The 144,027-nt window shown below is 32.7% G+C and overlaps 2 protein-coding genes and 1 long non-coding RNA gene across 8 annotated transcripts; 2 read left to right on the top strand and 1 right to left on the bottom strand.

Annotated features, from left to right (window-relative positions):
* The first annotated feature begins 22,492 nt into the window (after positions 1-22,492).
* On the top strand, positions 22,493-46,814 carry LOC148617282 (uncharacterized). Of its 2 annotated transcripts, none has more exons than XM_088584847.1 (17): positions 22,493-22,649; positions 22,946-23,210; positions 23,634-24,242; positions 30,417-31,096; positions 31,926-32,079; positions 34,812-35,615; positions 36,020-36,198; positions 36,552-36,708; positions 37,062-37,144; positions 37,717-37,768; positions 38,457-38,572; positions 39,515-39,673; positions 40,869-41,066; positions 41,898-41,995; positions 42,648-42,813; positions 42,982-43,133; positions 43,632-46,814. In XM_088584847.1, the coding sequence occupies exons 3-17, from the start codon at positions 23,636-23,638 to the stop codon at positions 44,971-44,973; spliced, it is 4,947 nt and encodes a 1,648-aa protein (XP_088440973.1). In that variant the 5' UTR covers positions 22,493-22,649; positions 22,946-23,210; positions 23,634-23,635; the 3' UTR covers positions 44,974-46,814. The 2 variants fall into 2 exon arrangements, with proteins under 2 accessions (XP_088440973.1, XP_088440974.1); XM_088584848.1 differs by having other exon boundaries at positions 23,609-24,242.
* A 1,736-nt stretch (positions 46,815-48,550) lies between these two features.
* On the bottom strand, positions 48,551-102,092 carry LOC148617280 (sterol 26-hydroxylase, mitochondrial-like). Of its 5 annotated transcripts, XM_088584872.1 has the most exons (11): positions 101,981-102,092; positions 100,819-100,998; positions 71,202-71,421; positions 65,364-65,589; positions 63,820-63,998; positions 61,745-61,934; positions 55,187-55,370; positions 54,393-54,559; positions 53,623-53,704; positions 52,983-53,198; positions 48,551-51,973 (listed from the first exon to the last, which is right to left on the bottom strand). In XM_088584872.1, exons 3-11 carry the CDS (start codon positions 71,419-71,421, stop codon positions 51,845-51,847), a joined length of 1,593 nt encoding a protein of 530 aa, XP_088440998.1. In that variant the 5' UTR covers positions 100,819-100,998; positions 101,981-102,092; the 3' UTR covers positions 48,551-51,844. The 5 variants fall into 5 exon arrangements, with proteins under 5 accessions (XP_088440998.1, XP_088440994.1, XP_088440996.1 ...); XM_088584868.1 differs by lacking the exons at positions 100,819-100,998; positions 101,981-102,092 and adding an exon at positions 78,263-78,446; XM_088584870.1 differs by lacking the exons at positions 100,819-100,998; positions 101,981-102,092 and adding an exon at positions 72,244-72,411.
* On the top strand, positions 58,110-65,206 carry LOC148617281 (uncharacterized). The gene is made up of 3 exons (XR_015922464.1): positions 58,110-58,467; positions 64,132-64,186; positions 64,979-65,206. It is a non-coding gene; the product is annotated as an uncharacterized LOC148617281 (long non-coding RNA).
* Positions 102,093-144,027: the final 41,935 nt, after the last annotated feature.

Here is a 144,027-nt window from a genome sequence, read left to right as displayed (position 1 = left end):
TTTTGAGCGATGATAAGTTTCGAATACAGTTTCTTATAAAACATATAACCATATGTTTAACACATTTGTTATATAGTTTGCAGATTTCTGTTTGTAAGTAGTCTGTAATTTTCGGTTTCTTCGTCCATTTAAACACCAAATTGTCCTGAACAGAAAGTTCATGCTCTCTTAAACTTTTTACAAAGAAATGTTCCTGAATCCCAGCAACAATATCGTATAATCATTTTTTATGTAAATCTTGGACCATTTTAAGTTTTTTGAAATATTCATTCTCAGTTCCAAAGACAGCTTTAAAAAGAACCTCCATATTATTATTAGATACGAAAAAACTTTCGTCGTTTCGCAAAGATTGAAGTGATATAGAATTTGATGATATAGGTATCGTTTATCATCTGAACCAAAAAGAAGGAGTTTTCTATAAATTTCCATGTTATGTCTGTGCATAAGATGATGCCTGTAATAAATATCAAGTACTTCAAAATAACGTTCAAGTATCGCCCGAAAGCGGCGATCACTTCCCGCATTTGTGTGTCTCAAATTAAGATTATGTCCGGAAGATATTATTGTCTTTTCAAAATCCTCAAAATCTATGTGTCTGTCTCTTGAAGAAAATGACATAAAAATCCATTTATAATCAGATCCTTTGAACGGACTCTGTTCGAAAATGGCTACATGTCTATCAATAGCAGCACATCGTAAGACGCAGTTCCTTGTCAATGCCTTAAATCTATATTTAGGCAAAACGAAGCATCTCCAATTATATTGTTGTTTCGATGAGTAGTTATCGATTAAATTGTACAAAAGCACTAGCTGTCTTGTACGATGTGGTTTTGCAATATCTATATCCAAGCTTTCCATCCACCAAAGAATGTGGTACTGTTTATAAATATAGGCAAGATAAGAAGAGCTTACTCCGAAGTAATCATGACAGTCTATGATGTCGTTTCCAAAAAATTGCCTCACTTTTTTCAAAAAGGATATAATTCCTTTAGCAGCTGCTAAATGTATTAATCCTAATCGTTTTTCAACTTTGTTGCAAAACATCTGCGTATTGTTGCCTCCGTTGAAAAACCGCGATTTATAAAACTCTTCGAGAACAAATACAGAAATTTCATCAAAATCAATGTGTTCCTTGTTTCCGATCATGTATTCCGTTCCGTTTCCGGGGTACACTATTTTGATATTGTGGTATCGAGAACAGTTAGTATAACACAGGTAAAGTGCCATTTTTGTATATGGTGCGGAAATGATAGACATTGTCAATATTTCACTATTCGTTTTTGTTAGAACGAATGGATCCATTCCTTTTCTGATTAAGTATCGTACTGTAATTGGATGTCCTCCTAAAATAGCTCTGTGAAGTAAATTAAAACCCTGATCATCAAAACATTTACTTAGAAATGCATTTGAACACTTTTCAAATAATGGATCTAAGTATGAGTTTGAAGATGATTTCCATAGCATGTTTCTCTTGTTCTCTACTATTCTATGAAGTGGACTGTAAAAACCGCCACAATTGATAGCACCATCAGTGTCCAGAATGATTGCAGACAAGTAAGGTGTGTTCTATTCGGATAAAAGGTATGAAACGTGTTTAGTTGATAAAGAAGCTAGGAACTCCTTACGTGCACATGTACTAAGAACAAGAATGTGGTATAATCTTGATTTGTGTAAAGGTGTTATTACTAAATTGGTTATGTTGATATTCAAGAAATTGAATTCTTTCATAATGTATTGAGACATTAGAAAGATGACAGACTCGTGAGGAGACAATAACGCTCTAAACCTTGTGTAGCATGATGTAAAAAAAAATTCATATAGGCTGCAATCATTTGGTAATTTTAGCGGTTGAAATGTTTCATACTTCTGCATTGACTCAAATGCAATATCAAACGGTGTTTTATCGTAAATGTCTTTTTGTCGAAAAAGCCGTTTTAGTGACGAATAAAAATGCTTGAATTTGAAAGATGATAAAATAGCAAAGTAATTGCCACTTATGCTGGCATAATGTAAAACATTTCTACCATAAAAATCTGTATGAAAAACATCATGTCCTGATTCATTCACAAGACGAAATAATGACAAAAAATATGAATCTTGCGTCAAAAAATTAACATCAGCATTATCATCTTCAACTACAGATGTAAGCACACTATATTGCAAGACAGATCGGTTTTTCTCGTCACTTACATCCCTAATTATTTCAAGTGTCTTTGTTTGCAAACTACATTAAACAAAATCAGGGATCTACATTGAGCAGCAATATGCACTGGAGTGGAACCGTTGTATGATTTTAAATTGATATCTAGCATCCCCTTACTCTTCCGAAAGCAAATAAAGTTAACACTGTTGTGACAGAAAGCGTAGTGAATAGGCATTAGTCCTTTTGCATCTGATTGGTACCACAGATTAATCCCCTTTTCATATAAAAAGCGTGTAATTTCGTATGCATTGAATATTCCGAGTAAAAGGCCAACTCCCGCATTACGTTAATTTCATACTTTATTTCTTTACAAGTATAATTAATATTTGACCTGGCTTCGTACAATATCTTGAACATGCGCAAGTCTTTATTCTTTATTGATAGGTATTGACCCATCAGGCAACGGAAATTGACAGTTTCATTTGTTAATCGTAATAAAAATTTAACTATTTCTAAGTGTCCGTTTCTAGTAGCTGCATTCAATGCTGTGTCACATGCTATTGAATCATCAATTTCAATGTTACAGCCTAACATCGGATGTAATTCAACTTGTGTTATCTTTGTTTGAATCAGCTTGCTTAACCCTAAATTGTAGGTTGATAAGATAGAGACATAGTTGAAATTCAAACATGTCTCACACTGGTCTTTGATGTATTTAGAAAGCAATTTTACAGCTTGATGCTCTCCAAGTAAAGCAGAATGGTAAAATGAATAGTAATCTGCCAAAGAATTATTAAACGGAAGCATAATCCTGAGAACAGCTGTATGGCCATTTTCAGCAGCAATTTGAAAAGCGTTGCGATTGGGAGAGGTTTTTACATTTATCAACGACGATTCCTTTTCGAGCAAATATTCAACTATTTTCATGTTGCCGTGCTGGGCAGCTACATGTAAGTAATTGTATCCACAGTGATATATGTATCTACAAATACATACAATATTGTGCGGTATGACTTCAAATACAACAATATGTTGATATGCAAAGCTCGCTCCATTTTCTAAAAGCGCAATGAAGAATTTTTCGTTACCATATACACTTGTCGAAAATGCTATACTAGAAAGTACAGTTGAATCTGTGTATATTCCGGAAGCTTGTAAAAGTTTTATTGTCAAAGTTGTGGCTTCGAAGAAATTATATCTTGTAGTCATCTGATACAAAACATCACTCGAAATATTTTGTCTATGACTAAAATGCTGAATTAACATTGATTCAAACTCTTGGTTTTTCGACAGAGCCACATGATAAACAATTTTTGCCAAGTCTGACGAATTTAGGTTGATTGATTTTAAAAGATATTCAGCGCTCAGTTGATGCCCTCTTTTTAAATCGATATTAAACTGCAAGTGTTTCCTTGAGGAATTTGTTAGAAACTCAACAAAAGATTTTTGTTGATAAGAAATAGTACCATTCTCAACATTTAGAAAATGACTTAACTGGTTTCCGAATAAACGATGGACAGGTTCTGTTTTCATTGTTTAAACCTGCAATAGCAAGTAGTTCGTTCTGTTCTATTGGATGATAGATAGAACATGAAATTGCAAGTAAATCGTAAATCTCATCCTTGAAAAGGTTACCATTTATACCGAAAACTCTCTCTAGATTAAGTGAATAAACACGATCTAAACTGTCCGGTATATGAATGCCCACACAAGAATTTGTTTCAATGCCGTAATCCAGATAAAGTTTAGCATGAAGAAAATTGCCACAAGAAACTTTCAACAAACTGTGTACGTAGTCTGTATCTAAATTGATTCGTTGATAAATGTATGACCGGATATCATTCAAATTCTCTGATTTGTAAGAAGTAAGGTCGACAAATTTTTAAAATTTGAATTTTTCATTTATATTTTGTATATTTCTACTGGTAACAAGAAACTTGGTGTTTTTTGGAGAAGATAATATCTTCTTATAAAGAAAATCATACAAGTTAGGTGCATGAGTAGTAATGCATTCATCTAATGCATCAATTACAATGAGGAACGTTTTATCTCCCCAATTCTCCTTTAAGGGGTTAATTAACGAAAATTCCAAGCAAGTTATTGGGTCCTCTCTACATCTTCCCGAATATAAGAAATCCATCCCACTGTCATCTAATAAAATATAATTTCCTAGCTCTGGATATTTGTCCACAATTTGATCAGCAATATTTTTTTTATAAAAATGTCAGGTTTATGGGAGCTCATGACGTCGTGCCTACACATATGATATGCAAGCACAGACTTTCGCAAAGAGTACCATTTACTCTGCTTTTCCGCACATAGAATGTTACCTACAATTGAAGACTTTCCATATCCCATTTCTGCAGTAACAAATATGCCTTTCAAGCCAATGTCTTCCAACACTGCTTTGGTTTGCCAAGTCTAATATATAAGAATTGAAGTCAAGATCGCTTCTCAATGTTGTTCAAAGCGCATACTCATACAACCTGAAACATCCATATTCTTCTGTATTTAAAATGCTTCATAATAATTCGAAGTGTTGATTTTTACTTTCATTGAAACATTCTATTCGGAACTCGAAAATTACTTTAAAAATACATGTATTCAATTTAGACACAATTTGAAAAATGCTTAATAAAACTATTTTTGTTAAATTAAGAGTATATTTGTTTTACTCAAAAGTAAACAAAAGAAAACGAATAACCTGTCCATGCATTTTGGTTTCTTCAGCTAGTAAACGTAGAAGAAATAGGAGAAATATCGATGTGAGAAGATCTGTTAGCAATTCTTTAGGGTAACTACTCGGTAAAAACAATAGTTTTCTATTTAGTATACAAAAATAATGCTAAAGAGCGATTTTCATTATTTCAAATTTCACCTTTTGTATTCACTATTGACTTTGTTTTCATATCATAACCTAAGAATACTTTTGTGCAACAAAATGTTAAATTATATTTGGTAATCCGAAATATAAGCATTATTTTTTTATTGATAATGCATTTTTTTCTTAAGAAAACTAAAATGCTTAAGCTGAGAATACAGTTAATATGCATCCCTGTTAAAAATCAAATTTATCTTTCATTTGGGGTTTAAATAGTATTGAACATCATTTATCACAAAAACCACGGTTGATTCGCGAAGATAACGCATAGTAAGATAAAATCAGGCGTTCATTTGGAAAAAAATTCATAGCTTCCAAATAAGAACAAGTAACTTGACAAATTTATTGCCTTGCCAATTATATTTCAAAATGCCGTCCATATTAGAGGATTGTTCCCAAAATATTGATTACGATTGCATAGTGAAATAGTGTTAATTTTCAGAATCAGATTTTCATCCTTCACCAAACCTCTTTCAAAACTTTTAACTTCTATACTCACAACTGTCAAAGAGGGTCTACAGTCCTACCACAACACTTGTTACTCCCGTAGTGGTATTAATTCAATGTGGATCCTGAAAAATTCGGAAGATCTTTTGGAGACAATCAGTTCAAGACTATTATCTGAATATAATAGCATTAAAACCCATGATTTTTCAACAATGTATACTTCTATTCCCCATACTCAGTTAAAATCCCGACTTAAAACATTATACATCGTTGTTTTTTCGAAAAAGATGGTACACCTAGATACATATATATAGTTCTTGGTAGAGATTCCTTATACTTTGTAAGAAATAATTCCAAATCATCTTCCAAATATACAGAGGAAGATGTTTAAAAAATGATGGAATTTTTAATCGACAACATATTTGTCCAGTGTGGTGGACGCGTTTTTTCAACAAACGGTTGGCATCCCAATGGGAACAAATTGTGCTCCTTTACTTGCTGACCTATTCCTTCACTCTTATGAGGCTGACTTTATAGCTGACCTGAGCAGAAAGAAAGAATATCGTTTGGCTAAGAAAATCATACAAGTTAGGTGCATGAGTAGTAATGCATTCATCTAATGCATCAATTACAATGAGGAACGTTTTATCTCCCCAATTCTCCTTTAAGGGGTTAATTAACGAAAATTTCAAGCAAGCTATTGGGTCCTCTCTACATCTTCCCGAATATAAGAAATCCATCCCACTGTCATCTAATAAAATATAATTTCCTAGCTCTGGATATTTGTCCACAATTTGATCAGCAATATTTTTTTTATAAAAATGTCAGGTTTATGGGAGCTCATGACGTCGTGCCTACACATATAATATGCAAGCACAGACTTTCGCAAAGAGTACCATTTACTCTGCTTTTCCGCACATAGAATGTTACCTACAATTGAAGACTTTCCATATCCCATTTCTGCAGTAACAAATATGCCTTTCAAGCCAATGTCTTCCAACACTGCTTTGGTTTGCCAAGTCTAATATATAAGAATTGAAGTCAAGATCGCTTCTCCAATGTTGTTCAAAGCGCATACTCATACAACCTGAAACATCCATATTCTTCTGTATTTAAAATGCTTCATAATAATTCGAAGTGTTGATTTTTACTTTCATTGAAACATTCTATTCGGAACTCGAAAATTACTTTCAAAATACATGTATTCAACTTAGACACAATTTGAAAAATGCTTAATAAAACTATTTTTGTTAAATTAAGAGTATATTTGTTTTACTCAAAAGTAAACAAAAGAAAACGAATAACCTGTCCATGCATTTTGGTTTCTTCAGCTAGTAAACGTAGAAGAAATAGGAGAAATATCGATGTGAGAAGATCTGTTAGCAATTCTTTAGGGTAACTACTCGGTAAAAACAATAGTTTTCTATTTAGTATACAAAAATAATGCTAAAGAGCGATTTTCATTATTTCAAATTTCACCTTTTGTATTCACTATTGACTTTGTTTTCATATCATAACCTAAGAATACTTTTGTGCAACAAAATGTTAAATTATATTTGGTAATCCGAAATATAAGCATTATTTTTTTATTGATAATGCATTTTTTTCTTAAGAAAACTAAAATGTTTAAGCTGAGAATACAGTTAATATGCATCCCTGTTAAAAATCAAATTTATCTTTCATTTGGGGTTTAAATAGTATTGAACATCATTTATCACAAAAACCACGGTTGATTCGCGAAGATAACGCATAGTAAGATAAAATCAGGCGTTCATTTGGAAAAAAATTCATAGCTTCCAAATAAGAACAAGTAACTTGACAAATTTATTGCCTTGCCAATTATATTTCAAAATGCCGTCCATATTAGAGGATTGTTTCCAAAATATTGATTACGATTGCATAGTGAAATAGTGTTAATTTTCAGAATCAGATTTTCATCCTTCACCAAACCTCTTTCAAAACTTTTAACTTCTATACTCACAACTGTCAAAGAGGATCTACAGTTCTACCACAACACTTGTTACTCCCGTAGTGGTATTAATTCAATGTGGATCCTGAGAAATTCGGAAGATCTTTTGGAGACAATCAGTTCAAGACTATTATCTGAATATAATAGCATTAAAACCCATGATTTTTCAACAATGTATACTTCTATTCCCCATACTCAGTTAAAATCCCGACTTAAAACATTATACATCGTTGTTTTTTCGAAAAAGATGGTACACCTAGATACATATATATAGTTCTTGGTAGAGATTCCTTATACTTTGTAAGAAATAATTCCAAATCATCTTCCAAATATACAGAGGAAGATGTTTAAAAAATGATGGAATTTTTAATCGACAACATATTTGTCCAGTGTGGTGGACGCGTTTTTTCAACAAACGGTTGGCATCCCAATGGGAACAAATTGTGCTCCTTTACTTGCTGACCTATTCCTTCACTCTTATGAGGCTGACTTTATAGCTGACCTGAGCAGAAAGAAAGAATATCGTTTGGCTAAGAAAATCATACAAGTTAGGTGCATGAGTAGTAATGCATTCATCTAATGCATCAATTACAATGAGGAACGTTTTATCTCCCCAATTCTCCTTTAAGGGGTTAATTAACGAAAATTTCAAGCAAGCTATTGGGTCCTCTCTACATCTTCCCGAATATAAGAAATCCATCCCACTGTCATCTAATAAAATATAATTTCCTAGCTCTGGATATTTGTCCACAATTTGATCAGCAATATTTTTTTTATAAAAATGTCAGGTTTATGGGAGCTCATGACGTCGTGCCTACACATATAATATGCAAGCACAGACTTTCGCAAAGAGTACCATTTACTCTGCTTTTCCGCACATAGAATGTTACCTACAATTGAAGACTTTCCATATCCCATTTCTGCAGTAACAAATATGCCTTTCAAGCCAATGTCTTCCAACACTGCTTTGGTTTGCCAAGTCTAATATATAAGAATTGAAGTCAAGATCGCTTCTCCAATGTTGTTCAAAGCGCATACTCATACAACCTGAAACATCCATATTCTTCTGTATTTAAAATGCTTCATAATAATTCGAAGTGTTGATTTTTACTTTCATTGAAACATTCTATTCGGAACTCGAAAATTACTTTAAAAATACATGTATTCAATTTAGACACAATTTGAAAAATGCTTAATAAAACTATTTTTGTTAAATTAAGAGTATATTTGTTTTACTCAAAAGTAAACAAAAGAAAACGAATAACCTGTCCATGCATTTTGGTTTCTTCAGCTAGTAAACGTAGAAGAAATAGGAGAAATATCGATGTGAGAAGATCTGTTAGCAATTCTTTAGGGTAACTACTCGGTAAAAACAATAGTTTTCTATTTAGTATACAAAAATAATGCTAAAGAGCGATTTTCATTATTTCAAATTTCACCTTTTGTATTCACTATTGACTTTGTTTTCATATCATAACCTAAGAATACTTTTGTGCAACAAAATGTTAAATTATATTTGGTAATCCGAAATATAAGCATTATTTTTTTATTGATAATGCATTTTTTTCTTAAGAAAACTAAAATGCTTAAGCTGAGAATACAGTTAATATGCATCCCTGTTAAAAATCAAATTTATCTTTCATTTGGGGTTTAAATAGTATTGAACATCATTTATCACAAAAACCACGGTTGATTCGCGAAGATAACGCATAGTAAGATAAAATCAGGCGTTCATTTGGAAAAAAATTCATAGCTTCCAAATAAGAACAAGTAACTTGACAAATTTATTGCCTTGCCAATTATATTTCAAAATGCCGTCCATATTAGAGGATTGTTCCCAAAATATTGATTACGATTGCATAGTGAAATAGTGTTAATTTTCAGAATCAGATTTTCATCCTTCACCAAACCTCTTTCAAAACTTTTAACTTCTATACTCACAACTGTCAAAGAGGGTCTACAGTCCTACCACAACACTTGTTACTCCCGTAGTGGTATTAATTCAATGTGGATCCTGAAAAATTCGGAAGATCTTTTGGAGACAATCAGTTCAAGACTATTATCTGAATATAATAGCATTAAAACCCATGATTTTTCAACAATGTATACTTCTATTCCCCATACTCAGTTAAAATCCCGACTTAAAACATTATACATCGTTGTTTTTTCGAAAAAGATGGTACACCTAGATACATATATATAGTTCTTGGTAGAGATTCCTTATACTTTGTAAGAAATAATTCCAAATCATCTTCCAAATATACAGAGGAAGATGTTTAAAAAATGATGGAATTTTTAATCGACAACATATTTGTCCAGTGTGGTGGACGCGTTTTTTCAACAAACGGTTGGCATCCCAATGGGAACAAATTGTGCTCCTTTACTTGCTGACCTATTCCTTCACTCTTATGAGGCTGACTTTATAGCTGACCTGAGCAGAAAGAAAGAATATCGTTTGGCTAAGAAAATCATACAAGTTAGGTGCATGAGTAGTAATGCATTCATCTAATGCATCAATTACAATGAGGAACGTTTTATCTCCCCAATTCTCCTTTAAGGGGTTAATTAACGAAAATTTCAAGCAAGCTATTGGGTCCTCTCTACATCTTCCCGAATATAAGAAATCCATCCCACTGTCATCTAATAAAATATAATTTCCTAGCTCTGGATATTTGTCCACAATTTGATCAGCAATATTTTTTTTTATAAAAATGTCAGGTTTATGGGAGCTCATGACGTCGTGCCTACACATATAATATGCAAGCACAGACTTTCGCAAAGAGTACCATTTACTCTGCTTTTCCGCACATAGAATGTTACCTACAATTGAAGACTTTCCATATCCCATTTCTGCAGTAACAAATATGCCTTTCAAGCCAATGTCTTCCAACACTGCTTTGGTTTGCCAAGTCTAATATATAAGAATTGAAGTCAAGATCGCTTCTCCAATGTTGTTCAAAGCGCATACTCATACAACCTGAAACATCCATATTCTTCTGTATTTAAAATGCTTCATAATAATTCGAAGTGTTGATTTTTACTTTCATTGAAACATTCTATTCGGAACTCGAAAATTACTTTCAAAATACATGTATTCAACTTAGACACAATTTGAAAAATGCTTAATAAAACTATTTTTGTTAAATTAAGAGTATATTTGTTTTACTCAAAAGTAAACAAAAGAAAACGAATAACCTGTCCATGCATTTTGGTTTCTTCAGCTAGTAAACGTAGAAGAAATAGGAGAAATATCGATGTGAGAAGATCTGTTAGCAATTCTTTAGGGTAACTACTCGGTAAAAACAATAGTTTTCTATTTAGTATACAAAAATAATGCTAAAGAGCGATTTTCATTATTTCAAATTTCACCTTTTGTATTCACTATTGACTTTGTTTCCATATCATAACCTAAGAATACTTTTGTGCAACAAAATGTTAAATTATATTTGGTAATCCGAAATATAAGCATTATTTTTTTATTGATAATGCATTTTTTTCTTAAGAAAACTAAAATGTTTAAGCTGAGAATACAGTTAATATGCATCCCTGTTAAAAATCAAATTTATCTTTCATTTGGGGTTTAAATAGTATTGAACATCATTTATCACAAAAACCACGGTTGATTCGCGAAGATAACGCATAGTAAGATAAAATCAGGCGTTCATTTGGAAAAAAATTCATAGCTTCCAAATAAGAACAAGTAACTTGACAAATTTATTGCCTTGCCAATTATATTTCAAAATGCCGTCCATATTAGAGGATTGTTCCCAAAATATTGATTACGATTGCATAGTGAAATAGTGTTAATTTTCAGAATCAGATTTTCATCCTTCACCAAACCTCTTTCAAAACTTTTAACTTCTATACTCACAACTGCCAAAGAGGGTCTACAGTCCTACCACAACACTTGTTACTCCCGTAGTGGTATTAATTCAATGTGGATCCTGAAAAATTCGGAAGATCTTTTGGAGACAATCAGTTCAAGACTATTATCTGAATATAATAGCATTAAAACCCATGATTTTTCAATAATGTATACTTCTATTCCCCATACTCAGTTAAAATCCCGACTTAAAACATTATACATCGTTGTTTTTTCGAAAAAGATGGTACACCTAGATACATATATATAGTTCTTGGTAGAGATTCCTTATACTTTGTAAGAAATAATTCCAAATCATCTTCCAAATATACAGAGGAAGATGTTTAAAAAATGATGGAATTTTTAATCGACAACATATTTGTCCAGTGTGGTGGACGCGTTTTTTCAACAAACGGTTGGCATCCCAATGGGAACAAATTGTGCTCCTTTACTTGCTGACCTATTCCTTCACTCTTATGAGGCTGACTTTATAGCTGACCTGAGCAGAAAGAAAGAATATCGTTTGGCTAAGAAAATCATACAAGTTAGGTGCATGAGTAGTAATGCATTCATCTAATGCATCAATTACAATGAGGAACGTTTTATCTCCCCAATTCTCCTTTAAGGGGTTAATTAACGAAAATTTCAAGCAAGCTATTGGGTCCTCTCTACATCTTCCCGAATATAAGAAATCCATCCCACTGTCATCTAATAAAATATAATTTCCTAGCTCTGGATATTTGTCCACAATTTGATCAGCAATATTTTTTTTATAAAAATGTCAGGTTTATGGGAGCTCATGACGTCGTGCCTACACATATAATATGCAAGCACAGACTTTCGCAAAGAGTACCATTTACTCTGCTTTTCCGCACATAGAATGTTACCTACAATTGAAGACTTTCCATATCCCATTTCTGCAGTAACAAATATGCCTTTCAAGCCAATGTCTTCCAACACTGCTTTGGTTTGCCAAGTCTAATATATAAGAATTGAAGTCAAGATCGCTTCTCCAATGTTGTTCAAAGCGCATACTCATACAACCTGAAACATCCATATTCTTCTGTATTTAAAATGCTTCATAATAATTCGAAGTGTTGATTTTTACTTTCATTGAAACATTCTATTCGGAACTCGAAAATTACTTTCAAAATACATGTATTCAACTTAGACACAATTTGAAAAATGCTTAATAAAACTATTTTTGTTAAATTAAGAGTATATTTGTTTTACTCAAAAGTAAACAAAAGAAAACGAATAACCTGTCCATGCATTTTGGTTTCTTCAGCTAGTAAACGTAGAAGAAATAGGAGAAATATCGATGTGAGAAGATCTGTTAGCAATTCTTTAGGGTAACTACTCGGTAAAAACAATAGTTTTCTATTTAGTATACAAAAATAATGCTAAAGAGCGATTTTCATTATTTCAAATTTCACCTTTTGTATTCACTATTGACTTTGTTTCCATATCATAACCTAAGAATACTTTTGTGCAACAAAATGTTAAATTATATTTGGTAATCCGAAATATAAGCATTATTTTTTTATTGATAATGCATTTTTTTCTTAAGAAAACTAAAATGTTTAAGCTGAGAATACAGTTAATATGCATCCCTGTTAAAAATCAAATTTATCTTTCATTTGGGGTTTAAATAGTATTGAACATCATTTATCACAAAAACCACGGTTGATTCGCGAAGATAACGCATAGTAAGATAAAATCAGGCGTTCATTTGGAAAAAAATTCATAGCTTCCAAATAAGAACAAGTAACTTGACAAATTTATTGCCTTGCCAATTATATTTCAAAATGCCGTCCATATTAGAGGATTGTTCCCAAAATATTGATTACGATTGCATAGTGAAATAGTGTTAATTTTCAGAATCAGATTTTCATCCTTCACCAAACCTCTTTCAAAACTTTTAACTTCTATACTCACAACTGCCAAAGAGGGTCTACAGTCCTACCACAACACTTGTTACTCCCGTAGTGGTATTAATTCAATGTGGATCCTGAAAAATTCGGAAGATCTTTTGGAGACAATCAGTTCAAGACTATTATCTGAATATAATAGCATTAAAACCCATGATTTTTCAATAATGTATACTTCTATTCCCCATACTCAGTTAAAATCCCGACTTAAAACATTATACATCGTTGTTTTTTCGAAAAAGATGGTACACCTAGATACATATATATAGTTCTTGGTAGAGATTCCTTATACTTTGTAAGAAATAATTCCAAATCATCTTCCAAATATACAGAGGAAGATGTTTAAAAAATGATGGAATTTTTAATCGACAACATATTTGTCCAGTGTGGTGGACGCGTTTTTTCAACAAACGGTTGGCATCCCAATGGGAACAAATTGTGCTCCTTTACTTGCTGACCTATTCCTTCACTCTTATGAGGCTGACTTTATAGCTGACCTGAGCAGAAAGAAAGAATATCGTTTGGCTAAGAAAATCATACAAGTTAGGTGCATGAGTAGTAATGCATTCATCTAATGCATCAATTACAATGAGGAACGTTTTATCTCCCCAATTCTCCTTTAAGGGGTTAATTAACGAAAATTTCAAGCAAGCTATTGGGTCCTCTCTACATCTTCCCGAATATAAGAAATCCATCCCACTGTCATCTAATAAAATATAATTTCCTAGCTCTGGATATTTGTCCACAATTTGATCAGCAATATTTTTTTTATAAAAATGTCAGGTTTATGGGAGCTCATGACGTCGTGCCTACACATATAATATGCAAGCACAGACTTTCGCAAAGAGTACCATTTACTCTGCTTTTCCGCACATAGAATGTTACCTACAATTGAAGACTTTCCATATCCCATTTCTGCAGTAACAAATATGCCTTTCAAGCCAATGTCTTCCAACACTGCTTTGGTTTGCCAAGTCTAATATATAAGAATTGAAGTCAAGATCGCTTCTCCAATGTTGTTCAAAGCGCATACTCATACAACCTGAAACATCCATATTCTTCTGTATTTAAAATGCTTCATAATAATTCGAAGTGTTGATTTTTACTTTCATTGAAACATTCTATTCGGAACTCGAAAATTACTTTAAAAATACATGTATTCAATTTAGACACAGTTTGAAAAATGCTTAATAAAACTATTTTTGTTAAATTAAGAGTATATTTGTTTTACTCAAAAGTAAACAAAAGAAAACGAATAACCTGTCCATGCATTTTGGTTTCTTCAGCTAGTAAACGTAGAAGAAATAGGAGAAATATCGATGTGAGAAGATCTGTTAGCAATTCTTTAGGGTAACTACTCGGTAAAAACAATAGTTTTCTATTTAGTATACAAAAATAATGCTAAAGAGCGATTTTCATTATTTCAAATTTCACCTTTTGTATTCACTATTGACTTTGTTTTCATATCATAACCTAAGAATACTTTTGTGCAACAAAATGTTAAATTATATTTGGTAATCCGAAATATAAGCATTATTTTTTATTGATAATGCATTTTTTTCTTAAGAAAACTAAAATGTTTAAGCTGAGAATACAGTTAATATGCATCCCTGTTAAAAATCAAATTTATCTTTCATTTGGGGTTTAAATAGTATTGAACATCATTTATCACAAAAACCACGGTTGATTCGCGAAGATAACGCATAGTAAGATAAAATCAGGCGTTCATTTGGAAAAAAAATCATAGCTTCCAAATAAGAACAAGTAACTTGACAAATTTATTGCCTTGCCAATTATATTTCAAAATGCCGTCCATATTAGAGGATTGTTCCCAAAATATTGATTACGATTGCATAGTGAAATAGTGTTAATTTTCAGAATCAGATTTTCATCCTTCACCAAACCTCTTTCAAAACTTTTAACTTCTATACTCACAACTGTCAAAGAGGGTCTACAGTCCTACCACAACACTTGTTACTCCCGTAGTGGTATTAATTCAATGTGGATCCTGAAAAATTCGGAAGATCTTTTGGAGACAATCAGTTCAAGACTATTATCTGAATATAATAGCATTAAAACCCATGATTTTTCAACAATGTATACTTCTATTCCCCATACTCAGTTAAAATCCCGACTTAAAACATTATACATCGTTGTTTTTTCGAAAAAGATGGTACACCTAGATACATATATATAGTTCTTGGTAGAGATTCCTTATACTTTGTAAGAAATAATTCCAAATCATCTTCCAAATATACAGAGGAAGATGTTTAAAAAATGATGGAATTTTTAATCGACAACATATTTGTCCAGTGTGGTGGACGCGTTTTTTCAACAAACGGTTGGCATCCCAATGGGAACAAATTGTGCTCCTTTACTTGCTGACCTATTCCTTCACTCTTATGAGGCTGACTTTATAGCTGACCTGAGCAGAAAGAAAGAATATCGTTTGGCTAGATCCTTCAATCTCAGTTTCCACTATATAGATGACTTATTATCTTTCAACAATCCTAATTTCGGGGATTTTATACATCGCATCTACCCAAAAGAACTTGAGATAAAGGAAACTACAGACACTGTGAAGTCAGCCTCATATCTTGACCTACACTTAGCAATCGATGGTAAAGGAAAACTATTGACCAAACTTTACGAAAAACGTGATGACCTTTCATTCAGAATTCATCTGTGGCAACATCCCTTCGGTACCTGCGTACGGAATGTTCATATCACAACTCATACGTTGTGCCAGAGCTTGCCGAAACTATGCAGACTTTTTGTATCGCACTAGAACTCTAACAAATAGGCTTCTGGAACAGGGTTATGTTGCTACAAGACTGAAGTCATCACTACATAAGTTTTTATGGTCGTCATCATGAACTCGTGGATCGTTATGGTGTATCCATCTGCACCATGAAAACTGATTTATTCAACGGGTCATAGTTTTCCTTTCTTCGTTTGTTTACCCCAAACTTGACTTTTTATGAGCAACTCGGCGGGTGTTTCTAGAAAAGCAGAAGACGCTTACCCTAACGGTGGACCTGGTCCATGCTCCCAGTTTTTAGTGGAGTCCGAGTTGCTAATTTGCTTTTGTTTCTTTGTATGTATAATTTTAGTTACGTTATGTTCTTTCTTGTGTATGTCTGTTTTCCATGTCTGGTCGTTGTCCCTGGATTACATTCTTTTGATTACCGCTATAACCTTGGTTCCCTTGATTACTCTTACATATGTAGAAGATGTATAAATTCAAAATTACAAGATTTTGCCTTGATGGATTTGGGCTGGCTCTTTCGATAGTTTTTGTTATGAGTACTTCTTGTATACAACTAATATTTTGATTACGATCTTCCTACATATTTGATTTTAATGCTGCTGATGAGAGGTTACTCCTTGAAACACATGTACAGCAAATCTAAATTTACAATATATAAAACTGGTATTTTTTTTTATTTTAGCAACAACGGAATATTCACTGAACTCCATCTTTTCCCCAAAAGATCCACGTATACCGGTAAGAGGTTAGGGTTCAACTATTTATAGTATTTGGAAAGTTAACTGAGGAACTTGTCGCATGCAAACTTTTTATTTCTTCCAGTCAAAGACAAAATTTCAAACCCAATATATTAACATTGTATTGATTGCATTTCCATTCAATCATATATTCTTTTTTTTTCAAATTATTTTTGCAATATTTTTCATGATACGAATCAATGTGGGAAAACATATCACGTAATTACGTCTATTTGTCTTTATGTCCGTCAATGGTTAAGCTGAATGTCTTAAGTAGTGTTTTTGTACTTTCCTTGTGGGTGAATGTATAAATATACTTGATTATCAGATTGCTTTTCAGACTGAATAAAACAATAACAGATTTATAAATATTGCAAATTTATGCATGCTGTTCAATACAAGGAGTAACATTTCATCAACAGCACAGGAGACAAATACACAGAAAGATCTAAATACATAATGTACTGAAAATCAGAAAGATTGAAACAAACACTTTATAACCCAATGAAAGTATGTAACATGTAGCAATATTTGGTAATATTTCATTAGAAAAGCCCGATAATACATAACTGCACTCGCACAGTAGCCATAAATATTTTTTTAAAAGAACAGATGCTTCCTGATATTGACTCCGATTTAATTTCTTAGTTTCCAAGTGTACAAATGTTAAATTAAAAAGAACCCGAAACTGTCCAAAATCTATTTCAAACTTCCTTGCAGTTTTACCCCAAAATGGCCAGATATTATCGGTGGTAACTTGTTGGTACGTACTTGACTAACAATACATGTAAAACAACTTGAAACTGTACCGCTGTGACATCTATGGCAACACCGCCTGCACAAAGTCCTGCTCCCTAGACCACTCGGCCAGCTAGGCCATATAAAAATATAGCTTTCGCTGGCTGGGTCATTCCCCCTCGTTGGATTAGTCTAGGGCTGTAACTTAGTACACGATGTATGGTAGTACGGGACAGTTCATTTAGATGTTATTATGTAGGATAGACGATCAAATGTCACAACAAATCAATATTATACAAACGTCTCAGAATTTGACGACTCTATTCGCTACACTGCTCCATCGGATCAAAATGATACAGGGAAGATATGTAAACGTATAAAAAGGTCTGAAAAAAAATCTAATGGGATGAGGCAACTCTACCATCTTACTTGCCAGTACATTATTAAGTAGATACAATGTACATAGCATGCACGGCGAGGATCAACATAGTATGTTACACCTGAGTATGGATTGTTCATATCACAACTCATACGTTATGCCAAAGCTTGCCGAAATTACGCAGACTTTTTTTTTTATCGCGCTAGAACTCTTACAAATAGGCTTCTGGAACAGGGTTATGTTGCTATAAGATTGAAGTCATCACTACAGAAGTTTTATGGTCATCATCATTAACTCGTGGATCCTTATGTTGCATCCATCTGATTTTTTCAACGGGTCATAGTTTGTCTACCCCGGACTTGACTTTTTATGAACTCGGCGGGTGTTTCTAGAAAAGCAGAGGACGCTTACGCTACCAGTGCACCTGGTCCATGCTCCCAGTTTTTAGTGGAGTCCGAGTTGCTCATTTGCTTTTGTTATTTTGAATGTATGATTTTAGTTACTTTATGTTCTTTGTTGTGTATGTCTGTTTTCCATGTCTTGTCTTTGTCCCTGGATTCCATTTTTTTTATTACCGCTATAATCTTGGTTGCCTTAATCTCTCTCTGAACACCTAGGCAATATTCTGTATTTTACAAATTGCCTGTGATAATTCGTTAGTAGTTTTTGCTCATTCCAATGTCTGTTCATTTGTTACGCCTCAACCTTTTGAGCCAAGTGCTCACCCTGTTGGGGAGGTTCACTATGACTGACTTCCTTTGTGGAATTATTTGTGTTGAAGACTGAGCTCGTTCGTTAATATCAAGTTATAATCACGTCAGCCAATCCCCACAATTTCCAGAGAGTGTTATCAATATACAGATACTTTTGTTTCATGTTTATCCAGTATTTTAAGCTTTTAAGAAGGATGCACAAAAATACACAACCTACCACTAAACATTATAACCAATTTAGATTTTATCTCAACGGAGACAAGATAAGAATACCAGGCCGTCCGATCATTTCCCATTGTGGTTCTCCAACGCATTACTTGTGTAGACTTTTTGACTATTTTTTGCTACCTATAATTAAACACGAAGAAACTTATGTACGAGACAGTTCAGAACTTTTAAAGTTTCTAGATAACAACAAATTTCCTATGTCCTTATGATATGACAATCATGTATAAAGATAAAGAGGATTCTTACAACCAGTTCAAACCTACCCTAGATAGAACACCACAGGACATCTTGAATGTAATGGGTGCCAAATTCGGAAAAGATAACACAGGGAGAGAACTCATCATGGGGAAAAAGTAATTTGTAACAATTAATTGGAGAACTCATAGGTTGTACAATATTCCCTCACAAGGATATAAACAACCTGGGTATCTCCAGAAATGAAAACTAGAAACCAGATAGAGCACAGTACAGTCGCCAGGAGATGAAGAGAGCATTACAGACGTTATAGCTTTTCAAGGTGCTGATATAGCATCCGATTATCAATTTGTTGTAGCTAAATTTAAGATCAAGATAGCCAGGGCACATAGACAATATCAGATTAGAAGTAGAAAGTACAGCATAAGGAATAAGTACAGTAAACAAACAATGGGAGAGAGAGCAAAATCCACAGATAACACCACATGCCAAGAAGAACTTGGATTTCCAAAGAAGGAATACAAGATATGGTTATCTGACGATACAATCGAGACAACTAAGAAGCGTAGGTCTGTTAAGATACAACTTGACCAAGTCAAGACAGGATTGAAGAAAAAAATAGTTCAATGATCACTCACTACAGAGCAAGAAGATATTGACTTTTCAGATGATGTGAGCCTACTATCCCACCAATTCCAGCACATGCAACTGAGGACATCGGCCTCGTACGAAACAGCTAAATCAACTGGTCTAGAGAGATACACCAATAAAGTCACTCAGAGTTAACACATATAACACAGTAGCCACAATGTTCAATGGTGATTCTATTGAAGACGTTAGCAACGTTGGCAGTGTCGTTTTAAAAAATGGAGGCGCCGATGAGGACATCAAGGCAAGACTTGGAAAAGCCATAATCTTTTGTAACCCTAAGACCAATCTTGAGGAGCAGAAACATCTTCAAAACAAAAATCAGAATATATGAGACAAATGTCAAGTCAATTCTTTTGAATGGATCGGAGATTTGGAAACAGACGAAGAAAACCGAACATGACCAACAGGTCTTCGTAAACAAATGCCACTGACAGATTCTACAGATCAGATGGCCTGATAAATTACCAAAGCTATGGGAACATACCAACCAAACACCCATTACTGACACCATCAAGAGGCGTAAATGGAGATGGATAGGCCACATACTAAGACGCACAGATAGCAACATCACAAAACACTCTTGGGAGTGGAATCCGCCAGGGGAAGCTTTCCGGGCTGCACCTGCACGAGTCCTAGACTTTCTCATGCTATAACATCGGAAGCTTCCTGGACTGCTCGAGTCCCAGACTTTCTCGTGCTTTGTTGTGGTTTATAAAAAAGAAGCAGCTCCTTGTCCAATTCCTACAGACAAGGCACTGTCTTGTTTGGGCCCAGTAAATTTCATCCAACCCTCACCAAATATATGGGGTGGTTGGCAGGATTTTTTTAACTCCTTACCAAATGTTTGCAATCCTAATTTTAGCTATTTGATGTAAAGACATGTTCTAAATCCATAGCCACATCAGTTTCAGAGAATAAACATTATTTTGTTCAACAAGAATTGAAATATTTGTATGTTATAAGGCCTAAATACAAGAAACTGACATGATTAAAAATTCTGATTTTGAAATTTCCGTCTCATTTGTTTTTAAAGAATTGTCATTTTTTAGGAGCGGGAGGAGATGCAAATCTACTAATTTATTTTATTTAGTCTTAACCAGAATAAAATATCTGATTGAACTGAATCTTTAATTTTATATGCCCTCCTTTGATATCTATGTAATATTTTCCATTTATTGTTTATCCTAAAGAGTTGACTTGCAAAATAAATCTGCCATATTCCTGAAAAAAAAATATAATTCATCTGATATTGAAAAAAAATAAAAGAATTTTAAGAAGAGTAGAAAACAAATATTCATCAATATTGAAAATCCTCGGCATCCCTTCAGTATAAAATGGTCGGTACCTTAACAAGTATCATAATAATTTTAATTATAAAAATAACCCATTCCCCTGTATCCTGATATTTTAAAAAAGTACCATGATACTTCCAATTAATCACTGGAGTAAAGCGGATGACCGTAACACACGACAAGAAATGTCTGTAACGTGAGAAGCAAAAATATTTCGTGATGAGAGTTGGTACTTTACCATAATGATAAACGTTGAATTTCAAAAGATTTCACTGAATAATGTTAAAATAAATATAAATTTGATAATTTCATTCTAAATGGCTTCTACTGCAAGCGCTGTTTTGTACAAGATAATGAAAAATATTGACTTTCATACGTCAGGGGGTGTATGTGTGGCATACAATTTCTAATTTTATAATGTAATTTTATGTGGCATCTGATCTGTTAAAATAAGAGAAATAAGACACAGCTAAGATAAGAAAATAGGTAAACATTTGTTCGTATCAAATAATATGAGAATATTAAGCGGTTGAGTTTTTGGTGATTCAACAGATTCATGTGGTAAATTTACATGCTACAAATCTATTGGTTCAAGCTAGTGTAGTTGTATGTAATTGTGTCAAAATACGTGTTACAAAATATACTAAAAGGATTGAAATTGTTTACTTCCTACCAATTTTTTCTAATTGACATAATATATTGCGCACTTTCATTTACTTTGATGGCGTCTGATGTTCAGCCAAGACAAAAATATGTCTGTTAAAGGTAACATTACCCGCCCTATTTTTTTCCCTAACACATTTATTATAGTATTTTTGACAAAATGCCTCTAACTATCATTTCTTGATTGAGCACTATAGGAGTTAAAAAAAAAGCCCCCCCCCCCCCCTTATAATATAACTATTATGATAGAAAAAAGCATCATTATAGATATATCCTTATAGTAACATGAATCGCCATTCATAATAAAATGAAATTATACAGGAAAATTACAATTTAGTTGAAATAATTCAAAGTTAAGGCATATTTTTACATAAACCAAAAAATACGAAAATTACAGCTACAGCAGCTTTAAGCAAATAGTAACAGATCAACACGATGTGTAACTGAACTGTTTTAATTATAATTTGTTTTAAAAATGATACAAGGAAAGCATTGTAGTCCATCACTATGAGATCAATGAACATGATATGTGCAAATTTTGTTTGAAGGCAAAAGCAGGGGAAAGGGGCTGTGATTGGAAATAGGAACAAGTAATTTCAAATGAAAGGTCTTCATTCAAATTTCAAATTCAAAATAACCGTTACTTTGCATGAGTGGAAGAAGAAAAGGTCTATTTTTTATGACCTATTTAAAAGAATAAATGAAAACAATTATGGCCCTTGTTGATTTCGTTTCATTTTTTATTTTTTATATTTTCAATGTTGGTGTAATATCGGCATAAACGCTGCTATGTTGTGGGCAGTTGTTTACCTTAGGATTCATTTCAACAGTTAAAAAAGCCAACAATACATTTAAAGAAGATGGATTTTAATTGCTTTGTCATTGTCATTCAAAAGTCAAATTCATTTATATTTAGATACTGGAAATCCACACTAGCGAAGCTATTTAAATTTCTGTTTGTTCTCGTTGTATTAAGATAGAGAGTTAAACCAAGTATAATTTATCTTATCATTTTGAAGGATAGTATTGTAAATCCAACGTTGTCACAAGGTCAGTTAATTACAATGAAAAACACCTACGATTTAGATATTTTACTCATACATCTGCTTGATCTAAATGTTTTTTTTTTAATTTTTTAAACAGTAAATAAAATGATATGTAGTTGAGCGAGCAGAAAACTACCATGACAATCTTGAGACTTGTCTTCTTTTTGTCATATTTTTTTGTGTTTCCTCGTTTTCTACTATTATATTATTGGACTACTATAAGAAGTTAGCAAGATTATCATGGGTACTTTTAATTTGTCTATTAGTGACTTTATTGTCAAATGCATTGTGTTTTTTCAGGAAAATAATCCACCTTCAATGCATTGGTTTACGTATGGGACAGTTATTTATTCCAGGAAGTATATAAAATCATTTAAGTCACGGACCATATCGTTCTCTAAACTATCATATTCGGAATGAAATATACATCCTGATATGGATTACAAGAAAATGTTTAACCGAAGTAGTGATTAAATATGAGACTCACAAACAAACTACTAAAAAGACGAAAATGATATTTTATTGTCGTTCGCAAAGCACTGTGGAATGTGACGTTTGATTTAAGGTAATTGAAATTTATTTTGTATGGAAAATTTGAGAAAAATGTGACATTGATTCTTTTTTTCCCGGTGTATTGAAATAGATTTTCCGTAATAATCACATATCTGTTAGTAAGAGTATGAAAAGTCATTTCCTTTTTCCACTTGCTTCTAATATTTTGCTTTATTAAGTTAAATAAACCAAAGAGTAATGGTTCGTTGTTTTCCCTTTTCAAAGCGATGTAATATTTATTTTAAATAAGGAAATTAATTTTACGAAAAATAAATGGATGAAATATCGTTTGATGACACATCAGATATTACAGATAGCCCATCAATATTCAATACAATTCAATGTTGATACAAAATATAGCCATACTATTTAGTTTCGATATATCATTTTTGCAAATACACATTTTTACAGATGTTTTGTCTCTAAATTTATGCAGAAATGGCTGAGGCTAACCAACAAACAGACGGGGTTGTTATAAAATGCTGCTACGACAGCTGTGTTTCACAAAAACATGCTATTTTAACAGAGCTAGAAACAGCAGGGATACGATATTCCGTGCATATTTTGAAAAAGAATTCCGAAGAACAGTCTTTGTATCTTCTAAGCAATATAAGGCATACCAATTTTATTTTGGTTTGTTGCTGTGTTCATGTAAATTCTTACAAAAATTTGAAAAAAGATTTAAGAACACACTCTGAAAAAGTAGCAGTGGTAGTAAGTTATGAAAAACAGTGCACGTTTCCGTCCCAATTCAAACAGTTCCAAGTTCATGAATCGACTTTGATGATTCAGCACTTACAACAAATACTCGTAAAATCCGAAGGGGATTCTAATGAATATCATCCACCGCTTCTACCCAAGAGACGACATATACCCGAAACTGAGCAGACAATACCTAAGAAAGCTGAACAAATGGTGCCAAACGAAAAATCAGGAATAATTTCTACAGATGTAAATAGTGGTTTTATAAATGTTGAAACGTTCGACAGTGATGATGCGTGTAATAGAGGAACGCATGTTTTGCACTCTGCATGCAAACCTAAAGGTTGGTGACCATTTAAACATTTATTGCAATCTAATGAAAACTAGACCTTGTAATTTGTCCACTACGTTCCCCCATTCAATCCGGGAACATAGTGAACAAATTACAAGATCTAGTTATAATTAGATTGACATTTATTGTAACTTCAGTGGCGGATCCGAAAATTACAAACTGAAGCCCAAAATCTCTTCTTCTTTCTTCATCACTATCTGAACTTTTAGAGCATAAGGAAGGTGTTTGAGGCGTAGGGGCGAGAAGAGGTTTTGTCGAGGATGCCTCATGTACAATATTATTGTATAATTGTCGAAAGTACATCTTTTATGTGTGTATGAGGCTTTGAGACGTGGGGAAATAAGATGTTTCGCCTTAAATTCATCCTGTTTCGCGTGGAGTTCACATAATATTTTATATATACTGACACTACAGACATGTACACTATTAATGCGTTGTCGAAAGATATGGCTTGTATGTTTGGGAAGCTTTGAGACGAGGGGAGATAAGAGGTGAAGCCAAACAGTCTTCCGGCATAGCGTCGAGTTCACTTTCAGGCTATATGTATTCCACAATGACAAAAATAAATAAATTTGTTGTTGTTTTTTTTAAATATAGACAGAAAGTTTTTAAGTATAATTTATATATATTGCACCCTAACTAACTTGGCCTTTAGGAGTTATGAAGTTTTCAGCATGGCCACAGAATGCCGCTTCAATTCACTAAATATATATATATATCATTCAGCATGGAGTATTTCGCATTAACTATAAACTTTTAAATTTCAATTTGAAATGGAGTGGAAATATGCACTTGGTTAAATTTTTTTTAAAAATTGATCGACTGCTACTTAATTTGTAACAGGTGGATAAGTTTGTTTGTTTGTTGGGGTTTAACGTCCGAGCAGCAATATTTCAGCTATATTGAGACGATGAATATGAAATTGATGATAAAATGAACATGAAACGATGATGAAATGAAAAAGGGATGGGACACAAGGACAATAGGGTCGACAAATTTTGATTGCCACTGGAAATGGGGAGAGGTGGGTAGGGTCGGGCAATTTAGCCTCCTGTGGCGGAGCCCTATGGTTTCTACTCCGGGAGAATACCACAGTAGGGTTCTTTAACGTGCGAGGAACGTGGCATTTTTCCCAACACGGTGCACGACTATGGTTGGCAGTCAGGTTTTCCGTATTATAGCCTGACAACCCCAGCATGTAACACGCCAGGGGTACCCCATTCCACCACCTGGGGCACACATCCCCGTTGCTTTGTGGGCAGAGAGCTCTAGCCCCTGGCTAGAGTTCTGAGCACTATTTAGTCGCCTTTTACGACAAGCTTAGCGCTGCTGCAGGCCTATTCTTTTAACACCCGGACCTGCACGGGGCGGTGGATAAGTTAATATCTGTAAAAATACTTGGGAAATCCCCTGTTACATGCATGACTTGGTTTAAAAAGAATAAAACGTACATATTGATATGTCGAGTAGACTACATTATACGATTGATACACGTGATCTCATGTCATAGCGTGAAAGATTCAACAATAGAAAACCTGACCAATTAAGTTGATTAATTGATTATTGGGGTTTAACGCCCAAGCATAAATATATCAGCTATATTCAGGCGATATTCTTTCCCATCACGTCCGTATTATGGCCTGACGACCCCAGCATGTAACATGCCAAGGTTACCCCATTCCACCACCTGGACAACACAACCCAGTTGCTCTGTGGGCAGAGCGCCCTAGCCCCTGGTCTGGGTTCTGAGCACTATTAAGTCGCCTTTTACAACAAGCTTAGCGCTGCTGCAGGCCTATTCTTTTGACACCCGGACCCGCACGGGGCTGACCAATTAAGTAAATGGCCATTTGTTGCATTATGGGATTATTACGTAATCAGGAAGCGTTATTGTATGAGTTATTGTTTAATAAGAATCGGATCTAATTCCACATGATATTAAGATGAATTTAATACTTAATGAGTAATTTTCCATAAAAATAAATAAAAAAGAAAGATAACCTTGGAAATGTCACGTCACATATTTAGTTCATTTTTTGCATTTTCTGGTACTGATATAAATCATCACCTAAAACCATTTACAATTATTGTCTGACATTTACTCACATATTTTAACACAAAATTCTGCCAAAATATATATAATAATTTTCTTTGTATGAAATCTTCATTTAGAATTTAATGTCACGTACGTATCTTGGCTTTCCTTTAAATGTAACTAGAGGATGCCCGCGAAATCGCGGTCGATTTAACAAAGTGTGGACACAGTACTAATTTGACGAATCCAAACAAAATGAGTAATCGGTGTAAAGGATCTACGATCATCTACTATACATAAATGGTGTACAGTGTACAGTTTTGTAAAAAAAAATATGTACTTTTCTAACGCATGTCAGCTAATTATTTTTTTTTCTTTTTGTATTCACATTACCTGTTTTTTTTAACTATTCCTTATCAAATTATCTTTTCTCCAAAGTCAGGATATAAATATTATTAACAATCAAAGAAAACACCAAACCCCCGGAAGTTAAATGTTGCGTCCCTTATATCCTCATGCCAATACACTTTCCTGGAAAAAAATTAGTTAAATCTGGCATTAAGGAGCTGTTTCATTGGTCTCAAGTTTAATTTGACTCATGGGTATGGGAGGAGCTGATGTTTTAGGACGACGATGACCACACCGTCAAAAGCAAAGAGAAGACTTTAAAAGTTAATATGACCCATTAAGGGGAAAACAACTCCATTAAAATACACTTACAATAAGCAATCTGACTGCTTCAGACGCGCGCATCATTGACGTATTTTTGCAGTGATCAATTAATTCAAGATAAGCAGTCTCTATCTAAAACCCTGGTGCTATTAGCTGGTTATCCTGAGGCTTCGCCAAAGTATTCACTCTATGGCCAAGTGGACAGCGAGTGAGTCGCCTTGATTTTTATTTTATCGAGAATGTTGCTTGTGTGTACGTTATAGGGGTCCTTCTTGGTCTGGTTTGAAGGTCTTAACGTTTTTTTTTATTCACTGTTGAAGACCCTCATACAACATCAAGACGCAGAAGAGGTATTAATGCCTTGTTCCTTGATATCAGTTATTTTCAATGTATCGTGCGAGTTTTTTTCAGACGCACATTCACTCTGAAATTTCACGCTTTAATACGTATATACAAATATGTAATCAACCAACAATAGCCAAACTGGAACTTGTTAGCTCGTAATTTTTTTGATGTTTGAATTGGCGAGAAAAGTGGACTTGCTAGTATTTTGAACTATTATTCTGCGAAATATTACGCCTAATAATGCTTTCAAGTTGGTTATCAAAGTAGTCTCTAAGACTTGCTAACTCGAATTTTTTTTTATCTAGCTCAAAATCGAACCAACGTGTATTTGCGTGCTTAACAACTGTACAAAGTTTTGTTTATCAAATGGAAAACGCATGGAGACGAACGAACACTCAACTGAATGTTTATGCATAATAAAAATTTAGCCTTCATTCACACTTCATCCGAACTATGTATTTTCTCGAACAGAATTTAACTTTTTTTTATCTTACAAAGTTTAATGAAATAAAAGAAAGACAACTACATGCATACTACAGGCTTTTCAGACTTGGTACTACATCTAAATGTATGAAATATCATTTCCTGTTTGTTTGTGATTGATGATCCAGTCGCTTGTTTTGTTTATTTTGGGGTTGGGGTTGGAGGGAAGGTTGAACTGGGCTGAGCACCTTTTCAAAATTTTTGGAAAGTTATGCTCCACCAAGTTAAAAGGTGCATAATAAATTCTTAATTTTTAAATAATTCAGCATTTACTCAAAACAATGGGTAGGGGTTTTCCAGTCATGCCAGTTTAGATCTACACATAAAAAGGGGGACGGGTCCAGACTTCGGGCGCAGATGTTTACACATACTAGTAAAAGGGGGAAGGTTAATTTCTACACGTTCTACGCCCTTCCATGTCTGAACAGTTTTGCACCTCAGAAAAACGGTGAATGTCAAAATAATGAGCGTACAATACTCGTGCAACACATGTAAATTAAAAAATTAAAACATCATCCGGAAAGTACTTCGATTTAGCATGCGCGGAAACGTATTGTAACACACGGACCAATGACTCCGAATTTGTATATTTTCACAAAAAATCGCGTTTTCCGTAGTTGTTTCAAATACAAATTTAGGAAGTACACAGTACTACATATATATATCACATACCACAAATACATTTGACCTTGGTTTCAGAGGAGTTGCGGCTCAAAGAAATCAGTCTCTTCCTTTAGTAGTGTAGATGCGAGTGTCATGAGTAAAAACTCATCTAATACTTGTTTTTCACAGGAAAATGGTTATTCCTTGTCGGAATAATATTTCTACTGATATTTCTCCCTTGTTAAAAGTAAAATCACATAAATTCATTTAGGAGCCATTTATTCATACTTCAGTCAAAATGAATGCGTACATCAAATATAATATAATAAAAATCAACATCGCTTTTAAAATTAAAGAAAACGAGATTAGCTAGTTTTGCATTAGTAACCTATTTTAGCCGTTATTATCTCGACATTTAGTACAAAAAACCCACTCAAATTTGAATTGACCATATATCGTGTTATCAAAAAAAAATGTAATCCAGGGACAAAGACCAACAAAATACAAAAAAAATTAACACAAAGGAAAAATATTTTTTTATTGCATAAGGTCATGAATATAATGCCTGCGCATACTTTTTTTTTGTTCTGTGTAACTGTTTTCCATGTCTGTTCTTTGTCCCTGAATTACATTCTTTTAATTACCGCATAACCTTGGTTCCCTTAATTATTCTTTCAAACAGCAAATTTTTCAATTTCTTCATTATCAGACATTTGAATGTATGCAAAATGCCATTAGAGAAAATAAAATAAAAAAAAAAAAATTAAAAAAAAAAAACGTGGAGTCGCTAACTTTTAGATTCAGGATTTAATGTTCTCATCAGGCAATACTTTGGTAAAAAATTGTTATAAAAAATTAATAATGCAATAATTAAGATATGCATTTCTGTAATATGTAGAAAAAAATAATATCTATGATGAATTGGATTAGATAAAACGCAAAATAGAATAATGAATAAGTAAAAAATATCGACGTTTGAAGGTTAAACGTACAAATCCAATACAAATAAATCGTTTGAAATATATAGAATACGAGCTCAAATGCTTGGCCTTACAGCCGTCGTCAGGGCAAAAAATATTGAGCCAAAATGAGTACTCGAGGCCCTATGTGTTGAAATATACCGAAAATAGTTATCCGTATTGGAAACGGAAGGTTTTCTGATAAAATACCACCATTTCTATCGGAAATGCCAGTCCCAAGCCAGGATCGTTGCGGTGGTTTCCGACTTTCCACTTTTTACCCTGCTATTGCCATTTGTTGTATGGACTCCTTTGTCTATTGCCTAGAGTTTATCAGTTCGGTAATTTCGTAATTACCCTTTAATTGACAGATATTCATGGTTTGTTTTTAGAAGTTGCAGGTTCGCTGAAATTGTTTAAAAAGTAACAAAAGTTTTGTTCAAGATCCTCAACTTCAACTTAAATGATTAAGCGTCAATACTTGACATCCGTTATCGATCTGTTCATGGTTATTGTTCTTTGGGGGTGTGATGTGGCTGACATGCAGTTATTAATATATAGTTGTCTGGAATAACTAATCCGTCAATAGTATAGTATAATTGCGTAAGATTTTCCATATTGGCTTAGTTATTGGTCCGAGGCTAGCCATATTGGACTGAGGCTTAGTCGAAGTTCAATATTTCTAGCCGAGGACCAATAATTCAGCCAATATGGAAAACCTTACGCAATTACACCTTTATTGACTTACTAGTCTAATACGCTAGTCCAATATGGATTTTAACCAGTCCAATATGACGTAGTGGACGGGTAAAAGGCGTATTGGACGGTTATACCTCGTATTGGCGCATTTTTGTATTTTGTATTGTATTGGCAGTTTTGATCATATTTGGGCCAATATTCGAACATTTGTCAATAAAACATTTTACTAAAGTTTAACCATTCACACAATTGAATCATAAAATATTTTCATATTGGTCTTTTTCATTATATAATGATTTTCTTTTGGATCAAGCGATTTGTGTATGTGATAACTTTTTAACTTATATCTAACACATAAATGTTTTATAGTTTTAATTGTTTCCTCTGTCAACGAAATAAAAAGAAGATTTAATGGCGCGAACCAAGATGAAAGAGAAAACTTATCAAAGCAGATATTGTCGGATACAATTAAAAATCTGATGAAAGATTGCAACTTCCTAGACTTGCTTTGTCTGCTCGATATCGACGACAGCCGAATTCAGCAGAGTGTATTTAATGTTATTGATACCCTTCAGTTGCAAACAAATATCAACAGCCGTTGCATTATGGGAAGTGATAATCTAAAAGGTGCAAAACTTTTGATTAAACTATGCAGCAAATGGTTTTCAAATCTTGGAGTCATGATGCGTCTTTTGTCGGCAACAATGGATACCATAGCAATTCTCTTCCTTTCTTGCGGATGTGCAACTTACCAGTCAAGTTTAATACCGGAATCACAGAATTTTGTTGAGTCGTCATTGCCTGAAGTGAACAAATTGGTCAATGAAGCGAAACTTACTTTTGACTCTCATTTACAAAATATGTTGGTGTCTGTGCAAAAAGTACTTGAAAACTTAGGGTCTACTGGAAAGAAAAATAACATACTTCATATGGGAAACTTCCGAGACACACTAGTTGATGAGGAAATCAGGGTTAGGATGAAACAAAAATTTGAGAAATCGATGACATACTTGGAGCAGTACGCTTTTCTAATAGCAGTCATAAATCAGGTTAGCTCAAACTTAAAGGATTAATGTTCTAGCAAAATAAGTTATTTTGCTAAACCCTGGACATATGTGTATGTTGATCTATTATTTTCCCTAAAAAAATGACAATATTCAAAACAAAAACAAAAAACACTTAGAAATATAAGACTTTTTTTGTCACAGAGGTAGGTTTTTTTAATACAATTTTCTTATAAGTGGACATGAGGGTTAAAGCTAGATATTTAGTGATCGGGCAAACTGCAATTTTACTTTATCTTTCATGCATCGTATTATGATAGAATGCAAATGTGTTTTTGTGTGTTTGTAAAATAATTGACGGAAGTGTAATTCGTTGTCATAGAAAAAGAACGGATGGGGTAAAATACAAAAATACCTCAGTGTATAAATTAAAAACAGCGAATACCTTCAGAGGTAAACATAAGGTCTTCAATATGTAAATATTGATCTTATGAACTCGTGGATCGTTACTATATATCAATCTGCACCGATTTGTTCAACGTGTCATAGTTTCCCTTTCCTCTTTTATCTACCTCGGAACCGGACTATTTATGTGCAGCTCGACGGGTGTTTCTAGAAAAGCAGAAGACGCTTTCCCTACCGATGTACGTGGTCAATGTTCTTTGTTTTGTGTGTCTGTTTTTCCATGGATAGTATTCCTTTAATTTCAATTAGAATCTTTGTTCCCTTGATAACTCTTCAATATCATGTTATAATTTGTTTTGTTAAAACTGACAGAATTTCTATGAAGCATTTTTTCTCAAACACTTCTTAAATATTTTCATGAACGAAAAATGTGCCTATCTGTCTTATCACAGTATCTTTTCTGTTTTAGATGCTACAGAAGCCGGACATTTTGTTTGTTAACTACATGTCTGAGCTAACCAGCATCCTGGTAGAAAAGATTTCAAAAAAGCCAAAATTAATTTCAACAACATTTTCACAGCTAACATTAGTTACTAAGGGTGTTGTCAATCGTTTATGCAGGGGTAAGTTTTATTTCTTACTTGTTTTTGCAGATTGAAATATTTCCGCACCTTTATTTATGTTTTAGTAGGTATTTTTTAATAGAGTATTCCTCTATATCTTCGTTCTTCTTTTCTTTCTATAATTCGTTTCTTGTTTATAATACAATGATGTGAAAACGTCTTTCATGACCAACTAAGATGAAATAATAAAGTGTACTTTTTCATTTTTACTGAATTCAAGCCATTTTGGCATTTAAGTTTTTCAATTGGACGTAACCTACCGACACATGAAAAAAATGGTTAGTGGTCTCATTGGGGAAAGGAAAAACAGTTACACATTTTTCTGAAACTAAAACTATTTCCACTTCCGTTTGAAATAATTTATCCTACATCTCATCGAAACGCAAATAAATCCAATTTTTCAATTTGAAGACTTTCCATCGCTCCAATCGGACAGTTAATCGGGTTGGAGAGTTACTTCCCTGAGCTTAAAATTAAAAAAAAAAGTCAAAGTCTGGAATGTGGAAAGAACTTTTGCCAATTAATATATATATTTTTGTCACCATAAATAATATTAGATCAGTTACATTTATTATACATTGGAACGTTTCTTAACATTACCTTGAATATAATTTTGTTCAGTTTAGACAGATCATTCAGGTTCAAAACATCTAAAATCTGATATGAAAGAACCTTAAAAACGTTTTTGGTTTTCGGTTTATAAAAGTTCGGTATAGTCAGGTTTCATTGTATTTAGAAAATAAAGGTTTTTAATACAATAAATAATTTGAGATAAATACTGTAATCTGATTGGTTAAAATAGTTTTGTTATATCTCAATGGATAAAAAATATTCAGTTAAATTCAGAGCTACTTTTCTCATGTTTAAAGGTAAAAATATGTTTTTAGATTAATTGATAAGAATTGGCTATGATAAAAATTATAATAAAACAAAAGTCATATCAGTATATGTATTTGTTTGAATTGGCCATTGCACTTCGCGCAATAAACAATATGCACATGGAAAATTTGTTATTTTTCAATAGACAAAATTTTTATTATTGCCAATTCTTAAGCAGACATAAAGGTTTTTTTTATTCTAAACTTGTGTGATCCACAAGAACTGTTATCTGTACGCTTCTCAACCTAGTCTTCAATTTCATTATAGTATTAAACACTGTTTTTCCCGAATTTATTGATGTGTAAATCGGATCATTCGCTCACAAAACAAATAAAAGTCATATTGTTTTATTGCAATGGCAAATGCCAATAAATACATATACTGATATGACTTTTGTTTTTATCAAATCTTTAAGAAACAGTATTCATAAAAAAATGAGCCGGGAGGTAATTTCTTCATCTCGAAATGTAAAAATCCACAAAATTTACTTAGTTATCTTAATTCACAAAACAATTACAGACCACATTACCATTATCTGTCTAAGTTTTTCATTAGATTGTTGCACTTTTGAGATAAAAAAAAAACATATACACGCAGATCGAAAAGTCATCTTTTTTCTGGTTGGTACTTTGCACCATGAATCACCTGTACAATTTGCAGTGAATTTTATATAGATTGATACAAAAATACTCCACATTTGGCTATTATTTTGCCTGTCGGTAGTAATTCATTTTCCGTATTGGTGACCCTTTTCTTGCTCACTATTTACATTTCTCAAGGTTGATATAATCTAGGATTAGGATACTTATACAATTTTCTAGAACATTTTTTTTTAAATTAACAATTACGAGTATTTGAAATCTCAACCATTTTTTAAAGTAATCATTTCTTTTTCTACATATGCAGCTCATAGGATTTGAGGTAATTCTTTTTCTAGAACTGGAGAATGTTACAATTAGTATATTTTAATTTCATTTGCTTGTGAAGTTTCTTTTGTTATGTCGCTTTTAAACAGATTTTTTTTCTTTCTTGGTTACTTTTGTTTGCATGAGTCATTTTACACAAGGGAAATCTTGCATGAATTACAGTTCATTTATTTATATTCAACTTTTTAATTTTCTATATTACTTGGTTATTGTCAAAGAATATTTTTTCTTTTCATTCTGTGTGGATTACACTTGTAAAACAAACGCTACTTAAATAACCATTGTTCTTTAATTACTGTTATAAAAGTCATTCATAACATTTACAAAGAAAATAACTGTATATCGACTAGAAATAAAAACAATATACGGATGATGTGTTGAATCGGTGTAAAACACGAGGCTCGCCGAGCGTTTTTTTTTTTTCGATTCGTACTGAATTCGTATATCGTTTTTATTTCTAGTCAATATACATTTATTTTCTTTATACAACAATCCTTATTTTTTTTTAAATCAAGTTGTATTTTTATTCGACGTATTTTTTTTCTCCCTACGGTGGTCCCCGTTAGTGACTCTAAGATAAACAGGCAGTCCATGCAAGGGTATGAAAGTAGGCGGGGGCCGAAGTGTTATATACTGCCAATGACCGTTTATCACCATTAAATATACAGTCAACACGTTTTGGTTGCTCAAATAGAACGATTGCAGTATAAATATTTTTAATCATGTAGTCTAATGCCTCTGTGGTATCAAACATGCATTTTGTATTTATTTGGTACAATGCTATAAATGTTAAAGCAACTTTTTTGGGACAAAAATGATAGGACACAATCCCTTGATTCATATTACTAAAGATGTTAGAAGGCGTACGGATTTGTTCAGATTTAGAAAATAATAACATTTATCAATGTGCTTTGCATTTTTATGTAGGTCCGATAAACCAGAGGACAACACCAGAATATCAATTCTCATTGTGCAAAGTATTAAACACTTACCTTGCGTCGTCAAAGGTAAATCAACTCGCGAGAAAATACTTACTTGACAAGGCGGCTTCATTACTATTCCATGAAAATAAACATGTTGTGAAGAATATGGTTTATCTTTTTCAAATAAACAAATATTGTTCTAAAGATATTAGAGAACAAGTTAGTAAATATATTGTTCAACAGCTAGCTATTGTGAATTTCAAAATAGATGGAGTTCTGACTCCAGAATCAAATGTTCGGTTAGAGCCCACTTGGTTGACATTTGCTGGTACTGTTTCGGAGAACCATGGTGTGGTGTTGCATGTTCTAGTACCAACATTACATTGCATTGCTGAGGGAAGTATGACTGACTATAAGCACAAGGCTGACCAGAAAGAAACCATGAAGCACCTTAACTCATTGGACATTCTGAAGCACTTACAAGACGCAAAAAAACATATGAATTTGATAGAACTGTTAGCCTTCCAATGCAGACCACTCCCAATTTTCTATGTAACTGACCATTCAGTTGGCCACGATTTAAACAGCTATTTGCTAGATTCAAGAAGGGTCTTTAAGTGGTTATCGCAAAGAGAGCTTATCACTATTGTTGCCGATGCTGTAGATGCGATTAGTTTTCTGCATAGCAGGAAAGTAATACACAGAAACCTGACTTCTTTTGCTTTTTGTATGCGCAAACAGAACACAATAGCCCTGCATGACTTCACTTTAGCAAAAGTATTAGGGAATAACACCGGATTTGTGTCAGGTAAAGCCTATGTTAAGAAGTTCACTATTTTGAATATTTAATATGTTCACCAATAATTGTATGCTTTAAAAATTGGTAAAATATTGGGCATCATAATGTATGTATACCGCCGATTCATTTGTTAACCAATCATTACGCTGTCATTCTGATGTAGTACTTGTATCCTGTATCATAGATATTAGTTGTCTATATCGGTTATTTCCTTGCTGTTATTTTACGGTAAAGCACTCATTGAAATTTGTATACTGGTTCAATTAGCATGCGTACTTCGTGCATAGCAATTATCGTCTCCTTTATCGATTGGTTCTTTACTAAACTTTTAAAAATTTCTTGAGCAGTATTCGCACATTTTTTTATGGTTGACTTGTTGTTTGCATGCATGCTAATTAGTGAATATTTTACAGAGTTGGAAAATACAGAAGTTCCTGTTTTGTGGTCTGCGCCAGAGAGTATATTAGAGGACCATTATGACGTGAAGACAGACACGTGGATGATTGGTCAGTTTATGTACGAAGTCTTCACTCATGGTTGCCACCCTTACACTGAAGTTTACGGCGCATCGACTGAGCAGTTACTAGAATATGTGAGTTGCCGATTTATTTGAGATATAGTAAAAATGAATGGTTAGAAAAAGAACATATCTACACACAAATCGAACAATTGCTTTCATTCATTTTCAAAATGTTATAGTCATAAGAACTGAGAAGTGTTTGATTCAAAAGCAGTATGTGTATGCAACTGACGAAAACTCGTATCTTAACGGGCAGAAAGTCTTCTATTTGAGGCAATAGGTATCATAATTCGAACAGTCTTACATTTGATATGGAATGCGATTGTCAGCGTAGATCCTTCTGACGTGGTTGTAGAGATTGGTCATACTTTTATTCAAAAACGTTTTTAAATTTTAGTGACTTTTTTGCTTTTTTTGTTTTGCAGATTGTTTTTCAGCATCTTAAGCCACATAAATGGCCCTGTATTCCAATGGAGATCCATAAAATCATATGTCAATGTGTATCCAACAATCCAGAAGACAGGATAGATATTACCGATATTGGAACAGCTTTAAACAATGCACTTGTGTCACTTCATGGAGGTTTGTAGAATTTTCATTCAGAAGTATCGTTTGTTTTATTGGTTTTTCTGCACCATTGACAGTGTCTAAAAATTATCTGGATTGGCGCCTAAACACAGTTAGCGGTTACCAATCTATCTTCGTTATCAAATGACTGCTTCCTTTTAAATTAATACTACCAAATTATAATTTCATTGACTCCTTGTTAATTCCACATACTAGCATCATAGTAAATTTGTACTGCATGCATTTGGAAATTTGGTATTTATTAATTTCTATTGGTTATATCTTATCAAGCCTATATTTGTCACGTGATTAAAGGTCATTTAACTATTTGAATAATTTGATCATTTGAATTATTACTTTTAATGAAGGTAGGAAACCAAGAATTTCTCAAGTGTTTGAAGAGGACAAAAAATATCCTGAATTAGATTCAACTCAAAGATATCCAGAAAGGGTATGCTTATATATGAAAAAAGTCAATGGAATACTGATTAACCTGTGGATTAATATAGTTTTAATTGTTTTCAGTCTTACTTTAGACCACTGGTCAAGCAAGAATTGAATTTTAAGTTTTAATTTCAGCCAGCATGTAGATGAAGTGTAAATTTCATATATTTACATGTATTATTATAGATATGAAGCTTTGATATACAAAAACGCCACTTATATTATTATTACAAATTTAGGTATATGTACGCGTGTTTTAAGAAGTAAACTCTAATTGAAAGAAACAGAACCAAATATACAGGAAGATCGATCTAAATTCAAAAATGAAATATATATAAGAAGTAATCAAAACCAAAAAAAATATTGAAATGGGAAGTCCAATCAAACAGCAAGAACTCCTACCTAGTGGAAAATGAGAAAATAACTATTTCAAAAGTGTTTGGTAGAATTATCATGGATACAGTGTATTATATATACTTGAATTTGATCAGATTGTGTCCTTGAAAATAAATACTTATTAAAGCATAAATTTGTATTAATGTAAGAAAATATATCAGTTTTTTTTCCCTAAAATTTTAGGGTCTTCCACCACTTATTAAGCAACTTAAGCAGAACAATACTCAAGACAGAAGTGAGTATTCAAGTTTAAAAACCTAAACTTTTTATGCTCAAATCTTTCTCTTCAATAACTGCGTATGGCTATTATTATTATAACTATACCTCATTGGGTTTTAATCATTTGAGCCTGGTAAAAGTTTTCATCAAATTGCTTGTTGCTTTTTCAGATCATCCGAAAGAAAACTTGAGTTTCTATATTTTAAAGTTTTTGTCTTAGTTTTTTTTCTCATTGTTTATCATTACTTATAATACAAACTATAAAACTGAAGTGTTTCGTGTGTTTCATCTCCAGAGTGACAATTAAGTGTCAGTCTTTGTAAGAATCGGGCAGGGGGTGAAACATGGAATGAAAAAAAAAACATTTTGATAGTATAATTTGACTATTTGCACGATCAGTATCAAGGGAAAAAACCAAGATTTTCCACATCATGTTGGTGCATTGAGATTCAATTTCATTGAAATGCACTGTAAATAAACATTTAAAGGGCAAATAACTCTGTCAAAAACCTAATGTTTCTAATATTCTATTGAAAAATTTACAAATAATGTTTTTTTTTTTCAAATAGAGAAAGCATCGTTAACTGAAACTATATTGTCAGGTCTGTGGGGTTTTGACTACATGTTTGTGATTTTTCTCATTTTGCCTGATTCTTAGAAAAACTTACACTTAAAAAGCATAATTTCGTGTTCTTTTATTTTAGAGGAAATACGAAAATCCTATTTCAACTTAAGGTTATCTCAGCGGCGAAACAAAAACGAGTTGCAAATAACAGAAACCGATGTAAGAGTTGCGGATAAGCCTATCTGCCAGACAAAGGTATATTGTTAATATCAGTTTTTTTATATACAGTAAAACCTGTCCAAACCAAACCTCTTTTGAACTTTGATAAATTAAGTTTGTTTACCAAGGTTCACAATACATTTTTATTAATGTTAAAGCTGCATTAACGGTCAAATTTGTTAGTTTGATTCTACTGAATTTTGCTGAAAAATTAAATAAGTTTGTAACAATGCAGTTGAAGCAATAAATGTCGATAATACCTTCAGAATATTGTGAAAACAACGGTTTTTTTTTTAATCAAAGGAGATCGATAGCTCCGATCTAATTATATTTCGCCATTACTTCCGAAGATTGCCGACAGGACATTAACCTGGGTTAAAAATACTTTAACCTTGGTAAAAAATAACAATAACGGATACACAGGTAAGCACGTGTCTTGTTAACAATTCATTTCATCTATTTCTATTTAGTTTTCAAATAAATAATGACAGTTACTTCCCATATTTGTGCCACATTATATCACAATATGTAAATTTTAAAAAAGTTTTAATTTTTTTAAAAGTACAATTTGGTAGAAATAATTCAAAGTTAAGGTTATTTCAACAGAAACAAAAATACGAAAATGACAGCTAATGCAGCTTTAATGATAAGTATACGGTTTATTCAGTGTAATTCTGAAACCTTTATAATTTTGCTTTAGAAATGAAGTTGAAATTGTTGTCTTTATGAAAAGTTCACGATCTTTGTTTGCTTAGTTTAACAGTTGCGTTATTAACTATTTAAGTTATTTATTTATTTTCGTCGTGAAATCTTAAGGATATCTTCTACATGATATCGACCAGAGTATCTACACAAAAATACTAACGAACAAACACAATTAATGCAATAAAATATACTTAAATTTTAACCTGAGAATATAACACTAAATGAAGTAAATTTCAATATATGTGATTGATTTTGTTTCATTGTATTCCACAGTTCCATTATGTTTCTGTCTTTGAACCAGTGACAGTAGAATTTGTGCATTCATTACCACACCTTGACAGACAAACCTATATTGATGTTTTCCATATGCTTGATAGTCCTACTCGAGAAGAAAGAAGACATTGTCAAGGCGCTGCTTGTCCCTATTTGTTGGTAAGAAGGACATTTTGGAATCAGGGTTGAATACATAAAGATAAACAATAACAGGCTAGAGTACACATATAGAATGTATTTATCGACATTTTTATACTAATATGAAGAAGCGAAAAAATTTCTTTAAATGTTGATAAACTGTGTAGACTGTGTAATTATGGTTTATTCCGTTTGCGCATCATCGAATGTATTTCATCTACGCAATTTCCTGTGCAGATGGTACATTCGCTATTTCAAAGATTTACAACTCTGTCGCCCCGCATCTTTTTGCAAAACAGTCCAACGGAAAAAGCTGCGAGGATTTCTACTGGATAGTGCCCATGCTTAATGAAGTTTTTGCACCCTGTATAGGCGAACCTGTAAAATAGCGAAGGTAAACGTAGTATATCAAGAAACGGTCATATGTCCGCAAAGGAGATTGTTTATGTCGAACGCATGGGGACTCTAAATATGACATGCAGATTCAGTGTCATCTTAGATAATTATGGGCTTGCTAAATAAAAATGCAGGCAAAAATGCACATGTGCACAAACACTGCATACCAGTATTCGACAGCTTGAATTTGTATATTAAGACGATGATTGCAGGAAAGAAAAACTTTATCCATATCATATTTTTTAAAGGAAGAATATATACTGTCGTAAGGCAACAAAAGAGAAATGTCACAGGGAGCACAAAAAACACAAAAGTACACACATAATTACTTAAAAGTACATATGAAAAATCAAAACAGTGAAGGTTCAAATTGTTCTCTGTTGCATTTTGACGACATGCTCTGTAGCATCATTTCTAAGTAGTAACCTATTTATTGACAGATTGAAACAATTGGTACCTTAAAAAGTCGTAAAAAGTTTCGTAAACGTAATTTTAATTAAAAAAAATGTCACTTCCATACCCAAGAACCAACAAGCAGTCCAAAGTTTTTTTCACTAAGTATATGAAAACTGAATTAGGCATTTTAAATGTTTCTTATCGGCTTTTATATTATTTAAATATAAAAGCATTGAAGCTAATCGAGTTAACGGTGCTTTTTTACTAAGTTTGTAGTTATGAGTAATTATTGGGTACGCTAACGTTTCAGACTATTCTGTAATCTCATAGTTGTGAAACAAATGGCTTAACGATAAATTAAGAAACTCGGAGAGTGCAAAACAAAAACAAAATCTCAATTAATAAAACTGTAAATTCTTTAAAGAAGTATAAGCTGAGGAAATGTGACAGACTGTTAGATCTAGCCTTCTCAAGAATTTATAAAGATCCAGAGACTAATATCGGCAAGTACATTGGTTTGGTAGTGAACATTCTGAAATTCGTATCAGAAATGCACAAACGAAACTGGATATTGAGGGATCTTTGTGCAGAAAACTTGTGTGTTATTGAAAACAAAAAAGAGGTTTGTCTCATTATTCAAAAAGGTAGACCTCGAGTAAAGGAAATAACTCTTAAAATCAGTGATATGTTTGTATCCTATTCAATTTCACAAAAGCAATCAAGCTTTCATTTGATAGAATAGAATGAAATCAGTCCAAGTTACTTTGATGCTTCCAAAATGCTGAATACATACGTTCCAATTATTTGTAAGAGTTGTGTCCCTTACCCTAGGTCTATCTTCTGAAATTACTTAAATGTCTTTTTGCACATTTTATCTATTCAATGTTATACCCAACTATTTAAAATAGTAAAAAAAAGCAATGATTTTATTTGAATACCTAAATCTGTTGTACTGTATTGGGAAAAGAGTTTTTCCCTTCGTTTTGCAGCAACAAAATTTGGTTGTAACAGCAAAAAAGTTAAGTTCGGTCCTTTGTGGAGTTTGTCCAATATGTTTACAACTGGTAGTCGCTGTTTATCCATCCACTTTGTGGCACATAAGAGATCGAGTGACGACTAGTTGGCTCGGATTCTGAATACTAAAGTAATATGTCCATATGGGATGACATGCCTACTTATGAATTTTAATTCTGTGACCAACCATATTTTGAATCCGACCTGATGTTTCGGACAAGTGCAAAGTAAGATCTGTTTGATTGATGATATCGTTTTGATAAGCATGAACTGTTGATCATTGGATGTTTAACTCAATCATTCAACAATTTTATCGTATTTGCATATACTACACACGTCTATTAATATGTAAATTTCAGATATCTTTTGTTTTTGTCAAATCTGAGAAAAGTGTTTTCATATTTGTCAGACTAAAATAATATGTCGATTACAACTTCAGGTAACCATGGCTCGACTTGGTCGGATGTTGTGGCTCGACAATGACAACGTTTTAGATGATTGCATCATTGACCAAATTAAAACAGATAGACAGCGATGGTAATAATGATTTTCCTGGTATTGATTTGGAAAAAAAAAGAAAGACAAGGATTCAAATTTGAAATGTCAAGAAGATTGCTTAATATAAATACTACGATTTACTCCGGATACACGAGAAGAAAACACGAGTTTACAAAACCTTCATGTCTTTGAAGATGTAGTAGATTTACATGAATATTTACATCTATTTCTAAACTTTTTCTATGTAACAGTGTAAAAATGTAATTTTCTACTGTGTGGACATTTTGGCAAAAATCGCAAATTCACCTACCTGTTGTTCAGCTTGTCTGCGCATCTTATCGTACAACTATGTTAGCTGCCCTTTCTCACATATTTCACAACTCAGCAGGTGTTTCTAGAAAAGCAGAGGACGCTTACCCTACCGGTGCACCTGGTCCATGCCCCATGTTTTAATGGAGTCCGAGTTGCTCATTTGCTTTTGTTACTTTGTATGTATGATTTTAGTTACTTTATGTTTTTTGTTGTGTATGTCTGTTCTTTGTCCATGGATTACATTCTTTTGATTACCGCTATAACCTCGGTTCCCTTGTTTACTCTTTCACAAAATGACATTTGTTCTTTACATTGTGGCCACAATGTAAAGAACGAATGCCTTTTCACAGACAGTAAATAATTACTCGTATACTTTCAGGTTACCCATCGAAGTTTTACAAAATGGCCAATATTCGAAAGAAGGTGATATTTATATGGTTGCTATGGTGATATATGAATTCTTTACGGCCCTAGGTATCCATGAAGACAATCCAATGGCTGGTTACTTGGATTGTGCGCCATTTTCAAAACTTGCAAGATCTGAGGTTTGCATTCAATACATTGACATTCTTATTTAATATAATATATTCTTTTTTTTTGCCTTTTTTCACGTTACAAAAAGTTCTGTAGTACTTAAAAATGTAAGGGCATGATAATTGTTTGGCCTTTTCACCAAATGTAATGTCAACAGCCATTGTTTATTTATATTTAAGTTACTTAAAACTCTGTACAGTGGAGAAGTGCCACTCAATCCTGATTACTGTCCAGATTGGTTATATGAAATAATGAAACAATGCTGGGATAGGGATAGAACCAAGCGTCCAACTGCAGAAAGTATGATAAACCAAATAAACCGCACGATAAAGTAAGTTACACAAAAATGGTGGCTAAAAAGTCGGTTGAAGGGCTCCGTAGAGCTCGCTTTACACATTGATTATGAAATCATACTGTCAGATATTATATAAATACTACTATATTTCTTAATTTTACATTTTCATTTTCGATTTGCAGTTATACAAACAATATGGAACATTTAAGTATAAGTTGAACAAAAATCCAGTTTTATTGTTATATCAATGTGTCAGTGGTTACAATTTAACTTTGGTAGTTTATGGATTTTGTAGCGAGTTGTTTAATATAGCTTAAGCATTTCTTTCCGAAGTTTAATCAAATTCATAACAATGACAACCTTACTGCATTCGTCATTTCCGAAATACATCACTTCCGGCAGAATGTTTTTTGCCATTCATGTTTTATAGTGTCTACATCTATCAGACGTCGCTAACACTCTGTCCCTATCAAATATGTGATTTGCTGTAACGTAAATATTACATATGGATATAATACGAGTGTTGTTTTTCAGGAGTTCAGGAAAATCCTCTCCAAGCGAACACCAAAGTGTATACGACACAGTTGACAGTGACAATGAAGAGTACGATGAACTAACAAATGAATGTTCAGGTGATGACAGAGATGGGGAAGATTACGAGCCTCTTAAACATACCCCGACAAGTAATTACGAAGCTCTCGTGTCATCTGTCAATCGAAAGTCAATCAAAAATGATAGCTGTCCTAAAACAAATAAAAGATCATCAAATAATCAATCCGATAAACGTAAAAACTCGACATCGTTAAGTAGTATAGATATTCCATTTACATGTGCAAACAGTGATTCTCTTTCATGTAGCAGCCTTTCAGTTGGGAAATCTGAAGGCGATGATATTTCTCCTCGTACTAACTATTTCGAAAATGATTTCCATTGCGTCAACAGTATTACGTCTGAGAGTGACAATGATTACACTAACTATGGTTCATATATTGATGGCAAAACGGTAGGTAACAGTTATGAAAATTTTTCTCCTCATAGAAAAATTAGTTCCTCTGCAGGTGAAGAAGATATTGTGCACGTAGATGAACGTTTTGGACGAGTACATTCGGACGACTTTTGTAGCAACGGAACAGCATCAACTGCAAGCTCCACTTACTTTTCTGCAAGCAATTTGACTGTTTTCGAAGGAAGCCTTGACCAATTTGATGAAACATCACTTTCCCGAAGAGGCATTGTAGAGGGAAGCATACCAGATCAGATGCACGATGACATGCCTAAAAAATGGGTTGTACATGATAAATTGAAACAAAAGGGAAATAAAAACAAAAAGAACATGAAAAGATCACGATCGCGAGAAAAACAAAAGCTTTCTGTATGGAATGAAGGAAATGACGAATATGACCAGCGTCCGGCTCCATGTCGCTTCTCTAAATGTCTGAATCATAATAGCAATGAAGAACTAAGATGTATCAGTAATACTAATGAAACAACTCACTTTGTTGAAGTGGTTCAACGTAGTTGTGAGAGCGCTGCAAGCAGCTCTTACTTCTCTTGCGATGAACATTTTCAACAAAGAAATTCACTGGCCTGTTTGAGCAATGCATGTTCAAAGTTTTCTCAAAAAAGAAAAGGAATTAACATAGATATGTCACAAGCTGGTAATAATAAAAGTTCTTATCCATCATTACCAAAAGAAAGAACGTATCTTGACTTTGAACACTTGCCAAAAAGTCCTCACTCAATACCTAATAAATTTGCGGCGAGCATCGAAGAAAATTGTTCATATACAGACTTTGAACGGTCGACAAACTCCGACATTTTTCACCCCCCTTCAAATGACGAGAGTGAATACCTCACGCCTGTTTATCATATTTAAATACCCGGTATACTCATGTCGCTTACACCCATAATGAATACTTTTTCGATTGATTATTATATAGTATTGTAATAAATTACTTATGATTTAATCAAATACTTTTCGGAATGTTCAATGAAATATTTGTTAGCAATATCTCCAGCATTGCTGCCTCGTTTTTTCCCAAACAATACTTCAATACTTTTGTAACCATCTGCAAATATCATGTTTATGTTCAAAATGCATGTGCGTTATGTTTGTGTATGGACTTGCTTTTCCTTTCTACAATCTTTATGTGTAATATGAATATCTAAATATAAGCGTGTGTTTATTATTCCTGTTTTTATTCTATGTTTTCCCCGTGTATAATGAGATTTTGAGTTTCTTTTCTTTTTTCACATTTTTTTACTATACAGACTTTATAATTTTTCCAATATCATTAAGCATTTAATGAAAGCAGTAATTTCAGTAAAAGAGTTAGAAGCAGTCAGTAAACCGAAGATGTCAATTATATTTTTTTTTGTGTTGGGGGCTTCGCCGACCATCGGCTGGATCCCTAAATTATCGACTTTTCTGTCCGTCACAAATACCCTACCGAATAATTCGTTAACTTAGGACCTTCTTGTCATCTTTATTTGCCGCAAGTAGAAGGTGTGTCCGACACAAAAAAGAAAGCAGTAGGTAAAATCACACTGCAGAAAAACTTAATTTACCATGATTTTTTTTATAATCTAACCAGCTGGCCTTTGTGAACGATACAAAATCTTTTTTTCTACTTTGTTAAGTTCTAAAAAAAAATAGAATTACGTTTTACTGAAAATATTATTCAATCGTTTTTCTTTTCACTTTACTTACTTAAAAAAAAAGAACGAAATAATAAAAGTATATCATTATGGTAGCCCATTTTGATGAAGTCAGGTTGTATTTTCAAACATTCTGTGTCTAGTTATGAATTACTTACAAAGTATTAAATAATTTTCTTATCAATGTTTTATTTTAACAATTGTTGCATTTTATGTTCTGAATTTCTCTTTTATAAATTTTCCGGTATATATTTATAGCAGAGATAGCATTAGCTATAATGTCCACCATAATTCGTTGTCATACTTCGGTACAGCTTTAAGAGTAATCAAGGGAACCAAGGTTATAGCGGTCATCAAAAAAATGTAATGCATTATATGCAAGAAGTCTTGATCTTTCATAGGAATATCATTTTATTTACATGTTAGGATTATTTTCTATTTCTATAATAAAATAATTGTTCATTATCATTATTACAATAAAATACAAAGCCTTTGTCTCAATTGTCCTCATCACATTTCGATGATTTTCTATCGTATGATTCCAAGCATTTATTACCAAAAAAATCTCCCATACAAAGTTCAATCTGCCTGAAAATTAAACTAAATTCTCAGGGTATCATGCCTCCTGTACAGCCATAACATCCGCAACTGAGAATCATGTGAAGTGTTTTGGCAATATTATATGAATCATATACGGAACATACTATACTTATTTGGTATCGAGCAACATATGCTTATCATTTGTAACACTTTTGACTTCAATTGTAGTATAACTAAAAATAATCAAATAATTCTGGCATCTCTTTGTTACAAGACTAGTTATTGTGACAAAAAAATGCTGCTTATCTTTTCAGAGAATATTTGTCGATTATGTTAATGTAGCAAATAGCTATTTGTATGTTGTAATGTCAGGAATACATTGATTATCATCTCTTTACACTTGCGTTTGAAATTGAGGCTTTCTAAGTTCATGAGTTCTTTCGATGACGTCTGTACTTTTTGTATATAAAGCGGCAATTCATTGCTTTGGTTCAGCTTTAAGGCTGAGTTGTATTTTCATTTGTTAGTTTATCTTTGGGTTCAGTTTGATTAGTCAATATATTTATTTGGGTAAGAGTAATCAAGGGAACCAAGTTTATAGCGGTAATCAAAAGAATGTAATCCAAGGACAAAGGCCAGACATGGAAAACAGACATAGACAACAAAGAACATGAAGTAATTTAAATCATACATACAAAGTGACAAAAGCAAATGAGCATGGACCAGGTGCATCGGTAGGGTAAGCGTCCTCTGCTTTTCTAGAAACAACCACCGAGTTGCTTATAAAAAGTCAAGTCCGAGGTAGACAAAAGAGGAAAGGAAAACTATGACCCTTTGAATAAATCAGTTTTCATGGTGTAGATGAATATACCATAACGATCCACGAGTTCATGATGACGACCATAAAACTTCTGTAGTGATGACTTCAATCTTGAAGCAACATAACCCTGTTCCAGAAGCCTATTTGTTAGATTTCTAGCGCGATACAAAAAGTCTGCGTAGTTTCGGCAAGTTCTGGCATAACGTATGAGTTGTGACATGAAAAAAATGTTTTATAATGTATCATAAATATTAAACACTCAAGATTCTGTGAACACAGGTATAAAAAGCATTTTGGTAATAAGGTGTTTCAAACAGACCGCATACGTTACATTATGTCCACCAGACTTTTGCTACTAAATCCGTAAAAACTCTTAATTACTACAACCTACAACCTTATTACAGCAAATTGTACAGGTAATGTTTTGCAAATTGCATTTGTACTGTTTATAAAAACGTGATCTGTACGTGTAAAGATATAATATATGCATCCAATGTGCAGCTACTGTTCCGTATCAATCTCGTGTTGATGTGATACGATATGGTAATCTCAATGAGTTGTACAGAATATTTTTACCAAGTTATGCATTTTCCATGCATTTTTTTTCAGTAAATCTGATATTTGATATGTAGTTATACCAAAAGTGTAGTCAATTCGAATATATTTCCGATAGAAAACTTCTTTAGAAATTTTATTTTGGGTACTTTCTGCAGCATAGGACATTATTTAGTTCGCGTTGTAAAATTTCATATTTTCTAACGAAGTTCTTTCGAGTTAGGAATGTAGACCTAGAATAAAAGATACGACTCTTACAAATAATTGAAACGTTTGTATGCAGCATTTTACATCAATCTCATGTAAGCTTTCAAAATAACTTGGACTGATTTCATTCTGTTTCAAATGAAAGCTTGATATGCTTTGGTGAAGTTCAAAATGATACAAACATATCACTGGTTTCAAGAATTTTTTTTTCTTACATTAGGTCTACGTCATTTAATACATGTAAGTTAAAATCTTGTCTTTATCTTGCATTTCTGGTCTGGCAGTGTTTGTATTTTTTTCCTCACTTAAAAGATATTTCTTTATAAGTACACCAATAATCAAAAAGGCCCTTCTTGTCGCTTTTTTTGTACAAGACATCATAAAACGATAAGTAAAGAAAGTCACATGTTTTGTTGCTCACCTGCGTGATATAAGGAAATCTCACAGGGCTAAAAATCCAAAATCATTGTCTCAAAAATGAGAAATGAATATTTTATCTAGTGTATCTTCCCCTAATTTCAGTTCAATTCCATATTGATATGTACTTGACTGTGAATGATTGGTTCTGTATTTTTACATCCAGGACTTATTGTTTTATTGTTAATCAAATAGTACATAAATGTTTATCCCAGAATAAACATTTCCTTAAAAGAAAAGCAATGATACACAGCGCCTATATTAAAAACTTTATTGCAACTTAATCAATAGAATAGGAAAATCAACATTGACAAGTTATATATAAATATAAAAGTACAACAATATTCGGTACTAGGAAACATTAACAAAAAATCAATTGAGTGAATATTACAACAAGTGTAAATGTTTCTTTGTGCAGGGTCATGTTAGAAAAAAAGCAGTAAAATACATTTTTAACACCATTTATTTCTAATCATTAATTGTTATGTTTTAAGCTATTGAAATAAACCAACAGCCTTTCATATCTTTGAAGTAAAGATAAGACACTTCATGTTTTTATATTACAGTAAAAATTAAAGAATTGGTGAGACATTATAAGAAAAGAAATCCACTTTTTGCAAAGTTTATTCCTGCCTTTGTCAACAAATTTAAGACAAAATGGAATAAGTTCTCATGACATATAAATACTCATATATTTGTGTTTTTGCTTCTTTTCTTTTTAAATACATGAATATAAAAAAACTTCTTTGTTAACTCCAAAAAAAAAATAAATTACCTTGCACTTAGATCTTGGTGAAATGGACGTCCTTCTGATGATTACCGACAGTAACTTGGATAAATGTACGGATGTCAGCGATTCATCCAAGGATTGAATATGTACAGTATCCTAATTTAAAAGGATGATAAACACACAAAACGTTTCTTCAGAATAAACTTATGATCTATATGTTTAGAACAATTTGCCAGTCGACTATGATTTAAATAGTAATCGGTTTAAGAGGGTGTCCATACAAAAGCCAGGCAGTTGGTGGCATACGAAAAATTTTGTTTCAAAAAATTGTCATCCATTTTACATTACAAATGCATCCTATCTCTCAAGGTTAAGTGTTGTTTTTTTTCAATGGTAACGGTTTAAGAGGGAAAAGAAAACATTGAAATCCACTAAAAAGGGGAAATAACTATATATTTTTGTTCAAAATTTGGTTGCTTTGACTTAAAAATCCGAGTCATCCATTAATTTTTGCTTTTAAAAAATCTGTTTACTATTTGACAGACATATGATATAAACATTACATTGAAACAAAAAAAATCAGTCAGATAGAATTTACCATGTACCAACTATATCATAAAATCTGCCTGATTTTTACATGGACAGCCTCTTAATTTTCTTAGTGAAATGTACAATGGATAGTTTTACTAATTGTTTCTTGAGAAAAATAGACATGATTCAAAATTACAACCAAAATTTTATGAAGATCATGACGTCTGTATGTATATCAATGTGCAGTGGAGCCTCTTTCAAGTAAAAGTTCGCCTAAATATTTTACAAAGAAAGGGGGAAATATCTCCCTATACACGACTCTTAAGTAAACTTGTACTTGACTAGTTTATATCAGTATCACAGAAAAATTATTGTATTAACTGAAAACTGTCTAAACCAAACCCTTTTAGACTTTAAGATTGTTTTTTACAGATTGGTTCTCAATTCACCAATGCCCGAACTACATTTAAAAATGATATAAAAGGACATTTTAAAGTTGTCTGTACTAGGGAGGTATACGAATTATTCAGAGTGCTGTTTAGACAGGCCTTCACTGTATTACGCGTCATCGAGTCTTTATAATTCAATTTATTGGATTACATTTCTTTTAATTGTTTTAACTTAAAAAAAATTCGATCGAGTTAGATCTACACTTGTTGTTGAAAAAAAAACTAAATTATTCCACTGAAAGATTTACAAATTTGGACAGAAGAAAATATATTTCCCTTTTAATTACATTTATTAACAAATAATACAAACAACATCAATGTAGTTCAAATCATCGCCAGCGACAATTAAAATTTAATTGTCAGTTACTATTAACTGACCAATCACAAACATTTTACAGTATTTTTACACTATTACACTTATCACATTATGTACGTATCCGCCATTTTTTGGAATGGGCACTTGATGTAACCATCAGTTAAATAAATTGTTATTGCCCTTGAGTTAGCGACACTAAATATCATTATTTAATCATAAGCTGCTTTCATTAATTTCTTTTAAACATAAAATTAAAGTTGTTAGCAGTAATAATAATTTATGGACATTCTTCAACACTCTTTACGTAAAAAGCAAAACTAATTAAAAGATGTACTTTTCATTCAAAAAAGCTGTATATTTTTCATAAAAGAATTTTCATTTTATCACATTTTTCATTTCATTCGTATCATTAAAACATTACTTGACCAGCAAGAGACGTTTCTAAACTATTTAAACACATTCGATATTAGTTACATGAGAGAAAAACTGTCACTATCAATGACAAAATAGAAACACGATAACAATCAATGACGTAAAAGAATCACTGTCACCATCAATGACATAAAAGGAACACTGTCACTATAAATTACATGATAAACTATCAGTATGAATGACATAAACTTACACTTCACCATTACTGATATTAAGACACACTTTAACAATAGATCACATAAACACTGCATCATCAAAGATGAAAATTAAAACACTTCCACCATCACTAACATTCAGGAAACACTATCACCATCAATGACATGAAAACGTATTCACCATAACCGACATTAGAGAAGCAACGTCACTATTAATGACATGAAATAAACAATTTCATGATCACTGATATTAAGAGAACATTGTCACCGTAAATGATATTATTTCAAACACTTTCACTATCACTGACATTAAGAAAACACTGACACCATCACTGCTATAAGAAATACTGTCACAATCAATAGCATGTATCAAATATAATTCCAACCACTAACACGCATTTAATCACTTCCTGTATTAATAAATATATAAAACAACTGGCAGCACAGATTAAACCGTCATTTGTTATAACGCCCACCAATCAGATAAACCGTTAAATAAAATCCGGGAAACAACATTCACCATAGCTAACATACGTCAAGATCATTTAAGGAATGCTTGTCAAGTTATTTCTTCATAGACCGAAAATCTATGAGTCATTCCTTATAATTTAATTTAAGTACCAAAATTCAACGAGTAAATCATTAAAGAAGTCACAGTCAATACAAAATTTGGTCTATGAGATGATAACCGAATTTGTTATCCAATCAGAAACAGAGATATTTGTGAAATTAAATTATTCAACATTAAAAGCGAAATGTATCAAATGGAGATGAAATGTAAAATACATTTTTTGAATATGATTTAGTTACCTTCGTTTAACATTATTGACTTATGTGAACACATATTTTTAGGAACTAAAATAAATCTTTAAACATTTAACAATACGTCATGACTAAAACCCAAATATAATCCTAATGTAGAACTGTGCTGAAAACATCAAGAAGTAGCCTTTTCACGTTCTTTCAGAAACAATTTGACATTGCCGTCTAGCGTTATGAATGTCCGTTTTGTTGTTGGAATTTCTTTTATATCACTAGCCAAAGACACTTCAAAATTCTGTATCATCTAAAATAAAACATAAATTTTAAGTCAATTATTGAAACACCTTTCAAACAAACCACATAGTAGTAAATGATCATCATTTTTATTTTTGTTTCTGTTATATTTGATGTTCACTAGCAGAAAGTTATTAAAGGATTAAACGCTGTTTTTTCCAGAATTTATCGATGTGTAAAAGTGGACTTTTCAATCACAGAACTAAACAAGTTCAGAGGACTTTCATGTCAGGTTTGTGAGTGAATGGTCTGATTTTTCACATTGATATATTCTGGGAAAACCGTGTTTAATCTTTATAATTCCAATCCATTAGTATCTGAAATATATTGATAGTTCTCATTTATTTTTTTCCATGTAGATTCTCATTCGGTGAATTGACACCCCCGAAATTGACATTCCAAATGGCGGCATTTAACCGACGTCGTGGCATGGTTTTCAATTTCAATATTAAAAGTATTTATGGGCTACTGATATATATATATTCTTTTAAAAATGCTCTTTTGAATATACAATGCCAAAAAAGGGAATGGAACAAAGTAGATAATATCGTTTCAAGCTTCTAAACGGCTCTATCTTTTGTCGAAGTGATAGTAGCCATGTTGTTTACTAAATGTACATGGAATTTACACTGTTGTAAAAAGATAAACAGTCAATCATAATGCACAAAAAAGGCATAAGCTGATTAGATTGAAATTATGGAAATGTACAAAAATATCGAAATTAAAGGAAAATGTCGGCATTCATTCGGCATATCATACATAATTCACAACTTACGAAGTGCATCTAAACAATATTTTTATGATAATATTAATAATTAAATTCCATAATACCTCAGTCAACTGAACATTTTTCGTTATAGTTAAAGTAGTTGTTACTTCCCTTTGATTGGCGACAAGCTTTTTATGTGCGCCATATCGTTAAGTTTCAGCATATTTTTTTCTATAAAAACAATTTTATTCAATTTTATGAGTGAGAATCCTTTCTCGTTTAAATTCACATCAATAAAATAACTATTTACCTTGGTTGCAAAAATATATATTTCATTCTCAGCAAATCTTTGCCCAAGACAGCTACGAACTCCAAACCCGAAAGGTTTCATTCCGAAAGGATGCATTCGTCCCATCGACACATCTTCATCTGAATTCCTCAACCATCGTTCAGGAATATATTCATGAGGACGTGGATAAAATCTTTCATCCATAGACATTGCATCATTATTTATAGCAACCGGTGTCTGAAGTATTTGATATAGAAAATAAAAATATATATATATATATATATATATATATATATATATATATATATATATATATATATATATATATATATATATATATATACATAAAAATACATAAAATATGTATTATAAAAGCAACGGTTGCTACTAAGCAATCCTTTTGAAGCATAGGATTTGTAAAAAAAATCAGTTGCAGGAATTTTTGGCAATTTTCTGTTTCAAGCTTTTAATCAAAACATACATTAAATAAATACGTATTTGATTCAAAATGCAAAAGGAGAAAATAAGGAAATTTCATAGAAAGAAAAAATTAAGTGGATTGTGATAAGAAATAGTAGACATATAAAGAAGATACTATATCATATGATATTTGTACCAAGTGCTTTCAGTACATGAGATGTTTTATTAAATATAACACTACCTTTTTTGGGATTAAGTATCCACCAACTTCTAAATCGTTTTCAAGTATTCTTTGAGCACCGATGAAAACAGGAAATCGCTTTCTAAAATAAAAATGACGTAAGAGTTAGAAACTGTATGGAATTCTGGGATTACTATTGTTAATGGCGTTCTTGATTTGTCAAGACATATTTTACGAGTAAGCTGCAACGGTGCAACGTTGTTTACGAGGACGGAAGTTTCTGAATTGACCCATAACGATTAAAACTGAAAACTGTATTGGTTTTGTTTTTGAAATTCAAGAAAATGCCATAAAAATACAAGTAAATGAGCATTCTAAACTTCTAAATAATCCTTCATCAAGTTCAGCTATAACTTTTATTTTCATAAGATTGTCAGTACTTCTTTATCTAAGAATCTGAAAATTAAATTTTATTGCAAAATCCAAGTATTCATACCTCGTTACCTCCAGAAAAGAAACATTCCAGCGTCTGTAAAGTTTGTCTTTAAGATATTGAAAGGTAAAATTTAGTTGAAATGCACTATGGAAAAATGGCATTTTAACATTTTCCCACACTTTTTCCCTATATAAGAAGTTACAAATATCTATGTCACAGATTATTCAGGATGAGTTTAAATAACTTTTCGGTTGTTTTCGAAAAGTATTTAATATTCTTAGTCAAAACAGATCAAGTTAAGAATAATGATGTGCTACCCATTCCTAGATTGTTACACAGAATGGTTCTTTTGTACTTATGAAGCATTATATTTAAACATCATGTAAATGAATACCTCTGTGTTTCTTTCAAACATGCTTTCAAGTAGCTTAGGTTTGTAAGATGGTCCTTTTTGACTTTCTTGCTATCACCAACAACTGTCTTGATTTCTTCATACAACTTCTTCTGCTTTTCTGGATTTTGGGCAAGGTCACAAAGTAAAAATGCTATATTGTTGGCAGTCTAGAAAACAAAGCATTAAATATTGACATTTATATTAAATCGGATGTAGAGATATAATCACCTTTATTTGTGTGAATTTAATTGATTAAAAGCAAATAATTAGTGTTACACCTTTACAAGTAAACTTTATAAATGATTGAAGAATTTGTTTCCCATGATGCAACCATCGACTTCACAAATACTTACAACAATATCATTTTTTTCTTACTTCTATTTTATCTACACGTTTGTTCAAGTGTAATCAAGGGAACCAAGATTCTAGCGGAAATCAAAAGAATGTAATCCATGGACAAAGACCAGACACGGAAAACAGACAAACACGACAGATAACATGAAGTAACTTAAATAATATATACAAAGTAACAAAAGTAAAGGAACAACTCACATCACTAAAAACTGGGAGCATGGACCCATATGCACCGATAAAACCAATATGAACAAGCCTCTTAATACTCTTTCCTAAATAGTTTTGTCATGCTTTTTTGAATTAAAAATCTTTTTAATATGACAGAGGATTTACTTCGTGTGTCTGCAAACTTTAAACCCTTTATGAGTAAAGCATAATGATATTTCCAATGTTTCGATAATTGATATTTCTGTATATACACTGAACAACAATATACTTACAGAATCTATCCCTGCCCCTAACAAGTCAAATATAATAACAGCTACTTGTTCTTCTGTTACCCTAGGGTCAGACAACAAGGAATGTAAGAAGTTGGGTTCTTGCTCTAAGTATTCATCAAGTTTCCCTTCTCTGTCAAGGTTCACGAGGAACTCTTTTTGCGAGTTTATTTCCCTTTGTGCCAATCTAAAAAAAACGAAAGATTTTAACATAACAGTAAAACGGTGACCCAATATATATATATATAAATATAAAGGTCTGAAAAATTCCCAACGATGTTAGAACTGTCAAATTTGCGATGCAAATTTTTGGTCGTTCCCTCCGCGGGACTCGAACTCGTACCGCTGTGACATCTATGGCAACACCGGCTGCACAAAGTCCAGCGCCCTAGACCACTCGACCAGCTAGGCTATATAAAAATATAGCTTTCGCTGGCCGGGTTATTCCTCCTCGTAGGATTAATCTAGGGCTGTAACTTAGTACACGATGTATGGTAGTACGGGACAGTTCATATCGATGTTATTATGTAGGATAGAGGATCAAATTAATGATGCATGTCACAACAAATCAATATTATACAACGTCTCAGAATGTGACGACTCTATTCGCTACACTGCTCCATCGGATCAAATTGATACAGGGAAGATATGTAAATGTATAGAAAGGTCTGAAAAATTCCCAACGATGTTAGAACTGTCAAATTTGTGATGCAAATTTTTGGTCGTCCCCTCCGCGGGACTCGAACTCGTACCGCTGTGACATATATATACATCGTTTAGCTAGATCCTTTCATCCAAGTTTTCGCTATATAGATAACGGATTATCGTTAAAAAATCCTAATTTCGGGGATTTGATATATTGCATCTATCATAATGAAGTGGAGATAAAGGATATCACAGACAATGTAAAGTCAGCCTCATATCTTAAAGATCGATAGTATAAAGGAAAACTATTGACCAAACTATACGACAAATACGATGACTTTTCATTCCGTATTGCCAACTTTCCTTTCTTGTGTGGCAACATCCCTTCAGCACCTGTATATGGAGTTTTCATTTCATAACTCATACGTTATGCCAGAGCTTGCCGTAGCAACGCAGGCTAATCGCTCTGTAAATACAATTAGGCTTCTGGAACAGGGTTATGTTGCTACAAGACTGAAGTCAGCACTACAGAAGTTTAATGGTCGTCATCATGAACTCGTGGTTCGTTACGGTGTATTCATCTGCACCATGAAAACTGATTTGTTCAACGTGTCATAGTTTTACCTTGGTTCCCTTGAGTACTCTTTCTTTCGTCTACCCGGTCCACACCTGACTTTTTATGAGCAACTCGGCGGGATTGTTTAGAAATGCACAAGACGCTTACCCTACCGGTGCATCTGGTCCATGCTTCCAGTTTTTAGTGTAGTACGAGTTGCTTATTTACTTTTGTTACGTTGAATGTATTATTTGATTATTTTATGTTCTTTATTGTGTTTTTCTCCCTGGATCTTATTCTTTTGATTTCCGTTGAATCATGGTTCCCTTGATTACTCTTATTTTCATATATATCAAACTACCTTTATGGCTGACAATAGTTTATAGTTAATTGTGTATGAATAGAAACTCGTCTAGAAATTTCAAAAATATTGGCTAATGATTAGTCTTATGTCATATAATTTCAATTTGAGATGAAGGTAATTTCACGTTTCATGCATGCGACACCGAGCCCAGTTTCAACTAGTATTTTAATTATTTAATCTTTAAGTACTGTAAACGTTTCATGATGACTTTCAGTAAGTTATTATAAAGTAGATTATAGTAAGCCAAAATTTCTATTAAATTTAAGTTATAATTTTGATATAATATTAAGTATTGAAAACAACACAGTAAAAATGTTTCGTTCAGCCATGATTAGATGTCCATATTGTCAAATAAAATTACCTAGTCAGATGGCCGAAGGCAGTTGATATGCGTATAAGCGAATGACCAATATTTATAAGTACTAAAAGGTAACATTTTCGTCCTCTTAGGAGACAACACAGTCATCTTTGAGACCTTATGTTAATAACACTAACCATTATCAATTTGCAAATATGTATTCAGAATTAGATATTCAACATATATCATGATCTCTTGAAAACATCATTCAATTTAATTCAACTAAAAGCAACCCCTTTTTGTGACTCAAGAAGCAATTTTATTCAATGGATAAACACGACAATGTCTTTTATTCATGGTAATATATAAAAAAACACCGTCAATTATTATGGACGGAGAGGTTGCGGAGTCCTATATATGTAGAATGTAAGACCAGAACTATGAATGGCTTAAAATATTCTGACGGAAGTGACGAATTTATCGACACGGAAGTAGACGATTGTGCACATTATCATTTTAGTAAATTACAAACTTCATCTTATTCTAATGAATATATTAAGAACACTAGAAACTTCATTTGATATTTTGAACGACTTGGCATGGAAATTTATCTACTATGGTGACCTTTTATTTTATCTCTGTAATTTGTATGATTACTCACACACAAACACACACACACACACACACACATAAATAAACAAAAACAATCCTTACTAAAAACGTCTTTCTGAAACGTGACCGAAGTAGTCGCATGGGGTTTAATAATACAATGCAACTAATGTATCACGCCACGAGCTTCCTACAGATTACCTGTACTTTTAAATAAGAAATAATATTGTATTTGAACGACCCTGAGTTTTATCCTTCGACGTTGTAACAAATATGCCGAGAATGCACCAAGGTCAAAAACTTCATATGAATAAAAAAAAACTGTTTCATTCGTCCTCTACATGGGCTCAAAATTGGGTTTGATTTTGTCAGTTGACTGAATTTGCAAATGGAATGTACATCTTAAAAGATTAAAATAAAATTCGCAATAGCAGATTATTTGATCCCAAATCAAAGCGTGGGTGGTATATTTGAATCACCATGTACGCTCTTGTTTCGTTGCAATTAATTCGACTCCCAATAGATGGATCAATTTCAAATTTGGTTGTGAAATTTGGTATATAGATGGGGCATGAGTTGTAAACGATTTTGGTTTTTGTCCGACTGTATCATTTTTCTGTTCCATTGTGTATATCTAGCACGCAACGCCTAACACTTCATATGTTTTATTCAAACTAGTCTAGGAAAGCCTTTTTGGGAATAAGTATCATAAATAAATTGAAAGAAAAAACACATTTCAATAAGGAAATATGGTAGATGCTGTTCATAAAAACTTAGACGGGCTATGCAGAGGAAACTGTCTGCACCAATATGTAAGTAATGTGTTATAATACTTCCTTTCTGCGTATCGGTTAAAACAAAACTAGTAACATATCAAGTAGCATGACGTCAACTGCAACTTTTGACCTATTTTCAAAACAATGCATTTATCCTTGTCCTATTATTGTATATCTTTTAACGAGACCATTGCCCTTTAGTAATTGTCCAATTTAAATCTGCATACCGCACGTATGCCCGACACATGATCTTCAATTCGAATAAATATACTAATGTCCTATTTAAAAAGGGCATAGTTTATTTTATGGATTGGAGTTATGGAGTGGGGTCAAGGAATAGAATTTTGGAGTGAAATCTTGGATTGATGGTAAGGTTTGAATTAAAAATTAAATGTTGATTTGTGATATATTGTGTAATAGACGTGGGTTACAAAACTGTTTCTTGGAACTTTGTTTTTAAACAATCCAGCCCATTTTTGTTACATTCTAAAACAAAACTACATGCATTTATTCAAAAAGGCAATGGCAGATTTGAAAAGAAATTAATAAAAATTTCACATCACCAAGCCCGCTCCATAATTTTACTCCAGGATGCCACTCCACTCCACCTTTATAAAGTTAGTCGAAATATGCTACTTATTCAGACAGGATTTTTTCCAAGGTTAAATTTGTCGTAGAATAACAACACGATGGATTGGTTAAATCGAAGATGTACAAATGCAAAATTGGTCGCCCACTCTGTATTTTTCTGACAACACAGGACACTTGCTTAATTTCAAATTGGTGTAATAGAATTGTATCATTTCGCGTAAAGCTTTTATAGGGGATAAACTTCCCATTCTCCCCATTCCCATCGCTCTATTTACATATATTAGCCCGAAGTACCTCATTCCCATATCCTATATGCAACTGCCTCATTTTTCATACCAATTTTCCAGTAGTCTCATCGCCTTTCGTTTTCAGCATCTCCCCATCCGCCCCATCTTATTTGGATTATTCATGTTACGAAATTAAGTTATCATCAATATTTTACACTGAAATTAAGTAAAAATTGATTTATCTCTCAATGTTTGCCTAATTAATATTGATTCTCTCAACTACTTTGCCAGATGTCCCAACTCAATATCATGCCCTTTACCCCGGTCCCAATTGTCCAATACCCCATTAAATGAGGAGTTTACCCTATACAGATTCTGTAAGCCCATCAACACACTTCCTTCAGAAATGAGACCGGATTCCGAACGTTTTCCCCTTTGATTTATGTACATGCCCTGAACGCTCAGACATGACATATAGAAAATTGGCATTGAAGTCAAACAGTAAAAACTGTCAAATTGGTATAATTGGCGATAATTTTAACAATAGTCTTATAATGACTGTACATCAAAAAACAAGTATGCGTAGATATGTAGTGACGAGTTTTTAATTTGATATGCTAGTTTTAAGTCATAATACGGTGACATTAAGTTTCATGAATAAGATCAAGAAGCATAGACTACTAAAATTGAAATACTATCATTTGTGAAAACACCAAATCATTTGGGATGTAAAGTCAAGTTTCTTAATAATTTATAGAACAAGCATTCAGAGACAAACCTTTTAAATAATTTCCATGACAAGCATTACCACTTTTATAGAAGGTACAAACCTACAAAAGTTGTCTATGGTAATGATATTATACCGTTGGATACAGAAAAAAAATATTTGGATCATTTAAATTCGGTTTTATGAAACCTACCATCTTAATCAGACTCGATATCGATATTAATGCTCAATGAAATTCGTATCATAAGCTCGTGTGTTCCTCGAAAAACCCGATATCAAAATAAAAAAAAATCAAGGGCGTCAATATAAAGACCTCACATGCACTTTGAGAACTCGATATTGATATCAAGACAATTCGTTTATCCATTCAAAGATCTTGCATGCTTCGCAAAATACTTGATATTACATCTCGCGATAATAAATTTCAAAGAGATTATTATGCAGCATTTTTATACGTTCCTATATCATTCCACCACGAAGGAAATTTGATACAGAATGAAATTAGTCCAAGTTACTTTGAAGCTTACATGAGATTGATGTAAATAGCTGAGTATAAACATTCCAATGATTTGTAAGAGCTATTTCCCTTACCTTAGGTCTACTTCCTTAAGTTCAACAAATGTTCTATCTTGCCACAAACGTTCTGAATTAATGTTGCAAAATCTTATTGAACAATAAAAATCAATTTTTCCAATCTTTCATGTGAGAATTTTCAAATTAAATTTTTGGCGGTTTTATGTATTGATTTTTAACTCTTAGTTTGTCCGTTCTTAGTTACAATCAATAATAGTTAAGTTATATACATAAATAAAATGATCTTCTTGTTAGTTGAAATGTAGTTTTTCACTTAGTTTCCATATGATGGTTGACCCAGCTGTAAAATTTATTAATGATTTTGTTTTCATGCAGAAATTATCTACAATTTATTCATACCGCTTTTATGTACGATATGAGATTAAATTAAGTCCTGCATATGAAAAAGGTAAAATGAATTCCATTAAAACAGTGATGAAAAAAGTTTAACTAATAAAAGATTCTCCCGAGAATAAAGTATTGTTCAAGGCGTCATTGTACTTCAGATAAAAATTAAGCATGTACAAATCGATGCGTCGAACTATTATCTATTCAACTAATTTCAGGAAACGAGGACACAGTAACCAATCGTGATAAAAATGTCATTTTAGACCAATGCATTGTTTTAAATCACTAGACAGCAGAAGAGGTGGTACCTATGAATTCGAAACAAAATCTTTCCTACACACATGTGAGACAATTTTTTTTTTTTTTTTTTTTGGATCTCCAAGACTTAGTTTCAACAGAACATTTTTACAACTAAGATATACAAACGGGTGACAAAAAAAGTTTTACACGGCATATGGAAATCAATTCTTCCAAACTGTCGACAAATCAAATGCTAATCTTTAAAAAAAAATACGAGCGTCAAACTTGAGTATTTTTGAGCATTTATCTGATAACATTGATTGTATAGATATATGACTTGTCGTCGAAATAGTTTCAAAACATACATTTTCTTTTTTATTGTGAAAGTATTATTGTTCGTGGGGTACCATTTTTGTGGTTTTCGTGAACCAGACCACGAAATTTGGTTAAAAAAGATTCTCATTGATGTTTATACTGAAAACCTCAAAACCACGAATTCAAGAATCCACAAACCTTCGTATCTTACCTTATTCACGAAAAGTGGTAACCACAAATTAGAGTACTTTCACAGTTTTGTTAATACATAATGTAACAATACCGAACTTACCTATAAATTTTTAAACAGGAGTCTTCGAACCCTTTATACATTTTTGTGTTGAAGTATTTGTAAGTTTTGATTGGTAGGAAGAATGCTTCGTGGAATCTGGTCAGCATTTCTTGCAGATTACTGTAGAAATCAAAGTCACTTGTGCCATCCAAATAGCCTAGTCTTTTATTAAAACACAGCATTCCAATGCCTAGAATTAAAAAAAAAAGTTTTAAGAGGCTGTCCATGTAAAAATCAGGTTAATCCTATGAAATGAGTTGCACAGGTTAAATTTTATCTCACTGAATTTTTTGCTCTAATGTAATGCATATACCATATGTATGTCAAAAAGTATAAAGTGCGTTTTGAATCGACAGTGGACGGATCGGAAAATGATTTTAAAATTCCTCAACATAGCAACCAAAGTTTGCTCAAATTAAAGAGTTTTTTCCCTTTTTTCAATGAATTTCAATCCTTTTTGTAATTTATTTCTGTCTTTTATCATTGCAGTTCATAAAAAAACATTCAACTATGAGAAAGGATGTCTTTGTGATATAAAATGGTTGGCAATGTTTTAAGACAAAATTTGTCATGTGCCACCCACTGCCTACAATAATCCTATTGTGGGTCTCCAATGTTACCTTTTAACAATAAAAGGCTTCTTCTACTGAAATATTAGAGGATTCCTCGGTTTGATCATGGTAGCTCTTTTGGCATACTTTGGCAGGACTTATTCATGCCAAATTTAGATTCTTATTCCTATTTCGATATTTTGTTTTTTGAGCACTTCTTAAAACTGCTCATTGGAGATTACTCCTTGTAACATGTGTACTACATACTGAAAACTCCAATATTTATATGAATTGTATTTTTGTATTTCTAGTACACTTTTGTATATTTCGTTTTTGAGGTATACGTTTTCTGCACTTTATTTTACATTCGAGGCTTTGTATTTATTTGAAAAATTGAAAAGGCACATTTTCTTATCAATCAACTGCATTTTTCTGTTTCTTTCACACTTTCACATCTTGACTTAACAAAAATTTACTTAATGTATTTTGACATTAGAACTTTTAAAAATCTACCCCTCGTATTTATAATCAGGACGTTAACTCACTAAAAACAAAATTTGGCACAATTTGTGTGGAGGGTTTTTCAGCATCTTGAATCAACTCTACCATTGGCAGTGTACTACTTCCACATGGAAACGTGCTTAAGTCATAAATTATGCTGCTCTATATCTAAGGTCCGATTATTGTATACATATCATTTAGTTTGTAGGTTGTGCACAACGTTAACCAAAACATTAATACACTGAGGAGGTAAATGAAGTATTTTTTGTGAAGAGATGAAAAATTATGCTCATTTCATAATTACACTGTTTCACGCGATCGGAAATATATATCAACACGACATAATGTAATTGTCTGCTAGTATTAATATCTTTATTGCCCCAGATATGTCTCCCTATCAGGTTAGAATGAGGACAATTCATCATCGTCACGTCAATAATTCAAAATGTGTACCAATACAGACGGAGTTAAAACTCGAAGACCAAGAGGGGTGAGTGAAAATACAGATAGATACAAGGACAGTTACATGAGACATAAACAAAGACGATATTACACTGGAAACTGGAAACACAAAGAAAACTTACTAAATGCACAACCCAGTCATCAACAAACTATAAAGAGAGGAGTGAACTATTTCAGCAGTTAAGAAAGCGTCCATTATTTTTTACGAAACTATTTACCTATCTTTTTACGGAGTATTTTTGGACAGGCCAATGTAGATATAAAAAAAGGCTACGTGTATCAATCACCACTGTAAACATAATTGTTGCCATAACAATAACAGCGTGATTTTCAACACTACACTGGATGGAACATTCCGACAAATGAAAATATGCGTCACTTCCTATAGCTTACTATTTGCGTCTGCGTTAAAACAATCACTTCCATACTACGGAAAGTTCGGAAATACGTAGCTGTTTAAGAAGATCAACAGTTATAGGACGTCGCTGACGTTCCCCTCAATAAATATTGGGCATGACAGCATCAAGCTGTCAATGATGCACAGTATCTATGTATACCTACTTTCACTAGCATAATTTGTGAGTTCCTTATGAAGATCTTCAATTTTCTTTGTTTTCCTGAGCCTACTGATGAAATCATCTGCCACGGATTCTATTAAAGGAACATAATTCGCTACAATTGATGGTTTTAGGATTTTTTCTTGGGCAGGTCTTCGCAGTGTTGTCCAAGCTTCGCCTTGTCTGATATTTAATACAAAGAAAATTATTGAACTACATTGTATATATTATATGTATAATAAAAATTTACTGACATCTGTTTGAATTTCGTTTTAAAAAGCGTTCATATCAGATATGTTCATATTGTCCTTTGCAGTGCGAGTCAGATATTCAGTTATGTTAAACAAACAAGAAAGAAACTGGGGAAAAATGTGAGTAATACTTTCTAACACCCCCACTCCCCTTTTTGATAAATTACACCTGTTGACCTCCAAATTAATTTGAATCAAAATCTAAAATAGGATGGGCACGATGGGTATATGTCTTAAAAATTCTGTAAAAGTTTTCTTAAATTCAATTTGTGAAACTAAAGAAGGAAAAAAGAAAGTAAGGAAGTACGAACGTAAGGAAAAACTACTTGGGAGAAGGACAGTCCTATCACTATATATCCTCCATTTACGGGGGTATGAGACGAACCTCAATAAAGGAAAATTCTACTAAGTTTGTTTAAATCATCAAACCGTTTATTTTTTCCTCTATTAGTGTATTTGTTTGTGACCTGTTTGTATGTTGTAATTAAGATAATTAGTTTGGGCATAATACCGGAAAACAGAATAATTGAAACTAGACTGGGTTACTGTGCCACCAATTATCCTTGAAACTATTCCAATCATATTAATTATCACAAATTATTTATTAATGTTTATTGGAGTTTTTTCTATGAAAAAAAGGGATAGATATTTCATCAGACACAAAGTTTATACAATATTAGCTTAGCTTTGCTAAATCAATAAGAAACAGAATGAGATTTAATCAAATTAATTGTGCTGATATAATGAATAATTGAAAGTGCATACACCGTTAATTTAATCTAAAGCTATCTATCACATTGAAGAAATACAATAAGTTAAACAGTGCAGACGAATACATTATGTATACAGATTTTCATCATGAACAAAATGGGAAATAATCGAATACTCTCTAGCATTTTTCTGTTTTTTTAGGGATTCACATCAATGTTTAGGATGTCATACTGTATTAGAAAAGCGGAAAACAAATGAGGTCTTTCATAGCGACGAACATACCAAGCAGGACTGGTTTGGCTGTATTTGATCAAATAACCCCATACGTTATTTGAATGCAAAAAGATGTTAATTTCAAATTAAGGTCGACTTAACATAATATTTAAAAGATTTGAAATAAAATTTCAAAATGATGTATTTTTGGTCAATGATTCTATGCTTGTTGGTGTAATTTTTAAACTTACGAGAAGTAGTATTTGTAATTTTGAGATCGTTCTTTGATAAATATATTTGGGGCATCTTTTTATAATATAAATACAAAAAAAAATTCAATGAAATATGTAGAAGTTGCAAGCAGAGTACTTACAGTAGTATAAGACCTTTAGGAATATTATGTCGCTTGAAGAATGTCTCAGGTAGTTGCATTTGGGTTTTAGCGTGTTCTTTGTACTGTGCCTGGAAAACAACTTTAGCATACTCCGGGTGAAATATATAAACCATCGAGGAGAATCCTGTCTTCAGTTTGACTATGTCGCCGTATTGATCCCGCAGCTTACATAAAAGTTCGGGCATATCACTTGGTGTAAATTTTGCTGCAACATAAGATGATAAAGCTTTGTCGTTGATTTTACAAGAAAACAATCATAGAAGTAAAGGAATATGATAACAAAAATACCTTCTCGTAGATAAAATAATCACTTTGTAGAAGATAAACAAAGTACAGTTGAAAATTTTGCCCAGTCGGGGACTCTTTCGTCAGAATAACGACAGCATCGACTGCATGTAAATGACTACTACTACAAAATTGTTGGTTTGGTAACAAAACAGGGGCAATTCCTTGAACAGTGGAGAATACGTTATTTTACCGCCCAACAGTCTGGTATAAATGTTAAGACACCGTGCATATTATCTACTTTATTTCAAATATATTTTATCTGTTCCAGATCATTTTTATTTTACCTTAAACTTAACACATTTTCACCAACCTAGTTCAATTTCAATAGTTTTCAGGCTCCCAAGATCATTCTTTTTTGTGTTGTCCAGGTTATCTTTTCTCACCCAACTTTCGCCTTTCTGCACTTTTAAGCACACTTTATGTGCATTTCTTTAGTTCAGTTATAAATGCGGCTACTTTGTGCCTATTTAACCTAATACTTGATATATTAAATATGAAAATTCTAGGCAACAATCTCTTATTGTACATTTGGCTTTTGTATTGATACATTTTGTACGAGGTCATACAAATAATTGCATTTCAACTTACTGCAGATATGGGTTAATCTTATTACGACCGTAATCAAGGGAACCAAGATTCTAGCGGAAATCAAAAGAATGTAATCCAGGGACAAAGACTAGACATGGAAAACAGACAAACATAACAAAGAACAAAAGGGAACTAAAATAGTACATACAACAGTAAATGAGCAATTCGAACTCCACTAAAAACTGGGAGCATGGACCAGGTGCATCGGTAAGGTAAGCGTCCTCACCAATGTTCTTCGTATTACAGAAATTCTGTTTTCTCTATCAACATTGTGCCAACGTCCAATTTCGATGGATAAATAAAGGTTTGTACTTCTGAATTTACAAAGTTTGATTTTTTTTTTCAAAATTTCAAAAAAATCTTCCAACTTAAAGTGGGTTTTACAAATTCTACAGTTAATCGCTTTACTCGACTCGAAAATAGTTGAGTGCCAATTTTGTATATATTGCTCTTGCAGTCTATGTTTCAGAGTATATTTTAGGTTTTGAATATCAAAATTTATCTCGTCTTCCCATACATATGAAAACCCTGTTTCATCAAACATTTTCTTTAGATCCTGCAACCAATATTACTATATCTATCATACAGTTTCCAACTTAGACACGTTGAACAATTCAGTTTCCATAATGCAGATGGATACACCGTAACGATCCACGAGTTCATGCTAACGACCATTAGACTTATGTTTTGATGATTTCAATCTTGTAGCAACATAACCCTGATCCAGAAGCCTAATTGTAAGATGTCTAGCGTGATACAAAAAGTCTGTTTCGTTACGGCAAGCTCAGGCAAAACGTATGAGTTATGATATGAAAAACTCCATACACAGATGCTGAAGGGATGTTGCCTCCGATGAAAGGCAAGTTGACAATTCTGAATGAAAAGTCATCACGTTTGGTCAATAGTTTTCCTTTACCACCGATCTCTAAGTGTATGTCAATATATGAGGCTGACTACACAGTGTCTGTAGTATCTTTATATCATGTTATTAGGGGTAGATGCGATGTATCGAATCCCCGAAACAGGGATTGTTAAACTATAATACGTCATCTATATAACTGAAACATAGATTAAAGGATCAAGATAAACGATGTTTTTTTCTTTCGGATCAGCTATAAAGTCAGCCTCATAAGAGTGAAGGAATAAGTCAGCAAGTATAGGAGCACAATTTGTTCCCATTGGAATGCCGACCGTTTGTTGAAAAATGCGTCCACCATACTGGAGAAATATGTTGTCGATCAAATATTCCAGCATTTGTAAAACATCTTCTTTATATTTGGAAAATGTTTTGGAATTTTTTTTTTCATAAAGTATGAGGAATCTCTACCAAGAACTATATATTTGTATCTAGGTGTACCATCTGTTTTTTTTGGAGAAACAACCATGTATAATGTTTTTGAGTCGGGATTTTGACTGAGCATGGGGAATAGAAGTATACAGCGTTGAAAAATCATAGGTTTTGATGCTTTTATATTATAATAGTAATCTTGAATTTATGGTCTCCAAAAGATCTTTCGATTTTTTTCAGGATCCACATCCAGTAACAAGAATTGTGTAAGACTGGAGACCTTCTTTGACAGTTGTGAGTATAAAAGTTGATAGTTTTGAAAGAAGATTAGTGGTGCATTTTGCAGATCCAGCTATGTAACTTTGTTTGTATTGATTCTTGTGGAATTTAGGAATCCAGTACATAGACGGTCAATCACAATCATTGTCTTTAGTAGAGGGACCAAACGAGGATAGCACAGACTTATTGTTTTCCACTATCTCTTCCTTGAAGAGTGTAGTGGCAGTACAAGTCCTATCAATGATATTATTTTCTACGTCTACCTCTGATAATAAACATTGGATGTAATAAGCTTTGCAGACAAAAGCGATGTTGTTTTTGGGCTCTGTCTGCTGGTACGTCAACATATTTGTCATGTAAAGGAGACAAAGTTTTAGCTACATCGGGGTCTTTGAAAACTGACCTAGCATTGACACTCATTGATCTACTTAAAACTTTCATTCATATCAAAATTAAAGACCTCACGGGCTTTACCCACTCTGACAGAGAATCAATGTCTTCTTGTTCTCGTATTATCAATTTTTCTTCCGTAGTCCTTCACGGCATCCATAAAACTATAAAGTTATAATCCCAATTTATGGAGCGTGGTTCGCGGTACCTGAACAGGTTCGTACTTCTTTTCAAACAAATCCCCCACTATCTTTTAATATCCTTTATTGGGACTGAGTGAAATGTTTTGTTTTGTTTGTTGTTTTTATTTACTATTACATCACACAATTTTCGTATTTCGTGCTAAAAGAATGATTGAGTAAATTTATTTGAAATATTATAATCATTCTTACACAAGTAATATTCATATTATGTGCTTACAATGGTTTGGAATAAATGATGGATTATTATGATACCACATGTGGTATCCCAAAGTCCTGTACTATAAATGGTTTACTTGAGATGTTAAAATGGGTGAATAAGTTTGTTCTATTCTCGTGATTGATAATTCTACTTTGAGTTTAGTTGAAATTCTTACTTTATGAGTGGGTAAACGAATTTAATGTGTAGTGAGAATTAATACACCACTTTTAAGCAACGAAAACATATTCTAAATCGCACTTTTGGAATTTAATAAATGCGTCTGTTATTTCTCACAAATGTATTTTTTTTTATTTCGTGTTCAAAAGATTATGTTTTGACCTTGTTCTTCAAAGATAAATTGATCGCGTTTTTTAGAATGGCTGAGTTTGTTTATATTTTAAAAAGTGATATTCCAATTTTTTGCTTCAAAAAACAATTTAATCGTGTTTTGGAAATAGGTGAATTTGTCTGTCGATACTCTTTAAGTTGTTTTTCTACTTTTTGCTTCAAATACTATTTAATCGTCTTTGTTTAGGAAATGGGTGACTTTTTCTATATTATCACAAGTGATATTCCTATTTTTGCTTCAAACTTTATTTGATCGTGCTTTTGGAATGAACGAATTTGTCTGGTCGCAATTTCCAATACTATGCTTAAAGGACTATTAGAGCGTGTTTTGGAATTGTATAATAGAAAAAAGAACGGATACAAATACAACAGCATATAACCAAAATACAAAAAAAAATAAATACTTTAAGAGATCATCAACGGTCTTCCAAAATGTATACACACCTTTAAGTAAGCTCTGAAAAGGTAATAAACTTGTCTGGATATATTCTCACAATTCAGATTCTTACTTTGTGCTTCAAAGATTATTTGATCGTGGTGAATTAGCCCGACCCACTTTTTTGGGGGAGGGGCATGTAATACTAGTTTATATTTAATGAAGGTCGTCACTTCAAGCTTATTAACTTAGTTACAATTTGTTTTGAAATGTAAGATATTGATCGTATAACGGTGGTTATGACTAGCATGTTAAAACGATTCAAAACCAGTGAATAACACTACTACGTGAGAACGTAGAATATAAGAAAAATTTCAATTACAAATATGTTAAGAATCTAATATCTCAGCTCTATCTAAAACATGACGTAACTTTTATGGGTTGACTACGTCCATCATCTGATAAATGTTTATTATTTTTTTAAGTAGCAGTGAATGCACTGAAGATTGTGTTGAATGGGAATTATCTTCGGAGGTTTTGCCTTGACATTTGAAGGCGTGTCTGCCTTCTTAGGAATCGGAAAGTAGAATTTGTACAAGTAATTCCACTCAATTTACTGTTACGTATAAATAAAATTTGACTATACAGTCACATTGAAAACATCAACAGGTTTCGGAAACGTTTTCTATTGACCAAAGAAAGATCATATTGGTAAATATAAATCGTTGCAGGAGGTTGAAATGTGAATTACGTCTCAGCTTCAATGAATTTAAGTAGAATGAATCCTATAATTAATCTTGGTGAATGGCATTTGAAAGAAATAAGTTGTCAAAGTAAATTTCCTAAACTAAGCCAAATAGACGATAAAATTGATCAATTATATACACACTAATAAATGCTTCTAAAGTACAATTTTGATTTAAAGTCCTTTGTAGTTCTATTTTGATAGTTGTTTTTTGGTAGCCAAAAAGAGATCTCAGCACATGTTGAGCACTTCTGAGTTATCTTATTCAATCAGTAAATAAGAGTTACAACAAAATCACCGAACTTAAATTCAATCCATAATCAAGTCATGTCCAAAATGCAAAATTTGTGTGAAGTAGAATAAATAATATTTCAACACTTATTTTTTTTAAATCTACACTACAGCATAAAAAATGTTACGGAGGATTGATATAAAAATTTTAGGAATTTCAATATCATTTGAGACCGCACTGGTCATCATGCAAAAAGTAGATTAAAATTATACCACACTTTTAAACCTAGTGTACGATTTAAAAAATGAGAAGGTGTATCTTAAACTTTGTCTCAATACAATGTTTATCGTACGTTACAGGATCCTAGAAAAAATGATACGTGAACTAGACCAGCTGACTTTCTCTCCTGTCGTGTCTGATTTGTATACATGACGTCAACGTTAACAATATTATCTTGACAATAAAATGGGTAAACTGTGATATGACGTAAGGCATTTGTAACTGGCTACTTACAAAATCGACTAAATAAACTTTTGATTAAAAAAAACATAGAAAGAAAGAAAACACTTTACATATGTGGAATTCAGGAAAAAAGGAAGCAAGGAACTGTGTTACCTGTGACATCCGCGAGATAAACTTCGAGTTTACATATCAAATAGAAACTTTAATCGTGTATAATAAGTAGAACTCGGTTGAAAAATATGTTGGGTTGATGGTCTCAATAGTAACAGTACTGAAGTCTTTTAATGCCACACTGTGCACTGACGTCAGAAATTTGTATCGTTTATTAAAAACCGATCAAAATAAATAGTTTTGACAAATAAAAATGACTTAAATTTAAATGATAAATTTACATAATGATTTAAAAACTTTTAACTTACTGAAAGGTTTAAACTGTAATGCTATGCCTAAAAACGGAATGTTGTAAAGTCCTCTAGGTCCAGGCATTTCACTGAATGGTTTAGCGACTTCTCCTGTATTATGCATATGTTCAGGTCTTATGTCACTAGATGTCGCATGAACACAAACACATCGTACAAATTGTTTTAACTGTCCATTGCCATGGCATAGATCTACCGCTAATTTTCTTTGTAAAAGCATCTGGAAGAGGAAAACAAAATAACGTACCTTTGTTAATTGTGATAAGAAAAGTTTGAACTGTAATACTAGCATGAGAAAACAGTTGCAAAGCATATAACATTTTGCACTGATAATCTTTAAAAAGGGATTGAGTGTTTTGTTTTGTTTTTGTTTGTTTGGTTCTTTTGTTTTGCTTGTTTGTTTGTTTTTGTTTGTTTTTTTTTAATTTCGTTCATTTCAGTTTAAATGTTTAGACTCAGAACTGAGTGAGGGGGTTTTTAACGTCCTGCACAGATTTTTATTGTCGGATGGTGAAATGAAAATTAAAGTGATAAAGAATACAAATGAAGAATGCATTGAGGACAAAATTTAATACCATGCGCTGTTAAATAATATAAAAATCATCCGAAAATTGTTTAACATTTTTTATTACATGGTCAAAAAAGGTATATTTATAAACTATTTATTATCGAAATTGAAAGAAATTTCTATTAAAAAAAAACTTATTCAAATTAGCTGACATCGCAATTTGCAAGCATACATATCCAGGAAGCAGATACGCTTCTCCTCTAAAAATGATGCAAACTTTTTAATTTGATAAATCAGATGTGGATATAAACATCACCTAAATTTTCACTGCGTACATTAACCTTAATCAAATAATGCCAACTTTGATTATCAACTTTTATAGAAACAATGTTGAAGAATTCGGTTTGTCATAAGTCATTAAAACCACATCATTTACCAGATCATTAAACGAGTTGTAAAACTCCATTGAATGGCACGATTTTATAGGTTCAAGTGTTCTTGTAATTTTGTACGAATAAAATCTGTTAAACTGACCTGACCTTAAATCTGGCAAAACTAGTTGAAGCCGGAATGAAGATTTCCTTTGGGGGTAATGTTATTCCTGAATCGCTAACATCTCAAAACGAAGTGTTCACGGTAGATATAATGATCAATGAATAATTGCAGTTGTAATTATAATAGAAATTTACAAGTGTATGACCATTTAATCACTTGATTTAGATAAGTAATGCCTATTTTAGGGATCATGAGTCGGTTTTTTATTCGTTTCAAAAGATGTATTTAAAGTGTTTGAGATTCTTTTAAGAATACTTCCTTTTGATTTTTTTACCCAACCTTGTTTTCAAGGTTATCCTTTAAATTGGTTCAAAAATAACTTGAAATTGTATCAATTGTAAATAAATTTGAAACTTACTTTAAAAAGTAGTCGTTTGACAAGACATAATATCTAGAAGAAGTGTCACTAACAAATTTAAGGTGCAATTCAAAATTTAGTGTAGTGGTATTCTGCTTACACTGAATGATCTGTCTGTAATTGTAAAGTAGATAAAATCTAAATAAATGGATTTCCGTTTCCTTATATTTTTTGCAAAGTTTTGTTAAATAAATTATAATTTTGTTGAAGTCCAGTTGCAAACCATAACGTTATAGTCCAGTACAGCATAAACTCCAGATGCAGTTCTTGTAATCAGGGTTTCTATATAAAATAACTTTTTGCTATGTTTTGCGGCCCTAGTCAACTGGAACTATTTCACTTATAAATTACTTATTTTGCTATTAAAAGTCTTTAAAATTCTGGAAAAAAAATAGATTGATAGATAAGGTTTTTCCGTTTTGCAAGGCATGCAAGACGAAGACTTTGCTTGATAAATGATAATTTCGTTTTCCAAAAATTCTTAAATATGTTCTTAAAATATGCTAGGCTAAAGTCTTTTTATTTTTTTTTTATATAGTTTGTATGCAGACACTTCCAAACAATTCCAATCATTTATGAAATATCATTAACTCCATTTCAATATTTTTACTGTCTCATTGTCTCCACGTCTTTACTTTTCGGAAGCCCGTTAGTAAGTTGATATAACAAGTTAGTTAAGTTGTTATAACAAGATCAAAAAAGAGCTTCACATGATACTAACGGGCTTCCGTATTACTTCGACTAGTATCTGATGCCACCCTTGTGAATGAAGAACCACGTGATTTTTATTTACACTAGACAATAAAGAGTTCATTGTACCATTGAACGCGTGATTAGTGTACTAATTTGTAAAAGATAGAAATAAACAGATTATACCGAATTTAGAAAAATATCTGACACTTTACTTGATAAATTATGGGTTGAGTCAAGTTGTGGCGATGCCTGAAGAATATTTGACATGCAAAAAATGCATGTTTATACTTATAAACTAAAATATTTGAGTCAAGTCATGGCGATGCTTATAGAATATGTGACATGCAAAAAATGCATGTATATCCTTATAAATTAAAATAAGAAAAACAAATTTGCAATGCTGAATGGTTATCTCCATTGTTTACAATTTGTTTTGAACTTTCATTTGTTGTAACGCGTTTAAACCCTGCTGAACGGTAACTAGTTGAAACGACCATTTCATCAAGTAGTTCTAGTTTCACTAACTCATATTTCTTTTACTTTTTAGAAAGAATGTTTGAGGTTCAAAGGTGAACTAACAGAATTGTACGTAATAGCCACATCAGCATCCGATACGATTTCTCGGAATCTACTATATTCTTGTAGGCATGCATTTCAATATCGATGTTGATGGTGGTACATTTTTTAAGTAGCTAAGTATATTAGTCAATATCCTGATAAAGCATGTTTGTCCAATTCATTTTATTACAAGTACTATTGGGTCAATTTCGGTTGTAGTACTAGACATAGCATTGTCTGAAATCTGGGTCACATCAAAATATGAATAATAAATAAGTTGGAAAGTGGCGTTTGAATTCTTTATATTTTATGTGCTGAACGTAATCAGTTAGTTTAGTATTTTAATCAACCTTTCCCATTCTGCATATATTTCCCTTATATCTGGTATCAAAAACTTGCGTGACCTGGCCTAGACATATAATATCATCAATAAGGGAATGACATAATATGACAACGGCCTAACGTCAAAGCTAGTTAATCATGTAACGCCAGCTCACGAAGAAGAAAATGTGATTAAAAAGAATACAGGTATCATATTGAAAAAATTACCGTTAAACTGGTGCTTCTAACATGCCCTACTTGGACTTCTTTTCTGACGTTTCCGATCTTACAGAAATATGTGTTTTTGTGACGCTTTAATATAAAATATATGAGAAAAAGAAAATAGCATGTGCCGTTTTCTACATGTTTACCACATAACTCATTAAAACATTTAAAAAACAAAGCTAATTAAAAAGAATCAAATACATAACTTTTCGAAATGACTTCATTGTATGTACTTAAATATATGGGGCTAGGGTTCTTGGAACTATTTTGCGGAATATAATTTTATGCACAAGCGGTACACGTGGAAACAATTATTATAAATTACTACATAATTTCATCATATTTTTATAATATATATAAAAACATATATATTATACAATAACGTCTCAGAATGTGACGACTCTATTCGCTACACTGCTCCATCGGATTAAATTGATACAGGGAAGTTAACGTAAACTTATAGAAGGGTGTGGTGGTTTTCAGACCCTTATATATATATATATAAAGGTCTGAAAAATTCCCAACGATGTTAGAACTGTCAAATTTGCAATGCAAATTTTTGGTCGTTCCCTCCGCGGGACTCGAACTCGTACCGCTGTGACATCTATGGCAACACCGCCTGCACAAAGTCCAGCGCCCTAGACTACTCGGCCAGCCAGGCTATATAAAAATATAGCTTTCGCAGGTCGGGTCAAACCTCCTCGTAGGATTAATCTAGGGTTGTAACTTAGTACATGATGTATGGTAGTACGGGACAGTCCATCTAGATGTTGTTTTCTATGAAAGAGGATTAAATTAACGATACATGTCACAACAAATCAATATTTTACAAACGTCTCGGAATGTAACGACTCTATTCGCTACACTGCTCCATCGAATCAAATAGATACAGAGAAGATAACGTTAGCATAGAAGGGTCTATACATATATCTAAAATGTTTTAAGAAGCAACTGTTGATTTTTGTCGAGGCTGGGGTCGATTCGATTTATTTATCAAGGATTTTAATTTTTAAAGCTTTCATCCGGTCTTTTTCTTTTAAGGACATGTTCATCTAAGAGTCATTCAGAGATTTATAAGTCCATATGTTTGTCTTTTTAGTAAATGTTTCGAGTATGTTCCATAAATAATTTGAGTTACTGAATAAGGTGGAGGATGGGGAGAAAATATTTTGTAGTCGTTGTACAAAGGTCTGCGCTAAACATAATGGCTGAACATATTTTTTTAATCGAATTTAACGTAAGTAGCTCTCCGGCTGATACATAGTTGGAATGCCTACATAGCTTTTTTTTAATAATTTGTTTAAAATATTGTACTTACCAGAAATTAACATGTGGGTTTTCATATAACTCTTGGGAGATAAAATTTATATAGAATGTACTGCTGAATTCAAAATTAAGGGAAATAACTCTGTAAGTGACACTAAAATACAAAAGAAACTGTTGGATTTTCAATGTGGATTATCTCTTAAGAGCAGACAGATTGGAATGAATAATTATACATTTCATCATTTTTTACCTAAAAAGTAACTTGATAACAATATTAAAAAATGTATAGCCTTTTTGGGGTGTATCACATTTTATAAAATTTGCATGATTCTAACAAAGACTGCTACTGAACAATTTTTGACATATTTCATTACTTTCACAAACTTAGAAACAACTTATATATATAGGTGCTTTGTTATAAATGTGTTTTTATGAAAGATCTTAAATTGACAAATTTTCCTGACTTATCGTCTTCGACTTTATTTGCATAGTGCTCATATAAACCTGCACATGCATTTAAATGTGACCCTTCTCCCAATAAATCATACAGTTGATCCGTCAAACAGTGCAAATCACGAAGCTATCTTGAAATATGGCTATCTTCAACTTTTCAAGGATTCATATAACTTATAATGCCTAAATAGTTAATTGACACAAGTAAGACGACAACGTTAGACACTGCTTCAGAGTTATGTTTTTACCCTGATATTGCTATTTGTTCCGCGTACTTTCCTTTTTGACTAACTTCTGAAGCAGATCAGTCGGTAATTTTGTTATTACCCTTCAAATTAAAGGTGGAATTTTTCAGTTTAAATAAACTAATAGCAATGCCTGCATGCACGCGAATAATAGCTGTTTTGCCGTCATTACAAGGACACGTCGGTTAATGTAAAATGTTGAAAAAGTTTTTAAAATGAACTTGTTTCATGTTAATAAATTTAGATATACAATGAACAGAAAGTTAACTGTTGTTATTATTATTATTTTTTTTTTTGGGGGGGGGGGTAAATATCACATTCGAAGAATTCTATTATTTAACTTTTAACCCCCCCTTTTCCCCCCTTAAAGTTGTTAAAATTGCGTACCATTTTCGCCATTCGTTTTACAAGACTCTTTAGTGCCTAAAATTGTTAAGATTGTCGTTTTTTGGTTCTCATGACAAGAAAAAAATAAAAGGGGAAAATATCGCCCCTGTTCCCACTTTACGGAACTGTTACAGTAGTCGAATCTATATCGAGGCGTTAACGGACGGACGCACATACATTTGTACGGCTAATTTGATCCGGTTGTCTAAAATGATGTATTATTTGTTGTTTTTTTGTTTTTTTTTTTTTCAACCAAATAATAAAATCGGTTTAATAAAACAGATATTTTAATTTTTGAATATAATCTATCCGAAGAAGTTACAAAACAAGTATAAACAAAAATAATATATAGAAACATACCGTGCAATCTTACGATGTTCCAACTTCATCAATTTTCAACATTTTCAAAGTAATGAAATTCATTTACATGTTCAGGTCACGACTTTATTTCTATAATTTTCTTTTATTCATTGACTGCTGATGGTGACATTTTTATTTCCCCTCGACGATTATCAAATATCAATAGAAATTTCTTTAAATCGAGATTCTGCAGTGAATTAAATCTTATTATATCGGTTACATTGTAAAGGGATGTTAAAAGTATCGTGACAGACCATATGAAGCAGAAAAATTGGCTAATGACTATTTCATCAGATAAAATCGTGAGGTACTTAAACTTAGATCTATTGATACTTAACAAATTAGGATGCCTTTCTGCAAGGTATTCATTCATAAATTGTAGGAAGGGAGTGATCAATTATATAGTAAAATTCATTTTCATTCACAAAATCAAATAGTTGATAAATGGGGGAAATCGCGACAGAGTCAAATGAAAAAAGTTTGAATTGGCTCACCGTTGATTTTTCACCCCTAGGTCGCCATGCCCAACTTCCAAATCAGATTTAATAAATGCTTATTATTTGCAATATGCATTAGCACTATGAAAAAAAAAACCTCTAGAATTCAATGTCTAGATTACTACTTAACTCGTACTTTGCATGAACTGTTGCTTAAACGGAACAAGCACTATTTCTGTTTCTACATAATGGAATTCTGGTGAACAATTCTGATTATGTGTTTGAATCTGAATTCGACATCGACTTTTGTTAGTTTCGTATTTACCACCGACTTTTCTTATTCGGTATGATATTCTGAAGAAATGGCCTGACTGATAATACCGATTCTATTGCAAAACATGTTTGCTTGCAAATAATCATCGCCTATAGATTTTCAACCACTACCTAATTTTTCATTAATACATGAATATTTTGATTTTTTATATATGTGAATGATTCTTAAATCGCTGCTTAATATATGCTTTTATACGGAATGCAGAACAATAAGAAAGGTGAAGCATATAATGACTTCATGTATATTTTGAAACGAACTAGTATTACTTTTTATCAATTAAAGCATACAACTCGTAACAAGCTTGATTTCATATTAATTAAATCTTATATTGAAAATAATATGTTTAATTTTGAATTCTTACCTTTTGGTTTGCATACACTTCAACTAAGTGCTTATAATATTAATCAGATACTATCCTCAATCATTAGTATTCTTAGTCCCGTAGACAAGTCCGTCGTGTTTAATGCATCCTTACTTTTATATAGGTTATTAGGTAGCGTGACCAATATGTAAACGAGTAAACAATTAACATATAAATAAGAAGACGGAAGCGAATTATACACTCTATCTACGGAATTCAAACAATGGCTTTTTAAAAATTTCCGCGTATATGATCCAGGCATTTAAATCAGCCTAGTTTTTACCTTTTTTGACGTTCCTAATCCATTTCAGAAAAAAACATGAATGAAGGTGTGGACGATTAAGTAGTATTAAAACCGTATTTTACAACTTATAGCCGTAACTTTAAAGTTACAACTAAAGCTTCTGTTTTTTGCATTGCAATTTACAAATATAAACGATACAATTTTAAAAGCTTTTACAGAAAGATTTATGAACAACGTAAGTTAAATACTATCACGTCAATCTGAACATTTATTGCTTATTTTGGTAAACAGACCGATTTATTTTAAACTGCTCTCACAGTGGGGCAAAAGCAGTATCAGGTAAAGTACTTTTCACTAAAATTGTGTCATTATTTTTCATCGTTACGGTCATCGGATTTCATCGCATTTAGTTCGCGAAATCTAGAATTTAATGGGGGGTTTTTTTTGGAGGAGGGAGGGGTGTGTGTGGGTGTGTTTTGTTTTACTTTTGTTTTTTTTACCGAGTATCTGATATTTAGGACATACAGAAGGGCAGTAATGTTTTGTCTATTTGTAAAGCATTTTTTGGTATTGTTGTTTTAAGTGTATGGTAAACATTTGTCAGTAACATTCTGTGTTAATATATACAGCTCTAGGTCAGTTGTAAAATCAAATAATTTGTACATTAAAGTCCTAGTAACCAAGGTTTATTTTTTATGTGTCATCCGAAGGACACAAATACGATCGCAAGTTAAGCTACTGCTATACGGTGTCTAAAAAGTAGTGCAGAGGTAAGGATGTAAGTGCATCAGACCATTGCTTAGTCTCTCTGTCTGGGTTAAATATTGGACATGTCATACAAATGTTTGACCCCATTCTTCATTCACCACAGGCGGTGCTAATTTCACTGCTTTTCGGGAGAAAATCGCTTTTGGTTTAATTTTCTTAATGGAGATTTTTCTTTGTATGTATTGTTTAATCACATATGAGTAGAGTTATTTTGATCTTGTTTGGACCCAAATTATATACATAGACTTACCAATGGTTTTATTTTATCACACTTATTCAAAGGGTCATTTTTAACAAGACCAAAGTTCAGCTTGAGTTAGTACAAGATATTAAACTAATAGTACAATTTGAATACAAATCGTTTCTGTTTGCAACCTATTTTTTTTCTCGATTTTTCCCAATGTTTCTAATAATGAAGCAACCGTTTAAAAGGGGAAAGGGGAGATGCAGCTTTGAATAAATTGGAAATAAAAAAGGTAGACCAGAATTTCTCTGGTATGCAAAATCCAGAGAGAGAACTTGGGATGATGAATAAAATGTCAGGACAGAAATTCTAAAAAAGAGATAGTTAAGGACAAGTAAATTGAATAAAGCATCATATGAAATTGAATTGTTGCTCTTAAAATGTTATATGAGAGGTGAAAACGGGAAGGTATCACGTTAAAAGTGCAAGACTGAAACTAACCTCGGTAAGTGTTTGTTTTGTTTTTGAGGTCAGAGATGGACACTCAACTGCAGTGATAACAAAGCAAACTAAGATGTTTGATCAGGCTATTGAAGTAAGGAGAACTCTCTAAACATAAGCATTTTTTTCAGTCAGGTAGTGTTTGTATCTTAAACATACATGTTAAAACCCAACAATGAAACCATTCATTGTACATTGGTAGATTTATTTCGTAGTTCTGACCTGTAACCGGATTTAAAAAAATAAATAAATAAATAAATAACACTGCCACAGCGATGACCTTTTGAAGAACATTTTTACCCAAACAACCTTGCCATTACAGATACTTCGCCTTTAGAATGTAAAAGTGCAAAGAAAAGTACATATTATAATGCTGTAACAAATGAAAGTCAACTGGAAAGGTCAACAGATGAGGTCAACAGCACGAAGGCAGTATTATCGCCTTTAAGATATTCAAATCAAGGTCATTTGTCAGTATGGACACCAAAGGACCTCGATAAACAATTATTCAATTATTTTCTTATTGATCTAACAAGCAAATATGCATATGTTATTCAGTGAATTCCAGTGATTATAATTAAATGAAAAATGCAACAGGGTGACTGATTTTTACGAAAAAAGTACATTTCTAATGCGTCAGAAGTGTACTCAAAAGTCCCAAACCCGTTTTAAAGTAGTAAACAGTTTTTTGCTTTATAGAACTACAGTACAGGATTAAGAACGGAAGTTACAAAAAACTTACAGCAGACAGTGTGATGAAAAAAACTTCGGATCAGTAATCTCATACCATCACTACTTACGCCATTCAAGACTACAATTACACGTCAAGCTCCACGCAGCGACAGTCGTGCGTTTCCTCTCTTACTAACGCTGCAAACAGGCCTTTCGAAATTCTCGTGGTTTAACAATGGGATAATGAGGTCCAAAATTATTCACTTAACTACATTTAAACAATATCTCCACCAAATTCCTACTTTTATTTTCAAGTTTTACAAAATTAGACCGGGTCAGCTTTGTGTGCGAAACAGTGCGCCGAAATGTAACTTTATAGTGCATCTTAGCTATGGAAGAATGATAACAATACGGAAATGCCTTACATATTCTATGCGAGAATTTCATAGGTAACATTGTTATTAAAACAAATGACATAATTTCTCATGCACTGTAAATATAGTTTTAAAGTAATAAAGTATCTGAACATATATCTGGTCTCATTTGCCAGAGCTGTCCAAGAGGAACGAACCTTTGTCCTGATAAGCCTGAAATTAGGAGCATGAGGTTTTACTTGACACTAGTCTTTGGTTCTTGGCCATCAGGAACTGTTCATTCAACACGATAAACTGGTGATGCATAGCCAGCCAACCCTCTAGTTACTTCACACATTGTTTAGCGAAAAGCATTCTTTCCAATTCATCTTATTCTCCCATTATGTTTCAGTAATTTTAATTTGAACCTCAATTTAAAAGATAAATCTCTCGAATTCTTTTTTCCAAGTGTGACTTTCATAGACATTTTCCGCATCTTTGTCCCTCCAACATTCATGACTGAGGTAAAATATATCAATACCTTAAGACGAGAAGCCAATCGCATCAAGAAATTCACGATGAAAAAAACAGTGCCTTGTATTAGACTACTAGTATTTCTATAAAAAAATATACATGACAGAAGTTTCCTGCGTCAGGATTACTACTGACAGATTGTGTTTGGTACATACCGGATGTAAATAATTAATTTCTCAAGTATAATCCCATTGGGCTTCAAAACCAGGATACACTGAAACTTACGTGTCCCATTTTGCTTCCTGCATAGTACCGTATCTATTTTCATATCGGAGTTTAATAACCTGGTTTGTGGCAGTTTACGACTATAACCTTTGCGGTTTATTAAAAGTGTAAACTGGTCCAAAGCAGGTAATTGAGTACAACCTGTCAAAAAAATAGAAATATTCCTTATAATTTCTAACGGGTGGCAGTCCAAATATCAATGATTCGTAATCAAAACATTAATTTGAAACGTGAAGTGCAGACCAATCGACGTAAGTGACGTAATAGTCACTTGGTTTGCTAAAAAAGAACCAATCTTTCAGAAATCGTGTTTTTAACTCATTCTCTGTTCTTACATCTTCATGGCAGCACCGCCCGCAATATCAACGCACTATGATACTCGGCTAACTAGACTATAGTATACAACAAACACCGACGTTAGAAAAACCGTGAATCCGGCGTTGAAACCGTAAAATTAGAGTTGGGGGTTAGACACGGTGATATGTGTGAGTTAATCTGGTTCCCTGGTCAATATCGTAAGTAACCATAGGATCGCAATATATATATATATATATATATATATATATATATATATAGAAAGGTCTGAAAAATTCCCAACGATGTTAGAACTGTCAAATTTGCGATGCAAATTTTTTGTCGTTCCCTCCGCGGGATTCGAACTCGTACTGCTGTGACATCTATGGCAACACCGCCTGCACAAAGTCCAGCGCCCTAGACCATATATATATTTGAGAGAAATGTGTGGAATGAAAATATTAATCGGGCTTCCAGGTTGATGTGTGAGTACGAGTCATTCCATTTATTAGTATTTTACATTACGTAAATAATCGTGCCCATACAAACTCACAGAACTTATAAATAAAACCTACGTTACACATAGTACAGATAATAGATCATTTAAAATTAATAACAGTAGAAAGGATGACCGTATGTGTTACTGACACGCTTTTAAATATATAGTATACATTCTCAGATTTTTATCTTAATAAATTCATATAATTACATTTATTTGTCGAGAAATTTTTGTGTGTGTCAGAGGTATCTTTTTCCAATGTTTTGTGTGAAATTAAATGTTGTTTTACCCCGTCTTGTTGTCCTCATATTTCATTTTTCGGTTTTCTTACGCCTTTCCGTGATATACATATACGATTACCGCTTACCATTAGAAGCACATACTACATTTGTATATAGCCTCATACAAATACATACCGTATTCTTCGTCAGTACCCAAATTTTGTGTAGAGAGAGGATTGGATCTCAGGACAAGAACATTTATAAGTATTTGAAAATTCATGGTTAATGTTTGTAGTACAACGTTCTGAACTCAGTAGCTTTCTGTAAAATTGACCGAGGTCTTTGGAGGGGAATGAAGAATAATAACAAAAAAAATGGAACTGATAGACAAAAGCCCAGGCAATAGTCAAAAGGAGCTATCGTCAAAAGAAGGATAGTCCACATAACAAATGCTAATATCAAGGCAAAAGCCAGACCTTGGAAACTACCGGAATGATAGAAAGAGTAACTAATGGAACCACGATTTCTAGCGGAAATCAAACGAATTTAATCCAGACAAACACCAGACTTTGAAAACAGACATACACAACAAAGAACATGAATTAATCAAAATAGTATGTACAAAGCAACAAAAGTAAATGAGCAACTCGGACTCCACTAAAAACTGGGAGCATGGACTCGGTGCACCGGTAGGATAAGCGTCCTCTGCTTTTCTAGAAACACCCGACGGTCCACTCATAAAAAGTCAAGTCCGGGGTAGACAGAAGAGGACAGGAAAACTAATCGGTTCTCGATCATGGTGCAGATGAATACACCATAACGATCAACGAGTTCTGTAGTTATGACTTCAATCTTGTAGTATATAATGCTAACCTTGTTCCAGGAGCATAATTGTTTTCCTTTACCATCGATTTCTAAGTATAGGTCAAGATATGAGGCTGACTTCACAGTGTCTGTAGTATCCTTTATCTCAAGTTCTTCGGGGTAGATGCGATGTATAAAATCCCCGAAACTGTTATTCGTATTTTGCAATGTTCTTGCTTTGTTGGTTTTAGTTGGAGATGAATATAATTTATGGTAAAAAAAACCTGTAGAATATGAACTATAATAGCTACGTAAATGTTTAGTATATAAAGGGTTTTCATGGACATGGAATCACCTCTCCCACTTACAGTGTCTGTATTTTTTATGGAATGGTACTTAGCATCACTAATAACAAGTTCAGTTCCTTTTTTTTTTTATTTTCTTTCGTAATTTCATGGCATATGTTCAGCTCAAATTGGTATTTTTGCTTTTAAAATATAAGTTGTGTTAAATTTTTACTCACCCTGACGCTTCTTATTGATATTCTCTTGGATGCATAATTATCCATATGTTCTAGAACGGTTCCGATCGTGACATCGTACAAAACTCAGTCAACTTAAGAAGCAATCTTTGTAAGAGTCATGCAAAAATACACTCCCAAATTTTCCTGTATTTAAGTTTCTTTATGTGTCTTTATAATGAAAGGTCTTGGAGATAATTCCCATTAAATATCCAATAGTTTCTATAGTATTCCAGTGTCATGTAAAGAGTTGTCTCCCTTAATTTTGAATTATACAGTATATTATATATAATTTGTATATAATTTGTATCTTCTAAGAAGAAGGGTTATTTGAAAAGCTACATGTAAATTTCTGTTTACTATAACATTTTAACAAAATATCGAAATAAAAATAAGTAGGTTTTCCAACAATGTATCGCATGGTTCTTAACTGGAGTGCTACTTAATTAAGACAAATCGAGGTAATCAGTCAAACGTGTTTATTTCCTCTCAGTAATTGATTTATGGGCGTAGGAGTGGTTGAGATATGAGAAGACAAATTTTAGTCGAAAACGTCAGGAATTAAAGGTCGTTTCTTGGAGATTGCATGAAAGTGTGGTAGAAAAAAAATAAAGGAGTTCTGATTTAAAGTGGTGGAGAACAAAATCGACAAAAATACACAGACGTGCCAAAAGTATTCGGTCACTTTCGGTAAATTTTACTTTTGTTTCTATGCAAAATCACATTTTTTTCTTCAAAAACTTATTTGAAAGTTATTTCTCAGTTAATTTTCATGATTTTTTATATATATTTGGAAAAAAATTTTCTGACGGAAAATGGATGATTACTGGCAAGTTATTCTGACACTTCTGAAAACAATACTGTAGAACCCAATCAAACTACGAAATATTTCATCATTTTTCTTTTTAGTAGTAAAAAATATAAAAAAATCTTCATACCTAATCGGACCTTAAAAAGTAAAAGGAAGTATCTTGTCCATGACAATGTGATTTTGACGATGGGAGAATATGTTTGGATACTGAAAAAAATAACACGTTTATTGAGTTTTAATATCACAATTCATATGTTATAACCGAGGTTGCTGTAACTACGCAGACTTTTTGTATCGCGCTAGACTACTTACAATTAGGCTTCTGGAACAGGGATATGTTGCTACAAGATTGAAGTCATCACTACTGAAGTTTTGTGGTCGTGATCTTGAACTCGTGGGTCGTTAGGGTGTGCACCATGAAAACTGATTTGTTCAATGTGTCAATATAGTTTTCCTTTTTTCTTTCGTCTTCCCTGGACTTGACTTTTTATAAGCAACTCGGCGGGTGTGTCTAACAAGCAGAGGACGGTTACCCTACCGGTGCACTTGGCCCATACTCCAAGTTTTTATTGGAGTCCGAGTTGTTACTTTGTATGTGTGTTTGTGATGTCTGTTTCCTTGTCTGGTCTTTGTCATTTTGATGTCTTTATAATAATATACTAGTAATTGATATTGTTATATCAAAACTGTTTACATCAGTTACTGACAGTGATTGGTAGTTGTCGCCTGTAATTATAAACTTTTTATACTTTTTGTTTTGGTGGTTTAAGAAAAATATGTTTGATTTCGTAAAATTGAGGAGATCAAACCAGTATGAACGGACAGTGTTAAAGTACAGTGGTCAATTGATATTTGCTTTACACTTTATATATATACATATATGCATGTGCTTAATGATAAAAACTTGTAAGTATATATACAAAAACTCAAAGTATTAAATGTAATATTAAGTGAACACATATTTTGTTGTTAAATAATGGGAAATAAATATTCATGATAAAAAATCTCCGATAAACATTTATAGCGGATTCTAAGTGTTTCCAAAGAATTTATAGATCACATGATCGTTTAAAAAAAACTACGGTGCGTGACAGACCATGACATGATATTTATGTAGGTCAAAGAAAAGAGAATAATTTGATATTATGATTGGAATGTCGTTAAATTTTTATTGACCATGCTTCATGGATTCTGATGAATGTTCGAAAGTACCACTATGAAGTCATCAGAAACCGAATCATGTCGAAATTTTCATACAAAGTAGACAAAGTGCGATGTCATTCAAACACCACAAGTTCAACATTCTCACAATAATTTATGTTTATTTTATAAAGGTGAGACAAAGCCACTTATCAACTTAATATGCTTGGACTCCTTGATTGTAAACTTTAACAAAGGTTTACAATTGGAAAACTTTTTTAGTATGTAGTACATGTATTCTAAACTTCATACACAAATACACGAAGTCACCTGAGTCAAAAATACAAATAACACGATTCAGATTATCGATGACGTAAAACTTCAGTTGGCATGCTGTACATGTAAGTAGAGCTATAAAGATGAATGATTGGAAAAAATAAAATACTTAGACCTTTGAACATTTATGCGTTCTAACTCAAATGCTTTATTCGATTAAGCATTATTATAGGTCATCTTGATTTTCCTTTGCATTATTATAAGCTAAATTTAAAGACGTATTACTTGCATAGTAGCTACTGGAATCTGTGACCCATACATACCCTGAAACATTTTTTTACTGCAAGCCTACATGTACTAGTCAACAATCTTTCTCTAAAATGCAATTTATAAGGTATGCGGAGAAGAAGTAATTATGAAATATAAAACCCCTTTCTCACTCACAATCGTGTGGTAAGACCAGTAAAACAGCTCATCCACATAAACAATAAAGGAGGAAGTCCAGTAAGGACTTCTTTTGACCTCTTAATTTGTGCATTTTTAAAGACTTTATTATAGCTATTTCTTGGTAGTAGTAGTACCGTAAGATGGTCGCAAACACTGAAACAGGCTGAAAGAAATAACAATATGCATATGTGTAACTTTTACAAAAACCTTAAACTTTTAACATTTCAGCAATTTTAAGATGTTTTGTGTGCGAAACGGAAGTGGCCACACATTGACTCAAGATATTTTCTCATAAGTTGTAACTGACAATTATACACAAAATTAAGAAGCACGAGAATGAGCATGCATGTGGCCATTGTTAAAATAATGAAAAACTGCACAAAGCCTAGTGTTTCCCAGCCCTTATCACAGATTTTACCGATTTCAGCCAAGTTTGAAGGGCATCTATGACAGTATATGTTTCATTTATTACCATAAACCACTCGAATCAACTAGAAAACGCATTAAAGAGTTGGAGAAACATCATTAAATTTCTTCAGACGGACTATGATTTTGAGGCCAAAATTTGCCCTTACCGGAACAACTTCTTTTGACATGTGTAATAGATTTGAATTAAATATATTCTTTATCAATCACTCAAAAGAGGTCTGTGAGCATTTCATCTATTTTGTCGACGTTGCATTGTGCAAACTTAAGGATTCAATAGAAATTAATAGCTACAACTTGGCAAATTACAATATGCATGTACTAAATACTGAAGAATAAACAGCTGCGCCACTAGCGCATGATAAGCCCGTCGTCTTGTGAAAACAACATAAAACATGTTTTTTGGAATACCACGGGGTTGTACAGGATGTCATGCCAAGTATATAATGACCTATTCCTTATTATTCCTCAATGAGATATTATATAAGAGACTGACAAAAATAGCTTACAACATAACTTATTTGATACCAAATTGAAGCAAAAATTTAGAATAAGTTAGCAAAGATTTTTGCAACGAAAATTTTGTATGTCAATACAAAAATTGAAAATTTCAAAGTTCTATTTAAAAAAGTTGATTAAAGAGAGAAACAAAAATTGCTGCAACATTTTTTAGCATACATGGTATAATGTTTCTGTAAGATAAATTCCCCATTTGGTTCTTTCTTAGTGCTTTTCCATCAATAAACGTATAGGAGGGTTGGAAGGGAGATGTGACCCAACCCCCCATACATATTTTTTAAGATTAATGCATCTCCTGAGTTCGCCTCATACAGCTCGAAATGTGAAAAAAACCTTTTATACTAAAAAAAAAACTCAATCAAAATTCTTAAAATCACATTAACCGACCATCCGACATTTTACTTAAGTAAACTGCATTCAATATATCAAACCTTAAAGATGGACAGTAAATGATGATAACAAAAACTCAAACTGTAATTATTATTGACAAAGTGTTTGTAAAATTTGTCTTTTTAAGATATTGATAGGTCAAATTTAGTTCAAATGCACTATCAAAAAGGTGGGCAAATTTTCCCGCCTTTTTCCTTGTATAAACAGTCAAAAAACAAATACGGCACATCTGCTTCAGGATAAATTTAATGGTTTTTTTCAGTTGTTTTCTAGATGTATTGAATAAATTTTAGGTAAAAAAAAATGATAAAATTTAGAAGTATCGTGTGCCACCCATTGCCTGATTCTTACACAGAATAGGACTTAAATACTAATTTATGTAGCACGATATCAGTCTTTTCTTTTTGTTCGTTTATTAATGACTTCGTGTCTTTTTGGTTCTAGTTTCTCATCCCGTTTGCGTTTGTATAATTCGATTCAGCCAAGTGATTTTTTACATCCAATAAATGCAATGAATTTTCTATTGCCTTTATCTTAGTTAATCTTGCACGATATTTACCGCGTCTATTTGCTCATTTATTAATTATTTCGTCTTTTTTGTCCAGATTTTACCCCCTTTCAGGTAGGTGAAGTAACTAATTCAAAATTTGTCCTCCAAGAAATTCAATAAATTTCCTATTGCTTAAAAAAGCGACTTTGCTAGTTATTCTTGATATAATTTACTTTTTAGAACTTTTGTTCGGTCTTCTACTATGAAATGCTAAAATACAATCATAACGACAATAACTAACAAGTGTGTAAAGATTTATGCAATAAGCATAAATAGTTTTTGAGATACAGTGACATGTGAAAAAAACACCCCCTATTTTAGTTCCAAAGACCTGTCATTCGATGAGTTTTAATCTGATTTTCATCAAAAAGTATACAGACCGTTTGACCATCAGAAGAAACAACCAAATTTGGATAAGTTGTCCTCAAGTTACGGTGAGGCATGTGAAAAATAATCATAAATCATCCTATTTTAGTTACAAAGTCATGTAACTCAAAAAGTTTTCATCAGATTTTCACCAAAAAGTATACAAACCGTTAGACCATCAGAAGAAACAACTATCTTAAGTTTCAAGAAATTTGGAGAAATTATTCTCAAGTTTCGTTGTGACATGTATGCGATGGACAAACGAACGCCGGACATTTGTATACCATACTACGACCCGCCAATATTTTGACGGGCGTATAATAAAGACATTTGAATGCGTAATCAATAATTCATCTATTTGTTATGTAATTAAAGGAAAATTTTCATTAAAAAATCTCAATATAAAGAGCAGTAACCTACTATTGTTGTAGCACGTTTTCAAAGATGCGAGCACTTCATGTCCAAAATTTGCGATCGATCAACAATTTTACACGTCGTAGAAACATCAAAAATGAAACACTTAATTCTTATAATATAGGTTATAAACTTCCAGGTGACCGTCTCAGGTTATTTAGACAGACAGTAGATTCTGTAGGTGGGTGAGGCGTTAGCCGAATCCCTCCAACATATCTACTGACTTAAATAATCATAGACACGTTTACGGGAGAATATAACATTTTTGTATGATTTTGCGTATCTGTATTATAGGAAAATATATTATTCTTCAAATCGAACTATATTTCTTCGAAGTTTTTAGGTTATTAGATAAAATCTATTTTAGTCTTGGCGTTCAGGTCAAATGTACAAATTGGGCAGTGGCGAGATTAAACTATCTTGGTGACGACATTCAGGTCAAATTGTTTAATGTTAGTCTCAAACATCATTCTCATTGGTGGATGGATTTTCCTTTTATGGTCATTTACATATTGTTCATTCTAATATTTTCATCAATGGCGGATACATTTTCTATGTTCATTTGCACATTGCTGCTTCGGTTATTGGGATGAATGGTTTTAGCCAATCACGAGTGGCCAATACAACGCAAAATAGTACAAGTACATTTGACATAATTCTCTCATTGTCTTTTTTTTATTTTTAGAAGAACACAGCAAATAGGCATTATTCCGATTTAAGTGGCGATGCAGTTTCATATTTCATTGAACAAATGATGAAATAACCAAAAAAAAAAAAAAAAAAACAATGACCAAGTTATATTTTAAAAAAAAAACACCTTAGCGATTGCTGAAATAAGAATTGAACTACTGTGAGCAATCTAACGAAAAAAATATCCTGCTTCAAATGAGTTTCAAATGGAGTTAAATGCAAAACCCTTAATTCAGGTTACTTCCTTTTTGAGTCCTTCGGGTTGATTGATTGATTGTTGGGGTTTAACGCCCGAGTAGCACTATTTCAGCTATATTCAGGCGATCTGAGTCCTACGGAAATTATTATATTCTTTCATGTGAATTTACATATGATGCACGACCTTTCTATAAAAGCTTTCACATTTAAGGACACTAACAGTAATTATATTCATACATATTCATATACATCTACATACGATAAACAACCTTTCTATTGATTTTATTCAAAATCCCTTTTGAAGTTAATGATGTACGTATTGCGCTTACGAGGTTTTAACATGTAAATCGTTTAATTATGATTCTCTCATATTTGAATCCTCCGTCAATTCTATTCATCCATGCACATCTGCATATAATAACCAACTTTCTCTAAAATTTCATGACAATCCTTTTGAAATGTAGGATGTGTTGCACTTACGAGGTTTTATCATTCAAAACGCATGATTTGGATTATCTCCCTTTGGGGTACTTTAAAGATAATAAATTTCATTTAGTCGTGCATATCAATGTTGGCGGTTAGAGGAAAAAGATGTTTCGTTGGATACTTGAATTCATGTGTAATTGGTCAATAAACAACACGACAATATCTCTGTATTTCCTGTAGATAATTACTGAAGCAAAACCATCATTTTTTCAAGATTTTGTAAGCATTAAAAATTTTTAAACATTTGAAAGTATTTTTGTGGACACATGTTTTACCATTCTGGCACTGAAAAGGAATTAGCGGTTCAGGATATGTTACGCTTGGAAGATATGTGGACAGACGAATAAACATACAGAGTGATTCCCATACACCTTCCAAACCTTGTAAAAGTATGTACAAACGGATTAATCATAAAGATTAAATAAAAGTAGCGTACAGTGCACACTAGAAGTATATACAGTTGCGATCACTTCTAACCTCTCTTAAATTCTGTCAGAATCTGTCAGGATTTCTGTTCTACGACAGCAGAGAGAACAGAAAGCCTGACAGATCCCGACAGGGTCTGACAGAGGCTGTCCTGGGTCAGGACACATTTTGCCCTTTCCCTGACAGATCCTGACAGAAACTGTCCTGGGTCGTGACAAAGAAAATACGAAAAGCTGTTCTAAACTGTCATACCCCTGGACAGTTCCTGACACTAAATCTTTCTATTCTGTGTGACGTAATTTAAAACAGAAAGTCCGCAATTAATAAATGAAACTGTGTGACTAATGTAAATTAGCTAACCCGATTAGGAAACAAATCTTGATTTCAAAATTTACATTGAATTTCCAATTATATAGAGAGAGCACTTCGTGATTATCATCCCACAATCACTCGATCGTTGTTCATGTTCCAATTTTCGTCGATCATGGTCAAGTCCCTCATCGTTTAAAACTTACCATTGTTTACATGTATATTCTTTTTACATTCTGTCATACAGATATTAATTAAATCAAATTATTTAATTATAAAATTAATGGTCTGTATTTCTGTTCTAAGTGTAAAAGTCGTAACAGAAAACTTTCAGATGTTTGGCAATTCTCACGAAGTTCAAGATTGACAAAGTACTTTTTGAGTGAAAGCTACTTTTAATAACATAAGGGTCACAAATCATTCTAAAAAATGTTAAAATTGACAATTTTGCATTAAATGGGTGGCTAATACTTAAATATTTCAGTCAAAACTATTCACTTTTAGCAACGAATATGAGTAATAACACTTCCAATTTCCCTACATTGTCTTATATGTAGAAAATGTAGAAACTAAAAATGTTAGTTTCATATTAGTGGCTAACAAATACTGATGCAACAAATTAATACAATAAAAACTAGGACAAATATAGAACAATCTAATTTCACAAACCTAAAGCAACACTAGTATTTTTTATTCTTTCAATGAACACCCCTTATAGAACCTCAAAACTATCTTTATCAAAACATTTTCTAGTTAACCAACATGTTAATGTTAACTTTATCAAAACATTCCCAATTGTCCAACAGTTTTTTACGCTTTTTTTATCTGTAATTTTCAAATGTTGGACAATCGGGAAGACACCTAACTATCATGTGGTGGCTGCAACACATTTTTTGAGTCAAATGTTTTTAAAAATGCCATATTGTTGCAAAATATATGAGTCGCACACTTTAAATTTGCTTGAGGGTATAAGATTATTGACTAAAATGCTAAATTTTTCAATATAGCTATCATATAATGGCTGCGACATATAAATTTGAGTCAAAATTATTCAAAAATGTTATATTCTTGCAAAATGTATGAATGAGAGCACTTTTTATTTCCATGAGGCTCTAAAATTAATGACTAAAATGGTAATTTTTTCAATATAAATATCAGGTGGTGGCTGCGACACATTTGTTTGAGTCAAAGTTCTTCTGTCATATTCTTGCAAAATGTATGAGTGCCTACACTTGTAATTTCCATGAGGGTCTAAATTTAATGATTAAAATGCTATTTTTTTTTCAATATAACTATTATATGGTGGCTGTGGAAAAAATGTCATATTCTTGCAAAATGTATGAGTGCGAGCACTTTTAATTTCCTTGAGGGTCTAAAATAATGACTAAAATGCTTAATTCTCCAATATAACTATCATGTGGTGGCTGTGACATACTATTTTGAGTCAAAATTCTTTAAAAATGTCATATTCTTGCAAAATGTATGAATGCGCATACTTTTGATTTCCTTGAGGGTCTAAAAAATAATGACTGAAATGCTAAATTTATCAATATAATTATCATATGGGTAGCTGTGACACATTTGTTTGAGTCAAAATTCTTTTAAAAAAATCTTATTTTTGCAAAATGTATGATTGCGAGAGCCTAAAATTATTGACTAAAACGCTATTTTTTTGTAATTTTACTACCATGTGGGTGAGTGACTGCGACTAATATATTTCGGTCAAAATTCTTCAAAATGTCCTATTCTTTCAAATTGTATGAGTGTGAACACTTTAAAGTTCCATAAAGGTCTAAAATTTCTGTATAAACTGTTTAAAAATGTCAATATATATAGGTAATCTGTATCATATCGGTGTCTAGATCTGCAACCAAAAAGAATTCAGTCCATATTCTTTAAAGTCAGGGGCATATCAAGTACGACAGGCAATATTTTTTGTTGGTACTGCATGCTATACATAAAGGTCGGGTAAAAAATTGAAAAAGTTTAAACATAGCAAGGCTTCCTTCCCTTCGTACGATTCGGGATTCGGGTGCTACGCCTTTTTTTCGTAATCACGTACATGTACTGTATGTAATTCAGTCAGAGAAGTATTCCCGAACTGATGACTGTCAGAATCTGTCAGAAACTCTTCTAATCCACGTATCTGTTCTACTTAGAACAGTTTCTGACAGAAGGGTGTCAGGACCCTTGACAAATTATGACAGAGCTTGTGCGAAGTCCTCACAGACCCTGACAAGGTGTGTCGCGGGTCAGAACAGTTTCTGACAGTTTAGAACTGTTCTATTTATGGTCGCCATCATGAACTCGTGGATCGTTATGATGTATCCATCAGCACCATGAAAACTGATTTATTCAACGGGTCATAGTTTGCCTTTCCTCGTTTGTCTACCCCGGACTTGACTTTTTCTGAGCAACTCGGCGGGTGTTTCTAGAAAAGCAGAGGACGCTTACCCTACCGGTGCACCTAGTCCATGCTCCCAGTTTTTAGTGGAGTCCGAGTTGCTCATTTACTTTTGTTACTTTGAATGTATGATTTTAGTTACTTTATGTTCTTTGTTGTGTGTGTCTGTTTTCCATGTCTGGCCTTTGTCCCTGGATTACATTCTTTTGATTACCGCTATAACCTTGGTTCCCTTGATTACTCTTTCTATGACAGCGATCCCTGACAGGATCGAAGAGAGGTTAGAAGTGATCGCAACTGTAGTTCGGGATTAAGGGTTCGGGGTTTAGGGATTAAGTATTCAGACCAGGATTTAAGAGGTACTAGACAATGTGTTTTATTTTATTTCTGAGAATGCTGGTCTATATTTACAGATGCAATACTCGTAGAAGTTTAAATACATCACTCCAAATAATATGCTGTTAAAATGATTATCATTTTTCCAGAACAGAAGCTACATCAAATGTGTCCGATATCAAATTTAAGGAGCTGTTGCGCTTACGAGGTTTTATTATTCAAATTCCTTCAATTCGATTATCTCTTAAAGTCGAAAATCCGAAAAATGCGAAAAAAAATTCGTAAGCGTAATTCGCATTGTTACGATATTACATTTTGTTACAGTTCGACTTCCTGAACAGGTTTATGAAAAGTAATAACAAAATCACCAACCTGATAAAATCTAAACAAAAGTGAAAAGGAAATACCGTATAATAAATGCAGTATCAGAGTAAGCCCGGAAAGTTGGAAACCACCGCAATGTTCCTGACTTGTTACAGTCATTTCTAATATGAAAGGTGGTTCAAACCAGATGAATTTTCTCCGTAAGGACATACACTTTTTGTAACTAGCTTAACCTCCTGCTTCCATAACTGTTAATCATTTCCGTCATATTCCAACACAAACGGGTAGCATAACAATGCAACAAAAATATCGACGGATGGTTATAGAAAAGAAGACGTTTACACTACCGTTATACCTGGCAAATGCTCCCGGTATTTATTAAAGTCTGAGTTGCTCAATTACTTTTGTTTGTATGTGCGTGCTTCTATGGTTATTTCACGTTCTTTTTCTTTTTCTTTTTTTTTTTTTTTTTGTATGCAATAACCAAAAGTAATCATGATTACATGATGAAAGTAATTGTAATTTAATTAATTACATTGCAAAAACATGAGTTAATTAATTGTAATTGTAATTATAAGATGTAATGTTAATTGTAATGAAATCAATTTAAAATTAAAATTAAGCAACACACCCTTAAGTGATCTCTCTAGCACAATGTATTTTTCAATGAAAAAAAAAGAAAAAGTTGTTTCAATGTTGTAACCCTGTCGTACCTATGAATCATTATCATAGTCCTGATATAATTCCATCATATCAGAAAGTATTACATTAATTAAAGTTTGTTGATTAAGTAACTAATACGATACATTTATTCGGCTAGTCACACATTAATACCTCTACCCCTAAGTACCTGAGATAACGGACACTACAGACTGCACACTTAAGTGATCTCTCTAGCACAATATCTTTTTTTAATAAAGAAAAGAAAAAGTCGTTGCAATGTTATAACCCTGTCGTACCTATAAATCAATATCGTAGTCCTAATATAGTTCCACAATATCAGAAAGTGTTACATTAATTAAAGTTTGTTGATTAAGTAACTAATATGGTACATTAGTTCGGCTAATCACACATTAATACATCTACCCCAAATTACCTGTGATAAAGAACACTACAGACTCTGTAAATCTGGCACTTATACTAAGAGATCGACAGAAAAGGAAAACTCTACGACAAATGCGATAACTTCTCATTCCGAACTGTCAAATTTCCTTTCATCTGTGTCAATATTCCTGAAGCACCAGCGTATGGAATGTTGATATCGCAATAAGGGTAATAACAAAATTACTGAACACAAATCATAATCAAGTCAGGTCCAGAATAAATCTGGAAAAATAGATACAACACCATTGGAGCAGCTGATACTGTCCTGAACCTGACTTGGTACGGGCATTTCAAACGAAATGGTGGGTTATATCTAGGTTTTACAGCGCGCTAAAGCTTCCTTTTTCATTGCGGCGTGAATATACCTGTGGTGATTAAACATTATTTGCATGATATTGTCATAATCGGTAAACAGCGTCACATCAGCACAAAAAAACAACTTTAAAAAAAAATTACTCATTATTTTAGAAGAAACTGAGTAGTTTTAAACCAAGGACTGATATATGAAAAAAGAATTTGGAAAAAGACCATTTAAGACGCATGTCCACATACTCCTGATTCACTTAAGCGTAACAAATCAATTGTGAAATATAAACAACATATACAGGAGATGAAGGGAAATTGCCGCACAGACAAGAAAAAATTATTATTTTAAAATTAAAGTCGTGTCTTTTATTATAAATATTAGTGCTGAGATGACTACTGTTGTCAAATGCGAGATGTAGTCATAAAAGATGTAGATCATGCCGTTTCTGTAGTCTCCTTTTTCTCAAACTCTGGTTGATATTTGACGATAACCATTTACCAAAAAGAAGGGTTGTTGATGGACAATATATCTGTATGTTAAGTTAAAGGGTTTAGCATTTTTAAAATTTTTATTTATTCTTAACGAGAATGAATATAAAAACAAATCGGTTTGGAAAAGAGCACAGTTAGTGCACAATGGAAGGCAACTTGCTTTTGACAATAGCTCCTCAAAATGTGACAAATATGTTATTGATGAGGAAAGCAAGCATATCGCAAATCTGCTTTTCTGCGTAGCACACTTTACTCTTCTGAGATGTTTTAGAAAAAAATAATGGATTTGCATTCAAGAGCTACATAATTTTTTGAAACAGCAGAAGATTTACGAATAAGTCTTTTCAAACGAGATTGCAATTTATCATGTAGTAACGTAGTGTAAAGAGTTGAGAAATCAAAAGCTTGGAGAGAACTTATTTCCGAAAAGCTGCAGGTTTTGGGTTTTGAAGTAAATCTTTATAATTTTTAAGTATCCACATATGATTAATGCTACTACGAGAGAAGGCGGTTTTTCAGCTAGCTTGCTGTCCATCCTTCTCTGCGGACAATATCTTTGTAAGATGAATTGACATATGCTTCGAGGAGCAAGATGAAGATGACACCAGTGTGACTTCTTGTCTTTATTGGTGCAATAGAAATAGATATAATTCAAACGCCTCTTTTCTTTAGCCATATAGAAATCCGATTCTTTCATTTTACTATACTGCATTTTTAATCAACAATGTTGAATTCTTAACCTTATCACATATTACCATCTTAAGTGCAAGTTTTTGTAAGATTCAGGCAGTGAGTGAAACATGGAATGAAAAAAAACACCATTTTGAAAGTTTGATTTGACTATTTGCACCGTCAGAATCTAGGAAAAAAGACAAGATTGTTCATATCTTTTTTGGTAAATTGAGCTATAAATTGCATTGACATGCACTGAAAATAAACATTTCAAGGAGAGATAACTCTGTCGAAACTCTCAATTTTCTCACATTGTATCGAAAAAATTTCTGAGCAAATCCAGTGATGCAGAGATCAAAAAATGGTCTTTTCAAATAGAGAAAGTATCTTTCAATGAAATTATATCGTCAGATCGGGTTGGGTTTTGATATGCACGATTCCGATTTTCCCATTTTGCCTGATTCTTACAAAAACTTACACTATATAATTCAGTCTTTTCATATATTAGAACAATTTGATTTTCTTATCCGTATCATATAATTTGAAGCATGAAGAAGTGACCTATTCAGGCGCTCATCCCAATCACATTGTATATTGAAACGGATCCCCCGAGATAGCGATTAGCATCATATTAATTTTTCTTCAGTATCTGCCTACATTTCAGGCATAATCGAATGACGGACACATAGAACCGTATCATTGACATTGCTGTGATGTCTTTTTCAAAACACCTTTGCATATTGTCAGTATTCGTAAAGAAGACAATTCTTTTCAACTTTAAGGTAAATCACAATTGTTACACTGAGAATTCTTTTCTGTCATATTACAGAATCGCACTTACATATTTATTTTCAATGAATTAATAATGCTTAAGGATATGTAAAAACAAGGGAAGACAATTGGCGGGAAAATTTTCTACAGAAATGTAATGAGAATTTGTCTCAAAGCTTAGTTATCTCGAAATCAAGTTCGGTGACCTATGTTGTACATCAACATTTTAATGTTCATTCAATATAATCTTCAAGAGAAATTAGGAAAATTTATCTAATAGAAATATTCGGTATGATCTACCTAATTATTTTGCTGCTCGGACGTTAAACCCCAACAAACAAACAAAAACCTAAATATTATTTCAATTGTTAATGTTGCAAGGTTAATAATCGGGTTTTATTTGATTGTACTCGAACATTGTTTGTATTTAGTCACGTAGCTTTTATATTACTGTTTTCAGTTATTTTCCATGTTAACAATGTTGTGATTCATTTAAACCTGTCTAAACCGAACTATGCATAATCCAATAACCTGTCTAAACCGAACCATGCATAATCCAAAACAAGTCTAAACCGAACCATGTATAATCCGAAAAACTGTCTAAAGCCAACCATGCATAATCCGAAACGAGTCTAAACCAAACCATGCATAATTTTAAACAAGTCTAAACCGAACCACTCATAATCCGATAACCTGTCTAAACCGAACCATGCATAATCCAATAACCTGTCTATACCGAACCACCACTCATAATCCGATAACCTGTTTAAACCGAACCATGTATAATCCGATAACCTGTCTATACAGAACCATGCATAATCCGAAAAACTGTCTAAAGTCAACAATGCATAATCCGAAAATCTGTCTAAAGTCAACCATGCATAATCCGTAAACCTGTCTAAACCGAACCATTGAAGGGTTTTAAGGGGTTCGATTCAGATAAGTTTCACTGTATATTCTTTTCACATATTAAGGCGAAGAGTCTTTGAGCTTGATGAAAGGTTTATAGACACGTCTCGAGAAGAAGAAATGTAGGATTGTCAATGACAATATTGTAATTCACATTTCGTCCGTTTTTCTTAATGTGGTTGAAATAAATATGAACCATAATTGTATTCAATTACTTTGACAAAGAAACTCTTTGCGATCTTAAATAATTACTGACTGTAGTTTTGTTCATCACATCAAAGGATGGCCTTATTAGAAGTCTCAGTCTATATATCGAGAGAGTCTTGGGATATCCCAATCAACCACGCTTTAGTTCTAGTTCTAATTGGTCGTGCACTTCTTGACTTTTTTACTAAATCAATCATTTTTACTATAGAATGCATACTGAGTAATTGTCAACTATCAATTTTGTTACTAAAAGATCGTAATTGTATTGGTGTACCGACTTCTATTTACTACCTATCTAAAATTTCAGACAGTGTCAGTGATGGAGATAACTTGAAGTGCAGGAAAACACTGAACGAACGATGCTGCTTGGTTTATACACACCATATATAAATTTAGTACTTTCTGTATACAGATCCGTATTTTAGAGATATTGGCATATCCCTTTCTCTCTTAAATTACCCAACCAAATTAAGAAAAATATATCTTACAAAGTGTTAAAATCCTCATTGTCAAAAGTCCAGAAAAAAGTAATATAATAAGACTGATTATGAGGTGTGTAACTGTTTTTGAATTGGAAATAAAAGTAAAAGTTTCAATTTACATGTATGACGTCCTATTAGAAAACTCCTACCAAAGAACGACCTTCTCTGGGAAATCCAAGTGTAATTCCAAGGCTTTGTAAAACAAAATATTGTTCAATTTTAGGTCAACAATGTCTTAAAATTGAAATGCAAAGTCCTTTTTATGCCTAAATGATTTATTAGCCCTTGAAACTACAATGATGCCAAAAAGATATCACGTTTTCCTATTGTTTTGCTTTATGTAAAATAATATAATAATACACTATTCATAGTAATGTTTTGGGAAGGCTACTGGCCTATTTTTTTGTTAGTTTTTATTGTGAGATCTTCAACATTTTTATCCATAATAACACACATTCTATCATGAGCTGGTGTAATGAGTTAAATGGGGTCAACAAAAGTTATGCGGGGATGTTTTTTATATATATATTTTTAAATTATTATTATAATTGTTTATTTAATTCTTATTTATTTTATTTTAGGCAATTTGAAAACAGAGAATGGACATTGGATCTACTTGAAATGGCACAAGGTGTTTGTGGAAGTGTATACTAATACAGAGCTGTGCATGTAATTTAAAAAATAAAACAGTAATGAACATGAAAAAAATATTTATTAATAAGTTATTCTCTTTAGAAATTATATGCAAGGACAACTTTTCTGTGTTTTTAGTATTATCATTTGGGAACGTTTCGTCATTTCCACTTAAGGAAATGTAAATTAGCCGTCCTCTAGTGAAAATCCGCTAATCGCAATATATAAGAATTATTGAGTTTAAACTTTTTTGTAATTATTCGAGTAACGTTTGTGATTCAATTAACGCATGCTGAGTACCTTCTTTCACTATAAAATATAACTAAAATGTAGTGTTTGCGCTGTAGTTAATGATATATACTGTTATTAATGTAAATAAAAATAATGAATTTAAAATTAAAACAAAACAAAACAAAACAATACCTCAACCAAAACTTACTCTTTGCAAAATAAAACTCGATACGGAAAGCAAAGATTTATCTTATGGAACGTACGAATACTCCCTTTTTGGGTTTTTACTGTTGGTTGACTGCAAATTGTCAAGGTTTATTATTCTAAAATTATTAAGTCGAACGATGAAATAATTATTTAGTATTTACTATCAGAACCGATAATTGTTTCACATTAATCTAAATTGTAATATTCTTACCTTAATTCTATAGCTATTCTTCTAAGCTGTTGGATTCTGTTCTCGTCTCTGAATAAGGTAGAGGTTAAGTCTTAGAGTACTTATAGCGAAGTAGAAAAAGTACAGGCGGCTAGATTCAAGTCAATCAACATTTGTTTTAAACGAGGATTGTTTGGAGGCTGGCCTATCTATTAATCTGCCCTAAAAGGTAAATTATTGATAAGCAATAATTTCTCTGAAAACAAGATTGCAATTGATAGAACCACGTGATCAATTTTATCACGATGACAAGCAAAACCGTAAACTAAATTGTAATGAATTGCTAAGCTAAAGTTTGAATGACTTCTACATATTCAAATGCAAATATTCATGTCGGAAGAAAGGGCTCAAAATATAAATTTTTCAACAGAGTTCGAAAAAATTTGATTGTGCCTTTTCAAGGCATATCGACAGTTAAGTGTATACAATAATTCTGTAACGTATATATTAAATATTTTATTTTTGAACAGCGTGCTGTTAAGTTTTGCCTCGGTATATTGATTCAGCATTCATTTTTGTTTTGGATTTGTTTAATGGGTTGAAGCTTAAATATTTCAAAATTGAACCAGATGCAATGTTTACATTAAAAGCATCATCTGCTTTTCTAAATACACCTGCCGACTTGCTCATAAAGAGTCAAGTCCGGGGTAGAAGAAAGGGGAAATCGTGATTTCTTTATAAATGATAATAAGAACGGAACTTTTTTAACGCTGAAGTCACTAATGGATATCTGATAAATATCATAAAAGAAAAGTAGTAAGTAGATCTTCGTCGACAAAATCAAAATGGATAGCAGTAACATACTTTCAAAGAAAGAAATTAGATAAACAACAAGATAATATGAATAGTAGAAACATACTGTTAACAGTACATGTAGAAGAAATAAGATTTACGGTAAAGATTACCTTCATCAAAATTTACATACTTGTGAATTTGAGCACCATTTTCACTCTTGCTTTTTCAAAGATTTAAGTAATATTATATATCAATGTTAACTTATAATACTGAGCTGTTTTAATTTTTCCAATTTTGAACAAAAAATTGACAAATAAAGATATTTGCATATCTGTTCTATCCTGTTGTTGTTTTTTTTTTATATATTATTTTAATTTTTTGGCCTAAGTGACGAAAAGTAGAAATCTACCTGATGATCCGTGTCTTTGTTCCTCAAACAGGTTCAGTAACTTTAAAGACCATAGTGTGGTAGAAAAACACTGCATATTTCCTCTTCCATTCTAACAAAAAAGATCATCGATTCACACGCGGAAAAAAATCACTGACGTTCATTCATATTTAAACAAAATTTGCTCAAACAATGCGAAACAAGTTTTATGTATACAATTTCTCAATATAATTCATTGTTGATCGAAATGTTACCGTTGGAAATAAAAATGGTATTCCTACCAATTACAATTAAACTATTCAGAGAAAACGTACATATTTCATTATTTTAGAAAATACAAAGTATCATTGGCAATTTCGTACAACTCTGTTTTGCTTTCCGTTTATAATATTGATCAGCTAAAGCAATTAAGATTGAAATTTAATTTATACTCTAACATAATCCAAAAGAATGTTTAAGAAATAAACTAAAAGATCACACAAACGGACAAGACAATGTATTCCAAATGTCTGTTCTTTTTAAACTATAAGCTACATTACCATTATGTTAAGGGTTGACAAAAAGGTCCATGAAGGAAACAACAAACATTAATCCGATCCACAATGAAGTCAAGTCCAAAACAAATCTGGCAAAATAGATATTATATCACCGGAGCAACCGGCACAGCAACGCTCCCAACAGACATCTAAAACGAAACGGTGGGTCAAATCTAGGCCTCACAGCGCGCTAAATCTCTCTCTTCCATTGCTGCATGAATACACCAATGGTAGTTAATTAAAATGTACATGCTATTGCGTCATAATTAGTAAACCAGTGGTCATATCAGCACAAAAAAAACAATTTACAAAAAAAAACAATCATTACTAAATATTTAAGAAGAACCTGAGTATTTTTAAACCAGGGACTGATATCTAAAACATGATTTGGTAAGAGACCTTTGGAGACGCCTTTCCTCATATCTCCAATTCATGAGTCTGTTACGCAGATATTTATGGCGTTCAAGGATATCAGAGTAGTTAGTACTGGTTTAGCGTAGCGAATCAATTGTGAAATACAGACACCATAAGCAGGATGTGAAGGTACATTGCTGCACAGGAAAGAAAAAAATTATGATATTAATATTACAGACGTCTCTTATATCATAAATCTTAGTGCTGAGATAACCACCGTTGTAAAATCTGAGATGTAGGTCTAAACAAGATGCAGAATAAGTTGTTTCTGTAGTCTCATAATCAATATATCTGTATGTAAAGTTAAAGTATTTAGCATCTTTTATATTTTTATTTTTTACGAAATTCTGAAGAAATTCAGTCTCGAATGAATATAAAAACAAATCGGTTAGGAGAACAATTATCACAATTAGTGCCCTTTAAAATGCCAACTTGTTGAAAAATAGCTCCTCCAAGTGTGAAAATGTGTTATCGATGAGGAAATCAAGCATGTCGCAAACCTTTTTTTTTTTTTTCTGTGTGGCACACTTTACCCCTCTGAGATGTTTTAGAAGAATATATAAATTTGTAACCAAAAACAACATAATTTTTCGAATCAGCAAAAGTTTACGAATAAGTTCTTCCAAACTACATTTCGATTTATCATGTGGCAACGTAGTGTAAATATTTGAGAAGTCAAAGTTTGGAGAGAACTAATTTCCGAAAAGATGCGGGATTTTAGGTTTCGAAGTAAATCTTTAGAATTTCTAAGTATCCAAGTATGATGAGTGCCAGTACAAGAGTAGGTGGTATTTATCTTTTTAATCAAACAAATGTGATGTTGAATCCATGGTAAAGGAAAACTATTGACCAAACTTTACGACAAACGTGATGACTTTTCATTCAGAATTGTCAACTTTCCTTTCATCTGTGGCAACATCCCTTCGTCTCCTGCGTAAGGAGTGTTCATATCACAACTCATACGTTATGCCAGAGCTTGCCGAAACTACGCAGACTTTTTTCATCGCGCTAAAACTCGAACAAATAGGCTTCTGGAACAAGGTTATGTTGCTACAAGATTGAAGTCATCACTACAGAAGTTTTATGGTCGTCATCATGAACTCGTGGATCGTTATGGTGTATCCATCAGCACCATGAAAACTGATTTATTCAACGGGTCATAGTTTTCCTTTCCTCGTTGGTCTACCCCGGACTTGAATTTTTCTGAGCAACCCGGCGGATTTTTCTAGAAAAGCAGAGGACGCTTACACTACCGGTGCACCTAGTCCATGCTCCCAGTTTTTAGTGGAGTCCGAGTTGCTCATTTGCTTTTGTTACTTTGTATGCATGATTTTAGTTACTTTATGTTCTTTGTTGTGTATGTCTGTTATCCATGTCTGGTCTTTGTCCCTGGATTACATTCTTTTGATTACCGCTATAACCTTGGTTCCCTTGATTACTCTTTGAAATATTTTATTTGATAAAACCAGTCCAATAAAAAACAAGTCACTACAAAGATTAATCAAAACAAAGTAGATATATTTATGCAAAGCTGCTTCCGTAACTATGGCTGTAATAAAACCCAATGTTGTAAATATGGATCATAGGTGAATAATAACACATTAATATATAACTTCAGCATCCACTGAGATTAATAGTATTAGTGACGGACAGACAGACATTTGTTATGTTACATACAAAGATACATATTACAAAATATAGAAATGATCGTGAATCAAAAGGGACCGAGAGCTAACTAAAAGTGGACGCAATAAAGGTCGTATGTTACACCTTAAGTCTGTCTTCGACTGGCTCCGGAAATGACAAATATAACAGTTCAGATATGCCCTAACAAAATATAGAAAAAAACACTCATGATCATTCGAAGACAAAACATTTAGTTCACAAGTTTTTAAAAATTTTGAAGCAAGTTACATAAGTATATTTTCAAATCTTAGACTGGTTTACTGTCAGATTGGAGCAATGGATAACAGTAGACTTCAAATCCAAATATTTTTTTATTGGAGTTGCGGTAAGTACTTGCATGCTTAAATAATTTGCTTCAAACCCGAAGTGAAGTTTCAAGGAAAAATGTTTACTGTTCTTCCTTTCCCCAATGAGACCGCCAACCAGGTTGTCGTGTGTTGGTGGGTTGCTTCCCTTTGAAAAAATAACTTGCTAAGATGGCTTCGCAAAATACAACATACAGTGAAACCTGTCTAAACGTACTCCTTGAAAATCTTAATACATGTCTTAACTAAATTTTTTTTATAATTGATCTATTTATTTCTATTTAAATGTACTTTTAACCGTGGTAAATCGAAAACCTCTCTAAAACGGACATATTCTAAAGTCCTAAAGTGGTTAGGTTTAGACAAGATGCACTGTAATATTATACATACAGCTTTAAGGTCGTGAGTTTTGAAGGAACTTGCAAAATAGAAGAATTGTCAGTTTTCCCTAAAGTGCAACTGCAAGGCAAATCTCTAACATTTAGTAGCGGATAAACATAGGTTTCCGTTCTGAATATCAGTCTAATATATTTCTAAAGGACAATTTCGTGTTAACTGCAGGTTACTCGATGAGCATTCTCCGCAAGGAAAATTCCTTTGTTCTATCCCAAGTCCTACCTGGTGGAGTATATCCCACGCGTGCTCATCGACAATCATGAAGGGACAAAAGGGTCTTTAGAAATTTAACATGGCAGTTGCTTGTACCGATTGTAGCATTTAAATGGAACTGCGTGCTAGCTGAATAAAATGTATTGCAGTGACTACATAAGATACAAAATCGTCAAAAGTAGTCTCAACCAACTAATAATTAACAATAGAAGTAGCGCGTTAATCTGCCAGTCAATATATATGATCTCTTCCTTGATATTCATCATTCTCAAGTTGATAATGTTAAATGTTTTATTTCAATCATTATTTGGATTCTTTATCATTTTAATTGACAATTCAAGACCAGACGCGGTTGTTTTATTGTGAAGGTTCTAGTATTTATTGAGATACTGATATCCCTGACACGATTCTGACTTCCATAATTAAGCCGTTAATAGTGCATAGATGAATTTACACTACGAAATATTAATGCTAGTTTTTGTATATATTTACTTTAGATATCAAACGAAAGAACATTTAATTTAGATGAAATTGAGCAGGTTATATTTATACAAACGAACTGATTGTTTTATTATTCTATTTTATCATTATGTATATACCGGCTTCAAACGATGAAAAACAAGACGAAGCAAAAATAAAGCATCAGCAATATGAACTCCCATAAATTACCGGAAAGGACATCAGGTAGCATGTCCTGATCCGCCAGCGCCACCCATCATGTTCCAAGTGAGTTCAGTCAGTCATAGTCTAGCAAAACAATGCAACAGTAGTAGTGTTTCTACGTGTTATCCTTAAACAATCCTAATTTCGGGGATTTGATACATCGCATCTACCAAAAAGAACTTGAGATAAAAGATACTACAGACACTGTGAAGTCAGCCTCATTTTTTGACCTACACTTAGAAATCGATGGTAAAGGAAAACTATTGACCAAACTTTACGACAAACGTGATGACTTTTCATTCAGAATTGTCAACTTTCCTTTCATCTGTGGCAACATCCCTTCGTCTCCTGCGTAAGGAGTGTTCATATCACAACTCATACGTTATGCCAGAGCTTGCCGAAACTACGCAGACTTTTTTCATCGCGCTAAAACTCGAACAAATAGGCTTCTGGAACAAGGTTATGTTGCTACAAGATTGAAGTCATCACTACAGAAGTTTTATGGTCGTCATCATGAACTCGTGGATCGTTATGGTGTATCCATCAGCACCATGAAAACTGATTTATTCAACGGGTCATAGTTTTCCTTTCCTCGTTGGTCTACCCCGGACTTGAATTTTTATGAGCAACCCGGCGGATTTTTCTAGAAAAGCAGAGGACGCTTACCCTACCGGTGCACCTAGTCCATGCTCCCAGTTTTTAGTGGAGTCCGAGTTGCTCATTTGCTTTTGTTACTTTGTATGCATGATTTTAGTTACTTTATGTTCTTTGTTGTGTATGTCTGTTATCCATGTCTGGTCTTTGTCCCTGGATTACATTCTTTTGATTACCGCTATAACCTTGGTTCCCTTGATTACTCTTTGAAATATTTTATTTGATAAAACCAGTCCAATAAAAAACAAGTCACTACAAAGATTAATCAAAACAAAGTAGATATATTTATGCAAAGCTGCTTCCGTAACTATGGCTGTAATAAAAACCAATGTTGTAAATATGGATCATAGGTGAATAATAACACATTAATATATAACTTCAGCATCCACTGAGATGAATAGTATTAGTGACGGACAGACAGACATTTGTTATGTTACATACAAAGATACATATTACAAAATATAGAAATGATCGTGAATCAAAAGGGACCGAGAACTAACTAAAAGTGGACGCAATAAAGGTCGTATGTTACACCTTAAGTCTGTCTTCGACTGGCTCCGGAAATGACAAATATAACAGTTCAGATATGCCCTAACAAAATATAGAAAAAAACACTCATGATCATTCGAAGACAAAACATTTAGTTCACAAGTTTTTAAAAATTTTGAAGCAAGTTACATAAGTATATTTTCAAATCTTAGACTGGTTTACTGTCAGATTGGAGCAATGGATAACAGTAGACTTCAAATCCAAATATTTTTTTATTGGAGTTGCGGTAAGTACTTGCATGCTTAAATAATTTACTTCAAACCCGAAGTGAAGTTTCAAGGAAAAATGTTTACTGTTCTTCCTTTCCCCAATGAGACCGCCAACCAGGTTGTCGTGTGTTGGTGGGTTGCTTCCCTTTGAAAAAATAACTTACTAAGATGGCTTCGCAAAATACAACATACAGTGAAACCTGTCTAAACGTACTCCTTGAAAATCTTAATACATGTCTTAACTAGATTCTTTTTATAATTGATCTATTTATTTCTATTTAAATGTACTTTTAACCGTGGTTAAATACGTTATGCCAGAGCTTGCCGAAACTATACAGACTTTTTGTACCGCGCTAGAACTCTAACAAATAGGCTACTGGAACAGGGTTATATTGCTACAAGATTGAAGTCATCACTACAGAAGTTTTATGGTCGTAATCATGAACTCGTGGATCGTTATGGTGTATCCATCAGCACCATGAAAACTGATTTATTCAACGGGTCATAGTTTTCCTTTCCTCGTTGGTCTACCCCGGACTTGATTTTTTATGAGCAACCCGGCGGATTTTTCTAGAAAAGCAGAGGACGCTTACACTACCGGTGCACCTAGTCCATGCTCCCAGTTTTTAGTGGAGTCCGAGTTGCTCATTTACTTTTGTTACTTTGTATGTATGATTTAGTTACTTTATGTTCTTTGTTGTGTATGTCTGTTATCCATGTCTGGTCTTTGTCCCTGGATTACATTCTTTTGATTACCGCTATAACCTTGGTTCCCTTGATTACTCTTTGAAATATTTTATTTTTATTACTTTTGTTACTTTGTATGTATGATTTTAGTTACTTTATGTTCTTTGTTGTATTGTTAGCAAATATAATTTGATAAACTACTTACTTCCTTTGTTTTGTTTTGAGTTTGTTTTCGTGACTAAATGACTTCTTGTAGTTATAAAGTTCAGTTGGAATGTAGTACAATATTCACAAATTGTGGACAAAACGACAATTTTCTGTGTTACTATGCACTGAAACCGGCTTCTGCTTGTTTCAAGAAAATAATATTTGCAATACCCTATAACATAACATTACGTAGGCCGTACACAAATATAGACCTTACACGCACGTCTTAACACTCGTTCATTGTATAAATGATTAATATTTTCGGTAATAAAAACTAATATGATACATTTAATTTGAATGGCTGGTTCACCTCGTGCCATACCACATTCACGTAAATAAATTTAAAACCTTATTTTGCTAGTTCCGAGAAAATGTCGTCTATCTTGGACTAGACTTTTTATGAACAGCTAGGCGGATGTTTCTAGAAAGAGGTATTGGAAACTTACCCTACCGGTGCACCACGTCCATGCTCCCTGATTTTAGTGGAGAACGAATTGCTCATTTAATTTTGTTGCTATTATTTTGGTAATTTTATGTTCTTTGTTGTGTTTTTCTGTTTTCCATGTCTGGTCTTTGTCTTGTATTACATTCGTTTGATTTCCGCTACAATCTTGGTTCAACTGATTACTCTTTAATCTACTAACAATTTTAACCAATATCGACTTTTAAGACTTTCCGCCTTTGTTTGATTATTCATTATGGTTATTAACATAATGTTTTAAATTAATTTGGTAGATCCCGCTTACAAAGCGAAAAATTGGATAAAAACATACCGCCAGGAAAACAACAGACCTAAATTTGTAAAATAATGAATTGAACAACGACAGAATAAAACGTCATTGTTTAAAATTAATAATTGCAGGTAATTTATTAAAAATTCTACCTACAATTTTATAATGATAGAAAATAAAAGTGCACGAAATGGCTCACTGATTTGTTCTTCCAAATTTGTAACGCTATATAGTTAAAGTTTTGCATCACCGGTTACATGAGTAGATAAGACAAAACTCCATGTTGAAGTTTTTGTAGATTGTATTTTTTAACAAGTTGGAATTTTTCAAATGGAACATCTTTTAAAGAATTTGTAGCAAACGAGGTTACGTTAGCATGAACGGACTTTATAATCACTGTATGCAAATTGCCAAACCAAAGCATCAAAGGGGAAGGACAATTTAGAGATTTCAAAATTTAAGAACATGGCCGAAACGTGAAAACAGGTGTACATATAGAAAACTGACCATAAAGAAAACAAAATGGCAGCTACATAGTTGGCTGACTGTATCCCTGTCTAAAAAGCTTCTTTGACAATATTCTCGCTGTACAAAGAAAGTCCGTGTATAAATGACATGCACGACAGGAATGAATCTACTGCGACATTTACCCAGTATGTTGAAGATCTTGGTATATTTACACTAAGAAAGGGGAAGCTATCAATTGGAAAATCATCATCATCTTGTTTCTCATAAATTTTCGATTTCAAACTTCCTGTTTCATTTATGTAAAAATTAAATTCTGTAAAACAAACTTAAGAAGTTTATTTAATTGAAATGTATTTCTTATTTGATTTATACTTTTCAGCACTAAGATCCTCAGATGTAAAATTCACACAACTGAGTACCAAAGTCGCCATTAACAGAACACGATGTGGCATTAAACAAATACGTGTATTTGCAATCTCAACACAGCTACAGTTATTAGTTCCCTCCTTGAAATTCTTTGTCGTTATTTGAATTTAACTTGTTTAGAAATTACGTCGCATACAGGCAAAAGCCGAGGATACTTACCCTACCGGTGCACCTGATCCATGCTCCCAGTTTTTAGTGGAGTCCAACTTGCTTATTTATTTTAGTTGCTTTGTACGTATTATTTTTCTTATTTTTTTTTCTTGCTGTGGGTTTCTGTTTTCCATGCCTGGTCTTTGTCCCTTGATTACATTCTTTTGATTTCCGCCAGAACCTTTATTACTCTTTTGCATAAAATCATTCACATTTTCCCAACCGCGAATGCTTGTATTTTCTAGAATTCTAGAGTGATTTTCGGACATCAGACAATGTTTCGGACCTTGGTATAGTTGATAACATCTATACAAAACTCGAGAATCAGTCTTTATAAATATCAAACAGAGGGTGATACATGTATTTGATAAAAACCCATCAATTTGTTTTGTTTTGTTTTTGTTTTTGTTTTTTGTTTTTGTTTTTTGTTTTTGTTTTGTTTTTGTTTTTATTTTTTATTCATAAATAGTTATAGACCTAATCTAGTCTTAGTTTGTTTTTTCACATTTGAGATGAATAGAGTATATAGATTGTACATGAAATTGAAACTTCGCAGTTCTCGTTATAAAGTTGAGGAACTGATTGTGTGGGTTTTCTCAAAATACAAATCTGGAAGCATGAAGGATTGCAGGTACGTTTAAATATAGCATAGCATCGTATTCTCGATGGGCTAAATCACCAATATCACAGGTAGTCGGATTGTCTGAGTTATATACAATTGTCATATTAACAGGTAAGAGAAAGATGGACAAAGATTCAAGTGGAAAGAATACATTCAAAGGATAACAAATAGACACACTAAACACGAAAAAACCAAAACAACACGTAAAAAGAGATGAAGTAAATGAGCAACTCGTACTTAAAACTGGGAGCATGGACAAGTTGCACTGGTATGGTAAGGGTATTCTGCTTTTTTAGAAACACCCACTGAGTTGCTCATAAAATTTCAGGATAGACGAAAGACGAAAGGAAAACTGGAACACGTTTCACAAATCGGTTCTCAGTGTGCAGATGGATACACCATAACGATTTACGAGCTTTTGTTGATGACCATAAAACTTCTGCAGTGATGACTTAAATCATATAGCAACTTAATTCTTTTCATGAAGCTGTGCATAACTTATTGAAAATAGATTGGAATAGATTCTATAATCTATTTTAATACATTTTTTTAACTTTAGAATATCGATAAATAATGAAATAACAAAAAATTAAATTGAAAGAAATTTCATGCTGCTGTAACACATTTGTGAACCCTAGAACATTTTTAAAAAGAAAAAGTGAAGGTGATTAATTAGGTGGTCACGTAGTTGTCATTCTAAGCATAATTTACAGATTATTTATGTGATTCTAATGCCATAATTAAATGAAAGATATTAGGGAAACTAAACAGAAGGAAGCCAAAAAACATAAACTTAGCACACTAGAACTTCAGCAAAACGCATGTAAATCTTCATATTGAAATAAAGTGAAAATCGGTCAAATGGATTACTTAGTCTTGGTAATAATTCGACATAACTAAACAATCAAACTGATCATCAATCATTCAACGGTCACAACCCAAATTGTAACCGATTGTTTAACTCCGTTAATCAAACACTTGTCTGTCAAACTCCCAAAATAGTTTGATCAATGATTTTGATTAGAAATTTCTGTTCGAAGTCAATTAATCGATGAGTGATTACTTTGAAAAACATCTTTAAAGTAAGTAAATTATGTTGATTAAATTAAATTGAAATGGACATTTTATATATTTATATAGTTCAAGAATATATTCAGAAATTTTAATTTTTTACAACATCGGTAATCTCGTGAAATAAGACATGAGTCGTATAAATCTTATACAAATTTTTAAAAATAATGTTATAATAAACATTTTTTCTTTAATTCGCAAGTAAAATACAAAGGAAATAATATTTGTTTGAATAGTCCCAAAAATAGACTTCTGTGTCTAAAAAGTTGGTTTTTTTTCTTTTTTTGGTTGATTTCAACACATTTCTTTTCTTTTTATTCTTAAAAACCTTAATGAACGTAAAGTTCATAAAATGCCCTTAACCATTCTTAAGTCGTTTTCAAGAAAAATCGACAAATCTCCATAACGAATTAGGACAATGTAGATAGTTCTACGTCAAAGAAATTTCTACCTAATATTCACATGCAAACATTTCACAGATTTATTTTATGTCATAAGTTATATAAATTAAACGGTTCTTATTGAAACATTCTGTAAAACGAAATACGGTGAAAACAATTTACAGTTTGATCAATTTCTGTTCAATTTGCATAATGTATATTCCATGTGTCGTTTATCTGAGTTGATTCAAGTTTTTTACCATGATCAAGGTGTGAAATCTTCTTTGGTCGTGGCGTTTTTATAGAAATATATTTTGCATCGATTGTTTAGTATTTTTTGTTCATGAAATCGACAACTGGTCAAGCAAATTAAGTGACACATGCATACGTGTAGCCAATTAGATAATTTGCGCAAAAACCATATGTATACGCGTATATAATGTTATTTGCGTAGACATACGCGTTTATTACCAACGTATACCATATACGCTGCTGAGTATTTCGCTCCTATATTTGCATTTAGCGTTTTAATAAATATGTATTTTGTTTGAATATACGTGTACTGGTAAATATACGTCAGTGCTTTAAATCTATTTGCTTTGAATAAATGCTTTTATAAAAATGTCCATACGCTGTACTTTTCTTTTAATTATTAAAGCGTTGTGGTCTTTTTCTATTCCATCTTTTAATTCTTGCAAAACTGGACTTTTTCTTATTCATTCCTTTTTTTATCTTCATGTAAACCGAACAGTCCATTGCTGCATAAAGCACTGCTTCGTACGTATATCCGTTTAAATAATTCGCGCGCTATATTTATACTAATATATTATAATAATATACGCGTATCTAGTAGAAAATACGCATATTAACACACGTACAGATGCGCGAATGTGATTTTTTGGTCGTGTATATTTTCGCTAAATTGAAATGACACGAACGGTCACTCGTACATAAAGTCTGCATGACGTCATCGTGGTTTCATCAAGATCATTTTCATACATTTGTATTTAAAAAATATGATAAATTGCGATGCATTATGTTTTACCTCTTTTTCTGCAGGGATTTATATGCCATTTAACAGATACAGCGAAACATGTCTAAACCAAACCCTGAATAATCAAAAAGCAGTTCAAACTGGACAACTGGACACCCATGAAGTCCTTTCACGTCAATCAAAATGTAATTAGCACTTGGTAAACCAAAACTACACCTGTCTCAATTGAACAAATTTAAAAGTCCAAAGAGGGTTCAGTGAAGACAGGTCTTACTGTACAAAAAAGTAGTAATAGAAAATCAAAACTGGTCCTTTTTCAATTGGGGATATTACGCCTTTAACTTTCTTGTTTTTATTTAACCATCATATCTAACAACACTATAGTGATCTATTATTCAAAAGGTCATGTACTGCGTAGGATGGTTTTATTTCTTCATGTCTAACTATGGAAATTGTTCACTTCAATTTATCACTGTATTATGACAGTTGGTCAAAATTGTCAATTGGATGTGTGTGTAGGACAGAAGTATTTCTAGACGATCGTTCATTACCGCACCGTACACTTCACATTGTTTATTCTGATACTTTTGCTATAGGTGTTTTCAATGAATTATTCTATAATCTACTCCTAATAATATGAACCTGACTGATTGCTTTTCCTATTTATCTAATTTGTATCAAGTATTGTCACTTTCAATTAGTTGAAGAGAATTTAGCCTTTTCAAAGATGAATTTTTGCTGAATATATGTCAAAGAACGTTAAATATTGAGTCTTACAGTATCGGGCAACTTTCAACCAGATTTTCAAAAGCTAAGATTATACATGTTTTTTTTAAGTCGCTAATAGTCTTAACGACTTCTTGTACTCGTAATTTCTGTATTTAATATTCCCATATGACTTGCATAAATTTGTAGTTATACGCCAAATAATCCTGCAGATCTTCGCCGTGTTCACCGCCGCAGCGTCATACGAGATAAAAATGTACCTCTTAAATATCATACAAGTGTGTTCTACATATGAGTACGGGAAGCTTTGGGCATTGCCCAGTTTTCGCTTTAGGCACTGAGACTAGTTACAAGACTATATAAGTCATATATATTAGCACGCCCCCATATTTATGAAAATTCATTGTCAGCTGCTTAATCTGGTTCATAAACTGAATATCATAAGCGACCCGAAAATCACTACAACGTACCTTTTTTAAAACATATCATACACATGTCTATGTGCGTTTTTGCTTGTATTAGAACGGAAATATAAAGGTCATATATATTATCAGGACACTAATATCTATATATAGTCACTCAGGTCATAACGGTTACGAAAGAGTACGCAATTATATCAAGGGAACCAAGATTTTAGCGGAAGTCACCGGATTTCAGAGCATATCGCATTTGTACCATTTCGGATGTTTAAAGTATGCCAAAATCAGTGACAGTGAATATTTGACGACAAGCGACTTTAAAGACCAGTCTTTGATTTTGTTTTCGTGCTGTATTGTTAAAAAGGAAATTCCGATACCATATTTGTCTTCAAACTCGTTAAAGGTAAAATTTCAAAACTGACACGGCATATTTTATTATTTTGTCAGACAAAGAAAAGAAATGATACAAGTTCGATAAATTACTATCATTGTTTTTTTTTGTTTTTGTTTTTTGTTTTGTTTTTTTTTTCGTATTTTGATTTTTGTATATGAGAGATGTTTTCTCAACTACGGAAGTCCATTCTCCATTAGGGATATCAATTTCATTACATCACAATCATTATAGCTATATAATAAAACATGGCTGCTACGTTTCGATAAAAGATTGAGGCAGTTAGATGAATGAAATCGTCAGTTTCCCTGTCTACTTCGAATAGTTAAATTGGCAATCATATCACATTGTGGATTAGAAGCCACCAATTGCCATGTAAATTCCAGAATTTTAGAATTATAAGGATCAAGCAACACGTACACAGGACAAATTGCCAAAACATGTTTTGAAACATATGGAAACATTTGTTTAGGACCAGTATGAAAATGTATGTTTTTGTACTTATGTAAAATCACATGGAAACAAACGTTTTTTTTTCTTAATTACATGAAAACCATACCTTTTTCATACAGTAAATCCTCTGGAAGATACATAATTGACACTTGATATTTATAATAACCTTTCTTCATGAATGAATTTGTTAGTCCTAAACATATTTTCAGGTGATCCTTAACATATAAAAATATGAGAAACATATGATTTTCATATGATTCTAAAACATATGTTGCAATTTTCCTGAGTAAAATGCATCATAAATAAATTAAATTAATAAATTACCAAAAAGCTCATCGGACTTTAATTTATTTTGTTAGTACATGGTCCGAGTTTATACATCGGTCAACTTTTAATAAAAAATTAAAAAAAACAGATTAATATGAGTTACGCACAGCCTACATTTTCTTACATCTGTTAAATCATTTTTAAAATGACGATAGCTTGAAGGGGCGCGATAGAATAGGTAAACGATTGTCCATTTGAAAAAAAATAATTGTACTGGATTTTTTTCTTTGTTTATGAACTGCACATTTTAATTTTAAATCAATGTAAATTTGTATACACTTCCCTGATCCATTTCCGTGGACCTATCTGATACCCATTTCGTTTGTCTGGACGTATATCAGTAACCTCAGATGCGATGTTCGATATATTAATGACGCCAAGCAAAGAATAATACAGGGGCTCACTCATTGAAACATGTGTACAGCATATTGAAATTTGCATATAAATTTTTGGTGTATTTGTATTTAGTAGTCTCTCATTTTTGTATTGAAAGGTATTTTCAAATCCCAAATGAAAAAAAGGACGAATTTAATGGAAAATAATTGCCCTTTCAGAAAATTAAAAAGTTCCAACCGTTTCAATAAATGGGGGAATGTCTTATATAGCTGGATCACAAAGCTTGACTAAATCATCTTCATTCACTCGAAGTGCAAAATATATGCCTTAGTCATTGTATACTTTTATTTGTTTGTGAGTGAGTGGTCCTATTTTATGTATCGATAATTTCTGAAAAAAAATGTTTAATCCTATAATCTATTTTGTTGAATTTGTCTCGAAAGAAATTGTGAAATCAGGGACAAATATGTCAAAATATTTGAAACTCTATCTTATATATAATAAACTTAAAAACACATTTCTTCTTAGTGTTTTTATACACACTTTTATATCGGTAAAGCTAAGTTTTACTGAAGTATATTTCTTTTTTATATTATAAAAGCTGAGTCCTACTAAAGTGAACTTCTTTTATAACACATAAATTATAAAAATTATAAACAACAAAAACATTTCTTATTAGAAGTTTTATAAGGCTATTGCAGAACCTCGAGATTGAGGACTTCAAGGCTAAACCACCTGACTGTTCTTACAAAACCTCTCCTTTCAAATATGGTCCTTCTGGTCACGTCGTTACGGGAGATTATCGAAAACGATTCTCTGCGTAATATCCTTTCTAAAGGTCCCAAGTACCGTGAACCACGCTTCATAAATTGGAATTATAAATTTAAAGTTCTTATGGATGCCGTCAAGGACTATGCAAGAAAATGGATAAAACGAGAACAAGAAGACATTGATTCTCTGTCAGAGTGGTTAAAGGCCGTGAGGTCTGTAATTTTGAAACGAATGAAAGTTTTAAGTAGGTCAATGAGTGCCAAGGCTACATCAGTTTTCAAAGACCCCGATGTAGCAAAAACATTGTCTACTATACATGACAAATATGTTGTCGTACCAGTAGACAAAGCCCAAAATAACATTATTTTTGTCTGCAAAACGTTTTATATCCAATGTTTATTATCAGATGTAGACGTAGAAAATAATAGCAGTGATAAGACCTATACTGCTACCACTCTCGCCAAAGAAGAGATTGTGAGATTGTGGAAAACCATAAATCTGTGCTATCCTCTTTTGGTCTCTCTACCAAGGACGATGATTGTGATTTAAAATCCCGACTTAAAAACATTATACATTGTTGTTTTCCAAAAAAGATGGTACACCTAGATACAAATATATAGTTCTTGGTAGAGATTCCTCATACTTTGTAAGAAATAATTCCAAATCATCTTATAAATATACAGAGGAAGATGTTTACAAAATGCTGGAATTTTTAATCGACAACATATTTGTCCAGTGTGGTGGACGTGTTTTTTCAACAAACGGTCGGCATTCCAATGGGAACAAATTGTGCTCCTTTACTTGCTGACCTATTCCGTCACTCTTATGAGGCTGACTTTAAAGCTGATCTGATCAGAAAGAAACAGTATCGTTTGGCTAGATCCTTCAATCTCAGTTTCCACTATATAGATGATGTATTATCTTTAAACAATCCTAATTTCGGGGATTTGATACATCGCATCTACCCAAAAGAACTTGAATAAAGGATACTACAGACACTGTGAAGTCAGCCTCATATCTTGACCTACACTTAGAAATCGATGGTAGAGGGAAACTATTGACCAAACTTTACGACAAACGTGATGACTTTTCATTCAGAATTGTCAACTTTCCTTTCATCTGTGGCAACATCCCTTCGGCTCCTGCGTATGGAGTGTTCATATCACAATTCATACGTTATGCCAGAGCTTGCCGAAACTACGCAGACTTTTTTCATAGCGCTAGAACTCTAACAAATAGGCTTCTGGAACAGGGTTATGTTGCTACAAGATTGAAGTCATCACTACAGAAGTTTTATGGTCGTCATCATGAACTCGTGGATCGTTATGGTGTATCCATCCGCACCATGAAAACTGATTTATTCAACCGGTCATAGTTTTCCTTTCCTCGTTTGTGTACCCCGGACTTGAATTTTTATGAGCAACTCGGCGGGTGTTTCTAGAAAAGCAGAGGACGCTTACCCTACCGGTGCACCTGGTCCATGCTCCCAGCTTTTAGTGGAGTCCGAGTTGCTCATTTACTTTTGTTACTTTGTATGTATGATTTTAGTTACTTTATGTTCTTTGTTGTGTATGTCTGTTTTCCATGTCTGGTCTTTGTCCGTGGATTACATTCGTTTGATTACCGCTATAACCTTGGTTCCCTTGATTACTCTTACTGAAATGCTCGTCTTTTACAACAGATAAAAGCAAGAATGGATAGGCGATCCGAAATATATGATTTTCATTATTTTGCTCTATTATGTATTCAGGTCTACCATAAAATTGATTCGGTTTTAGACAGGTTTCCGGTCTACCAAGGTTGAAAAGGCATCCATTCTGATATTTAAAGACTTTAAAATTTGTCTGGTTCAGACAAGATTTCTGATCATTCAGGTTCGGTTTAGATATTCAAGTGAAACATCAATTCGGTACAATAAATGATTTGACATAATGCTTGATGGAGTGTTATTTTCAGACAATCATTTATCATAAATATATAGTTATGGTAATTTTTTTGGTAAATTTTCAGTACTCGGCGTTATTATTATTATTATTGACGGGTTATATTTATAATCAACAATGGATGGCAAAGCATGCAAAATATTTGCACTAATTTGGGTTTGCACCTTATGTGCCATATAATTTGGATTTTGTTCGCAAACAAACTATATTTTCTTAATTTTGATTGACAATTATTTCCTACTATTATCTTACATTTCGCTGAAGCTCCATTGTAAAACAGGAAAAAATATTTTTACGTTTTGATTTCTTTTACAAATGTAAAAAGTCGAAATATATCTTAACTGGATTTCATCACTGTGGAAAATAGTAAGGAACAATCAAGGCACCCAACATTCGAGCCTTCATCAGGTGCATCGGTAGGGTAAGCGTTCTCTGCTTTTCAATAATTTAAAACACTCACCGAGTTATTCATGAAGGAGGTAGGCCTAGGGTAAAGGACATAACTCTTGAAATCAGTGATATGCTTGTATCATATTAATTTCACCAATGCGTATCAAGCATTCACTTGAAACAGAATGAAATCAGTCCAATTTACTTTGATGCGTACATGACATTAATGTAAAATTCTGAATACAAATGTTCCAGTGATTTATAAGAGTTGTGTCCCTTACCCTAGGTTTACCTCCTTAAATGTAAGGTCAGGGTAGACAAATAAGAAAAAAAGAACTATAATATGGTAAACAAATCGGTTCAACGCCATTTACTTGGGTGATTTTCCATAAACAGGAAATATGCTTTTAGAAAGATATTGTCAAACGGGCCATCAAAACTCGTCTATTATCCTCGTTGCTTTGAGCAGTTGTGGATGGTCACGTGTGCAATCGAAATTCGTCTATTAAGAAGTCAACGTCTTCCATAGTTACATATTGTCTAGTGTGATGATAAAAAAAATCCCTTTCAGGAAGTGAATGTCCTTTGCTTTTGATAATCGTCTGTGATGTATCATGACAAAGTTCGTCTTTAAAGATCAAGGCACTCAAGGCTAAAAGAAAGGTTAAATGAGCCTTGTCTGTTGAATTGACGACATATTTATCACAAATGAAGGAGAAAAGATTAGCTATATTCGTTTTTTTTTCAAACTAAAGATTCTATTGTTTAACAGAACTGATTATTCTTGTAAGAAACTCTTTGCAAATATCTTTTTTTCTAGAAAGTGCGGCCATTTAACTTTATTTGCTATTTAGGTTCCGTACATAAGAATGTCAAAGGAGTATGTTCAGAAAATATCAAAATCAGCCCCAAAAACTAAAGTATTTCAAATAAATTTGGAAATTGCATAATTTACTAGTTGAATATGTGCCTTTCGTGAAAAACAAAGTTTCTTTGCAGTTAATGTATGTTTTGCACTAAAATTGTTGAGGTAAATAACGCAAAATTTGAAAATCTAGCCGAATTGTATTAAATAGCTTATTTCATGAGATATTTTTATGTAGAAAATATCGAGCGCATTTATCGAACTCTCTGATATTTCTACAAAAATAGCCTTCTGTACTATTACAACTCCTGACAAAAGATTTTGTAGTTCATAGCTTGCGCTCTATATTTTTGGATTAAAAAAACTACCCATAATCCTCACATTTTTGTGAAAATTCTTCGAAAACTGTGTAGATGTAGAGTTTTGTGCCCTCCTTATGACAAAATTATCACGCTACAGCATGAATTTTCTGTATATTAGTATTCAGATAGTAATTTAGCTTTAAAATAGCCAAATAGTAAGTTCGAAAAAGTAAGTTGAAACTTTGGCAAAATAGTAGGCCAGAAACTAGTGTTAGTGAATTGTAATTCAAAATTCGTAGTATAGTTTGATTTACATAGGTTTTCATTTTTTAAAACAATATAGCTAAAATAAAGATTTATATAATGGTAAACTGTAAAGAAAAGACCATTAAACTATTATCAAATCTCGATGTTCTTTGCTATAGTTGCCGAAAAATATCTTATAACGAATTTACATTTGTAGATTGAGAAAATGTATAAAGTGGGTATATATATGGTAATCATTTAGCAGTTGCTTTTGCCCTTTCATTATGCTCCTTTTTCGTAAAATTACACATGGGGGAAATTCTGTGCTGTGACATTTTTTTGTTTTAATGGAACAATTCAAACTGTCATTTTTCACTCTTTACTCTTTATTGTCGTATAAATTTGTTTTGTTTGGAACATCAGTTCTTTAGTATAATCGTGCATCGTCTGTTACACTCCATCAACACCTTGTATATGATGCCAATATCTAAAAATACGCTGTCAGTTATTGCGAACTGTGATATTTTGTTTTGGGGGGAGTCTTGCTTTGCATTTGTTAGGGGGTTTTGGTATTTTAGTAAGTGTGCAGAGAACTCTCCACCCTCCCTCCGTGCATCCCCACCCCAAACATCAACCATATTTTTCAAGTACCCTTATATCTCCAATTTACGAATAATTGTGTCGCCGAAAATGAAGCAGTCGCTTTTTTGTAATTTTTAGCAATCTTTGACAAATTCTGCCTATGAAAAATTTCATCAAAAGAACAGAATAGGTATTAAGTGTAACAATACTAAGTAAGTCATTTTTTCCTGAAGCATAAGGTGTTACTGCAACTTTATTGGTACCATTTAAAAGCTACATGATAATATATATCCATATTTAGCTCTCTTTTTACACACGATGTCCTAGGAAGACATAGACGCACGAACAATTGAGTCATAAATATCCTTACTTTGTCTTTGTCATTTGGTACAAATATAGCCTTATATGAAAAAGAATTCGAGAATATTCTTTGGTGTCTGAAAATCTTGGAGTTGATCATGATAGGTGCACGGTGAACCTTTCCATCTCATGGATTATTTCTTTTTGGTTTTGCTTTGGTTGCCTTGTATTTTATTTGTGTGTCATTACTTTTTCATTTTTGTTCTTAACTTCTTTTTATTTTGTGATCACTGTGTGTGCATTCAAATGTAATAATGTACAAATTAAGTTCTTAAAGTATATAAACAAACATCTAAAACGAAAAACTGTTCAAATACATAACAAATTTCAAGACTATTTTGTCTGGACAGAAGTATAAATGAATGAAAATTAGAAAGCACGACTTTATTTTTTTTATTTTTTATTAATTTTTTTTTATCTATTTTTTATTATTTATTTGTTTATTTATTTATTTATTTTTTTGTTTATATATATTTTTTAAATGATTATATAGATTGAACTATCTGAATTAAAAGGAAACTTACCTAATATGACCGCAATTTGTCCTTTTGATCTCAAAATCTTTTCTTTCCTAAAGTCACATTTTGGAAATTAATGATAATGTTTCGTATCATATATAAACACCCAATTCTTTATAGAATAGATTCGTCACATTCTGAGACGTTGTACAATATTGATTTGTTGAGACATGTATCGTTAATTCGGTCCTCTATCCGACATAATAAAACTGAGACCCGCGGAGGGAACGACCAAAACCTTGCTTCGCAAATTTGACAGTTATAACATCGTTGGGAATTTTTCATACCCTTATATATATATATAGTGTAGGTAATTACAAATATGAATGCTTCAAAGGGCCTTGGGTCAATTTTTCCAGATGATTCTATTTGAATAATTGGAATTGAGACTTTTTGTTTGCATTTTGTTTCGTTGAAATTCACTTTTGTTCATTAAGAAGTTGATAAGTATGCATTTCTTAAGCCGTAACATTGTGATAACTGGGTTGTTTTGTGGAAAAGCACCCTAGTATCAGCCCTCCAACTACGTCTCGGGCGTGATATTGCTAGTATCAAACTATAAAATGTTTAACCAGTTCCGTACAAAAAGTTCTTTCAAGTCTACAATTTAATGTTATGTCCTGTACCCTATGCATAATGTTATTGTTGCGGTGGCTCAACAATATAATACTACCTTCCTACTATATTCTACATCAGTCATAGCGGAATGTTCATGACATAGTGCAATGTATAACAAAATTTCATTCAGTCTTCGACCTAACCTAATAAGACAAAAATGTTCGTATCTTGGATATCCCGAGCCCTAGCGCAACTTCCCCAAGTTGAGAATGAATACGGAGGGGAATTAATTGTGGCCTTGTCACCTTGTGTCTTTATGTATCCCGTCGCTGGAAGGGGCGGTAACTCGATTTTAAATCTATCTGAATTAAAGATTGCAATATCAGAATAAAAAGGGACACTACAGCAATACAGACACTTTGAAAAGAAGGGGTGCCAGCCGAGGTTCTTCAGAAAAAGGGGGTGCTAGGTTTTTATGTGCCACTTTTGTTAATTTCACTCATAAAAATGGCAAACTTTTCAAAGTTTGGAGTTTGGTATTTTTCTGCCTGTGAAATATTTCTTCTTCACATTCAGTATGGTTGGAATACTTGTCGATTGGGGATTTCTTGCGAGTTTTCATGCTTTCCGGTCAATAGCAATGACCACAAAGCAAGGAAAAAGAATTGCATACAATAAAATTAATCTACACATTTATTCATTGTTCTCTTATTATTTTGAATATTTTAATATATATTGTACTCATAGGAATTTTTTAAATCTAAGAAATTCTTCTCAATTTAAAATGATATCGGTAATGATTATTTTCAGCGTGGGGAAGTTGAGCTCTGGCTCGGTCTCGGGCTGCAAAAACTGAGACGGGGTTTAAGTACTTTGGCGCGATCACATCCTTCCCCTTCAAAATTTGGCCACTGTGGAAAAAATATTACACAATTAATGTCTGCGTCCTTTGTTGAAACAGAAATAAAGAAACTCATTATATGTTATAAAAATGTACAAAGAAAGGACTACTAGCAGTTAACTGACATGCCAGCACCACACTAGTTTAAACCTACCAAAAGGTATGTCCTCATCGTATTCCAATAGCATATATTGCTCAATGGTTCGTGGGGCTATTGTATCATTGACACATTCCCTATTTTCGCTTCCTTTTCTACTTCATAATTTAAACCTCTTTCTCCAAATGTTGATATGGTCTGTTCAACATAACAAACTTGTCTATAGAATAAAATCCATTCACAACATAGAAAATGCAAGTCAGCAATTTTAATTGTGAAAATAAAAAAAGGGAAGAAGAATTTTATACCATAAAAGTAAGGTGTTATCATCCAGAAATTACCTCCTTCAGAGTATAATGAACAACATTGCATAATTCATGGTGATAGTAATCATGTAGAAAGATTTCCGCGTGGGTAAGATAAGATTTACTATTATCTGTCTACGTTAATTACTAATCATAGATTATTCATGAAATTCAGTTGGTCTTTTTGAAAATTAAAGTAATTACAAAATCTTCCTCATTCTAAGGTGTATACTTCTGTTTTCCTTGAGTAAGAATCAATATAATTTAAATTATTTCAGAAGTATTTTACTTAATATTAAGATCAAGATAAAATAAAAGATTAAAAGTGTTTTCTACATACTACCGATTGTGTTCTTTTTTAATTAAGTGGTGTCTTAGCGTATACTTAAGGGGGTAGACCTAGGGTAAGGGACATAAATCTTGAAATCAGTGGTATGTTTGTATCATATTCAATATCCCAAAACATATCAAGCTTTTAGAATGAAATCAGTCCAAGTTACTTTGATGCATACATGAGATGTAAAATGCTGAATACAAACGTTCCAATGATTTGTAAGAGTTGTGTCCCTTACCCTAGGTCTACCTCCTTAACTGCAAACTGAATTGACATAAACTGTACTTAAGGATATTCTGAATGCAATTAAAACATGTAAAATATTCGAGCTCAAATTCATTTCAATTACAAAGACTTATGTGCACTTTTCATATATGGCAAATTAACTAAGTGTCGATTATCTTTAGACAACAATGTTTTCTAGAAATAATAACTTGTAGCATGTCGGAAAGAATTGTACAATTCTCAAACTTTTAGAGATAAACAAACATGGGAAATCTCATCATAAGAGAAATAAATATACGTAATGCCTCAATTATTTTCAGTATTAGGCCTATTGGTTTCCGGAGATTGTTGTATATCCTGATACATAAATGTCTTGTATTAGGCATCAGATCATGCATTTACAGTAGAGACTTGGTGACTTGGTGACGATATCTATTCTATTAAGTATCAGTCTTTCTAAAAATCAGACAAATGGTGATTCATGCATGTCAAGAACCCATATAATTCAGTTTTATTTCTTGTTCAGAAACAGTAACTGATCACATAACCAGTCTTGGTTTTTCATTTGGTTGTTGCGCTTTTGAGATAAAAATTACATAGATTGTACATGAACTTTGCAGTTTGCAAGAGTTACCGTTTTTGATTCGGCTTCATTTTGTTGATTTTAGTGAGGGATGAACGTATGATTTTCTGAAAAGTGCAGATCTGAATGCAGAAAAGATTGTTGTTATGTGAAAGTATAGCATATGTAGTCTGAAAAAAAGCATTATTTGTTTGGTGGGCTTTTCTTCACCATGTATCACTTTACCATAGGCAGTGTCTAAATTTATGTGGACTGGTACTTAATTACTTATCATCGTGAATAAAAAACACACCGGTCAACAATTTTTTTTTTATTTTATTCATCTCCCACTGACATCAACCACATCAAGAACGATTACTATTGCAAAGTGTCGATTTCATACACAGTCTTTATATTTTTTATCTCAAAAGTGCACCAATCGAATGGCAAACTAAGTTTACTGTGACTATGCTCCTAGTTTGTGTGTTTCTACGTGAGTGTTGTATTTTGGTTATTTTGTGTCCTTTGTTGAATGTGATTATTTTCTTTGTCTAGGTCTCATACCTGCATTACATTCTTTTTATTTTCTTTCCCTTAATTATCCCTGTAATAAAATAACAAAAGGGCGAATACTGTAATTGAATTTTATCCTCTGTTGATTTTTTTTCCTAGAAACACCAGCTGAGTTGCTCATAAAAAGTCGTCCATGGTAGCCGAAAGATGAAAGGAATATTATGTCACGTGGAACAAATAAGTTTTCAAGGTGCAGAAGGATACACCCGTAACGATCTATGAGTTCAAGATGACGACATAAAACGTCTGAAGTGATGACTCCAATCTTGTAGCAACAAATTTCTATTTTTACATTAAATCATTGCATACAACTTGAATCTCAATAATATTTAATACTTAATAGATTTTATATTTGACTGTTATATAATTTGTCTATGAGGAAATTACTTCAATCATGTGGTGCACAAAAAATGATTTTCAAAGCAAAACGGGTTATTTTCTCCTGTGTACGCAGGCAAAATTATTTCCCGTGATTTTCACCTGAATTGAGCAAATAAACTAAGTGATGGAGTTCACGTGAAATTCGGGTAAATAGAGCCTTCATGTGAAATTCACATAAAATGTTCACATGAAATTTGTGTTTAGCGAATATCACATGAAAATCATATCAATTTCATGTGAATTTCACATGAATTTCACATAAAAATATTTGCCTGTGTACTATGGGTATCGAAGTTATTTCACATAGACAAAACAATATGATAATCCTTATAATTAGTTACCAGTCCATATAAAATTCAAACACCGCAAATGGTAAATTGATTCATGGTGTAAAAAACAGCAAACAAATAATGCTTTTATGTCTATATATTCTGTATTTGTACAAAACAACAATCCGTCCTGTACCCAGATCTGTATTTTTTGAGAAACCATACATTCATCTCCTACTATAATCAACCAAATCAGAGCAAATCAGACCTAATAAAAAAAACGATAAATCTTGCAGTGTAAAAATGTTTAACATACATGAATCACCTCTTGTCTGATTTTTATAAAGACTACTCCATAAACTTTAGTATCAAAATTTAAACGAGTAGATTATCAAATAAAGTTGACGACGTCATAGTCAAATGTCTGCGAATTGCTAGACGATTTTTTTTATCGTAAAGCGTGTTATTTCTGAAATTAAATTATTGAGCGATGTACATGATATGGTTCTCAATTGTTTAGAATATTTAATTTGAAAACATTGAATAATATATTTATTTTGTATTAAAGCAATAATATTACAAAGGATATACAATTCGAAAGTCTTCGAATGATAAGCCTCGTTCCAGTTGATTTGTTTTCCATTATCGGTCCGTGCCAAATGATTCGTCGTAGACTATCTACCGGACAAATCGGAAGCAGTAGTGAAAGTTTGTTTCGTACCTATTAAGGAAAACGGGCTTTGAAAGATTATCCTAAAATTTATTCCCTTTACTAGTACTCAACCAAAAATCAAGTCAAAAAATTTTATAAATTCATATATACAATAAATATATTCAAACGTGACGACTCATTTACAACCAAACAGTGGTCACCTGAATGAAAACGATGTATTGTATCATTTTGATTCATATTTGTACAATGCATTTATATTTGTATTTGCATTCGAGGGGATAAAATAGCTTCTTTTGCTTAGCACCCGAATACAAATCTGAACTAGATGGTAATGGTTCTGTTGATTGTCAATTTAATGTAGTCAGTTCGGACAACACAGTGGAACCTGACTACGCCGACCCTGAATTATCCGAAAAAAAACCTGTCATAAACAGACAATTTAAGAGGTAGACCTAAGGTTAGGGACACAGCTCTTACAAATCATTGGAACGTTTGTATTCAGCATATTACATCAATTTCATGTGAGCATCAAAGTAACTTGGATTGATTTCATTCTGTTTCAAATGGCTTTGGTGAAATTAAATATGATACAAACATATCGCTGATTTTAAGAGTTATGTCCCTTGCCCTAGGTTTACTTCCTTAAAAAATTGTATGTATTTTTAACCTAAGTAAATCTAACACTTGTCTTGTCCAAACCGACCAAATTTTAAAGTCCGAAAGAAGTTCGATTTAGACAGGTGTAAAATCCAGAATGAAATGTAAACATATATATATATATATATATATATATATATATATATATATATATATATATATATATATATATATATATATATATATATATTAAACATATATATATTATATATTTCATATATAAGGGTCTGAAAAAATCCCAACGATATTAGAACTCTCAAATTTGCGATGCAATCTATGGCAACACCGCCTGCACAAAGTCTAGCGCCCTAGACCACTCCGGCAGCTAGGCTATATACAAACGTAGGAAAATTCCCATTAACGCTCTCACATTTGCAAAATATCCGAATTTTGATAAATCGCCTGGTATCATGATTTCACTTTCTTGCAACGACAGTTGGAACAATGTCATATTGGTACCAATTTTAGTTAAGCAAACTACCTTGATGTGTTAGAAAATATATTTATCAATGTATGATGTGTGTTTCGTCCAATAAAGACTCGCTACCAAAGATTTCATCAAAACAATTGTCAAAAATGAGGTTTAGTCATGGACATTCATGATTTTATTTAATATCTTGTTATTTTTTATTTTTTTTTGTAACAACAAATTTCTTTTTCTTTTAAATAGTATATGAAAGGAATTTCCCCTTGCAGGAAAAGATTTGAAGGGAAAATATTGGGGGGAAATTGCATGAAATCTGAAGGTTTTGTTCATTTTACTCAAAATGAAATTCCGATTAACATTTTTTTCTTGAGCATTGTTTGGGATATTTAAAAAAAAAGGGGGGAACAGAAATACTGTCGTAAATGTGTACGGGATGTTTGCAGCTTATAAGTAAAATAAGGTCGTGTTACATGTAGCAAATGTGTGATGACGTTCTTCGTGGTGATAGCTATATTTGTGTTTTGCCCATGCGCTCTGTGACATTAAGATAAAGCCATTTGTATGATACATACCAATTTTCATTTGTATCGTACACATGTGCAGGTGTTTTAAAAATTCGTCCTTTCAACAGAACGGCTTTCTACAAATGTCATTGTTATGTCTTTACAAGAGTCGATTAAAATGTTTGACAACTAAATGCATTATGGGAAACTCTACATACAAAGAGTATCCTATATCAAAATGTCCAAAATAAGGCTTATATGCATCAAACCAGTTTGAAAGTATTGTGAAAGGTTCAATAAGCTACTCAGAATATCAATATCATCTCTTTAGATAATTATAGTACACTAAGGGCGCTGTAGTTAATATTAGGCTTGTGTGTGTTGGGGGCACGGTTTTGGTCAGAACATCCCTATACTAATTTACGACAATATACAATTACGGCCCTCTGGGGAGATGAATATCCAAAATTGCCAACCCAAACTGGATTATTTTCCTGTGGGGTTTAGCCCGAGGAGAATAACTTTAGTGAGGTAGACAGTTTTGGATATTCACCGAATTAGATTGCCGTAATTGTTTTATTGTACCGAACAAACAAAGGACTGACAAAAAAATGCATGGTTTCAAATGTGCTAGGCCAGTCGTAATTTGCACAGACGGGTTATTTACCTGCTCTTGTATTTTTGATTGGTTATTCACCCGTGAATAATAGGGTTATTCGATGATGGCATGAATTTTGGGGGTTATTCAACCTTTTTGCGATTAAAACAAAAAATATCAACATTAATCTATGTCACGGGATTATATTTTATCCAATAGAATTAATCCTTTATTATGTAAGGTGTTATATATCATAGATATTATAGAAGGTACACGGATATGAAATTAATAATTTACTTAATAATGTAACCATAACAGATACATAGTAATAATAATATATTTAACGTTCATGACCAAACCCTTTTTTAATAGTTTAAATAGTAGTTTAAGGAGTTTCTAATACGCATTTGAGGTTACGGACAGACGGTCTTGAGAAGACAGTGCCAAATTGAGACAAATTTTAAGTGCTTTGTTTAAATTCACTTTTCACGAATAGTTGAGAAATCTGTGTTCTTGTATCCCTTAAGACAGGAAAACTCTCCAATGAATTCATATCTTGTCATATGGCGATATACATTGTATTAAAATACTAAAAAAAAATTAGAATATAAAACATCTAGGGTAACCAAAATCACTGTGAAAGATGGCAGGCACCGATGTATAAGATTGGTAGATTTAGTCCACTACAGAGCCAAGGAAAGAAAACACTGTGTGCGAAGTTCATATATAATATTGATTTGTTGTGACATGCATCGTTAATTTGATCCTCTATCCTAGATGTGCTGTCCCGTACTACCATCCATCGTGTACTAAGTTACGGCCCTAGATTAATAATATGAGGAGGAATGACCCGGCCAGCGAAAGCTATATTTTATATAGCATAGCAGGCCAAGTGGTCTAGGGCGCTGGACTTCGTGCAGGTGGTGTTGCTATAAATATCACAGCGGTTCGAGTTCGAGTCCCGCGGAGGGAACGACCAAAAAATTTCATCGCAAATTTGACAGTTCTAACATCGACGGGAATTGGCCTGATAATATTACATAAATTCAATGCTAACCGATAATTACATCTTTTTAATGTAAACTTCCCGTTCTCATACAAGCAAAAAAAACACGTAGAACACGTGTATGATATTTAATTAAGAGGTACATTTTGATCTCGTATGAAGCTAGACCTATTAAGCTATGACGGAAAACAAGGCATCGATCAGTAGCTAAATGTGGAGTATAGTATGTAATTATGTAAATCGTATTCATTGTTAAGTACTGAAATTGCGAGTGCAAGAAGTCGCTAACAGTATAAATGATTTAATAAATTCTTAAATTGAATCAAAGAAACTGCCTTCCAGATTTGAAATGTGATTGCAGTACAGTGTGAACATGTATTACTCAGCCATCGCGTACAGTGTATACAATACTTTATTTAGCAAAAACTTATTTACAGTGCATGGTTATGGCCAATTACAACATATATGTTTTATAATATTATTTAATAAATATTATATAACATTGTAATACACATAAGAAAGATGACAGTAATATTTAGACAGTACATTTTTGTTAATTTACAAGAGTTCGCTATTGCAGAATTATATCTCTAAATTCAAAACAATTCAATATAAATAAGGAAGACATTCGTATATTGAAAACATCATGCATATTTATGACTCTACAAGGTAATAAATTGGTGTAATTATCGGAATACATTGTAATATCGCGCGTTTCATATGCAGAACTTACAGATTTTATACATGAATCCCAGTAAACAAATTCTACGTACGAATAATTAACCTCTTTGTAAGTGATAACCGTGGCTCATGTTTCACACTATTTATTTGTTCATTGTGTAAACGGTTGAAGCATGTTTAATTAATTAAATAGAGATCTCAGATCTTATGAAAATTAGACAGGAACTCCGAAGTGAGATTCATGCATGCCAAAAACCTTTCAAATTCACTTTATATGTCTATTTCAGAAACAGTACAACCCTTAAAATCCGTGTCAAAACCAGACTTAGATTGTAATTTAGATGCTGCATGTAAAAATGTAGCAGATCATCATTTAGTTCTTTGGAAATGCCGACATCACTATTCACCTGAACTATAGGCAGTGCCTGAATTTTAAGTGGAGTGGTACTTTTCGTCATCGACTGATTTTGGGCAAATTTAAAATGTTTTGCATCAGTCTCGACATTCTTGTAGTCTAACTTTGATAATACAAACAAACTCTCTTTAATAATATCTTTCGGAATTTAGAAGTCAGTTGAAAAAGAGAAAAAAAGAGGAAAAAAGGAATCACTTGGAGATCATTTACAATATTCTAAAACGTGTACATGACTAAGGATAATGTGTAGTAATCCAAATACCGAAAATAAAAAATCAAGAAATTATAAATATTAAAAGGAGTTTAAGTAAAATCCGTGTATATTTTCGGGAAATATCAAATTTATTTGATAAGCTATGGGAACAGTTAGATCCCCTAGCAGGGATCTGACTGTATCGGATCGAGCGAGTACAGACAAATATATTGATATTTTCGTTTATGCTCATCTATTGCTTTTATCCTGCGACCATATTTTCTAAATAAAGCATGCAAAATTTGTCCAATATAGCTATTTTTTCGGCAATTTTTTACCATAGCGGTCGGCGCGTGCACCTTTAAACTTGTTACCTGTTTCTTGTTCTTGACGTTGCTCATAACTGGAAAGGTAACCACGAGACGTTAATGTCAAGTGACGGAATAAAGCTTTGCGTTATTCGACACTCTTTATTTCTTTATTTGCATAATAGAAAGCATAGTTTCAGGATAAAAACCAATAAACTTTAGTGAAATATAAAGTGATCTAAGAAGGTTGGAGAAAGAAAAGTTGAGTGGACCAGGTTGGATCATTAATGAAATGTTCGAATTGAATTGTGATCATCATCAAAACTAACAAAAATATAGATATATATACAAGTATTAGGTTGTGTTTGGAATCATGTCACATAAGTCCCCTGATGCTCTCCAGATGTTCACAGAACTCAAAATTTAAACATCAGCATAAAATTTCATGGCTGTTACTAAAGGTTTGAGTACCAGCCCATTTAAAACACCATTCAGACACTGTCCATGGTAAGGTGATTCGTGATGTAGAAAAACCCACGGAACAAACAATACTTTTTTTCGGTCTACACATGCTATAGATTTATGTGACAATAGTCCTTTCTGTATTTAGATCTGTACGTTTGAGAAAACTGCACTTCAATCTCCCAAATCAAGATCGATAACTCTTGCAAACTGCCAATTTCATGTACAATCTATATAAATTTTATATCAAAAGCGTAACAACCAAATGAAAAAACTAAGACTAGTTATGTCGTCTATAGCTATATCTGAACAAGAAATGAAAGTGAATTTGGAGGGTGTTTGACATGCATGAATCATCACCTGTCTTATTTTAAAATTATCTTTGACATTTTTCCATATTTCCTTTCTCTATTCTAAATTTCTGCACTAGTCAGAGTTTCCTTCACAAAAGATTTGAAAAATAACAAAGATGTACACTCTATTGTTTTATTCTGCTCCGAATGCAATTAGGATGTTCCTATAGCCATATGGCCACAATCCTTTAATTATTGACTCCATAGGGTTCTATACATTTATGGCTTTAGCTTGCATGGATCATATCGTACATTTGGATATAAGTGTTCACTCAAATCGACCAGTATACACTTAGGACATTCCACTTGAAATATCAAGGGACGAAATGTGATTCATTTTTCTGCTATTCTCCAAACCCCGAGGTAATGCCTAAATGTCCTTCGGAACACCAAAATAATCCTTGAAACTGACCCTTGGTTTGCATCTTAAATAATTCTTATGAGCGTATATTTTATTTTATCCACCTTTCTGTCGAGCATTACAAAGATTTTAAAGTCTCTAATACACTTCACTCGGAGTAATTTATGGAATTTATATTCTTGCACGACATCCAAGTATCGGTTGGAATTTAGTGTCTGTCCAGAACTTCTATTTCTTCGTCTGACTCCGGTCAAAGTTCATTAGAGGTATTGGGCCATATCCCAACTTTTTAGGCTAGCACTGCCACAGCTATTAGATACCTATCCGGCATTGTCATTCCAATGGATATGAAGCATGGCTAAACCAGAGACTATCGTCTGTCACTGTGGCTCTGTGCCATGTCTTCAAACGTCTGAAAGCAGAGAAAGACCCCGTACAAGAACATGAACCAGCTGGTAATGTTAAAAGGCGTTTCTGTATACGATGAATGTTCGGATACGATACCGGGTCTGCAAAAGATAATGCGTCTGTGAGCGTCTCAGCAGACTATGACAAGCTTGGCTTGTTGCATTTTGCTACCCTTCTGTCTACATCTTCAGGAACGTCATTCCGGGTTGGTAAATCATTCATGTACATGTACTCGGTTTTTATAATATCAACAACTTCAGCGCACAAGTTTTTTTACCAACGACAGTATACCAGAAAATGGATTTCAGTTTTGGGATCGATCTTTCAAATTTCTTTTATATTTCGAAAATATTTTTGTAATGTTGCCGAAATTCTAGGGGAGGCAATTGCCTCCGTTGCCTCAATGGTAGTTATACGGCCCTGAATTTTAAGCTTAACAACAAGTTTCATAAAATTCTGATGATATTTACACTGTTTTCCAATGAGGCGCCTTATTTTGGATGGCAGCCATCTACAATAATCCAAAAACAAATCTAGTTACACTATAGTATATCTATTAGGATTGGTAAAGCTATCTCAAGTCTTTTTTTCCCCTAAATAAAAGAAAAAGCAGCTGCAAAATCACAAAAACTCCACCACCACAGCAATTTTTGATTTGCTTCGAGATATTGCATGTTCCTTAAAGTTTATTATGAACTTTCTCCATTTTCAACTAAAACGCCCCTTCTTTTTCTCAATTTTTTATTGTAGTGTATACATTTATGGGATAAGCCCCAATTTCTGACCAAGTTTTATTCTAATCTCTCCATCAATGACCTGGAAAACGCGAAGACAAGTTCGCCGAAAAAAAAAATAATACAAAAGAAACCGTGCAAAAACAATAAAACTCCAACACTTCGGTGCTCAGGGGCTTAATAAACATTATTTATAGCAAATTGACCCTTTTGTGCTGACGATGGGCTAGTCGATGAGCATGCGTAGAACATACTCCTTATACATTTCCACGAGGAAAATTCTTTTGTTCTACCCAAGCCCTACCTCGCGGAAGTGTATATTGAGCATGCTAACCAACTTACCACAAAGGGGTCTACTGAACAAAACTGGTGAGAGCAGCAACCTTTTCTATGTAAAAATGGATCCCTAATTAGAAACAAACTTTTGTTAAATCTTCAAAGAACTCTTGGTAGAAGTATATTTTAAAATTTTTCGAATCATTGACCAGAGTCAAGAAATAGAGAAAGGCCGTAATAATAAAAAATACATTTAATGAAAGACTGTGCAAAAATTGTGGAGTTATTGAAGATGAAGCTCATTTTAGATCAAAATCAGAATTTGAGGAGATTATATAGATTTTGTTAAAGTACCTTTCCCAAAAAGTTGAAATTAATTTTTTTTTAATTTCCCGCTCCATTTAGAAAGGTTCTATTTGAAACGGTCATTACAATTGGAGACAGAAGCATTATTATGACACAAAATACACACATTTTTTTATTTGTTTTCTTTGTTTTGACACAGTTGTGATTTATATGCTTAATGGCAATGAAAGTTATCTGATTTGATCATACACATGATTTAATTTACATGTTATCGCTTTGTAGTTGAATCAAAATTAAAATGTGTTGCAGTGGTTGGCGGGCAAAATCTGGTGGTGTTATATACTCAATTCTTCATTGGACCTACCATTTTATACCACAGGAACGTGGGTGTAAGGCCCTATCTTGATCACATGCTTGATATATTAATGCAAGGCTAGTGTCAGTCGGTTTTCTGTTCACTTGGTATTTCGCTACATCTGTTTCCAACGGAACACCTACTTTTTTAAATTCTGTCTTTCAGCTTTCTGTTGCCGTTTTGCAAACACAATTTTTTTTTCAGTCTTTTATTAAAGAACAAATCATAACAATGTTTGTTGACATTTCGATTGTATAAGAAGTCGACTCATTCTCAAATTTGTAATCATTATCATTGTTTCTGACCAGTGTGATTTGAATAAAAAATAGTAATTTGGTTAGTGCCAGCACTTTATTTAGCTTTTTATATTATGCAATATTTTTGTCAGTCCATGCATGCATTAATTACATCATCCTCGCAATGTCTTTGGGATGCGAGTGGACACAGGAGCCATGACATTACGCACACATGATGGGCACTTGTACGTATTCCTTAAATCCAAACTTCCACACCGACACTAGACTTTTATCGCATACCCTACATCCACGGACCTACATTACATACTGTATATCAGGGTTCTCACTAGGATTACATTGTGAGTCCTGGGACTCATCACTTTTTGGAAAGATGAGTCCCAGATGAACTTGGTGGGTCCCACCCTTTTCCTGGTTTAAACCCAGTTCGAAAGCTACAATCATTATTTTAGTGCGTACATAGTACTACATACATGTATGTACAATCATACAAAACCATATCTCACTGCAATTATACAGTATGCAATATAGGACCTTTCCTAAGAGCTGCTATCATGGACATTTCTACATGTACAATGTACTAGGTACTAAGTGTTGAAGGTATACATTATTTGTTCATATACTTTGTATGTACACAGTTATTTAAAATTTTCAAAACTGGTGATTGGTATACGGTTTTTATTGCTAGTGTAGAACAGTGTAGTCATATTTCTTAACAAAATTGTAGTTTACATTTGTATGTCTGTGAACAAGAAATTTACACTGAAAACTACAAAATACATGTGTATGTACTCTAACTATGGTTACTGGCATATGCAGTACAGTATCAATTAAAGATTTCATACATGAAATTATGATATTTGTAATATATCAATACATTTATCTAATTTGTTTTCTGCTTTACAATGGATAAATCAGCATTCAGGGATTGATCCAAAGATTTTGAAATGGGGGTCCAAACATCATTATAAATCAGCAGGTAGCTAACACTATACGTGAATGAAGCCCTCAAGTACAATGTAATATCCTCAGCAAGCTTTCCATTTTTGTCTGGTAAATAGAATGATTTTAATTTGTTTTAAACTCATCACTTCAAACCACTTTTCATGATCTATCTGGTTATGAGGGGATGTTTTTTTTAACAATGACAGGTTAAAAGTAATCTGTTCTACTCTTACTTATGTTACCTGTTATTAATAGTTATTGAAACAAAGATGTGCCCATGAAATACACTGTACATTTTTTGTAAAGTTTGTTATGTTATTTAGATAAATTTGAATTATTTTATAGAAAGAAATGTTTATGTTTTCTTAATTATTACAGCTGATAGAGATATTTTAGGAATATAACCTAAGAACACTGAAATATAATAGATATATACTATGTTAACATTTTTAATGTAGGACAAAAACTGTGAATAATAACAGAAATATTGTTTGCAAAATTTCAATCGACCAGTATTGATCACTGTGGGAATATTGACCAGGTGGTTTAAAAACCAGTAAAAACCCGGGACTATAACCACCCAACCTTTATTTTTGCCTGATTTGCACCAAATTATACAGTACATGTAACAACATTTCCCAACAAGAGGATGTTTCTCCATATCATATGGTTGAAATACATGTATATTTTCATGAATTTACAGTGTAACATTTTGCATATATCAGACACTGTTATGATTTTTTTCCTTGATATCCTTCCAGTGGGTATCACTTAGAAAATTCACAAGATGAAGTGAGATGAAAGCAAGAGTAAAACAGACCATTTCTGTGCTGGGACGTTATTTAAGCATGAAACGAACTTCATGATTCTCAAGTGCTGGTACATGTATGTGTAGCATAAAGCAGCTGTAAATGTATATGTCAACATCTCTTAATAAAAAACTATACAAACATGAAGCCTGATTTCTTGGCACTTATATATTTGCAAAACATAAGAGTTAATTACTTGTATTGTAATCTTATACATATTTATGAAACAATCATGTAGAACAAAATGAAAGAAATGCACATGTATTATTGAAGGCAGACAGGTATAAAACACACAGCTATAGCAATAGTGATTCATCATAAAAAGTGGTACTCAAGGGGTATGAGTTCACTAGTAACTTTTTTGTTTTGGAGAGAAAAGAAGATGGATTTATACTCTAAGTGCATGCGTGGTTAAGACATCATATTCCCTGTATTCACCACATCTCTATACCATTGACTTTCTAACTTAATTGGAATCTTAAATTGCTCAAATGCATGAGCTACAAAGTTTATTTTTGTTTAATGATCTTTAAACTGCATAGTAGCTCTTACAATAAGAGTTTGTATCCTAGTTTGAATTGAAAAATTCTTAGAAAAGGTAATCATTTATTGTAAATATGTGCACAGTTTCGAGGATTTAAATCCAAAGCCTAATCTAGAAACTATGACAAGGATAAATTTTAGTTTTAATTTATTACAAAAAAATCCATATCAAAGTGAGCACTAACAAGGAGAATTTTTTTTTTGCTCATTTCTCCTTGTTCAACTTTCTCCAATCTACGGGATTCATTTCTACTTCATGCATAACAAACCGAAATTTCAAAGTGTGGATCCATTTTTACTTTGAAAATTTATCGAATATTGACAGTCAGAGATTTCCATTAACATTCATATGTTGTAAGGAATACTGATTTAAGTGTAAAGTGTTAGGGAATTTAAGGACATAAACATACGTGTACAGCAGACCAGAAATATATTGATAAACGGACTGTATAAACATGCTGCTTTAAAACAAATGGTTATTCTTTAAAAGGACTAAATGTTGATCGGTTAATTTAGCTGACAATTTGGTTAAATGAATATTTTTGATTACTTTGAGATCTTCCTTGACTCAGTGCCTCAGCACTTTGATTTACATCCGTCTGAATTCTCGTTACCTGATGATCTTTTTTTACTCATTTTCTTCTTATTTGAATGAAAAAAATCGTGTACTTAATGTAACCGAAACGGTTTTAATTCATACATAAACTTGAAAAGGTTATGTTCATGAATGGGTACCATAATTTAAAGTTTCATAAGAAAAACTGCAATACCAATGTACATGTTTAAGAAATCTAATAAATTGTAATTGCATTTCGATAGTCAACAAGGAACCATGCAGAAAATTATTGATTTTTATATGTGAGTACGAAGAGGTTAAGTCGTCAAGCATGAGTTTTTTTTAGCATTGAATACAACAAAATTAAATCAATTGGCCTTTGCTATTCCCAAAACAATAATTTAATTAGGGAATGTCAACCATTGCCTTAAGGAGGTCGACCTAGGGCAAGGGATATAACTCTTGAAATCAGTGATATGTTTGTACCATATTCAATTTTTTCACCAAAGCCTCTCAAGCTTTTGTTTGAAGCAGAATAAAATAATTCCAAGTTAATTAGATGCTTACATAAGATGGATGTAAAATGCTGCATACAAACGTTCCAATGATTTTTTTTAGAATTGTGTCCCTTACCCTAGGTCTACCGCCTTAAAATGTGGAACAAATCAAAGAAACCACAAGTATTAGTACGTGGGCTGAGATAACCCCCGTGCACACCCCCACTTATCAACCAAAATATGATTTTCAGGTACCCTATATCTCCCATTTCAGAAATATTTGTCGCAAAAAAATTCACTGAAGCATTTTTGTATTTTTTGGCTACTTTTTATACCTCGTTGAGGCAAAAATAAATTTTTTGAGTACTTTGATTCTAGACTTCTCCCTTCTTCAAAACGAAATAAACTTACATATGTATGTATCATCATGTAGCCCAATGTCTCAGCTTTACAATGGTACCAATATAGTGTTGCAATAACACTTAGGGATTTGAGGTAAAATGTACCCCTACCCCGCCGAAAAATTGCTTAAATTGACATATTTTTCAATGCCAAAACCCCTAGAGTATTTATACGTCAGTAAAAAAGGTCTGTTTGGTATTTTCTGTTTAGTATTATCACAATTGATACTTCTAGGGTTCTTTTGATAATTTTTGCCGATTTTCGTAGTAAGAATTTATCCAAAAACGCAAAAATGGGATTTTCGAATTTTCTGTAAGAGTCAGATAAATTCTATTCTACAAGTTATTGTTCGATTGAAACGTCTCAAATTTGGTATCAATCGATAGATAACTTTATTTTCTACATAAATAAACCACAAAAAACTAATTTGCAAGAAAGATTTTTCAAATAATGGTAAAAATATTACCCCTATCCCTAGAAAACTGGTCACAGTATCAAACAGAATTCCCATTCACATCATACCACATAACAACATCCGTCAGGTAGGGATTGTGTTAAAACAAAGTCATTGTCCACCCGGAAGCACGCTCATCGTCTACTCTGCAGTAAGCATGAAATAAACAAGTAAGTTAGTCCAAACTCATAACGGTTAATACATAACCCTATCAGAATGGAGATCCGTGAAAAAGATATTATTTTGATAAGGTTTCATGCAAATTTTAGGAAACTTCCCAAAAGGCATTTTATAACTACCAGGAAAAGTTAGCAAGCCTTGTTTCGTTGTAGAAAATCCCTCCCGCCAAATAAGTACTAACAGGTAATTGCATCTATTTCTGTACGAATGTTCTACATGACAAAAGGTCCACTGTAAAATAAGGACAACCAGACAAACTGATGTTCACAGATCGTAAAAATATAGCCCATTTCGAATTTATGGTGTTAAAAGACAGTTCCAAATGTCTCGGGGCCTTTCCCAGCTCACTTGTTGAAAACCTTTTGTTGTCCTTTGGAAGTATTTATTTCGTATTTAGGTTGTATTCGTTGGGATGAACCATATCCGTTATTTTTCTATTGCAACCAATTGAATAACCAGCGGGTTGATAATTCAAGTCCCCATGTGATAAATTGAAAAAAACTAGAGGTGTGTTACATTAACTATATATCAAAGTTTTTTTTTAATTATTGTCAGATTATGCTCAAACCGTCCGTCAGTATGCTTTCCAGTAAAATACAAGTAAAATCTTCAGTAAGGAAATGTATTAATATCTTTAAAAAGGAACAAAACGAATTATGGTGAAGATTAAAATTACACAACCATACGTGATTCAGGACAAGAGACGACCTAGAATTGAATTGAGTTCTAATATGGTATATTTCGTTAAATATTAATTGTGCATCATTGTTCGTGTTTCATTCCGTGCAGTCTGGAAAATCATATCAATGCCTACATATAAATCAAGTCGAAGAAATGATAACAAAGGGTGCACTAATTGTTTCTCTTTCTTACTCCCATTCAAATTAACCAGTGTGCTAGCCGTCAATAACTTAGCCGTCGATAATATTCATGAATATTCATAAAATTGGGGTGCGTTCAAACAATTTAAAAAAAATTAGAAATACGCGAATTCGGTTTTGCTATTCTTTATTTTTAGCGTGCAGAAAATTAGAATAATGATAGAACATACATATAAGTCTATATACTATGGCGTACTTTTAAGTTTCTAATTGTTTTCAAATCAGCCTATGATGTTCTTTCATAAATTGTCTGTGCACCGGATTGTAAGCACGTATTCAAAATCGTTACAAAAGATCATGATACAAATGATCTTAGAATTTCTTTGAGCGTTCTTGTAATTGAAATATTCTTAAAGAAACAGGAAGATACTTGAGAATGTAATATTAATGTAATGAATGGTAGAATATGATGCTTTATTAACCAATAAACCTTACTTTTTGAATGAAAAAAAATGAAATTATGAATTATAGCGTTTTTGAGTTTGAAAAGTTCAGATAAACTTAATGACATGCACAGTATTTGAACACCAACTACCATTTATTAGTTGTATTTGGTAAAATAATTTTATCCTTGATTTTTACCACCTGTTTTACCTCAATAGTTACTACCAGTTTTGTATTCTAACCATACTGCTTTTTAGTGATAAATGTTAAAAATCTTAAACCACTATGATTATACCAACAAAGGGAATAATATTGTGTATAAATCACCTAAGGGGTGTCTAATTGCTTAAGTGTTTAAAGAATTAACATCGTTTTAACATTCCCTACTTTTTATTAGTCTGTATTTGAGATTCTGGTCATAATTTTGACTTTTACGAGGTAAAGGCCAGCAGCACATACATTTCATTTTTTTCCAGATTTTCAAAAGATATTGTTTTCTGGAATTTACCAGCCACACTAACCCACATCTTCTGAAGGAGTAATTAAGGAAACAAAGATTCTAGCGTAAATCAAAAGAATGTAAGCCAAGAACAAAGACCAGACATTGAAAACAGACAATCACAACAAAGAACATAAAGCAACTAAAATAATACATACAAAGTAACACAAGTAAACTCGGACTCCACTAAAAACTGGGAGCATATACCAGGTGCACCGGTAGGGTAAGCGTCCTCTACTTTTCTAGAAACATCCACCGAGTTGCTAAAAACAGGCTCAAGTCAAGGGTAGACGAAGTGAACAGGAAGACTATGACTCGTTGAACAAATCAGTTTCCATGGTGCAGATGGAAACCCGTAACAATCCACAAGTTCACGATGACGACCATAAAACTTCTGTGGTGATGACTTTAATCTAGTAGCAACATAACCCTGTTCCAGAAGCATAATTGTAAGGTCTACTGCGATATAAAAATCGATGAATGTCCCCTTAGCGTTTTCTCACAATACGGTATTGCAATTTCCCACATGTGGACTGATTGGTCACCGGATATAGTGTTTCAAACTCCACAATGAAGACAGATTTGATATGGTACGTTCATTGACACCAACATGAGGACGGATTTGGCGACTGATAAGGTGTGTTCATTACCACCATAAGGACGGATTTGGCGGCTGATAAGGTGTGTCCACCTCCACCCGACTGATAAGTTTGCACTGCACAGAAGCGACTGAGTTGCACTGTTTCGTACGCAAAACTGACCCGGTCTAATTTAGTAAAACTTAAAAATAAAAGGTGAAGAAACTGGGTGGAAAATTGCTTGTGGGTAGTAGAGCATTCGTACATTAATAGATGTAATACTGTTGAAGATTAAAAGGTGTAAAATGCACGTTAAAAGCTATCCGGATATATCCAGGTCCTTGCGGCAGTGGGTTCTCCCTTCTGTATCAGCTGGCTGTTTTTCAAAAATGCAAAATTTCGCACAAACTATAAGAATTAAATTCATGAACAAATGAGCAGAAAAAGGTACACATACTTTTAGTTATATATGGCGACCGATATGGTATGTCCATCTCCACCACAAAGACAGACTAGACGCGAGATATGGTACGCTAATCAACACCATGGGAATGGATTTGTCCATCTCTATCGTGAGGATACATATGTAGATTTGTCAACTGATATGATATTTCTATCTCCACCATGGGGGTGGATTTTTCCACTGATATGATGTGTCTTCCTCTAACATTTTGGGAGACTTGTCGACAGATTCATGTTTGGTACGTCTATCTCCACTCTTGAGGACGAACATGTCGACCGGTATGGTACGTCCATCTTCATCACGAAGACTGACTTGTCGAGAGAAATGGCACGCCAATCAACACTACGAGGGCGCATTTGTCAACTGACATGGTGTGTCCACCATTAGGACGGATTTGTCACCTATGGTTCGTCCATTTCCATAATGAAGACGGACTTGTCGATTGATAAGGTTCGTCCATCTGCACCATGAAGACATATTTGTTCACCGTTATTGCGTGTCCACCTCCTGCATGAGAGCGGATTTGTTCGATTGGTTAAAATTTTCTTCCCTGTTACCAAACCATGACACGACCATCCCGGACACATATCTTCTATCACGTACGAGGTTAGAATTATGCTCTTCCAATATGGCAAAATATCATAAAATAAGATCACGAGTCAGTTAGTCGCTGGAATTGCTGAATTTTTTTTTTTTTTTTTTTTTTAGAAAAACAAATTATCATGTTTTTACATACAAATAATAAGTACTTGTGAATGGAAACTAATTGAATACAGTACAATATGTCCCCAGACTTTGATGGAGACTTCGGGTAGCTCTTTTTTTAATTTGTAAGTTTCGGTCTCCGTATACTTAGCCTGAATATATATGATACGAAAATGTCCCATGTTCAGGTCAAATAAATATTGTTATTCATTTTACATTGATGATATAATTTTTAATGATTTCCCTTTAACGACGGGATGTCCTTGGTCATGATCTTATACAAAATGTTATGAATAAAATCCTTCATTTTATGTTTGTATTAATTGTATTGTCTGTTATTATATTTTGGACACGTGACATTAACGTGCATGGTCTTAAGACGGTTTAAAAGACTTAGAGCAGATGTATGGGTAGGATTATTTTAGGCTAGAGAATAAAATGCAAATCCTGGCAAAGAATTAGTAATCCCGGTTTCATTGATGCTCTCTTGATGTTAATTTATAAAAATCTCTTTAAAAAGAAAGAGGATTTTCCCATAAAGGATGGTATGTGCATTTGAAAGCAATAGTATATAAAATAGGGAAGAGAAATTCTACATAAAAGACAATAGAAATAAATCCTTTGAGGTATAAAACAAGGTAAATGAATTTTAATCAGTATGAAATCTCTTAATGTCACGAGCTCGTGATTTTTTTAAAATGCTGTAAGATCTGAAATGAAAAAGATCTCATTAATAATTGAAATAGCGCTATTTATGAATGAAATTTTCACTACGCTCCTGTTATTAAATAGTTAAAGGTCGTAACTATCTGAAAATGTCTACGGGTTGCAATTTTTTAAATTAAACTCTGTATTTATCAGTAGTGAAACAATAATGGATTTCATTTTCTTGCATTCATTCATAACTTTAAATGAATAAGTCTTAAGTGTAAGTTGTTTTAAGAATCAGGCAACATTGGAAAAATCAAAAACCCGCCATTCTGAAAATATAATTTCAGTCAAGGATG

Source organism: Perna viridis, chromosome 5, assembly GCF_037379345.1.
Source record: "Perna viridis isolate PV_CMFRI_1.1 ecotype Kerala chromosome 5, ASM3737934v1, whole genome shotgun sequence".
NCBI classification, from domain to species: domain Eukaryota; kingdom Metazoa; phylum Mollusca; class Bivalvia; order Mytilida; family Mytilidae; genus Perna; species Perna viridis.
This window is presented reverse-complemented; position numbering and strand designations above follow the sequence as displayed.

Coding starts and splice junctions, on each gene's coding strand:
- LOC148617280 (XM_088584872.1), bottom strand. CDS start 71,421: ATGCTTTTACAAAGAAAATTAGCGGTAGATCTATGCCATGGCAATGGA. Junction 63,999..65,363: donor CCTAAAGGTCTTATACTACT/GTAAGTACTCTG, acceptor ATTAAATATCAG/ACAAGGCGAAGCTTGGACAA. Junction 53,705..54,392: donor TGTTTGAAAGAAACACAGAG/GTATTCATTTAC, acceptor TTTTTATTTTAG/AAAGCGATTTCCTGTTTTCA.
- LOC148617282 (XM_088584847.1), top strand. CDS start 23,636: ATGGCTGAGGCTAACCAACAAACAGACGGGGTTGTTATAAAATGCTGC. Junction 37,145..37,716: donor CTCAAAGATATCCAGAAAGG/GTATGCTTATAT, acceptor CTAAAATTTTAG/GGTCTTCCACCACTTATTAA. Junction 39,674..40,868: donor CTGCTTGTCCCTATTTGTTG/GTAAGAAGGACA, acceptor AATTCTTTAAAG/AAGTATAAGCTGAGGAAATG.